The following is a 144179-nucleotide window of genomic DNA, read 5'->3' on the forward strand; positions in this document are numbered from 1 at the left end:
TTCATCTTTTTACTGTCACAGAAAGTGAAAGTAACACACTCCCTGCCTGTGTGAGCTGAGCACTGACTCACAACCTTCTCCCCCCAGGCAGTGTTTGTGACCAGATATTCCCTCCTGCACCCATCCCAGTAGTACAGCACCTAGAAAGGGGACAGGCAGCCTGAGGCAGGAGATGAGCTGCTCTGCAATGTGCCTCAGTATCACTGCTCTGCTGCTGACAATGGCACCTGGGGAGAGCTCCACTTCTCAGCTCTTCCACATTATACTGATCCTCCTCCCAGCCAGCACCACTGCTTATATAGGAGAGCTGTGATTGGCTGGCTGCATCATGTGCTTTTCTCAGTGTATGTCATATCCCCACATCTCACCATAGTCCATAGCCATCTCAGTGTATGTCATATCCCCATCTCACCATATGTCATATCCATCTCAGCACAATCCATAGCCATCTCACCATATGTCATATCCATCTCACCATATGTCATATCCATCTCACCATATGTTATATCCATCTCAGCATAATCCATAGCCATCTCAGCATATGTCATATCCATCTCAGCATATGTCATATCCATCTCACCATATGTCATATCCATCTCACCATATGTCATATCCATCTCACCATATGTTATATCCATCTCAGCATAATCCATAGCCATCTCAGCATATGTCATATCCATCTCACCATATGTCATATCCATCTCACCATATGTCATATCCATCTCAGCATATGTCATATCCATCTCAGCATATGTCATATCCATCTCACCATATGTCATATCCATCTCACCATATGTCATATCCATCTCAGCATATGTCATATCCATCTCACCATATGTCATATCCATCTCACCATATGTCATATCCATCTCAGCATATGTCATATCCATCTCACTATATGTCATATCCATCTCACCATATGTCATATCCATCTCACCATATGTCATATCCATCTCACCATATGTCATATCCATCTCAGCATATGTCATATCCATCTCACCATATGTCATATCCATCTCACCATATGTTATATCCATCTCAGCATAATCCATAGCCATCTCAGCATATGTCATATCCATCTCACCATATGTCATATCCATCTCACCATATGTCATATCCATCTCAGCATATGTCATATCCATCTCAGCATATGTCATATCCATCTCACCATATGTCATATCCATCTCACCATATGTCATATCCATCTCAGCATATGTCATATCCATCTCACCATATGTCATATCCATCTCACCATATGTTATATCCATCTCAGCATAATCCATAGCCATCTCACCATATGTCATATCCATTTCAGCCATCTCACCATATGTCATATCCATCTCACCATATGTCATATCCATCTCACCATAATCCATAGCCATCTCACCATATGTCATATCCATCTCACCATATGTCATATCCATCTCACCATACATCATATCCATCTCACCATATGTCATATCCATCTCAGCATAATCCATAGCCATCTCACCATATGTCATATCCATTTCAGCATAATCCATAGCCATCTCACCATATGTCATATCCATCTCACCATATGTCATATCCATCTCAGCATATGTCATATCCATCTCACCATATGTCATATCCATCTCACCATATGTCATATCCATCTCACCATAATCCATAGCCATCTCACCATATGTCATATCCATCTCACCATATGTCATATCCATCTCACCATATGTCATATCCATCTCACCATATGTTATATCCATCTCACCATATGTCATATCCATCTCACCATATGTCATATCCATCTCACCATATGTCATATCCATCTCAGCATATGTCATATCCATCTCACTATATGTCATATTCATCTCAGCATATGTCATATCCATCTCAGCATATGTCATATCCATCTCAGCATAATCCATAGCCATCTCACCATATGTCATATCCATCTCACCATATGTCATATCCATCTCACCATATGTCATATCCATCTCACCATATGTCATATCCATCTCAGCATATGTCATATCCATCTCACCATACATCATATCCATCTCACCATATGTTATATCCATCTCATCATATGTCATATCCATCTCACCATATGTCATATCCATCTCACCATATGTTATATCCATCTCATCATATGTCATATCCATCTCACCATATGTCATATCCATCTCAACATATGTCATATCCATCTCACCATATGTCATATCCATCTCACCATATGTCATATCCATCTCAGCATATGTCATATCCATCTCACTATATGTCATATTCATCTCACCATATGTCATATCCATCTCGGCATACGTCATATCCATCTCAGCATAGTCCATATCCATCTCACTATAATTCATAGCCATCTCAGCATAGTCCATATCCATCTCACCATAATTCATAACCATTTCAGCATAGTCCATATACATCTCAGCATAGTCCATATCCGTCTCAGCATATGTCATATCCATCTCGGCTAACGTCATATCCATCTCGGCTAACGTCATATCCATCTCGGCATATGTCATATCCATCTCAGCATAGTCCATATCCATCTTGTCATATGTCATACCCATCTCAGCATATGTCATATCCCATATCCATCTCAGCATACGTCATATCCATCTCAGCATACGTCATATCCATCTTGGCATACGTCATATCCATCTCGGCATATGTCATATCCATCTCAGCATACATCATATCCATTTCAGCACATGTCATATCCATCTCGGCATATGTCATATCCATCTCAGTACACGTCATATCCATCTCAGCATACATCATATCCATCTCAACACACATCATATCCATCTAGGCATATGTCATATCCATCTCAGTACACGTCATATCCATCTCAGCATACATCATATCTATCTCGTCATACATCATATCCATAAAGCAAAAATTAGCTATACGTTATATCCAGAAAGCTGTAATTTTGACTTGAACGGCCCCTCATACATCATATCTATCTCGTCATACATCATATCCATAAAGCAAAAATTAGCTATACGTTATATCCAGAAAGCTGTAATTTTGACTTGAACGGCCCCTCATACACTAACTGTGTGGCTTCCTGCTACCTCCACTCCCCTCCTCACATCATGTGACTACCACTGTCACATGCAGCTCTATTGTCACTGACATATCATGCATGTCCTGATATAGTCTGTGCTACTGGGTCACCCCTATGGGTGCTAGGGGTGTGTTAACCCCACAGTGTTTGTTCCCAGATTGTAAGTCATATGTGTACCAAGTTTGGTGTAAATTGCTCCAGGAATTCCAAATTTATGCTGTCTGCTGAAATACTTTGTGTTGCTGCCTCATTCCTATGGGTGCTAGGGGTGTCTTACCCCACAGTGTTTGTTCCCAGCTTGTAAGTCATATGTGAACCAATTTTTGTGTACTTTGCTCCAGCCATTCCGAAGTTATGCTGTCTCCTGATATACTCTGTGATGCTGTCCCTCCCCTTGGGGTGTGTTACCCCCACAGTGTTTGTTCCCAGCTTGTAAATCATATGTGTACCAATTTTTGTGTACTTCGCTCCAGCCATTCTGGAGTTATGCTGTCTCCTGATATACTCTGTGGTGCTGTCCCGCCCTAGGTTGCTAGGGGTGTGTTACCCCCACAGTGTTTGTTCCCAGATTGTAAATCATATGTGTACCAAGTTTGGTGTAAATTGCTGCAGGTATTCCGGAGTCATGCTGGAAAATACATATACATACATACATACATACATACATACATACTGTACATACATACATACATATATACACACATCCATTTTTGGCAATTACCATGGTTGGAAAGTGACAATTGTAAATCCGGTTCTTAGCAAGTACCTGGGACCTAAGGAGAAGCTACCTACCAAGTTTCAAAATTGTAGGCCTTATGGTTTAAGAGATTTCATGATGAGTCAATCAGTGAGTCAATCTCCTTTTTTGCCTTTTATATATATATAGATATATACTGCATAGACCATAGTAGGGAAACAAATAAACTGTAAAAGTAAATAAAGGACAAATTATTTCAGAATTTTGTCTCAGCGACCACATGTCAAATTGCTGCTGATTGACATCAGTCATCTCATTAGTCCATGCAAGCAATTTTGAAGTGAGACGGACCCCTTGTCATAAGTGCCCAAGGCCCCGGAAGATTTAAGACTGCCCTGGTCGGTAAGTGTGTAAGTAAGTAAGCTATTTCATGATTTAATAAGCCACAGGCTGAAGCAACCGGGCTGAAGAGTGAAAGGCGTAACCCAGAAACATTTTCTCTATCTGGGAAAGCTTATTGTCAATATAAAGCACATATAGTACATTATTTTCTATCTAGCTATTGTCTCAGATTTCTCTTTCATTTGCACATAGGGGCATAACACCTTTTTCTTATTTGAAATAGTCTTTTTGTATACTGTGTTCTTAAATTAGACTCAGTTTGCACAATACGTATTCTGAAATGCAGACCACGTTTTAGTTTGTAATCAAAACATTTGTCTGAATATATGTAAACTGGGTAATTTTAGTTATGATGGGCTGACTCCGAGTTATACCATACACATGTAGACACAAGTCTGTATCTGTTTGGTGACTTTATATAACACAATTATACATTATTTGACTTGAAAAAATATATCTACCGAAGTAAGCTAAAATGTACAGTATTTTGTATAGTCTATTTTCTTTCCCAGTTTTGTTCCTGCGAGGGTCGCATCAAACTTGGCATCCACCTCTCTGCTCTGTTCTTCAGTAAAGAGACTCTTCCAGTCCCCAATTTCTCCTGAAAGAAAATTAATAATTATGAGTTCAGATATAAACAGTATCCCCAGTGCTCAGTGGGGGTCATTCAGGAGTGGTTCCACCCACGCTATTAAACGCAAAGTACCTATGTTGGTCATTCTGAGTTGTTCGCTCGCTAGCAGTTTTTAGCAGCCATGCAAACGCTATGCCGCCTCCCACTGGGAGTGTATTTTAGCTTAGCAGAAGTGCGTACTAAAGTATCGCAGAGCGGCGGCAAACTTTTTTTGTGCAGTTTTAGAGTAGCTCAATACCTACTCAGCTCTTGCGATCACTTCAGACTGTTCAGTTGCTGTTTTGACGTCACGAACACGCCCTGCGTTCGCCCAGCCACGCCTGCATTTTACCTGGCATGCCTGCATTTTTCCGAAAACTCCCTGAAAACGGTCAGTTGACACCCAGAAATGCCCTCTTCCTGTCAATCACTCTGCGGCCAGCAGTGCGACTGAAAAGCTTTGCTAGACTCTGTGTGAAACTACATCGTTCGTTGCAATTGTACAACGCGCGTGCGCAGTATACACATGCGCAGAAGTGCCTTTTTTTGCCTCATCGCTGCACAGTGAACGAATGCAGCTAGTGATCAACTCGGAATGACCCCTATGTTCGGTACATTGCACATGAGCGTGTGCAAATAAGTCCTGCAACATCGGAAGCATACTGTCGGTAATTTACAGTCTGCTGCCGTTCAGGAGCGGGAAGGGTGTGGTGACAGCTTCGGTATGTGAAAATGGAGGCATGTCGCTACTGTTTAGGGGTAGAGAAGAGACTAGGAATTTGTGTAGTAGGAGAAAGATTCCCTGGCCTCTGCGACAGCCAGCTTGCGCAGCACTATAGGTGCTGTAAGCCGTCTGATGATGGGAGAGAGATCCCTTTCTACTTACCTATGAAGCACATCACAAAAACATACTGTACATAGAAACATAGAACTTGACAGCAAACAACCTCTTGGCCTATCTAGTCTGCCCATGTACATAAACACACTTACAGCCTAGGAATAATACTTGTTGGGAGCCAATTAACCTACCAGCATATTTTTGGATTGTGGAATAAACCAGTTTACCGAAGAAAACCCACACAAGCATGGGGAGAATATACAAACTCCACACAGTTAGGGCCGTGCTGGGAATCAAAACCATGACCTCAGTGCTGTGAGGCAGTATTGCTTACCATTACACCATCCGTACTGCCTAATACATCTCTCCTTACATGGCAACCACAAGCAAAGAAGTATGGAGTCCATATTTAGCTAAGTATACACACACTCTGTTTTTTAAAGTTATTTAGCCTACTAATACATATGCATAAATATTTATTAATGTTAAATTGTGGCTTTACTTTTTCTTTAGGACCTTATTTGTAAATTTGAGAAACGTCTACCAATTTTTTGACAGAAATTAGCAATACTCAGATTGCAATGTACAGAGCTGAGAGCTGTCAACTCTCCCAGAGCCACAAACTTTGGGACTCTCCCGTACTCCTGAGACAGTGCTTAGTATCCAGCATGTAGCCTACTGTACTTCCCAACTGAAGTACAGATGTATTTCTGCTCACAAACTAAGGTCATGGGTTTGATTCCCACAACAGCCCTAACTGTGTGACGTTTGTATATTCTCCCTGTGCTTGCATGGGTTCCCTCCAGGTACTCCAGTTTCCTTCCACAATCCAAATATATACCATGACCCTAACTGTGTGGCGTTTGTATATTCTTCCTGTGCTTGCATGGGTTCCCTCCAGGTACTCCAGCTTAATTCCACAATCCAAAAATATACTGGTAGGTTGGCTCCCAACAAAAATTAACCCTAGTGTGTATATGTACATGGGCAGACTAGATCTACCAAGGGGTTCTTATCTGTCATCAAATTCTATCAGACCTATTCAATGCATGTCGGATCCTTTCCAACGGAAAGGATTCGACAATGCAGTATTCAATTTGCGGTCAAATCCAACAGATTTTGGACGTTCTCACAATGTCAATCCGACTTTTTTTAAAGTCGTATTGACATTGTTGAAAACATGACTACGTAAAAGCTGTCGGATTTGGCCGCAAATCCGACAAAACACGTGGATTCGCGGCTAATCTGCAGAGCCACGTGTTTTGCGACAAGTCAGAATTGCCGACCTGTCGGAAAAATGGCAGCCCCATTGAATAGGTCGAATCACGATTCGACCTAAAAAAGTAGGAAGCTGCCGTCTTTCCGACAAGTTTCTAAGTGGTTAGTCCAATGGTTAGATGATATGACTTGCATTGAATCGTGTCAACATAGCCCTGCATCCTGTTGTTCATTTGTGGCATAAAACAATGGCAGGAGAGGTACATGACACTGTGCTACCACCCTCACCCCGAGCCCCCTGCAACTCCAACTTAGCTGACCCCTCTGGGACTCTCCAGAAGGGACTGTAATCGCTGGCAGGTACAGTATGAGACAAGTCCAAGTATAAACTAAGTGCATCTACATAGTAAAGAAAAATAGACTGTGAGGTACTATGTCTAAAAGTACATGTGTACAGTACCTATTTTAAAAAAAAATACATTATTTCCGAAAGCAAACAGTTCATCTACAGTATATGTTTTAATTATTTACCTTTTCGAAAGAAAACCTTTCCTAAATCTCCATGAGTATTACTGGATTTATCTTTCATAGATTTAAAAGTTGTTTTGTTTTGAACTTGCTGAATTTGCTCATCTGTCAAAGAGAATCCATAAAAGTCAGCTATTTTCCTTATTTCCCCAATGAAGTCCTTTAAGAGAATAATTAAAACAAAATATTCATATGAATGGATTAAATAATAAAGAGAACTTGTCAACAGAATAAATTACTGTAATGACTTTTGCCAACTTCAGTGTGTGAATGTAGCAAAAATCACATACATAACCAATACATCAGTGATGGCAGAGCCAGCCCTAGGCATAGGCAAATGCCTAGGGAGTTTGGAATGCCTAGGGGCACAAGCAGCTTCTGCTTATTAAAATGATATGCAGTATGCCTATATTCTGTGCGCTACTGCAACTGTATCTGCATACAAAATGCTACATTACATTGTATTCCTGGAAATCACTGTAACATAACATTTCATATGCAGATACAGCCACAGTCACACACAGAATATAGACATCGCATATATCATTTTAACAAGCAGAAGCTGCTTGTGCATCCTAGCCACATAGCAACGCTAATAAGATGCATTTAAAGCAAAAAAAGGCTCCCAACATTAGCAGAGCTGGCTAGGAGCTGCCAGCTGACACTCCAGGCATCTCCTGCTGCATGGCGTATTGAGGCAAGATGTATGAGGACACATATGTATCCAAGTAGAGGCAGAGGTCACAGTGTTTGCGGCTGTGTGAGTGCTGTATGCGTATGGGTTGATTGTGCAATAGTATTCGGCATATATGTAAGGGGCATTTTGTGTGTCGTGTATAAATGCATTAATAATGTGCAGCACATGTGTAAGGGGCACTATGTGTGTCATTATGTGTATAAGGACATTAATAATGTGTGGCATATGTGTAAGGGGCATTATGTGTGTGATGTGTATGAGGGCATTAATAATGTGGGGCATATGTGTATAAGGGCATTAATAAAGGTTGTCAAATGTGTAAGTTGCATTATGTTTATAAGGACATTAATAATGTGTGTCATACAGTGTGGTATTAGGTGTATAAAGGCATTACTAATGTGTGGCATTATGTGTATTAGGTGCTCTACTGTGTGGCGTAACATATATAAAGGGCACTACTGTGTGGTCTAATGTGAATAAAGAGCAATATGGTGTGGTGCAATATGAATAAGGGGCAATTCAGTGTGATGCAATGTGAATAAAGGGCACTACTGTGAGGAGTAATGCACATAAGGTAAAGTGCTACTACTGTGTGATGTAACGTGAATAAGGAACACTATCCCATGATGTAAAGTTAATAAAGTTGCACTACTGTGTGGCGTAATTTGAATAGTGTGGCCATGCCACTTCCCAGGAAGAACACATCCCTTCTGTGCGCACTTTTCCTATTTAAAATATAGGAGGTAGGAGCACCAAAATGAGGACTGCTATGGGTAAGTGGTGATGGTGCAGGGAAAGGGGTGCTGGGTCAGAGGTGGAAATAGCGGCGGTGTTAGGAGGCTCCAGCCAAAATCTTGCCTAGGGCATCATAATGGTTCATGCCGGCTCTGAGTGATGGGAAACACGTAGCCCTGGGGCCACATACAGCCCTCCAAGCATTCACTAGCAGCCTCCAGCTACTTCCTACTTTGTTGTGATATTTGTTATAATTTAGCATGATTGTTTAAAAGACCTACAGATCTATGTCTATTTCATTGATTAAATGTATTCATTTAATTTGCTACTGAAATCAAGAGTAATGTGTGGTCCCTTGGAGGATTAGAGTGCTGCACACCCCCCGAACTGGATCAAGTTGCTGAACACTGACATACATGATTGCCAACAAACTTCTTTTAAGGGACAGTTCCTGGTCAAAAATATTTATCACCAGAAATGTATATGTCTGCAAAAGTCCCAATTGATCAACTACACAATAAATTCTTGTTTTTCTGCATGTTACTTGTATGATTGGGATATAGTGGCTTTACTGGTGGTCGGGATCCAAGCAGTCAGGATACCGATGCCAGAATCTCCACCACTTACAATGCCGGCAGCCGGAATGCCAGCAAACAGGGGCATAGAGTGGGAATAGACGACACCCATAGAGTGGGAATAGAACCTGTGGTGAGTGCAGCGGGGCACCAAGCCCTCTGCATAGCGAGCACATCGAGCCCACAAGGGTCTCCAATGTGCCACCCCACCCCCCCGCCGGTATTCTGGCGCCCAAGATCCCGTAGTCAGGATGCTGACCTCCGGGACCCCGACCGCCCGCATTACAGCCCTAACCCATAAGATTTATACCATTTATCTCCAGGTCTAGTTAGACTAGTGATAGCAACTTTATACATTTGAGGGGTTTCAAACTACTCTTAAGTAATAAGCTGAGATAATATAGTTAATAAGATATAGAGAAACTTGTATATCATTTCAAATCAGCAGGTATTTTCAAAAAAGATAAACAAGTGTTACTGTGACAAGTAGTCAGGACGGGACATCATGAGGCTGTTGCAGGACCCTGCAGAATGTGTGGAACGGAGGTCTTTTCAGTTGGACTATTGGTCCCAGCCAGGGCCGGTTTGAGATGGAAAACCAGCAAGGGAAATTTATTAAAGCAGCCCTAATGAGATTGGGATCTGTTAAGGGGGTGTGGTCTGTTGATGGGGGCAGAATCCCTCATCATAGGGCCTGATTCTGAGTCGGAAGCAGTCGCTGCCTTTCTTGTGTCTTCTGCTGCAGTTGTGTCTGTGACTCTATGCTAATGCCACTACAATGCCCTTTCCTGGTGTACATATGTATATCCAAATATGTATGGGCTGAGATACACACTTTCAGTGTCAATAGATGCTGCAATCATGCTTTGTATGTCTTTAGATGCTACCATTGGTAACCCCACTGAAACTTTCACCAGCCCTATGCTAGGTGCAGATCATCTGTCTGTGTATGGCCTCCAATGTAGGCAACTCAGTGTCTCTATATGCAGCCACTCTCAGCAACAAGTCCATACTATGGTATATTTGCATCTGATTAGCTAACCCTCTGTAATTGCCTAGGAATGCCCAGCACATTGTAATATAGTTCTTGGTGCATGCATCGAATCTGTACTTCAACTCTGTATGATCACCACTGAGGCGCAAATGAAATTTATTGCAGAAGAAATAAAAAAACACATTGGCCCTCACATGAAAAAACACAGACAAAAAACAAAGGCATTGGTCCCCACAGGGAAAAAAATCAAATACATTAGCCCTCACATTGAAAAAAACAAACACATTGGTCCCCACAAGGAAAAAAATTTTTTTTGACCCCCGACATAAAAACAAAACACATTGGCTCAAGCAGGAAGAAATCAAATACACTGGCCCCTACAGGAAAAAGAATACATTGGCCCTCACGGGAACAAAATAAATTATATTATCCCCCACAGAAAATATATAAAAACGCATTAGCCCCTATAGGAAACAAATACCTTTGTTAGCTGCAGATCATCCTTTTGTGTATGGCCTCCAATGTGAGTAATTCAGCATCTCTATATGCAGCCACTTTCAGCAAGAAGCACCTATTATGTAACACTACGTCTGATTAGCCAACCCCCTTTTACTGACTAGGAACTCCCATGTCTACTATCCTTGATGGTGTGTGCATCTGAATCTTTACTACAACTCTTAACACCTTTGAGATGCATGCATGGTGCAACTTAGATGCATACACACACTAAAAACATTTGTTTCACAAAATGGAGGCGTGTGAGTGCTGTGACCAGGCAATCCATTTTCCTATGGAGATTTCCTGGCCTCTTGGAAGGAGCTGTATAAGTAGCTCATGGGTCATTCAGCCAGCTGATGATGTTGCGTGTGGCTTAACTCCCATTAGTGCAGGGGGTGCAGCTGCTATAGGGAACACGTGCCCCAGTGGTCATGCTAGGGCACATGTTCATTCTGAGCTCCCCTCTCTCAAATCCCCTCCCTCCCCTGCAAGTGTGCATTTGCCTGTCCTGCTGCTATTATGCAGCACCGGATCACAAAAACATGCAGGAGGCATCTACTTATACCATATACTGCATTGCCATATCTGTAGATCGCTGCTGCTTCCAAGTAGGCAGTGATGCTCAGAGAGAGAAAAAAGGGCTCAGGTTGCTCCTAGGCACATTATCGGCTGCTGCCCCCCTCCTCACGTCACTGTCCCCTTCATTTCGTGTGAAACAGAAAATACACAGAAACCAATCAGCGCTAAAGTGAAACCACATTCACCCTGTGCAATAGTATACACCTCCACTTCACAAATTCTGTGAGTGCGTTACCACTTGTTAAATTTATGTGAATATATTCAATTTGGTCCGTCCTTAGGAAACCACCAATTCTCTAAAAAATAATAAGAAACACATAATAGTGCAGACAGTATAATCAATTCAAATTTTGTCTTTATTGCACGAAGTCCACTTACAAACGAATCCTTTTTAAAAACGTGTTAGATTATCCACTCAGGCAATACAGCAAGAGACCTTTTCAGGATGTCCAACTCATTATGTTGTTTACCATAGAAGATAAAAAAGTGCAAGATAGTGCAGGTTGATAAAAACAATAGCAGCTTTAATACGAAAATGCACTTAGAAACATAGGTTAATGTATTGCATTAACAGAGTCCACATGGTAGAAACAGCTGGTCCCGGCTCCTGACAGTCCCCAGATTGTCCAAGGGTAGGCGGAAACACACTTTCGGATAGTGTGCTCAGTCCAGCAGTATCGGTACCAGAGTTCAGCAGCAGTGGAGAGAAACAATCATACCATCGCTAAACGCGTTTCAGACCTACGTCCTTCATCAGTAGCATGGTATGAATTAACTGATCCGTGGTTTTATAGGCAGTTAATTAACGTCACAGGTGTCCAGAATTAGATAACGCCGCACTCCCGGTCACTTCCGCATACGCTTAACCGGAACCGGAAGTGACGTGTCTTATGCGTTCCAGATGACGTAACTATGCGTTCCAAAGATCCGTCTTTCTTATTCTAAGTCCGGACAGATTCTATTTTCATCCCCACAATGTTTCCAATGTAAACGAGCAAGAATTCATACATCCCTTTATTTTAACGCAAAGCGACGGAGTTCATCCATTGTATAGAAACATAAAAAACATAACAATGATATAATTAATAAAACATAAAAATGCATATATAAAAATGATCAACAATACATATAGTGATCAAAAAGAGAAATAAAAAAAGAGAGATAAAAAACATGGATCAAGGGAATAACTAATACCCTTCATGAAAAAAGAGAGAAGCTGAATTGCAAGTAAAAATTGCAAGATAAAATCACAATATATAATTAAGTTAAGAAACTCTTCAATTCAAAATCGACATTGAGGCCCTTAGGTATAAATGGTCCCCAATTGATAGATCCATCGCATCTCTGATTGGGAGAGCCTTTTCTCAATATCATTGCTTCTCCATTTTGGGAGGATTTGTTGAATTCCCCAAAAGTTTTTTATACAGCAGTCCCTTGATCCATGTACACTTTTAAAGTGCGCAGAGACATTATGTGTTATTAAAGATTTCCGTATATTATAAACATGTTTAGCAGCTCTCACTTTAAGTTGTCTGGTAGTTTTTCCTACATAAAATAACCCGCATTGGCACTCTAATAAATATACCACGTTTTTTGAGTGGCAGGTTATAAACTCATTAATTTGATATGTAGTATTCCCTACATTAAAACTTACAAATTTTCTATCTTTTATTTTTACGGTCTTGCACATAAGGCAATCCCCGCACCTATGAAAGCCCTTGGTTCTATTGCTATGTCTTAATTCACTTTCTATGCTGCTTTTTACTAAATGGTCTTTCAAAGAGGGAGCCTTTCTATATACAAACACCGGGTTTTGTGGGATCACATCGGCTATGATTGGATCCTGTTTTAGGAGTTTCCAATTCTTCCGGAAAACTTATTCAATCTCTCTATGGCAGTTATTAAATTGGCTGATGAACGCCCACTGATATTTGGTATCTGATTCCTCCTTTTTACTTTTTACTCCCATAAGCTCTTTTCTGTCTATCTTATCAACCCTTTCTTTAGCTTTATTCAGTAAAGCATCTGAATAGCCTCTATCACTTAATCTCTGTGAGACCTCTTTCAATTGCACTTCACAGACGGATTCATCCGTACAATTCCGTTTTACTCTAGAGAATTGACCAAAAGGGATGACAATTACTATGGTGTTGGCTCAATTTATCAATATAACTGTTGGAATCTGTGATTTTTCTATATGTTTTGGTTTTAAAAAGACCATTATCAATATAAATACTCAAATCCAAAAATGTCACCTCTTTTAGGCTGTGAGAAAATACTAAGTTGATAAAAAATGTATTTAAATTCAAATCAATACAAAACTGATGGAGGGACTCTTTAGTGCCCCTACAAATAAAAAGTATGTCGTCTATAAAACGCTGCCAGGACACCAGGCCCGCCATCAGATTACCCTCTGGCCAGATGACAAAGTCCTCCCAGTACGCCATATACAGGTTGGCGTAACTGGGGGCGAACCTGGTGCCCATGGCAGTGCCAACACACTGTAAGTAGAAAACTCCCTCAAAATAAAAAATAATTATTAGTCAAAATAAAATCAATACTGTCAAGTATGAACTTTTTAAATTTTGCTCCTAAAGTGCTCCTATCCAAGAAATAAGATACTGCTGTTAATCCCTTATTTTTATCGATAATAGTATACAACGTACTAACGTCTGCACTACAGAGTAGATCACCTTCTTGCCAATCATAGGTGGATAATTTCCTTAGGACATCACTTGTGTCTTTCAAATATGCTTTAGTCTGCGTAACTATAGGTTGCAGATAAAAATCTATCATAGCATACAGATTGCTTGTGATACTATTGCAACCAGAAATGATTGGTCTGCCTGGAGGGTGGAGGGGGTCCTTGTGTATCTTTGGGAGAACATACATAGTGGGGATCGATGGATTAATTATTGTTAAGAATTCCATTTCATTTTTAGTAATCACACCTGAGTTGTGTGCTTCCACAATTAGCTCAGAAAGAGCTTTAATAATTTTATTTGTGGGATCACTTTTAAGTTTTTTATAAGTGATCCCATTGCCCAATTGCTTATAAATCTCCCCTGTGTATGCTTCCTTTTTCATTAGGACCACCCCTCCACCCTTATCTGCAGGTTTTATAATTATTGATTTATCATTTTTTAGAGTTTTTAAAGCATCAAATTCTTTTTTGGAAAGATTCAAACTCCTACGTTTGTTCCCTTTTACTGCTTTTTGGTTCCTTTCAGTTATTTTACCAATCTCTTCACATACAACCTTATTAAAACACTCTAAAAACTTCCTTTTGAGTGAGTAGGATAGAATGTAGATGGAGGTTTAAAATTGGTGGAAAATTCCACCTGTTGATCAACATCAGTCACTGGCTCCTTATTTAGAAAAAAAACGTTTAATGGTGAGTTTCATTATGTACTTTTGCACATCCAAAAAGAGATTAAAAGAGTTAGGGCGAAAGGAAGGGGCAAATTTAAGTCCCTTTTGGAGGATAGTGGTTTCTTCAGCTGTTAGTTCTCTATCGGTTAAATTAAATATTTTCCCTTTAGACGAATCCTCCATACCATTTACCTTTTCCTCAGACAAGTTAGTAGATTTCTTTTTTTTTCTCTTTTAACTTAAGTTTAGATCTCTTTCCTGCTCTCTTCCCTCTCTTTGTTTTCCTGTTTGCATTAATTAATATTTGTTTCTCCAGGGTGGCCTGGGATCCCATTTTAAAAAAGCCTGATTGGATATAGAAAGTGTTTGTATATAGAAAGGCTCCCTCTTTGAAAGACCATTTAGTAAAAAGCAGCATAGAAAGTGAATTAAGACATAGCAATAGAACCAAGGGCTTTCATAGGTGCGGGGATTGCCTTATGTACAAGACCGTAAAAATGAAAGATAGAAAATTTGTAAGTTTTAATGTAGGGAATACTACATATCAAATTAATGAGTTTATAACCTGCCACTCAAAAAACGTGGTATATTTATTAGAGTGCCAATGCGGGTTATTTTATGTAGGAAAAACTACTAGACAACTTAAAGTGAGAGCTGCTGAACATGTTTATAATATATGGAAATCTTTAATAATACATAATGTCTCTGCGCACTTTAAAAGTGTACATGGATCAAGGGACTGCTGTATAAAAAACTTTTGGGGAATTCAACAAATCCTCCCGAAATGGAGAAGCAATGATATTGAGAAAAGGCTCTCCCAATCAGATATGCAATGGATCTATCTATTGGGGACCCTTAAACCTAAGGGCCTCAATGTCGATTTTGAATTGAAGAGTTTCTTAACTTAATTATATATTGTGATTTTTTCTTGCAATTTTTACTTGTAATTCAGCTTCTCTCTTTTTTCATGAAGGTTATTAGTTATTCCCTTGATCCATGTTTTTTATCTCTCTTTTTTTATTTCTCTTTTTGATCACTATATGTATTGTTGATCATTTTAATATATGCATTTTTATGTTTTATTAATTATATCATTGTTATGTTTTTTATGTTTCTATACAATGGATGAACTCCGTCACTTTGCGTTAAAATAAAGGGATGTATGAATTCTTGCTCGTTTACATTGGAAACATTGTGGGGATGAAAATAGAATCTGTCCGGACTTAGAATAAGAAAGACGGATCTTTGGAACGCATAGTTACGTCATCTGGAACGCATAAGACACGTCACTTCCGGTTCCGGTTAAGCGTATGCGGAAGTGACCGGGAGTGCGGCGTTATCTAATTCTGGACACCTGTGACGTTAATTAACTGCCTATAAAACCACGGATCAGTTCATTCATACCATGCTAGTGATGAAGGACGTAGGTCTGAAACGCATTTAGCGATGGTATGATTGTTTCTCTCCACTGCTGCTGAACTCTGGTACCGATACTGCTGGACTGAGCACACTATCCGGAAGTGTGTTTCCGCCTACCCTTGGACAATCTGGGGACTGTCAGGAGCCGGGACCAGCTGTTTCTACCATGTGGACTCTGTTAATGCAATACATTAACCTATCTTTGTAAGTGCATTTTCGGATTAAAGCTGCTATTGTTTTTATCAATCTGCACTATCTTGCACTTTTTTATCTTCTATGGTAAACAACATAACGAGTTGGACATCCTGAAAAGGTCTCTTGCTGTATTGCCTGAGTGGATAATCTAACACGTTTTTAAAAAGGATTCGTTTGTAAGTGGACTTCGTGCAATAAAGACAAAATTTGAATTGATTATACTGTCTGCACTATTATGTGTTCCTTATTATTTTTTAGAGAATTGGTGGTATCCTAAGGACGGACCAAATTGAATATATTCACATAAATTTAACAAGTGGTAACGCACTCACAGAATTTGTGAAGTGGAGGTGTATACTATTGCACAGGGTGAATGTGGTTTCCCTTTAGCGCTGATTGGTTTCTGTGTATTTTCTGTTTCACTCTATAATTTGAGTAATTTGGTTGCTTACTCTTACACAGAAACTACAGCTGCATTGTGGGGGATTTCTGTTGCGCACAATTGCTATAAAAAAAATTTGTGTATTGGACCCTTCATTTCGGGGCCAGTCCGGATGCCTTGAAACCACCAAAGCAGCCCCAACGTCATCCCCCACTACCACCTACAGACCACAATTTGCTGCCCATTGTCCCATTCCGGTCAGTTGCAACATAAAATATTACAAAAAAAAGTCATTTATGACAAGAAATAAAAAGAATTAGCCTGCTGTGCCGCCCCCAGCACGTGCCTCATGATGCGTGCCTAGTTGGAAAATCACCACTGGTGATGCCATCTCCAGCCACATCTGAATCATGCCCAATGTGCACATTAAAACAACCATTATATATACTATACTGTAAACTTCAAAACATCCACTAAGGATACTAATGATGTACATACTGTAGTACATACTATAGCACAGTCACTCACCATTTTCATATCTTCAAATGTAAGTGCAAGTATATTCAAATCATCAATATGTTTCTCCCAGGTAAGAGCATGATCAAAGTATGATCCATAAAGTACTAAAATAAAGAAAACATCATCTGTCAAAATATTCTAAAAGTCACTAATGGTTTAATGTATTATATGTACTTAGGACCTTATTCAGGTATGAACGTAGATCGCTGCATACGCAGCCAGATCTGCGTTCTTTTCCTCACGTGCTTGGGGCTGCACAGCACAGGGCAAGGCCGCTCAGCATGTGTGAGGCCGGTTCCCGATGTGTCCGCAATTATATTGTGGACGTATTGGAACTAAGGTTAACCCCTGGCAGAGCAGCCTGACTGCACTGTCAGGCTGTCAGCCGCCTTTTTATTTATCGGAGCAGCTGCGTATGACATCGCGCAGCCACCCCAAAAATGGTCCCGCCTGCCTCCCAACGCCGCATTGCCAATGTCAATCACATTGTGGTTGCATCCATCAATGATGTGGCCACAATATGTAAGTCCATGTAGCCGCAACAGCCTCCACTGGCAAACTATGCTGCTGGCTACATTAGCGGCAGGGTCTGAATGACCCCCTTAATGGCAGTTTGTACAGCAGTTGTGCCTTTATACGCAGCTGCTGTATATAAATGTACAAAAGCAATAGGAGGTATCTTGTGTAAGTTGATCTACTGGTGTGTTTACAATGGGTGCAGTCACATCCTGCACCCATTTTTTAAACACTCACCTCTCTCAGTAGCGCACGCAGGGGGGTTTCTGAGTACCCAGAAACCCCCCCTATGCCGATTCATTGCCACCTATACCACATAGTTTAGACAGAGAGCACAAGGTGCAAGTGCAGGTCGCAGTTGCAACTTAAACCTATATTGAAGTGCAGAGCGTTGCCGTCCCATTTCCTCCTCCCCGAGCTGCGCACCAGAGCGGGCATCCGGGAGACCGCAGCAGCGTCCAGATTCCTTACAACCGCTGGGAAACAGGTTGAAGAAGTTACCCGGTCATGCTGAGTGTGCAGTGAGTGTGGCCGGGCTGCTTCTTTGTGTACATAGTATATCCTGCTGACAGTGTGAGGATGTTTGCCGGGGAAACAGTCCCCCTCTCCTCCTGTATGCACCGCGGATCTCAGCCAAGGATTCTGGTGACCTGCCTTATGTGAGCCCTGTGGGAATTTGAAGGACTGTCCAGTTGGATCAGGTAGTACCATGCCACAGTTTGCTGCCTGCCGCTGATCTCAACTCAGCTTCTCCTCTAACATGTACATTTTTTCCTGTAACATCATTTTTATTATTATATATTTTTTTAAATCATTCTCATTTGGTTACTATCCGTGTCAGGCTCTCTTTGCACTTTTCTCCTCTGTGCCAGCCTTGTGCTTTTTTCATCTCCTCTGTGCCAGCCACTCTTTCCCTCCTTTCTATGTATCAGCCTCTCTGCTCATATTTCAATGCCAGCCTTTCTGTCCATCCTGTCTGTGCCAACCTCTCTTCCCTTCCGCTGTGCCAGACTTTCAGACCTTCCTCTGTCTGTGCCAACCTTTCTGCCCATCCTTTCTTCCCGTCCACTGTGCCAGTCTTTCTGGCCTTCGTCTGCACCACCGTTTCTATCTATCCTCTGTCTACCCCAGCCTCTCTTAGCTAGGCTCTATGCCCGTTATGTCTGCGCCAATCTCTCTCTCCTTCCTCTATCTGTGCCAGCCCTTCTTCCCTTCTTCTACACCAGCATCTCTGCTAATCCTTTGTCTGTGCAAGCCCTTCTGTGCCAGCTTTTCTGCTCATCCACTATTTGCGCCAGCCTCTCTTCCATTCCCATTTTCTTTGCACCAGTCTTTCTACTTGTTATCTCTCCGTGCCAGCCTATCTTACCTTTCTTGGTGCCAGTCTCTATGCTCATCCTTTATCTGCACCAGTCTCTCTTTCCTTCAATCTTTGCCATCCACTCTGCCAACTATGTCGCTCCTCTTCTCTTCCCGTGTCAGTATCTCCCCAGTTTCTCCATTTGTGCCCTTTTCTCTTTATCTGTCTCCTGTTTGAGTACTGTATGTCTGTTCCTTTCCCACTCTTTGTGCATTTATTACTTTATACTTACAGCTGTCTATCCATCTTTTTCTCTTATCCTCCCTGCCATTGTGTTTGTGTACAGTATCTCTACATTGTGTCTTACACTTAAAAAAAAAAAAAGTTGGAAACCCCCCTTCAAAAATCCTGCGTTTGCCCCTGTCTCTGGAGTATCCAGTCGGCGGCAGTATCTCTAAACAAATCTCCAGTAAATGGCGTGGCGGACATTTTTCTGGAGATTTGCACATGCACAGTAAGAAAATCTCTGGGAAAATGGCCGCCGCTCCATTTTAACTGAGATCCGTGCTTACGCACTGTTGCCCTGGGACAGCGCTAGGGTCCTCTTGTAACCCTAGTGCCCAGAGTCTACAGCGCTGCCGGCTAGAGAGGAGAGGGCCCAGATGGAGTCTGCACACGGGCCTCCTCCTCTCTAGAAGCACCCCTGAATAGATCTCTAGCAGTGTACTTAGCAACATTATATGTGAACTGATTATACACGCATATGTACTCAATGTCACTTTCTTAAGTACTTAGGGCCTGATTCAGAGTTTGATGTAAAGCCGATGTTCCACAGCACTGGGCAATTTTTGTCAGACTGCGCATGTGCCTCGATCGCATTACACATGCATCAAGGTGCCGCTGCAGTCCCACTCACAATCAATGAGGATTTATTTAAACTGACTGACAGGGAGTAAGTAACTGGGAGTGGTTATAATCTCATAGGAGTGGCATGGCCACTTTCGGGACGTGTTTCTGATGTCAGCTGCAAGCTCTTAAGCATAGAAACATGCAGCCTGCGTTGCTACTGCCATATCTAGTCTGCGTATCCTTAGAACTACCCTTAAGCTTGATGTTCCTTGGTCTTGTGTATAGAATGTGAACACAATGTGTTGCAATCGTTCCGGTGGGCGTCTCTTTTAATTTCTGGGTGGCAGCTTCACTTGTGGATATCAGCAGTTGCAAAGTCGAAAAATCGTACTTGCAGTTGCGTCTATCTCTGAATCCTTAATGTTAACCAGAAGTGGCATAAAGGTAACAATTCATATTATGGGGAATTGTTGTTTGAATTATTCTGATTTCTCTAGAACAGCCAAAATGTACTGTTACTGTACACCTATTCTATAACTCATTGCAGTAAGATTGATAATAGTATCTACTTGACTTAGAACGTCAATTAATGGATCTATTTCATTTGTTTTTATTAATTTGGATACCTCTAGTCCCTTCTGTGTGACTAGATCACCCAACAGATGTATGTTTACAATTGTACTCTTTTTGAGTATTATTATAATAATTACTATATCATAATAAGAAAGTAGTTTTGGTCTTATATAATTAGACGTCCTTCTTCTCTATCTTGAAAACTGACCATCCATCATCAATAAGAGAAACCTCTCCAATTTTAGGTTCCAGACATATTTCTACAATAGATTGTGAATATTTGCGTAGTGAACAAACAAGCTGTGAACAATAATAGCATTTGGGGAAACGGAAGTGACAGGGCTAGATTCAACATCACCTGCTAGAGACAACAACAGGATGAATATAAATGTTTAAAAGAAATGCTAGTAATTCATTAAAGAAACAAAGTTCCAAAATGTATTGGATTTGAGAGTAGATGGGAGCTTGACAAAGCTTCGCTATTTCCTACTCGAGTGTAAGCTTTCTAACAAGCTTGGAGACCCTACCCTTCCTTTTATTTATGCATTTTGTCTATCTTGTATGTCCCAGTTTTATGTATAGTCTGTTTTTCCCACTGTCCAGCATTGCAGAGCACTGTCTGCCAATCACAGTCCAGACTGCCTTTCCTGCATGCGATTAGCAGATAGTGCTTCCAATGAGAAGCCACCTCAATTACTGGGGACTTTCTGGTGGTGGAGGATTATTACTGGGGGTTGGGGGGCTCTGGGTATTTTAGGAACTTGCTGACATCCCTGGGTGCTAGGTGTGTCTTCAATTATGGGTCATAGGGTCTAATTCAGACCTGATCGCAGCAGTAAAATTTGTTCTCTATATTGCAGTGTAAACATAAAGCAGTCAGTATTTACCCTGCACAGAAACAAAATAACCCACCCAAATCTAACTCTCTTTGCACTTGTTATATCTGTCCCACCTGCACTGCACATGGTTTTGCCCATTAGATAACAATTCTGCTGCTGCAATCAGGTCTGAATTAGGCCCTTAGTAAGGGCCATTTAAACATTTCTCTATGGATCCCAGTTATGGTTAGCTATGCTCCTACAGGATTAATACTTATGTACGGCAAAATGTACAATGTAATTTACAAAAGTTCTTGAAAACCGCAGACATATTTTTTGCTGAGAAACTCCTAAAGCAATAAATATCACCTGAAGTGTTTATACAATCCTGATGCACTTGCCAATTATATATTTTTGTGGAAGTCAAAAGGTATTGAAGTGGTGCCATGGGCTGAACCTAACTAATATTTCTACATTTAATGATACATTATGTGTATTAGCAACTTACTGTTTCCACTCATAAAATCTTTGTAGAACAAGTCCCAAGAGCTGTATGTAGGAAGCACAGGATTGCTGTTTGTAAAATGGTAATAAGACACCGCTGCGTCCTTTGGGTTCCGAAGAATAATCAAGATCTAAAAAAAACAGACTATATAGTTAGTGATGTCCATCTAGATTTTTATATTAAATGGGATACATATGAAATCCCTGTAGACGGGATGCCGGCTGTAACTACCAACAGCAGCATCCCGTCTGCCGGAATCTCGGCAGCGAGTCCCCTTGCGGGCTCACTGTGTTTGCCACGCATTGGGCCAGGTTCTATTCTCACTCGGTTGGTGGCGTGGACCCATCAACCGAGTGGGAATAGCTTCCGGGATTCCAAGCGTCAGTTAAATGCCAGCTGTTGTGATTCCGACTTCGGTCTCCTGAATGCTGGGATCCCGACAGCCGGTATTGACTGCATCCCGATTAAACAAGTGATTTAGGAAGCAACATATGGCATGTTCTTTGCAGTGTTTGCAGCAATAAATTTTAGTTCATGTAAGAGTTTATCTTTACAAAGGAGGCACCAATACATCATACAGGTTTAAAGGTAATTTAATCCTTAAAATTTCATGTTCACTACCTTAATAGTTTAATAGACTACGGGCACTAACTCTAAACAAACGCAGGGCTGCCAAGACTTTGGCTTGGCCCATCACAAAACAAGAGCACGGCCAAGTGTACAAGTGTAGGTGTTGTCACACCCTGTTTTGAATATTGTGGTCATGTGAAGAACCTATGAACAGTAAAGACATGATCATGCCATCTTACACCTCCCTTACAGGACCGTGCTCTACTTTCAGTGTCCCTGCACATAATTTGATGCAATAGATAAAAGAATTTGTACAATAAATAAATATGTATATTGAAAAATCTTTTCTCTAACGTCCTAGGGGATACTGGGATGGTCTTAGTACCATGGGGGTGTAGATGGGGTCAATTTGAGCCATTTCCTGCTACATCACGCTACTGGATGCATGCAGAAAGTGCTGCTCCTCCAAGGACCGTCCACTGCACCTGCAATTGGTACCAAGTTTGTAGAAGGGGGGAGCATTATACATGTAATACAGCTATTTACCTTATCTAAGGTTATAGCTACTGCCTGGCAAAGCACTGCTTTAGCTTAGAGGCAAGGTTTTCTGGCTTCTCCCTCTCTGTCTCCATCCCTGCAGGGCTGTCTAGGTTTCTGTGTTATTTTACTTGTTCCTTTGTGATTGTTCTGCTGTTCAGTATGTCTGGCAAAATGGTTATATGTCAGTCCTGCAGCACAAAGTTTTCCCCTACTCCAGGGGGGTCTCTATTTTGTACTCAGTGCAGCCTCCCTTCTCTGGGTAACAGCTCTCAGGAGCCAGCATGGCTGGACTCCATTAAGGGGATGATTACTGATATAACTACTGAACTAGCTACTGCCAAGCAAGAAAGGCAGGTTTTAAAAAAATCTATGGATGAATTTCTAGTTTACACTGCAGTCCTCGGACCTGCTTCCCACACACCTCTGCTGGTTTCACAGAAACGCACAATGCCCCATGTGCTCCACTCTGACTCTGATAATGATATGCCAGATTTGGAAGAGGGGGAGGCTGAGGGGGATAAAGGAGTGGAACCTCTTATCTATTCTATTAGAGAGGTACTGAATATCCCTGATAAGAAGACAGAACCTGATGAGGAATTGTTTTTCAATATAAAACCTAAGTCTCATGCTACCTTTCCTGTCTCCAAAGAATTAAACACGCTTTTTAAAGAATGGTGGGTTAATCCTGACAAAAAGTTTAAAACCCCAAAAAGGTTGTTGACTTCCTTCCCATTTCCCCGTGAGGAAAGGAAAATATAGAGACTCCTCCTGCGGTGGATACTTCAGTGTCCAGGCTGTCACGTAAAAAATTGTACTGCCTGTAACTGGAGCTATCTCCTTAAAATACCCTGCGGATTGTAAGATCAAAACTACGCTCAAATCCATTTACATTGCAGTTGGTGTCGCTCAGCGACCCACAATTGCTTGTGGTTGGATCACAAGGGCCATTGTTGAATGGACCGGTAATGCAATATAGGATTTTGACACCATGACTCAGGATGAGCTTCTAACGCTCCTGCAACATATTCAGGATTCGGCTAACTTCATGAGTGAGGCAATTAAGGAAAATGGCAAAAGTACCTTTGAAAAAGCTGCAGGCTACATGCAGCGAAACGCGTCATGTGTTGCTGATCTTGTCAGGACGTTTTATTCAATTGGAGCCGAACCAGCCCTGGACAACTACACTTCTACTAAAAGAGACTCAGAGAGGACTTTGGTGTACCAGATACCATATTGCATGAGGAACCCACTCATTTAATGGGACAGTTCACAGCTATCCACTCCTCTAGCAGTAAATTGAAAACTGCACCATCAATTAGACCCTCTCCTATTAAAGAGACTCTTGTTGCATCTGACTTATTTCTCCAGAAGGGCACTTTTGGAACCCACTCCTATATGAAACTCTAGCACCAACCCTGACTTGATATTTTGGGTAATATATACCTTTTTGAAACGCCAAGTATGAATTCATGCTATTTTTAATGTGTTTGTATGCATTTTCATGTATTAATTATTAAAATGTTATTTTTACATATACATATCTATAGACAGTTACCATTGTGTTAAAACATCTGAGCGCAGCCTCCATTTTCATTTTATATTTGGGCGGAATCCTGCCTGGATCCTTGGGTGAGAGACCTAATCTCCCAGGGATACCGGTTGGAGTTTCAACAGCTCCCTCCTCACAGATTCTTCAAGTCTGGTTTACCAGCTTTACCTGTGTCAAGAGTTACCTTGCTGGAGACAATCCAGCAACTTCAACAAACGCGGGTTATTGTTCCAGTTCTCCCTCTACTCAGAAACAAGGGCTTTTATTACAGCCTGTTCATGGTACCAAAACCAGACGGTTCGGTCCGGCGAATCTTGAACGTCAAATCTCTGAATCCAAACCTACGGATGTTCAAATTCATGATGGAATACCTGAGAGTGGTGATTTCAGGCCTGGAGGAGGGGGAATTCCTGGTATCCCTGGATATCAAGGATGCGTACCTTCACATCCCGATCCCACCTCATCAGGCTTACCTCAGGTTTGTACTGCAGGATACTCACTTCCAGTTTTGGGCCTTGCCCTTTGGCCTCTCCATGGCAAGATGGGTGTTCATGAAGGTGATGGCGGAGATGATGCTACAACTCCACGTAATGGGTGTGAACATCGTTCCATACTTGGACTATCTTCTCATAAAGACTGTATCTGAGACTCGGTTTTTGGAAAGCATCGCCCTGACTACACAGCTTCTAACGGCTCACAGGTTAATTCTCAAGCTGCAGAAATCACACCTGGAGCCATCGCAGAGACTTCAGTTCTTGGGGATGATCCTGGACATGGTATCTCAGAGGGTGTTCCTTCCTATGGACAAAGCCTTGACAATTCAATTGATGGTGCGCTAGGTACTGAAACCTCCGAAAAATCTCGGTGCATCTCTGCATCCGCCTGCTGGGCAAGATGGTAGCCTCATACGAGGCAATTCAGTATAGAAGATTCCATGCCCACCCGGTCCAGCTGGATCTGCTGTACAAATGGTCAGGGTCACACCAGCACATGCACTACAGGATATCCCTTTCACCAAGAGCAAGGATTTCCCTGTCATGGTGGTTACAGACCTCCCACCTGGTAGAGGGTTGACACTTCGGAATTAAGGCTTGGATTCTATTGACAATAAGCCTCCACGGTTGGGGTGCTGTAACCCAGGGGGCTCAGGTTCAAGTAAGGTGGTCACTTCATGAGGCCTCTCTTCCAATAAACATTCTGCAACTCAAGGCGATTTACAATTCCCTTCTACAAGCCTCTTCTCTCGTCCAACATCAGGCCATACAGATCCAGTCAGACGCCAAGGCAATGGTGTACATAAACAAACAGGGAGGAACAAAAATCAGGGCCGCAATGCGAGAGGTGTCTAGGATACTCTTCTGAGAGGAACACAACACCATGGCCAAGTCGGCCATCTTCATTCTAGGAGTGGACAACAGCGAAGCAGATTTCCTCAGCAAACGTGATCTGCACACGGGGGCCTTCACCCACAGGTATTTCAACTGTTGGTTCAATGGTGGGGCTGCCCGCTGATCATCATGATGGCTTCTCGACTCAACAAGAAGCTGCATCGCTACTGCTTCAGGATGAGGGATCCACAGGCTGCAGCGGCGGATGCTCTGACGGCGCCATGGGTTTACCAGTTTGTCTATCTGTTTCCTCGGATTCCTCTCATTCCCAGGGTCCTAAAAAGACTGAGAAAGGGAAAGCGTTCAGGCAATTCTCATTGCTCCGGATTGGCTTCGCCGGGCCTGATATGCAGACCTCCTGACCATATCCCTTGAAGAGCCCTGGCCTTTGTCACTTCAAAAGGATCTTCTTATGTAAGGACCATTCGTCTATCCAGACATACTGCAGCTATGTTTGATGGCATGGTGGTTGAAAGGGAGATATTAGACTGGAAAGGGCTTCCCGCCAAGGTTATCTCAACTATGGTCCAGCCTAGGAAGGTGGTCACATCTAAGCATTACCACCGCATCTGGAAGAAGTATGTCTCCTGGTGTGAAGTTCAACAGTACTCCACTGTAGATTTTCATCTGTGTAGGTTCTTGCTCTTCCTGCAAGCTGGTGTGGATATAGGCCTTCGTTTAGGCTCCATTAAGGTTCAGATCACAGCACTTTCTGTTTTCTTCCAGAGACAGTTGGCTGTTGTCCTAGAAGTCCAGACATTCCTAAAAGGTGTCCTTCATATTCAGCCACCCTTTGTATCTCCCACGGCACTGTGGGATCTCAATTTGGTTCTGACCTTTCTCCAATCAGATTGGTTTGAACCTTTGCACCTGATGGACATGAAATAATTGACTTGGAAGACTGTCATGTTATTGGCCTTGGCCTCGGCAAGACGTGTCTCGGAATTGGAGGCCTTATCCTGTAAGAGCCCTTATCTGGTGTTTCACGAGGATAGAGCGGAGCTCAGGACTCGCCCGAAGTTTCTGCAGTACACTGTACACAGGGGGTGATTCCGAGTTGTTTGCTCGCTAGCTGCTTTTAGCAGCATTGCACACGCTAAGCCGCCGCCCTTTGGGAGTGAATCTTAGCTTAGCAGAAGTGCGAACGAAAGATTAGCAGAATTGCGAATAGAAATTTCTTAGCAGTTTCTGAGTAGCTCCAGACTTACTCAGCCATTGCGACCAGCTCAGTCCTTTTCGTTCCTGGTTTGACGTCACAAACACACCCAGCGTTTTCCCAACCACTCCCCCGTTTCTCCAGCCACTCCTGCGTTTTGCAACTCGAATGCCTGCGTTTTTCTGCACATTCCCATAAAACGGCCAGTTTCCGCCCAGAAACACCCACTTCCTGTCAATCACACTACGATCAGCACAGCGATGGAAAAGCTTTGTTATGCCGTGAGTAAAATACCTAACTTTTGTGTAAAATAACTAAGTGTATTCGCTCTGCGAACCTTGCGCATGCGCAGTAAGCGACTAATCGCAGTATAGCGAAAATCGGCAACAAGCGAACAACTCGGAATGATCCCGACAGTACACTGCCTTGAAAAATACCCATGGTTTAGGGTTGAAACGCATTGGTTGCCTTAGAAAAAAAAGACCCTGTTACTCCTGTCTGTACTGGGGATTGCCGAGCGTATGCCAGTGGAAGATCCCAGGCTGGCTACCCGGGGGACCTCTGGTGATTATAAAAACGTGGTTGAGAACTGTTTTTCCACCAGTTCTCAGCCCTTCTGGTAATTGTTCATCTTTTTCCATACTCACAGGAGCTACAAGGGGATTTTGATGTATTGCTATACCAATACTGTTTTGTATATTCTGTATGTTATGTAATTAAACTGATTTTACTGCACATGATATACCTCTGCTCTTTCCCCATGTGCTGTTAACCATGATTTGAGGACCACATGTTATGAGGATAACATCACCCAATATAAAGGATGTATATTCCATTTTTCTAAATCCTTTTCTGTGGCGCCTAGTGGAACTTATATTTCTTCACCATTTTCTAGTGGTTCCTGTATTTTCTGACACGTCAGTTTCTTCAAAATCCTTGGACGTAGTTCGAGCTTTGAAGATTTATGTCAAGAGAACAGCCCATCACCGGAAATCTGATTCCCTTTTTGTTCTCTATGACGCTACAAAGATTGGATGTCCTGCTGCAAAGCAGTCAGTTGCTCGTTGGATCCGGATGACAATCCAACAGGCTTACAATTCGGCTTCCTTGCCGCTGCCGAGTTCTATTCGGACCCACTCCATAAGGTCGGTGGGTTCTTCCTGGGCAGCTGCCCGTGGTGTCTCGGCTTTGCAGGTATGCCAAGCAGCTACTTGGTCTTGTTCGAACACATTTGTTAGGTTTCAATACCTTGGCTATAGAGAATCTTCAGTTTGCTCGCTTGGTTTTGCAGGGGTCTCAGCACTCTCCCACCTGGTCTGGGAGCTTTGGGACATCCCCATGGTACTAAGAGCATCCCAGTATCCCCTATGATGTTAGAGAAAATAGGAATTTAATAGCTACCGTTAATTCCTTTTCTCCTAGTCCATAGGGGATACTGGGCGCCCGCCTCGATGCTTCGTTGTTCCTGCAAGCATTGTCCATTGTGTGTTATGGTTAGTATTGCTATCCTCTTCTTATGCTGCATGTTGGTTCGTTAACTCACCACTTTTTCTTATCTATTTTCATCCTCTCAAAGTATGTCCGTCTCCTCGGGCACAGTTTTCCTAGACTGAGTCTGCAGGAGGGGCATAGAGGGGTGAAGCCAGCACACTGAAGAATTTTGAAAGTGCCATGGCTCAAATGGACCCATCTACACCCCCATGGTACTAAGACCATCCAAGTATGCCATACGGCCAAGGAGATAAGGAATTACTGGTATGTATTAAATTCTTATTTTACCATTGTGCAACTTAATGAACTCCGCAGTAAAATATGTTTGATGCACTTTTTTAAAAATTGACTCATCTCTAACTGCCATGGACCCTGGAAGTTTGGCTGACGCTGCCTCTCACGTCTTCCTTGCCCCAATTCAATAACATAGAGAAATTGTATAGTTATTAAGAGGCGCTGGCAGGGGGTACCAGTATTCCAACCAGCACAGTGGCATACATGGGACCCCACAATAACACTATTGGAAGAGGAAGATGCTCCTTGTCCCAAAATATGTTCAATAGAAAATGAAAATCAGCCATAGCAATTACACAGTCAACAAGAGAATATTGCAGCAATAACTAGGGTTGTGGTATCATGTTACTGCTGTAATAGAGCTACAGAATGATAGATGAACAAACTTATAGCTTTTAATAATATATATCTGCCTGGTTCTGTTAATGTACTGTAGCAATTACAGACAATTGTGTGAAAAACAGTGTAAAGGTGCCCATACACTAGTGTGATTTGGCCCGATTTTATCCGATTTCGACGCATTGGGCCAAGAAGTCGGATGAAAAGTGGCAAATCGCAGGTCAATCAGATCCGATGCGCAATCCCGTGCTCATCAGATTGGAGCCTATGGATCGGAGAAGCTGCACTATAGATTTCACGGAGGCGGTGGGCTCCGGCAGCCTTGGCTGGGATCGTATACGATACATCGTATGCAGAAGGACTGCATATGATGTATCGTATGCGATCCTGCCGCCTGGGAAGCTGCTAGGCAGTTCAAGGGCAACGTATGCAATTTCTCCCCTCAGAGGAGTCGCACTAGTGTATGACCACCATTACAGTTTGTTGATACAACAAGTCAGCTGCAATAGTTCATTCTGGGTATAGGATCAATTATTTTGCTGCAGAGAAACACAAAAAGCACAACATATAAATTGTTAATGTTGACATGTCAAATGGCGTCATCCTGAATGTCGACATAATATACCACATCCATTTTAGTATTAGTTGCCCTTTAGATTATAAACATGATCACCTGTAAAGAAAGTTTCTCTATCATCCACTAGGGGACACTGGAGATCTAGACAGCTGGGTGTGAAAGATGCAGACCGGAAGTAGCACAATGTTTTAATTAAAAAATTATGCACCGCTAGCTCCTACCCCTTCAAGCCCCCCCATCCCTTCAGTCTGAAAAATTATTCTAGGAGGAAGAAGCACAGAAAAGGAGCTCTTTTTGTTTTAAATTGATCTATAGCCCAATCCCACCTATCTGAAAGGAGAGTGCAGGCTTTTCCAAAAGTACAAATTCTGTACTTGTGAGGCAACGATCCCGGAAGAAGGGATCAGAGGCTTACCCAGGGGATCTTCTAAATAGTGAGTAGCTCTAAGGGTCCTAGTTAGGCTCCTCTACCAGACAGCAGTGCAGGTCTCACAGGCTGTGTAAGCTCCGCTAGCCAGTGCTCTGTCAGACAGAGCTCCGGAGAGGCTCTAAGCGGCGGGTCCCATAGCAGGTGTTGTGCTAGCCGGAGACGGAGCTCCGGAGTTGCTGAACGTGGCGCACTGGCAGGGGCTGTGAGTGGTGAGACGGGTAAGATCAGTAAACCATTAATAGAGCTGGGATCCCTTATTAGGAGGCGTGGATATAAGGGGGCAGTAGACAAATGGTACTCCCTAGGCTTTAGTGGCTGCAACGAGGTGATTGAAAAATCTCAGTTGCGGCCATTTTATTTTCACTTTTAAGCGCACTGACAGAGCGGGAATCCCCACAGTGAAGGGGAGGAGATGTGAGGAGATGACTTGCACTGCATATAGAGTATTAGACAGGCAGCCATATCTGCTTATGGCTTTTTTTAACTATAAATGTTATAATGCGTTGGCTCTGAACCCAGGATAGCAAAGAGCACTAATGTTAGGAGCACTGTTTATTGAATCCCACTGTAATCATTTTTGATATTATTAATAATTCATATATTGTCTTCCAAAGGACACTGCTGACAGGTCCTGCGGAGGAGGATCACCACAATTCTCATCCCAGGCAACTCAAGCTGTATCAACAGTTGGTGGTGTGAAGGTTGTAAACGTCAGGCTGGTTTTTAAAAAAATATCTTTTTGCTTTTTAATATAATTCCAGCTGTGTAACTCCCAAGTTTTCATTGCTCCCTATATCCCTACGGTCTTTCTCCTCCTATTCTAATAGGGTGAAAGTACTGCTGATTGGTGTGTAGTGTTTTAACATGTCTAAATCACCAACCAAGGCCACAAAGACTTGTTATATATGTTAAAAAAAAAAAAGAGCACTAATGGTGGCAGCTCCGGGGTGTGCAACACATGTTTGGGAATGGACGCTCAACCTGGGAGCAGTGGTCCGCCTGGGTCATGGGAACATGCCCTGGCAGATATTTCTAAGGAAATGGTGGAATCCCACAAGCAGGGGCGTATCTAGCCATTGGCCAGGATGGCACTCGCCAGGGGCACCAGCTGAGGAGGGGCGCCGCCTGGCTGTGCCACCCATGGCCAAGGGGCAGATTCACTATGCCCCTGTGTCCACCACCTGCAGGGATGCCCGGCAAAGACCACAGAATGCAGCAGCGGCAGCCACTGTTCATCTCGCCAGGGTCCGGCACTGCTCCGCAGTCTGCACTACAATCAAGTAACTCTGCAAAACTACAGCTCCCAGCAGCCATTGCTGATGTGAGCTCCTGGCAGCAATGGCTGCTGGGAGCTGTAGTTTTGCAGAGTTACTTGATTGTAGCGCGGACTGTGAAGCGGTGCTGGACCCTGGCGAGAAGAACAGTGGCTGCCGCTGCTGCCTTCTGTGACCTTTGTTGGGCATCCTTGCATGCGAGTAACTGCCCTCACCCGCAGGGGGGGGCGACAACACAGGTCAGCAGCGGCGGATTGGGAAGCCCCCCCTCCTCCTGTTGACCTCAGGGGCCGTGCTCTGCCCCACTTTGGCCGATTCCGCGGCTGTGGCGATATGAGCTTCTGCGCATGCGCAGAACAGAAGATCATTCAAACTGGAGCCGCAGCAGTGAAGCTAGTGTGTGCTGAGGCAAGTGACCAGGGACAGCGAGCGCACAGAGGGGCCAGGCGTCCAGGGCCAGGCAAACAGTGTAATAGCACGGGGTGCTCTGGAGCCATACAGCCCTTGGTCCCTAGGTCCCAGCAGCCTGCAGCAACCGGAATCGAGACCTTGTCCTCAGACGGAAGCATTTGCAGGTTAGTGGTGCCGGTGACTCTTTGATCATCTGTGAGATTGTGTCTGACTGCAATGCGCCCTCCCAAGTTCCTTTCCCCTTATCTGGATTTTTCAGCTGCACGGTCAAGATGGGGCTGTGCTGTGATAGGAGGGTGGGTGTTGGATGCCTAGGAGAGCTGCAGTATCAGGAAAGTTATTCCTGAATCAGCCAGCTTCCAGCCTTGGGCAGGTCACACAGCCAGATTGTGAGAAGTGTTAAAAGGAGCTGTTCAGCTGCAGTTAGCAGAGATGGGCATTTAGTAGCAGAAGCAGCATGTGGGATCCTCTCTCTCCTCACGGCCACACTACACAGAACCTCTCTCCCCAATCTTTTGCAGTGACTCTTAAGCTCTCCCTCATCTCTAGCAGTGACTCTCAGGTCTACCATGTCCCCCTTTCACCCGGCGGCAGTGGCTTACACTTTGCCCCCCCAACTCCCACCTGGCGGCTGTGGCTAGCACTGTGTCCTCCCCCCCTCCCACTTGGCGGCTGCATGCGGGGAGGCAAGGTACATACATCATGGGAAGGTGAAATAGCTTGTGCGTCAGCATCAGTTTGTGTGTGAGCATCTGTCAGTGTCAGCATCTGTGTCAGTTTCTGTATGTCAGTAAGTCAAGGTCTGTGTTAACATCTGTCAGTGTGTCAGCATCTATCAGTGTATCAGCATCTGTCTGTGTCAGCATCAGTGTGTCAGCATGTTTCTGTGTGTCAGTGTCAGCATATGTCTGTGTATCAGTGTCTTTCTGTGTGTCTGTGTCAGCATCAGTGTGCCAGCATCTGTCTATGTGTCAGTGTGTCATTGTCTGTTCGCATGGCAGGATCAGTGTGTCAGCATCTGTTTGTGTGTCAGTGTGTCAGCTGTGTGCGTCAGCCCCCTAGTCAGAGAACACCCCCTCCCCCCCCCCCCCCCCAATGCAAGAACATACACAGGCCATCCCATCTTAATTTTTATTTGTAGGTCAATGTGTTTTCATATTTTCCATGTGGGAGCCAATGTATTTTATTTATTTTTTCTGTGGGGGATAATTTTTTTTATTTTTCCTGTTTGTGGTCATTGTGTTTTCTTCCTGTGGGGGCCATTTTGCTTGATTGTTTTTTGTAGAGGCCAATGTGTATGTTTGTTTTCTGTCGGTGCCAATATATGGGGGTTTTTTATGTGGGGGCCAATGTGTTTATTTTTTCTGTGGATGCCAATATGTTTTTTTTTATGTTGGGGCCAATGTGGTTTTTTTAATTTCCTTCGGGGGTCAGTATGTTTATTTTTTTTCATGTCGGTTGTCAATTTTTTGTTTGTTTTCGTGTGAAAGCCAGTGTGTTTTTATTTTATTTTTTCTGTGTTGTTTAATATGTTTTCTTTTCTGTAGGGCCGATGGTGTGTGTGATTTTTTTTTCTGTGGGGGTCAAAAAAAAAATTATTTGGAGGCGTAGCATAATGTGAATAACGGACATTATTGTGCATTATAATGTGAGTAAGGGACACTACTGTGTGGTGTAATATGAAATAAGGGTACAATTGTGTGGCCATGCCCCTTTTTTGGCACACGCGACTTCCATATTTTAACTATGGGTGGGTGCCAGTCCCTTACTTTGCCAGGGGTGCTCGGACCCCTAGATACACCCCTGTCCACAAGCAACATTTAGAATGGATGCAGGTTTTTTCCAAAACTGTGGAAGAATTCCTAATTAGAGTTACTCCGCTCGCACAGGTAGAAAAGAATGTGTGTAAAGTGGTAAAGAGACCCCTCCCTCTCCTGCAGGAAGAATCGGAGGAGGAGGAAGGTCTCATAGAGGGTGAGGAGGAGGGAGAGTCAGTAGAGGTGATAATTGACATCAGTCCTCAGGAGGAGTATGCTGAGATCAAGGGGTTAGAATCTCTTATTGAAGCGGTAAAACAGGTCCTTAATTTCAAGGAAGAAGAGGTTAAGGAACCTGAAGTTTTTGATCTATTTGAGTCTCAGAAACCGCAAACAGCAGTTTTTCTGATTCCTCAGACTCTCCAGGATCAGATGGGAGCGGCATGAAAGCCGCCAGATAGACGCTTCCAGATTCCCAAAAAGTTCACGGTTAATTACCCACTACCCAAGGGTGTCATGTCTAAGTGGGAGGTTCCACCAATTATGGATGCTTCCCTGGCTAGACTGTCAAAGAAGACAATCTCACCGATACCAAATGTGACTACACTAAAGGATGTGTCAGATCGGAAGTTGGATACAGCACTAAAATCTATCTTTGTGGCTGCAGGAACATCACAAAGGCCTACGATTATCAGTGCTTGGGTGAACAAGGCTATTGTAGCATGGGCAGGTCAAATTGTTCAGGCAGTAGATAACAGCCAGGAAGAAATAGTTTGACTAGCGGAGCATATCTGTGAGTCGGCTGCATTCATTTTCCAAGCTACAAAGGATGCTAGCAGGATAGCGTAACACATCTAGGCTTTGCCTATATCGGCAAGAAGGATTCTGTGGCTCAGAGAATGGCAAGTGGATTCTGATTCCAAGAAGGCAGTGGAGGCGATCCCCTTTGTAGGGGAGGCTTTTCTTGGTCCAGAATTAGACAAGTGGATTTCACAAGCAACAGCTGGAAAATCTACTTTTCTGCCTACCACATATCCTAGGACTACGCCATAGATCAGGAGAAATTACTCTGGTCCGGTGTTCAATTCATTTAGGTCTCAATCCTTTCGAGCTAGAGGAAGAGGTTTTGGCAGTCAAGCTCATAGAAACAGAGGCAGAGGCCGTTATTAGTCCACAGCCCGAAAAAAGGATTCTAAACCTGCTGACAAGACCGAGGCATGACGGTCTCTCAATGGTTGAAAAGGTTTCGGGACACCTGGGCCGAAACCTCACCAGAAGTCTGGATCAACAATATTATTTCCCAGGGATACAAAATAGATTTTCTGAACCAACCTCACAGTAAGTTGTTTACAACGGTCCTTCCTTGGTGCCCTCAAAGAGCAGGGGCATTAGATACGGTGATTCAAAAGTTACTTCAGACGGAGGTAATTATGTCTGTCCTGACTTCTCAAAGAGGAACGGGATTTTATTCAAATCTTTTTGTAGTGCCAAAACTGGATGGGTCCGTCAGACCAATCCTCACTTTAAAGGTATTGAATCAATTCCTGACGGTTTACAGATTCAAGATGTAATCAATACAGTCAGTTATTGCGGGACTGGAGCAAAGGGAGTTCATGGTGTCGATGGACATAAAAGATGCGTACCTCCATGTCCCAATTTGGACCCCACACCAAGCCTATTTACGGTTTGCAGTGGGCAAGACTCATTTCCAATTCAGAGCCCTCCTGTTTGGCCTATCATCAGCCCCGAGAATCTTCACAAAGATCATGGCAGTCATGGTAGCGAAATTGAGATCGTTAGGGGTAACAATAATACCGTATCTGGATGACCTTCTTATCAAGGCTCCCTCTCAGGACCAGTTGATCAAAGATGCTCAGATCAGTCATCAGTTTCTGATTCGACACAGCTGGATTGTGAATTTAAAAAAATCCAATCTGCAACCAATGCAATTACTGGGTCTCATTCTAGATACGATAAACTGATGGCGTTTCTCCCAGAAGATAAGATTTGAGACATCAAAGAGATGGTACATCAGGTTCTGCAGAACCAGACGGTCTCTCTGCATCTTTGTGTACGGCTTCTAGGAAAGATGTTATCATCCTTCAAAGCGATCCAATACGGCAGGCTACATTTAAGACCCTTTCAGCTAAATCTGATTGCTCAGGGGGCAGGCTTGCATTTACTTCTCCACCGAAGGATTCGCTTGTCGCCCCGGGCCAGGACCTCGTTAATTTTGTGGTCAGTCCACAAGAACCTAGCGGCAGGAAAGAGGTTTGGAATCTGGGATTGGAAGATTTTGACAACAGATGCCAGTCTCAGAGAATGGGGAGCAGTACTGGACAACCATCAGTTTCAGGGAAGATGGTCCCCGCAATAGAACAGTCTTCCAATAAATGTACTGGAGCTAAGGGCCATTTACAATGCACTTCTTATGGCGGAAGACCTAGTAAGGGCTCAGCACGTGAGAGTGCAGTCAGACAATGTGACGACAACAGCATACATAAGCCGTCAGGGAGGAACAAGAAGCCACATGGCTTTAAAAGAGGCCACAAAGATTCTGTCTTGGACAGAAAAGCACAACATAATCCTGTCGGCAGTCTTCATTCCAGGAGTGGACAATTGGGAAGCAGACTACCTCAGTCATCAAGATATGCATCCAGGGGAGTGTTGTCTACACCCACAGGTATTCAATGCAGTGGTAAGAAGGTGGGGTCTACCACAGATAGACCTAATGGCCTCTGAAAACAACCATCAGCTGACAAGATATGTGGCCAGAACGCGGGATACAGCAGCAGAGGCGGTGGACGTGCTAGCGATTGCCTGGACATACGATCTGGTGTACATCTTCCCGCCGTTTCCCCTGAGTGTTGAAAAAGGTGAAACAGAAAAGAGCATGGATAATTTTAATAGCATCAGACTGGCCTCGCAGAAGTTGGTACTCGCACCTGAGGGGGCTCCTGGCAGAAGATCCTTGGAAACTGACGCAGAGGGAGTACCTGCCGCACAGGGAGGTTCCTTCACCCAGATCTGAACCATCTACGTTTGACGGCATGGTTCTTGAGACCAGGATACTAAGAGACAGGGGTATCCCAAAATCAGCTATTCCTACCATGTTAGCTGCAGGGATGCCAGTCACGGCGACACATTACTATAGAATTTGGAAGAAGTACATGGATTGGTGCCAGCCTAGGTGTTGGAACCCCAGAGAGTTCCACCTTACTAGACTGTTGAGGTTTCTCCAAAAGGGTTTGGATGGCGGTTTGAGATTGGGATCCCTGAAGGTACAGGTCTCGGCCCTCTCGATCCTTTTCCAGCAACATCTGGCGTCCTTGCAAGAGGTCCAGACATTTTTACAAGGTGTGTTGAGAATACAACCACCTTTTCGTCCACCCACGGCCCCGTGGGATCTAAATTTGGTGCTAGAATTTTTTAGATCGCCCGTTTTCAAGCCTTTGGAAAGGGCGTATCTAAAATATATAAGCTGGAACGCAGTCCTGCTCCTAGCTTTAGCATCAGCAAAAAGGGTCTCAGAGTTAGGTGCCCGGTCATGTAAAAGTCCTCTCTCAGTTTTTCATGAGGACAGAGCGGAGCTCTGTACAAAGGCAGAGTTTTCGTGTGTCCATATAAACCAGCCTATTGTAGTTCACTCCTTCCAAGGATTGTTTGAGGGGGACCTGTCCTTGGATGTGGTCAGAGCCTTACGGGTGTACGTTCAGGCTACTGGGTCTATTAGAAAGTCAGATGCTTTGTTTGTACTGTATGATGGCCCCAGGAGGGGTTGGACGGCTTCAAAACAAACCTTGGTCAGATGGATACGACTAACCATCAAACAGAAATATATTTTTTGTGGTAAGAGAGTTCCTTTTTGGGTAGGTGCTCATACCCCCAGATCAGTAGATGTTTCGTGGGCTGCTGTCAGAGGAGCTTCCACTATCCAACTTTGCAGAGCTGCCACGTGGTCATCAGCACACACGTTCACTCGTTTCTACAAGTTTGATACATTTGCTTCTAGAGATTTTGGACGTTTGGTTCTCCAGGCTTCGGACAGCACTCCCGCCCATGGGAGTATCTTTGGGACGTCCCCAGCTTTCTAGATCTCCAGTGTCCCCTAGTGAATGATAGAGGAAAGAGGATTTTGGTACTTACCGATAAATCCATCTCTCTGAATCCACTCGGGGACATTGGACACCCGCCTCGGTGCTGTCAGCCTGCGTGTTCTTATACATTTAGTTCAAACAGTTTAGTTAATGTGTCATTAGTTCTTGGATGCTGTTTGACGTGTTGGTATGGTTGGTTCCTTCCCATATGACTTTGATCTTCCATGTTCCCTCTTCTTGCTGTCAATTTTTCAAACTGGAGGGATGGAGGGCGTGAACGGGGAGGGGCTAGCTGTGCATATTTTTTTATTAATACATTGTGTTACCTCTGGTCTGCATCCTTCACACCCAGCTGTCTAGATCTCCAGTGTCCCCAAGTGGATTCAGATAAATGGATTTATCGGTAAGTACCAAAATCCTCTTATTACTAATAAATTGTGGTTGATTTTATTTTGCACATATATATATATATATGTAACTGAAGTTTGCTATTATACAAGACGTATTTGAGATAATTGTACATGTAACAGTATAGCCAGTTACTGAAAAGCAGTTACTATACCTTGGTCTTTTCAAGAACTGATTTAGGTATATTCTCATAAGTCAGGTGTGATGCAAAGACTCGCGGTGATGGTTGTTGCTTCAGATACTTAAGAGAGAAACAGACAGTGTTACTACCGTAAATGCCAGACAGATAGTGTTACTACCGGAAATTAGATACAGACACTGTGACTACCAGAAATGAGAGACAGACAGTGTGACTACCGGAAATGCCAGAAAGAAAGTGTTACTACCAGAAATGAGAGACAGATACTGTGACTACCGGAAATGAAAGACGGACACTGTGACTACTGGAAATGAGAGACAGTAGACAGTGTGACTACCGGAAGTGCCTGACAGACAGTGGTATGACCGAAAATGCTAGACAGACAGTGCTACTACCTGAAATGCCAGACAGACAGTGTGACTACCAGAAATGAGATACAGACAGTGTGACTACCGGAAGTGCCAAACAGACAGTGCTACTACCGGAAATGAGAGACTGACAGTGTGACTATTGGAAATGAAAGACGGACAGCGTGAATACCGGAAATGAGAGGAGAAATTAGAAATTAACAGTGTGGCTGCCGGAAAGGAAAGACAGGCAATGTGACTGTTGGGAATGAGAGACAGACAGACAATGTGATAACTGGAAATGAAAGAGAAACAGTGTGACCATCAGAAAGAGAGACAGTTACTGGAAATGAGAGAGTGACTTCCAGAAGTAAGAGACAGATAGTGTAGTTACCGTCAATAAAAGAAAGACAGTGTGACTGCCAGAAATGAGAGACAGACAATGTGACTGTCGAGAATGAGAGACAGAAAGACAATGGGATAACTGGAAATGAGAGAAAGACAGTGTGATTACTGGAAGTGAGAGACAGACAGTGTGACTACCGGAAAGAGTTACTGGAAATGAGAGTGACTGCTGAAAGTGAGAGACAGTGTGATTACTATCAATAAATGAAAGAGAATGTGGGACTTACAATGGGCGTGCCTTGCATAGCGGCCGCATTTTACAGAGAGCTCCCCGTTCCCCGGCACTTACCATCTCTCGGGGATCAACCCCCCCAAGCCGGGTGACCATCTCCCTGACGGGACAGGGATACTGGCGGGTAAGACCGGGACCATCGCGGCAGGCCCCTGCACTGCTACATGCCGGACTGTGTGCTGGCTCCCTGCTCCTGGCGGCCATCTTGAGGTGCGCGGACCGGAGCTTCCTCCAGCCGGGTACTACGCTGGATGCTGCCTGGCTAGTGGCTCCCCTCCTCTGCACGGCTGACTGGCTTTTTCTCCTCCATACCAGCAATGTAAAGAGCCTCTGGTGGATCCCTGTGTGTGCCTCTCCTGCTGAGCTGCTGGGCTGGGAAGCCTCCACATAACACTCCCCCCTCCCCTGCCATGCTGCAGCAGCAGCAGCAGCACAGACTTCAGTCAGTGTAATGCACTCTCACTGATTCCTTACCTCCCCAGGCATCACCTCATCTACCTGATATCTCCTGTTCTGCTATTTCACCTGTGACCATACTACAGCAGCATTTTGCTCTCCTATTTATATTAAACTATACCATAGAGAAATTTGTGGTTAGACAGCCCAGAAATAATAAAGGCTCTCAATCTCATAAACTCCAGAGATGATTCCTTGGACTCGCCTGCCCCTTCCTCCACGTGCTCTGCTTCTGCCAAAAGGGCTAAAGAAATATTTGACATCTTGTCTCCATTACTGGATGCTAAATTGCCCCCCCTCACTGAGGCCGTGACTTCGGCTACTGCACTTTTGAAGCAACACACCTCACGACTGACAGGGGCCGAAGATAGGATATCGACTTTGGAAGACGAGTTGGAAGAGGCGAAGTCCTTACTACATAAACAAGACACCAATATGCTGGCGTTTCAAGATAAATTAGAGGAACTTGAAAATCGGAATCGCCGGAATAATCTGTCAGTTATTGGTCTGCCGGAATCGGTGTGGCCGAAAGAGTTACTCTATATTACCTCCTCGTGGCTGACTGAAGTTCTGGTGTTGCCATCGTCAACCAATTCAAGTTGAAAGAGCCCACCGTATCCGACCAGGACCGCCACGATAAACAGCCACAGAGTCCTCGTCTAGTCATATTCCATCTCTTAAATTATCTTGACAAGGTGTAGAAATTGGATGCATACCATAAACTGAAAGAACTCAAATATGAGGACACTTGAATTCTTCTGTTTCAGGACTTCTCATTTCAAGTATCAGCTAAACGCTGGGAATTCTCTCCAATCTGCACCGAGATGTTCTCAAAAGGCATCCAATTCTCCCTTCTCTACCCCGCTAAACTTTGTGTTCATCATGACGACGTTACCTCCTTTTTTGATTCTTCTCAAGCTGCCAAGAACATTTTGTCCCCGTTGAACTCTTCTTCTCCTAGGTCCTCCGCTGCTGACATGGACTGATTTCTTGCATTGTCATTTTCTAGCATTGTCATTTTCTAGTATTGTTACCTGATATGCCTGTTTATTTTGTGATGTCAGGGAGGTTCTGCGTCTATTGCTGAAGTCCAAATTTGTTCGGCCTGCCTGGCGGGACTGGAGCTTAGCGCTCCCTCCATTTTCTCCATGCTTTATTTCCTTCTTTTTCTTTATTGTTTTTTCCTTCTTTTTTTATGTCTCTCCTCACCGTATTGTATTAGTTTATTGATTTCAAAGGCCCTTTCGGCCATCAGAGTGGGTTCTTAAAATGTTTAAAATGGTTGACAGGATGTGTTTCATATCTTTACCTGTTTGTTTTTCACACACTCATACGTTATTCTTTATTGTTATGATTTACTTGGATGCTGTGTCTGAATGTCCCTTTTGGCATGGTTGTTGGGACAGACCAGAGACTTCCATGGGTTTACTATTCTCTCTTTGGTTTCCCAAATGAGGAATAGGTTAATTATATGGCGTCCTCTTTACTTCATGTTACCTCTCAGTCTCACCCACCTGAAAAAACTCCGCCCAGATGTTGTATTCCTACAGGAAACACACTGGAGAGCCTCCTACCCTAACACATTACGTGATACCTGGGTCCATGGCATTAAATCGGCTTCCTATCATAATAAATCTAGAGGGGTCCTCATTCTCTTTAGTAAATCTGTTCACTACACAATCTGTGATGAGTGGTATGACCCAGAGGGCCGCTTTTTATTTTTGAAGTTTGATATGGAAGGGGAACTATATACATTAGTTTGTCTTTATGCCCCTACCGGCCCAAATGCATCCATTTCTCTGATGTTTTTTCCAAATTACAAGATTGGGTGCAGGGTACAGTGATTCTGGGTGGAGACCTTAATGTAATTATGGACCCGGAATTGGATGTTTCAGGTGGCTCTAGACGTCTTAGTAATAGTCGGTCACCTCCCCCTACAGTATCCCTTCTCCTTGACTCCCTTACCTTTGATAGATTCCTGGATATTTTTTCACCCCACTTCCCGTGAATATACTTTTTATTCCCACCCCCATAAATCCTTCTCTTGTTTGGATAATTGGCTAGTATCCAGCTCTCTATTGCATAGGGTAGAACAGATAGCCATAAACGATATTTTGCTGTCAGACCATGCTCCTATTTGAATGACTATAACTATGCTTAAACCTAAGACATTCTCCTATTATTGGAAATTCCCTGATTATTTAGCGTCTACAGACGATTTTGTATCGCATCTAAGCAATCTTTTTCCAATTACCATGCAGACAATAGCATCAATTGTGCAGATATTAATTTATTTTGGTCAGCATCTAAACCGGTTTTAAGGGGGCATATCATAGCTTATGTTGCAGCCAAAAAGAAGAAACTTGCCCAAAGATTCTCTCACGCCTCTATAGCGGTATCTGTTGCATACTCAGCATTACTGGCAAATTCGTCAGAATCCTCACGCCTTCTATATAAACAAGCCAAAGATGTCTATGATACTCTCTGCACAGAAAGAGCCCAGATCAATCTCAATTTCCTCAAAAAATGATATTTTAGATGGGGTAATAGACCTGGGAAACTCCTGGCTAATATGGTGCGTGCCTCTACGGCTAAAGCCCCAATTTTGTCAATGCAATCACCTGATGGCATCCTTTCCACCTCCCAGACTAAGATTAATTCAATTATTTTGTCTTATTTTGAGTCCTTCTATAATGCCCCCATAGATGATCCAATAGCAGGAATGAATTTCTTATCCTCCCTAAACCTCCCGGTACTCACTGCGGTTGATAGGGAATTTTTGATGTCCCCAATCACATCACAAGAGGTAGAAATGATGATTAAGTCTCTCCCTACAGGTAAATCCCCTGCACCTGATGGCCTATTTGCCGCTTACTATAAATCCCTTTCGACACAAGTTTCTCCGTTTCTAGCCCAGCTGTTTAATTCTATTCTTTCTGGTGAGCCGGCCCATCCACAGTTTAATATAGCTAGAATTATTTTGCTTTTAAAGCCTAATAAGACTCCCACACATCCCTCTTCATACAGACCAATCTCCCTACTGAACCAAGACGTTAAGATCTTTACGAAATTACTTACCACCCGACTGCAACCCATACTTTCCAAACTGATTCACCCTGCCCAGACAGGATTTATGTGTCACAGACACTCAGTCCGCAACATCAGAACTCTTTTGGCTGCTATGACAGAGACACACCATGCTGGCCTGGTGGATAACCTAGTAGTGAGTTGTGACGCCGATAAGGCCTTTGACAGGGTGTCCTGGGCTCATCTTTCATGGGTATTTCAGGTTCAGGGATTCGGCGCCACGTTCCTTCAGGTATTCTCCACCCTTTATCATGATCCTATGGCCTTTCTCACTGTTAATTCTAATAATACCCATTGCTTTAATATAGCCAGAGGCACGAGACAAGGTTGCCCTCTTTCTCCCCTCTTATTTAATTTAGCCATAGACCCACTATTTAGATATTTTATTAAAGAATCTCTCTGAAAAGGGATACAGATCGGTGACACAGACGTGAAATTTTCGGCATTTGCCGATGACATTCTTCTCTACTTCTCAAATCCCAAATTGGCAATCCCAAAAGTCCTTAATTTACTAGCGGATTTTGAGAAGTCTCCGGTTTTCAAATTAACTACCTTAAGACAGAAGCATAGGCATTTTTTCCTGAGGGAAAACAGGGATGGTGAGGCTCTTTCCCTTTCCAGTCGGCGAAAAGTGACTGTTTTACCTACCTAGGCATAAAGATACCTCGATACCCATCACTACTACATAATTGTAACTATAACCCACTTTTGCAAAGAACCCTTCTAGACTTTTCAAAATGGGCCCACCTCCTTTTAACATATACAGTATTGGACGATGTCATCTCATTAAAATGATATGCTTCCCCTGGTTTTTGTATGTTCTCCAAATGCTACCTGTTTATCCCTCTAAAACTATGCTGTCGACCCTAAATAGAGCACTTTCTAAATGTATCTGGGCAAACAAGCACCCCAGAAGATCCTTGTTTAAACTGCAACAAAAACGTGAGTTGGGAGGCCTTGTTTACAGTCCTTTGCTATGGCGGCTAATTATAAAATAGCACTAGACTGAATTACTGGCACCCAAACATATTCGAATAGCCACTTCGATCAATCCTTTACCCCTGGTTGGAATTTGGTTTCTTTATTACACACCCTGCCCCAAACCTTCCCTACAACCAGAGCCGTAACTAGCTATGTGCGCTGTGTGCCTTGCTATGTGCAGGATGAGCTGGGGCGCAATCAGCAGCTATCTATACTAGACAGCGCCGGTGCCTGAGTGTCCGCTCCGCCTCGCACCTCCCCAAGCCAGAGCTCAAAGCGAAGTTAAATGAAGTGCCCGTTCGTGAGCTCTGGCTCATTTAACAGACACGCCGGAGACGCAGGAGGGACACAGGAGAGGCGCATGCTGTGCCCTCCGTGTCCCTCCTTCACAGAACAGCGGGGGAGCGGGGGTGAGTTGTACCTGGCACTGGGGGAGCATATTTGGCACTTGGCGGGGCATATGTGGCACTGAGGGGGCATATGTGGCACTGGGGGAGTTTAAATTGTAAGTTTAAAATGAGGTGTATTCTGTGGCTATGTAGGTGTCAATAGTACTGCATATGTGTAACTACTGGATTCGCTGGCAGTAACACAAAGTAGATAATGCTGCCCTAATGTGTAAAAAGGGGGACGGTGGATAGCGTAATGTGTAAAAAGGGGGACGCTGTCTGCCATAATGTGTAAAAAGGGGACGCTGTCTGCTGTAATGTGTAAAAAAGGGGATGCTGTCTGCCGTAATGTGTAAAAAGGGGACGCTGTCTGCCATAATGTGTAAAACGTGGGACGCTGTCTGCCATAATGTGTAAAAAAGGGGACGCTGTCTGCAGTAATGTGTAAAAGGGGCTCTACCTGGTGTAGTGGTGCTACTGTGCGGTGTAATTTGAATAATGGAGACTACTGTGCACCGTAATATGAACTGGTATTATTTTGAGGCCACACCCCTTCCCCTTTGAAGCCACACCCCTATAAAAAAATGTGCACGTCTACGGCGCGCACTGCCCGATTTTGATGAAAAGGGGGGCGTTGATGCCGTTTCTTGCACACAGCGCTAAAATGTCTAGTTACGGCACTGCCTCCAACATTCAAGGATAATTGTCTAATATATTCTGCTTGTGTTGCTTGGCGCACGCTACATCCCTGATTAAAGCTGCTGCGTTATTACTCGATATTTCTCTATCGTCCTAGTGGATGCTGGGGTTCCTGAAAGGACCATGGGGAATAGCGGCTCCGCAGGAGACAGGGCACAAAAGTAAAGCTTTCCGATCAGGTGGTGTGCACTGGCTCCTCCCCCTATGACCCTCCTCCAAGCCAGTTAGATTTTTGTGCCCGGCCGAGAAGGGTGCAATCTAGGTGGCTCTCCTAAAGAGCTGCTTAGAGAAAGTTTAGCTTAGGTTTTTTATTTTACAGTGAGTCCTGCTGGCAACAGGATCACTGCAACGAGGGACTTAGGGGAGAAGAAGTGAACTCACCTGCGTGCAGGATGGATTGGCTTCTTGGCTACTGGACATCAGCTCCAGAGGGACGATCACAGGTACAGCCTGGATGGTCACCGGAGCCTCGTCGCCGGCCCCCTTGCAGATGCTGAAACATGAAGAGGTCCAGAATCGGCGGCAGAAGACTCCTCAGTCTTCTAAAGGTAGCGCACAGCACTGCAGCTGTGCGCCATTTTCCTCTCAGCTAGAGATGAGCGGGTTCGGTTTCTCTGAAACCGAACCCGCACGAACTTCATGTTTTTTTCACGGGTCCGAGCAGACTCGGATCCTCCCGCCTTGCTCGGTTAACCCGAGCGCGCCCGAACGTCATCATGACGCTGTCGGATTCTCGCGAGACTCGGATTCTATATAAGGAGCCGCGCGTCGCCGCCATTTTCACACGTGCATTGAGATTGATAGGGAGAGGACGTGGCTGGCGTCCTCTCCATTAGAAATTAGATTAGAAGAGAGAGAGAGATTGTGCAGAGTCAGACAGAGTTTACCACAGTGACCAGTGCAGTTGTTGTTAGTTAACTTTTATTTATTTTAATATATATCCGTTCTCTGCTATATCCGTTCTCTGCCTGAAAAAAAACGATACACAGCAGCAGCCAGTCACACAGTGTGACTCAGTCTGTGTGCACTCAGCTCAGCCCAGTGTGCTGCACATCAATGTATAAAAGGCAAAGCTTATAATAATTGTGGGGGAGACTGGGGAGCACTGCAGGTTGTTATAGCAGGAGCCCCCAGGAGTACATAATATTATATTAATTTAAAATTAAACAGTGCACACTTTTGCTGCAGGAGTGCCACTGCCAGTGTGACTAGTGGTGACCAGTGCCTGACCACCAGTATAGTAGTATATTGTTGTATGTATTGTATACTATCTCTTTATCAACCAGTCTATATTAGCAGCAGACACAGTACAGTGCGGTAGTTCACGGCTGTGGCTACCTCTGTGTCGGCAGTCGGAACTCGGCAGGCAGTCCGTCCATCCATAATTGTATTACAATATATACCACCTAACCGTGGTATTTTTTTTTCTTTCTTTATACCGTCATAGTGTCATACTAGTTGTTACGAGTATACTACTATCTCTTTATCAACCAGTGTACAGTGCGGTAGTTCACGGCTGTGGCTACCTCTGTGTCGGCAGTCGGCAGGCAGTCCGTCCATCCATAATTGTATTATTATTATAATATATACCACCTAACCGTGGTTTTTTTTCCATTCTTTATACCGTCGTCATAGTGTCATACTAGTTGTTACGAGTATACTACTATCTCTTTATCAACCAGTGTACAGTGCGGTAGTTCACGGCTGTGGCTACCTCTGTGTCGGCAGTCGGCAGGCAGTCCGTCCATCCATAATTGTATTATTATTATAATATATACCACCTAACCGTGGTTTTTTTTTCATTCTTTATACCGTCGTCATAGTGTCATACTAGTTGTTACGAGTATACTACTATCTCTTTATCAACCAGTGTACAGTGCGGTAGTTCACGGCTGTGGCTACCTCTGTGTCGGCAGTCGGCAGGCAGTCCGTCCATCCATAATTGTATTATTATTATAATATATACCACCTAACCGTGGTTTTTTTTTCATTCTTTATACCGTCGTCATAGTGTCATACTAGTTGTTACGAGTATACTACTATCTCTTTATCAACCAGTGTACAGTGCGGTAGTTCACGGCTGTGGCTACCTCTGTGTCGGCAGTCAGCAGGCAGTCCGTCCATCCATAATTGTATTATTATTATAATATATACCACCTAACCGTGGTTTTTTTTTCATTCTTTATACCGTCGTCATAGTGTCATACTAGTTGTTACGAGTATACTACTATCTCTTTATCAACCAGTGTACAGTGCGGTAGTTCACGGCTGTGGCTACCTCTGTGTCGGCAGTCGGCAGGCAGTCCGTCCATCCATAATTGTATTATTATTATAATATATACCACCTAACCGTGGTTTTTTTTCCATTCTTTATACCGTCGTCATAGTGTCATACTAGTTGTTACGAGTATACTACTATCTCTTTATCAACCAGTGTACAGTGCGGTAGTTCACGGCTGTGGCTACCTCTGTGTCGGCAGTCGGCAGGCAGTCCGTCCATCCATAATTGTATTATTATTATAATATATACCACCTAACCGTGGTTTTTTTTTCATTCTTTATACCGTCGTCATAGTGTCATACTAGTTGTTACGAGTATACTACTATCTCTTTATCAACCAGTGTACAGTGCGGTAGTTCACGGCTGTGGCTACCTCTGTGTCGGCAGTCGGCAGGCAGTCCGTCCATCCATAATTGTATTATTATTATAATATATACCACCTAACCGTGGTTTTTTTTTCATTCTTTATACCGTCGTCATAGTGTCATAGTAGTTGTTACGAGTATACTACTATCTCTTTATCAACCAGTGTACAGTGCGGTAGTTCACGGCTGTGGCTACCTCTGTGTCGGCAGTCGGCAGGCAGTCCGTCCATCCATAATTGTATTATTATTATAATATATACCACCTAACCGTGGTTTTTTTTTCATTCTTTATACCGTCGTCATAGTGTCATACTAGTTGTTACGAGTATACTACTATCTCTTTATCAACCAGTGTACAGTGCGGTAGTTCACGGCTGTGGCTACCTCTGTGTCGGCAGTCGGCAGGCAGTCCGTCCATCCATAATTGTATTATTATTATAATATATACCACCTAACCGTGGTTTTTTTATACCACCTAACCGTGGCAGTCCGTCCATAATTGTATACTAGTATCCAATCCATCCATCTCCATTGTTTACCTGAGGTGCCTTTTAGTTCTGCCTATAAAATATGGAGAACAAAAAAGTTGAGGTTCCAAAATTAGGGAAAGATCAAGATCCACTTCCACCTCGTGCTGAAGCTGCTGCCACTAGTCATGGCCGAGACGATGAAATGCCAGCAACGTCGTCTGCCAAGGCCGATGCCCAATGTCATAGTACAGAGCATGTCAAATCCAAAACACCAAATATCAGAAAAAAAAGGACTCCAAAACCTAAAATAAAATTGTCGGAGGAGAAGCGTAAACTTGCCAATATGCCATTTACCACACGGAGTGGCAAGGAACGGCTGAGGCCCTGGCCTATGTTCATGGCTAGTGGTTCAGCTTCACATGAGGATGGAAGCACTCAGCCTCTCGCTAGAAAACTGAAAAGACTCAAGCTGGCAAAAGCACCGCAAAGAACTGTGCGTTCTTTGAAATCCCAAATCCACAAGGAGAGTCCAATTGTGTCGTTTGCGATGCCTGACCTTCCCAACACTGGACGTGAAGAGCATGCGCCTTCCACTATTTGCATGCCCCCTGCAAGTGCTGGAAGGAGCACCCGCAGTCCAGTTCCTGATAGTCAGATTGAAGATGTCAGTGTTGAAGTACACCAGGATGAGGAGGATATGGGTGTTGCTGGCGCTGGGGAGGAAATTGACCAGGAGGATTCTGATGGTGAGGTGGTTTGTTTAAGTCAGGCACCCGGGGAGACACCTGTTGTCCGTGGGAGGAATATGGCCGTTGACATGCCAGGTGAAAATACCAAAAAAATCAGCTCTTCGGTGTGGAGGTATTTCACCAGAAATGCGGACAACAGGTGTCAAGCCGTGTGTTCCCTTTGTCAAGCTGTAATAAGTAGGGGTAAGGACGTTAACCACCTCGGAACATCCTCCCTTATACGTCACCTGCAGCGCATTCATAATAAGTCAGTGACAAGTTCAAAAACTTTGGGTGACAGCGGAAGCAGTCCACTGACCAGTAAATCCCTTCCTCTTGTAACCAAGCTCACGCAAACCACCCCACCAACTCCCTCAGTGTCAATTTCCTCCTTCCCCAGGAATGCCAATAGTCCTGCAGGCCATGTCACTGGCAAGTCTGACGAGTCCTCTCCTGCCTGGGATTCCTCCGATGCATCCTTGCGTGTAACGCCTACTGCTGCTGGCGCTGCTGTTGTTGCCGCTGGGAGTCGATGGTCATCCCAGAGGGGAAGTCTTAAGCCCACTTGTACTACTTCCAGTAAGCAATTGACTGTTCAACAGTCCTTTGCGAGGAAGATGAAATATCACAGCAGTCATCCTACTGCAAAGCGGATAACTGAGTCCTTGACAACTATGTTGGTGTTAGACGTGCGTCCGGTATCCGCCGTTAGTTCACAGGGAACTAGACAATTTATTGAGGCAGTGTGCCCCCGTTACCAAATACCATCTAGGTTCCACTTCTCTAGGCAGGCGATACCGAGAATGTACACGGACGTCAGAAAAAGACTCACCAGTGTCCTAAAAAATGCAGTTGTACCCAATGTCCACTTAACCACGGACATGTGGACAAGTGGAGCAGGGCAGGGTCAGGACTATATGACTGTGACAGCCCACTGGGTAGATGTATGGACTCCCGCCGCAAGAACAGCAGCGGCGGCACCAGTAGCAGCATCTCGCAAACGCCAACTCTTTCCTAGGCAGGCTACGCTTTGTATCACCGCTTTCCAGAATACGCACACAGCTGAAAACCTCTTACGGCAACTGAGGAAGATCATCGCGGAATGGCTTACCCCAATTGGACTCTCCTGTGGATTTGTGGCATCGGACAACGCCAGCAATATTGTGTGTGCATTAAATATGGGCAAATTCCAGCACGTCCCATGTTTTGCACATACCTTGAATTTGGTGGTGCAGAATTTTTTTAAAAACGACAGGGGCGTGCAAGAGATGCTGTCGGTGGCCAGAAAAATTGCGGGACACTTTCGGCGTACAGGCACCACGTACAGAAGACTGGAGCACCACCAAAAACTAATGAACCTGCCCTGCCATCATCTGAAGCAAGAAGTGGTAACGAGGTGGAATTCAACCCTCTATATGCTTCAGAGGTTGGAGGAGCAGCAAAAGGCCATTCAAGCCTATACAATTGAGCACGATATAGGAGATGGAATGCACCTGTCTCAAGTGCAGTGGAGAATGATTTCAACGTTGTGCAAGGTTCTGATGCCCTTTGAACTTGCCACACGTGAAGTCAGTTCAGACACTGCCAGCCTGAGTCAGGTCATTCCCCTCATCAGGCTTTTGCAGAAGAAGCTGGAGGCATTGAAGAAGGAGCTAACACGGAGCGATTCCGCTAGGCATGTGGGACTTGTGGATGCAGCCCTTAATTCGCTTAACAAGGATTCACGGGTGGTCAATCTGTTGAAATCAGAGCACTACATTTTGGCCACCGTGCTCGATCCTAGATTTAAAGCCTACCTTGGATCTCTCTTTCCGGCAGACACAGGTCTGCTGGGGTTGAAAGACCTGCTGGTGACAAAATTGTCAAGTCAAGCGGAACGCGACCTGTCAACATCTCCTCCTTCACATTCTCCCGCAACTGGGGGTGCGAGGAAAAGGCTCAGAATTCCGAGCCCACCCGCTGGCGGTGATGCAGGGCAGTCTGGAGCGACTGCTGATGCTGACATCTGGTCCGGACTGAAGGACCTGACAACGATTACGGACATGTCGTCTACTGTCACTGCATATGATTCTCTCAACATTGATAGAATGGTGGAGGATTATATGAGTGACCGCATCCAAGTAGGCACGTCACACAGTCCGTACTTATACTGGCAGGAAAAAGAGGCAATTTGGAGGCCCTTGCACAAACTGGCTTTATTCTACCTAAGTTGCCCTCCCACAAGTGTGTACTCCGAAAGAGTGTTTAGTGCCGCCGCTCACCTTGTCAGCAATCGGCGTACGAGGTTACATCCAGAAAATGTGGAGAAGATGATGTTCATTAAAATGAATTATAATCAATTCCTCCGCGGAGACATTGACCAGCAGCAATTGCCTCCACAAAGTACACAGGGAGCTGAGATGGTGGATTCCAGTGGGGACGAATTGATAATCTGTGAGGAGGGGGATGTACACGGTGATATATCGGAGGGTGAAGATGAGGTGGACATCTTGCCTCTGTAGAGCCAGTTTGTGCAAGGAGAGATTAATTGCTTCTTTTTTGGGGGGGGTCCAAACCAACCCGTCATATCAGTCACAGTCGTGTGGCAGACCCTGTCACTGAAATGATGGGTTGGTTAAAGTGTGCATGTCCTGTTTTGTTTATACAACATAAGGGTGGGTGGGAGGGCCCAAGGATAATTCCATCTTGCACCTCTTTTTTCTTTTCTTTTTCTTTGCATCATGTGCTGATTGGGGAGGGTTTTTTGGAAGGGACATCCTGCGTGACACTGCAGTGCCACTCCTAGATGGGCCCGGTGTTTGTGTCGGCCACTAGGGTCGCTAATCTTACTCACACAGCTACCTCATTGCGCCTCTTTTTTTCTTTGCGTCATGTGCTGTTTGGGGAGGGTTTTTTGGAAGGGACATCCTGCGTGACACTGCAGTGCCACTCCTAGATGTGCCCGGTGTTTGTGTCGGCCACTAGGGTCGCTAATCTTACTCACACAGTCAGCTACCTCATTGCGCCTCTTTTTTTCTTTGCGTCATGTGCTGTTTGGGGAGGGTTTTTTGGAAGGGCCATCCTGCGTGACACTGCAGTGCCACTCCTAGATGGGCCCGGTGTTTGTGTCGGCCACTAGGGTCGCTAATCTTACTCACACAGCTACCTCATTGCGCCTCTTTTTTTCTTTGCGTCATGTGCTGTTTGGGGAGGGTTTTTTGGAAGGGACATCCTGCGTGACACTGCAGTGCCACTCCTAGATGGGCCCGGTGTTTGTGTCGGCCACTAGGGTCGCTTATCTTTCTCACACAGCTACCTCATTGCGCCTCTTTTTTTCTTTGCGTCATGTGCTGTTTGGGGAGGGTTTTTTGGAAGGGACATCCTGCGTGACACTGCAGTGCCACTCCTAGATGGGCCCGGTGTTTGTGTCGGCCACTAGGGTCGCTTATCTTTCTCACACAGTCAGCTACCTCATTGCGCCTCTTTTTTTCTTTGCGTCATGTGCTGTTTGGGGAGGGTTTTTTGGAAGGGACATCCTGCGTGACACTGCAGTGCCACTCCTAGATGGGCCCGGTGTTTGTGTCGGCCACTAGGGTCGCTTATCTTACTCACACAGCGACCTCGGTGCAAATCTTAGGACTAAAAATAATATTGTGAGGTGTGATGTGTTCAGAATAGGCTGAAAATGAGTGTAAATTATGTTTTTTGAGGTTAATAATACTTTGGGATCAAAATTACCCCCAAATTCTATGATTTAAGCTGTTTTTTAGGGTTTTTTGAAAAAAACACCCGAATCCAAAACACACCCGAATCCGACAAAAATAATTCGGTGAGGTTTTGCCAAAACGCGTTCGAACCCAAAACACGGCCGCGGAACCGAACCCAAAACCAAAACACAAAACCCGAAAAATTTCAGGCGCTCATCTCTACTCTCAGCACACTTCACACGGCAGTCACTGAGGGTGCAGGGCGCTGGGAGGGGAGCGCCCTGGGAGGCAAATGAAAACCTATTTGGCTAAAAAATACCTCACATATAGCCTCCGGGGCTATATGGAGATATTTAACCCCTGCCAGAATACACTAAAGAGCGGGAGACGAGCCCGCCGGAAAAGGGGCGGGGCCTATCTCCTCAGCACACAGCGCCATTTTCCTTACACAGCTCCGCTGGTCAGGACGGCTCCCAGGTCTCTCCCCTGCACTGCACTACAGAAGCAGGGTAAAACAAGAGAGGGGGGGCAAAATAGTGGCAAAAATTATATTATAAAAGCAGCTATACAGGGAGCACTTATTATAAGGCTATCCCTGTCATATATAGCGCTTTTGGTGTGTGCTGGCAAACTCTCCCTCTGTCTCCCCAAAGGGCTAGTGGGGTCCTGTCTTCGTTAAGAGCATTCCCTGTGTGTCTGCTGTGTGTCGGTACGTGTGTGTCGACATGTATGAGGACGATATTGGTGTGGAGGCGGAGCAATTGCCAAATATGGGGATGTCACCTCCTAGGGGGTCGACACCAGAATGGATGCCTTTATTTATGGAATTACGGGATAGTGTCAACATGCTAAAGCAGTCGTTTGTCGACATGAGACGGCCGGACAATCAGTTAGTGCCTGTCCAGGCGCCTCAAACACCGTCAGGGGCTGTAAAACGCCCTTTGCCTCAGTCGGTCGACACAGACCCAGACACAGGCACTGATTCCAGTGGCGACGGTGACGAATCAACCGTATTTTCCAGTAGGGCCACACGTTATATGATTTTGGCAATGAAGGAGGCGTTACATTTAGCTGATACTACTGGTACCACTAAACAGGGTATTATGTGGGGTGTGAAAAAACTACCTATAGTTTTTCCTGAATCAGAAGAACTAAATGATGTATGTGATGAAGCGTGGGTTGCCCCCGATAAAAAGATGCTAATTTCAAAGAAGTTATTAGCTTTATACCCTTTCCCGTCAGAGGTTAGGGCGCGCTGGGAAACACCTCCTAGGGTGGATAAGGCGCTCACACGCTTATCTAAACAAGTGGCGTTACCCTCTCCTGAGACGGCCGCACTTAAAGATCCAACAGATAGGAGGATGGAAAATATCCAAAAAAGTATATACACACATACAGGTGTTATACTACGACCAGCTATAGCGTCAGCCTGGATGTGCAGTGCTGGAGTAGTTTGGTCAGAGTCCCTGATTGAAAATATTGATACCCTGGATAGGGACAATGTTTTACTGTCTTTAGAGCAAATAAAGGATGCATTTCTTTATATGCGTGATGCACAGAGGGATATCTGCACACTGGCATCACGGGTAAGTGCTATGTCCATTTCGGCCAGAAGAAGTTTATGGACGCGACAGTGGTCAGGCGATGCGGACTCAAAACGGCATATGGAAGTTTTGCCGTATAAAGGGGAGGAGTTATTTGGAGTCGGTCTATCAGATTTGGTGGCCACGGCTACAGCCGGGAAATCCACCTTTTTACCTCAAGCTACTCCCCAACAGAAAAAGACACCGACTTTTCAACCGCAGCCCTTTCGTTCCTTTAAAAACAAGAGAGCAAAGGGATATTCATATCTGCCACGAGGCAGAGGAAGGGGGAAGAGACACCAACAGGCAGCTCCTTCCCAGGAACAGAAGCCCTCCCCCGCTTCTACAAAAGCCTCAGCATGACGCTGGGGCTTCTCAAGCGGACTCGGGGGCGGTGGGCGGTCGTCTCAAGCATTTCAGCGCGCAGTGGGCTCACTCGCAGGTAGATCCCTGGATCCTGCAGATAATATCTCAGGGGTACAGGTTGGAACTAGAGACAGATCCGCCTCGCCGTTTCCTGAAGTCTGCTTTACCAACGTCCCCCTCCGAAAGGGAGACGGTTTTGGAAGCCATTCACAAGCTGTACTCTCAGCAGGTGATAGTCAAGGTACCTCTTCTACAACAGGGAAAGGGGTATTATTCCACTCTATTTGTGGTACCGAAGCCGGACGGCTCGGTAAGACCTATTCTAAATCTGAAGTCCTTGAACCTGTACATAAAGAAGTTCAAGTTCAAAATGGAGTCACTCAGAGCAGTGATAGCGAACCTGGAAGAAGGGGACTTTATGGTGTCCTTGGACATCAAGGATGCGTACCTCCACGTTCCAATTTACCCCTCACACCAGGGGTACCTCAGGTTCGTTGTACAAAACTGTCACTATCAGTTTCAGACGCTGCCGTTCGGATTGTCCACGGCACCTCGGGTCTTTACAAAGGTAATGGCCGAGATGATGATTCTTCTTCGAAGAAAAGGCGTATTAATTATCCCATACTTGGACGATCTCCTAATAAGGGCAAGGTCCAGAGAACAGCTAGAGAGGGGATTAGCACTGTCTCAAGAAGTGCTAAAACAGCACGGCTGGATTCTGAATATTCCAAAATCCCAGTTAATGCCGACAACTCGTCTGCTGTTCCTAGGGATGATTCTGGACACGGTTCAGAAAAAGGTTTTTCTCCCGGAGGAAAAAGCCAAGGAGTTGTCCGAGCTTGTCAGGAACCTCCTAAAACCAGGAAAGGTGTCTGTACATCAATGCACAAGAGTCCTGGGAAAAATGGTGGCTTCTTACGAAGCAATTCCATTCGGCAGATTCCATGCACGAATTTTCCAGAGGGATCTGTTAGACAAATGGTCAGGGTCGCATCTTCAGATGCACCAGCGGATAACCCTGTCTCCAAGGACAAGGGTATCTCTTCTGTGGTGGTTGCAGAGTGCTCATCTATTGGAGGGCCGCAGATTCGGCATACAGGATTGGATCCTGGTGACCACGGACGCCAGCCTGAGAGGCAGGGGAGCAGTCACACAAGGAAGAAACTTCCAGGGAGTGTGGACGAGCCTGGAAACGTCTCTTCACATAAACATTCTGGAACTAAGAGCAATCTACAATGCTCTAAGCCAGGCAGAACCTCTGCTTCAAGGACAACGGTGTTGATCCAGTCGGACAACATCACGGCAGTCGCCCATGTGAACAGACAGGGCGGCACAAGAAGCAGGAGTGCAATGGCAGAAGCTGCAAGGATTCTTCGCTGGGCAGAGAATCATGTGATAGCACTGTCAGCAGTGTTCATCCCGGGAGTGGACAACTGGGAAGCAGACTTCCTCAGCAGACACGACCTTCACCCGGGAGAGTGGGGACTTCATCCGGAAGTCTTCCACATGCTGGTAACCCGTTGGGAAAGACCAATGGTGGACATGATGGCGTCTCGCCTCAACAAAAAACTGGACAGGTATTGCGCCAGGTCAAGAGATCCGCAGGCAATAGCTGTGGACGCGCTGGTAACGCCTTGGGTGTACCAGTCGGTGTATGTGTTTCCTCCTCTGCCTCTCATACCAAAAGTATTGAGAATTATACGGCAAAGAGGCGTAAGAACGATACTAGTGGTTCCGGATTGGCCAAGAAGGACTTGGTACCCGGAACTTCAAGAGATGATCACGGAAGATCCGTGGCCTCTACCTCTAAGGAGGGACTTGCTTCAGCAGGGTCCCTGTCTGTTTCAAGACTTACCGCGGCTGCGTTTGACGGCATGGCGGTTGAACGCCGGATCCTAAAGGAAAAAGGCATGCCGGAAGAAGTCATTCCTACTTTGATTAAAGCAAGGAAGGAAGTAACCGTGCAACACTATCACCGCATTTGGCAAAGATATGTTGCGTGGTGCGAGGATCGGAGTGCTCCGACGGAGGAATTTCAACTGGGTCGATTCCTACATTTCCTGCAATCAGGATTGTCTATGGGTCTCAAATTGGGATCTATTAAGGTTCAAATTTCGGCCCTGTCGATTTTCTTTCAAAAAGAATTGGCTTCAGTTCCTGAAGTCCAGACTTTTGTTAAGGGAGTGCTGCATATACAGCCTCCTGTGGTGCCTCCAGTGGCACCGTGGGATCTCAATGTGGTTTTGGAATTTCTAAAATCTCATTGGTTTGAACCACTAAAAAAGGTGGATTTAAAATATCTCACATGGAAAGTGACCATGTTACTAGCCCTGGCTTCGGCCAGGAGAGTGTCAGAACTGGCAGCTTTATCTTACAAAAGCCCATATCTGATTTTCCATTCGGACAGGGCAGAACTGCGGACTCGTCCGCATTTTCTCCCTAAGGTGGTGTCAGCATTTCATCTGAACCAGCCTATTGTAGTGCCTGCGGCTACAAGTGACTTGGAGGACTCCAAGTTACTGGACGTTGTCAGAGCATTAAAAATATATATTGCAAGGACAGCTGGAGTCAGAAAATCTGACTCGTTGTTTATATTGTATGCACCCAACAAGATGGGTGCTCCTGCGTCTAAGCAGACGATTGCTCGTTGGATCTGTAGCACAATCCAACTTGCACATTCTGTGGCAGGCCTGCCACAGCCTAAATCTGTAAAGGCCCACTCCACAAGGAAGGTGGGCTCATCTTGGGCGGCTGCCCGAGGGGTCTCGGCATTACAACTTTGCCGAGCAGCTACGTGGTCAGGGGAGAACACGTTTGTAAAATTTTACAAATTTGATACTCTGGCTAAGGAGGACCTGGAGTTCTCTCATTCGGTGCTGCAGAGTCATCCGCACTCTCCCGCCCGTTTGGGAGCTTTGGTATAATCCCCATGGTCCTTTCAGGAACCCCAGCATCCACTAGGACGATAGAGAAAATAAGAATTTACTTACCGATAATTCTATTTCTCGGAGTCCGTAGTGGATGCTGGGCGCCCATCCCAAGTGCGGATTATCTGCAATAATTGTACATAGTTATTGTTAACTAATTCGGGTTATTGTTAGGAAGCCATCTTTCAGAGGCTCCTCTGTTATCATACTGTTAACTGGTTTTGATCACAAGTTGTACGGTGTGATTGGTGTGGCTGGTATGAGTCTTACCCGGGATTCAAAATTCCTCCCTTATTGTGTACGCTCGTCCGGGCACAGTACCTAACTGGCTTGGAGGAGGGTCATAGGGGGAGGAGCCAGTGCACACCACCTGATCGGAAAGCTTTACTTTTGTGCCCTGTCTCCTGCGGAGCCGCTATTCCCCATGGTCCTTTCAGGAACCCCAGCATCCAATACGGACTCCGAGAAATAGAATTATCGGTAAGTAAATTCTTATTTTTTGCCATTATGGGGAAACCCAAACTTTCACCCACAACGTTCCTCCCCCATCTTTAGGGAATGGCATATCCATGGTCTTTGTTATGTATTTCAATTCTTACAGCCAGAATCATTTACTCTTTTAACACGTACCCAACTAAAGGAGAAATTCCCAACCCTATCAATACCACTGTTTCTATTTTTACAGGCCTGTAGCTATGTGAATCTACACTGACCTCGACAGTGTCTTTAGGCGTCACCTGGGACTCGCCCCTTACTGAATCTTGAGGGAGGGTCGGCTGGTTTGTTGAAGTGGAAACGAGACGTTCCTGATATTACCATGAAAGCTTTGCTTTCCGCCTACCAGATCTTGAATAAACATCTGGTTTCTATGTCATATGTAGAGATGAACCAAAAAATTTTACACAGGGCATATTTTACGCCCAAACTTAAGTTTTTGATCGGTAAAGCTGACACATCATCTTGTTTTTAGTGTGGATCCCAAGATGCCATTATTGAACACTGCCTTTGGCCCTGCTCTTTAGTTCAGCCCCTATGGACTGCCCTCCAAAGATACTGTATATTACTCATAAATTATGATTGACCTTTACTATTGATGCTGCGCATGGGCTTTCTGGGGTATAACCTCTGCTGAATCCAGAACTGGATTATCCAGCGGAAATTTGAAGTTGCTCAATAAATTGGCTGCAACTGCGAAAAAGACAATATTATCCCAATGGATATCTCCTGACCTGGTCTCTATGACTCTCATGTACCCCAGAGTGTCCTACATTTTTACGGTAGACTGGTCTGACGTTTCCTTAAAAAAGGAACGAAAGACGGCTGTTTTCTTCGATATATGGTGGCCTTCAGGGACGTGCAGGCAGGGGAGGCAGTGCCTCCCCTGTCATAATGATTTAAATAATAAAAAGAAGATATTTATGACACAGCGTCTGTTATAAATATCTTCTTCTATTATTTTAATCATTGTCCCCTGTCACTGTGCTGCATCCTTGGGCTGGGAGGCAGCGGGAGAGGTGCCTCCCGCTGCTACCATTACAGTCCGGGCAGCGGGGGGCGGGCAGGGGGCGGAGTGCAGCAATGAGCTGTGAAAGCCCATTGAAAATGTACGGGGAAGCGGCACCTATACTGGTGCCGCAATGACAGGGGCGTGCATTCAGCCCCGATGAATGCACGCCCCTGTCAGTCCCCCACATGTGATTGGCCCAGCGGATCCAGTGCTGGATCCGCTGTCCAATCACTAGCGATTCCCGGCTGCAGCAGGCGCCGTGGGCTGTGTGGGCGCCCGCTGCAGCCAGCGCCGCTACTATGGGAGAGACGTCATGATTCATGACGTCTCTCCTATAGTAGAGACGAGCCACCCGGCGGACGGAGACGGACAGCGCTGCAGGATCAGTAAGTAAGTATGTGTGTGTGTGTGTGTGGTTTTTTTTTTTTTGTGTGTTTGGGCTTTGGGGGGCACCGCCACAAGGGGTAATGCTACAAGGGGCACAGTGACTGGGGGCACAACTATATGGGGCACAGTGACTGGGGGCACAACTATATGGGGCACAGTGACTGGGGGCACAACTATATGGGGCACAGTGACTGGGGGCACAACTATATGGGACACAGTGACTGGGGGCACAGTGACTGGGGGCCAGTGGCGTGCGGTGAGGTCAGTGGCTGGTGAGGCACTACAGCCATAATGTCCACCGGATCCTGCCGATGACCCCTACCGCTGCCGAGCCAATGCCCGCTACTGCCCCTGAGCTGATGCCCGCTACCACCGCCAATGGCATACAAACTTGCCCACCATCAACTGACCCAGCCCTCCGCTACTAATTTGCATCTCAGTCCGATGCCGCCAATGCCCGCTGCCTGCCTGCTCACCATACATGTGATATATTGTACATTTTTATAGAAAATAAAAATAATAATTAGTGTTTGGTACTGGGAAAGGAGTGGGAGGAGGACACAAATGCAATTTTGTTGTCCAGGGCTTCCATTAACTTAATGGAGAACGGTCTGAATGGGTTAAAAAATGTAAAAAAAAAAAAATGAGGAGGGGGGACCTCACGAAGTGTAACCAGCCTCGGGCTCTTTGAGCCGGTCCTGGTTGTATAAATACTGGGAAAAAATTGGACAGGGGTTCCCCGTATTTACACAACCAGCACCGGGCTCTTAGTCCGGTCCTGGTTCCAAAAATATGGGGGACAAAAGATGTAGGGGTCCCCCGTATTTTTAAAACCAGCACCGGGCTCCACTAGCCAGGGACATAATGCCACAGCCGGGGTACACATTTATGTAGGTCCCTGCGGCCGTGGCATTACCTCCCCCAACTAGTCACCCCTGGCCGGGGTTCCCTGGAGGAGTGGGGATCCCTTAAATCAAGGGGTCCCCCCCCTTCCAGGCACCCAAGGGCCAGGGGTGAAGCCCGAGGCTGTCCCCAGCACCCCTGGGCGGTGGGTGCCGGGCTGATAGCCATAAGTTTGTAAAAAAAGAATATTGTTTTTTGTTGTGGAACTACAAGGCCCAGCAAGCCTCCCCCGCTTGCTGGTACTTGGAGAACCTCAAGTACCAGCATGTGGGGAAATAACGGGCCCGCTGGGCACAGTGACTGGGGGCACAACTACAGGGGGCACAGTGACTGGGGGCACAACTATATGGGGCACAGTGACTGGGGGCACAACTATATGGGGCACAGTGACTGGGGGCACAACTACAGGGGGCACAGTGACTTGGGGCACAACAACAAGGGGCACAGCGACTAGGGGCACAACAACAAGGGGAACAGCGACTGGTGGCATAGCTATTGGGGGCAGAGCTACAAGGGGCACAGCGACTGGGGGCACAACTATATGGGGCACAGCGACTGGGGCACAACTACAAGGGGCACAGTGACTGGGGGCGGAACTACAGGGGGTACAGCTACAGGGGGCACTGCTACTCGGGGCACTGCTACTCAGGGCACAGCGACTGGGGGCACAACTACAGGGGCACTGCTACAAAGGGCACAGCTACAGGAGGCACAGCGACGGGGCACTGCTACTCGGGGCACAGTGACTGGGGGCACAATCACAGGGGTCACAACTACTGGGGGCATAGCCACAAGGGGCACAGCTACTGGGGGCAAAGCTACAGGGGTCACAACTGCTTGGGGCACAGCGACTGGGGGCACTGCTACTCGGGGCACAGCGACTGGGGGCACAATCACAGGGGTCACAACTACTGGGGGCACAGCCACAAGGGGCACAGCGACGGGGCACAGTGACTGGGGGCACTGCTACTCGGGGCACAATTGCAGGGGTCACAACTACTGGGGGCACAGCCACAAGGGGCACATGGGGGCAAAGCTACAGGGGTCACAACTACTCGGGGCACAGCGACAGGGGGCACAGCGACAGCGGGCACAACTACTCAGGCACTTCTACTGGGGGCACAGCTAGAGGAGTCACAACTACTGGGGGCGCCTGCTCCATCCTCCCAGCCAGCAGCAGCACTCTCCCCTGTCTGTGCTAACGTCCTCCCGCATCAGCGAGTGCATAATATTCATTAATTTCTTTCTCTCTCTCTCTCTCTCTCTCTCTCTCTCTCTCTCTCTCTCTCTCTCTCTCTCTCTCTCCTCCTGTGGATTACTTTGTTTGTAAGTTTAATGTTCATTTTTACAGGTACCGGCCCTATTGGATTCTACAGGACAAGTGGACGTGACCGGCGTGGGATGTAGGTAAGTAATCTCTCTCATTTTTACAGGTACCCCTATTGGATTCTACTGGACAAGTGGACGTGAAACTCAGCGTTGGATGTAGGTAAGTATGTGTGAGTGTGTAAGTGTGTTTTAATAAATTTTTACTTACACGGTGTGTGTGTTGTGTTTTTATTTGGGTATTTTTTTTGTTGTAGAAATACAGGTACCAGCGGGCCCGTTATTTCCCCACATGCTGGTACTTGAGGTTCTCCAAGTACCAGCAAGCGGGGGAGGCTTGCTGGGCCTTGTAGTTCCACAACAAAAAACAATATTCTTTTTTTACAAACTTATGGCTATCAGCCCGGCACCCACCGCCCAGGGGTGCTGGGGACAGCCTCGGGCTTCACCCCTGGCCCTTGGGTGCCTGGAGGGGAGGGGACCCCTTGATTTAAGGGATCCCCACTCCAGGGAACCCCGGCCAGGGGTGACTAGTTGGGGGGGTAATGCCACGGCCGCAGGGTCCTACATAAATGTGTACCCCGGCTGTGGCATTATGTCCCTGGCTAGTGGAGCCCGGTGCTGGTTTTAAAAATACGGGGGACCCCTACATCTTTTGTCCCCCATATTTTTGGAACCAGGACCGGACTAAGAGCCCGGTGCTGGTTGTGTAAATACGGGGAACCCCTGTCCAATTTTTTCCCAGTATTTATACAACCAGGACCGGCTCAAAGAGCCCGAGGCTGGTTACACTTAGGAGGGGGGACTTCACGCATTTTTTTTTTTTTTACATTTTTTAACCCATTCAGACCGTTCTCCATTAAGTTAATGGAAGCCCTGGACAACAAAATTGCATTTGTGTCCTCCTCCCACTCCTTTCCCAGTACCAAACACTAATTATTATTTTTATTTTCTATAAAAATGTACAATATATCACATGTATGGTGAGCAGGCAGGCAGCGGGCATTGGCGGCATCGGACTGAGATGCAAATTAGTAGCGGAGGGCTGGGTCAGTTGATGGTGGGCAAGTTTGTATGCCATTGGCGGTGGTAGCGGGCATCAGCTCAGGGGCAGTAGCGGGCATTGGCTCGGCAGCGGTAGGGGTCATCGGCAGGATCCGGTGGACATTATGGCTGTAGTGCCTCACCAGCCACTGACCTCACCGCACGCCACTGGTGGCCTTATATTAAAACACTGTCCCCAGTGACTAAAACACTTCTCCGTCAGAGCTTCCAGCTCACTACGTGGTATAATCTGACGGTATTGGATACTGGTCACCTGTTCTGAGCTTTAGATTAATACTTCTCCATTCCTCTCAACTGTTTTATTGATTTATGTACTGTGATTTCTATTATCATATTGTAATATTATGTGAACCTGCTGTATGTTTACATTTCTTCCTGTCAATAAAGTGTTTAAAAAAAAAAAAAAAGAAAGAGAATGTGACTACTGGAAATAAGAGAAGACACTGTAACTACCAGAAATGAAAGACAGACAATGTGACTGTCGGGAATGAGAGACAGACAGACAGACAATGTGATAACTGGAAATGAAAGAAGGACAGTGTGACTACCGGAAAGAGAGACAGTTACTGGATATGAAAGAGTGACTGCCGAAAGTGAGAGACAGACAGTGTGATTACCGTCAATAAGAGAAGACAGTGTGACTGCCTGAAATGAGAGACAGACTATGTGGCTGTCAAGAATGACAGACAGACAATGTGATAACTGTAAATGAGATAAAGACAGTGTGATTACTGGAAGTGAGAGACAGACAGTTACTGGAAATGAAAGTGACTGCCGAAAGTGAGAGACAGACAGTGTGATTACTATCAATAAAAGAGTGTGACTACCGGAAATAAGAGAAGACACTGTAACTACCAGAAATGAGAGACAGGCATTGTGAATATTGGAAATAAGAGGAGAAATTAGAAACAAACTGTGTGTGCCAGAAATGAGAGATAGACAATGTGACTGTTGGGAATGAGAGACAGGCAATGTGATTACTGGAAATGAGAAACAGTGCGATTACTGTAAATGAGAGACAGGCAGTGCGTTTACTGGACTTGAGAAACAAACAGTGTGACCATGTGAAATTAGAAACAGACAGTGTGACTGCCGGAAATGAGAGAAAGAAAGTGTGACTACTGGAAATTAGAGAAAGTGTGACTACTGGAAATGAGAGACAGACAGTGGGATTACTGGAAATGAGAGACAGACAGTGTGATTACTGGAAATGAGAAACAGACAGTGTGACCATGTGAAATTAGAAACACATAGTGTGACTACCAGAAATGAAAGACAACAGTGTGACTGCTGCAAATGAAAGAAACACAGTGTGACTACTGGAAATGAGAAACAGACAATGTGATTACTGGAAATGAGAAACAGACAGTGTGACTACTCAAAATGAGAAACAGACAGTGGGATTACTGGAAATGAGAGACAGACAGTGTGATTACTGGAGATGAGAAACAGACAGTGTGATTACTGTAAATGAGGATCAGACAGTGTGATTACTGAAAATGAGAGACAGACAGTGTGACTACCAGAAATGAAAAATAGACCATGTGACTATTGGAAATGAAAAATAGAATGTGTGACACTTCCGGGAATGAGAGACAGACAGGGTGAATGCCAGAAATGAGAGAAAGACAATGTGACTACTGGAAATAAAAGACAGGCTGTGTGATTACTGGAAATGAGAGACACACAGTGTGACTACCAGATATGAGAGACAGACAGTATGGCTACTGGAAATGAGAGACAGACAGTGTGACTGTTGGAAATGAGAGACAAACAGTGTGACCACAAGAAATGAGAGACAGATAGTGTGATTACTGGAAATGATATATTGACAGTGTGATTACTGGAAATGAGAGATTGACAGTGTGATTACTGGAAATTAGAAATTGACAGTGTGATTACTGGAAATGGGAATCACACAGTGTTACTACTAGAAATGAGAGACAGACAGTGTGAGAGACGGAGAGTGTGATTACCGGAAATGAGAGACAGACAGTGTGATTACCGGAAATGAGAGACAGACAGTGTGACTACTGGAAATGAGAGACAGGCAGTGTGACTACTGGAAATGAGAGACAGACAGTGTGACTACTGGATATGAGAGACAGACAGTGTGGGAGGCAGACTGTGTGACTACTGGAAATGAGAGACAGTGTGATTACTGGAAATGAGAGAATGACAGTGTGAGAACTGAAAATGTTTTTTTTTGGCCAACAGTACAGATTTCAGGGCAGATTCAGAGTCCTGTGAATCCCTTTTTACAGGTGCATACAGCGAGTTTTAGCATATAGCACATGTACTGAAGCAAATTTAAACACCTTTGTGCATGTTCAGCCAACTCAGTGTCAGATAGATCTTGTCTGGATCTCTCTTTGTGTGAAATGGGTGATTCAGAGTAGAAACTGGGAGGTAACAATGCAATCAGAAGGATCTTTTCCATCTCGTTGGAGTGTCATAGGTGTATGGCTAGAGTTCCAGTCGTACCACATCAGCTTCTTTCAGTAGATATTGCAGCCGCACCACACCAGACTGTAAGCTTATTCCCCTGTCACCCACACCCTCCTCCTGTCACCCACTGCTTTCTCCTGTTACCAATTGCTTCCCTTCACCCACTGCCTTCCTCTGTCACCCCATGCCTCCCCCTGTCATCCAGAGAATTTCCTATCACCAACTGCCTACCTCTGCCTGAAACCCAATGCTTCCCCCCTGTTACCCATTACCTCCCCATGTCACTCCAGAGAACCACCATCTGCTTTAAACACCAGCTCCTTTTCAGCAGATGAGCAAACTGTGCCAGACTGTACGCTTCTCCTCCCCTCATCACCCTCCCCTAATATCCTCTGACTCCCCCTGCTGCTCTCCTCCTCTCCTTGTCAGCCTCTGCCTCTTTCTGTCCCCCACTGCCTCCCACTGTCACTAACTGCCTTCTCCTGATGCCCACTGCTTTCCCCTGTCATTCTCTGCTGCAGACCCATCTGTGGAGCCTCTGAACAATGCAGATGAAATTAGACACCTGTGAGTTTACCTGCACTTGATGCTGGCCTGTCAGTGGCTGTCAGTTCTTATACAGGATGTCACTAGACTGCAGGGCCACAGGGAAGTAAGGTAAATTAGAATATACACTCCGCTTAGGGATGCAACCTTATTTTCCTTCTTCAGAGTAATTACTCTTTAATATCAGGATTTGATATTATTTTCTCAACTTTTTGGACAACCGGATAACTTGTATCTCTCTACACTTTACTTCAGCAAATATGGGGGCAGAAGTTATTATTAATATATAAGAAATGTAAATATTTATATTTAAAAAATAAAGACGTCATGTATATTTTTTTAGATTTCTGAAGAGGAAACACATATTTAAACATTAAAAGAGTACACATATCGTTTCACAAAAGAGGTCAGTTTATTTTTGACCCAAGTGGGCATCGATATTTCTTTTTTTTATTAAAACGGGCAAAAATTATTCTATTTGAAGCACAAATTATTATTAGACACTGGAATGCTAGCTTTACTGTAACAGTCATTAGGATGCTTTTGTTATTGTATGCACTGGCGTATCTATAATGGGTGCAGTGTGTGCGGTGCACACGGGCCCCTGGGTCCAGAGGGGCCCACACAGCACAAACTGCACCCATTTCTTCTATACTTACCTTTCCGGCATCCATCGGCGACTGAGTGTGGGCTTCCTCCTCTCCCGTAGCCGTCACCGCCGCTGCTAGCGCACTGAGCGCTAGAGACTCTGGCACAGTGCCAGAGTCTACAGCCCATGCGCAGGACTCTGGCAAAATGGCGCAGCGGCCATTTTTCGGAGTCCTGCACATGTGCTGTAGACTCTGGCACTGTGCCAGAGTCTCAGCGCTTAGAGCACTAGCAGCGGCGGTGACGGCTACAGGAGAGGAGGGGGCCCACACACGGAGTCTGCACACGGATCCCCTCCTCTATAGAAATGCTGCTGATTGTATGGTGGTCACTGGGATGCTGTCTGTATGTATAGTGTTTATTGGCATGCTCTCTGTACTGAATGGCAGTAACTAAGATGCTGTATTTACAGTATGGACTTCACTGGTATGCTATTAGTACTGTTTGGTATTCACGTGGTTCTTCTCTGTACTGTATGGCAGTCACATTGATGCTGTCTGTATTGTATGGCAGCAATATGGTGCTCTACCAACATATTATGAACTTGGGGTTTAGCTAAGGAGGTAGTCGAAAGCATATATTTGCGCCTTGGGCCACCACTCAAGTTTCTGCTACTGGACTGATAATTACATTGAGATAATCTTCAATGTATTTTGGCACATTACAAAAATGAGTGACATGGGTGATAGAGCAGTGATGCACAGCTGAAAGTATACCAAGCTTTATTGCTCCATGATCAACCTCTAATGTTTCAGCATCAACTCTTCTTGAAATGAAGATCAGTGATCTATGATATGCTGTATATGCCATCGTAAAGTGCTCAGCAACTGCTTACACATACTCAGCATCGATGCAGTAACGAGGAACATTGACTCCCCGAGTCATGCAGACTGGATGCGGCAGTAGCGACGGTGTTGCCATGTTTCTCTACATACATGATCGCAGCTGCATGCAGATACACCCCACAAAATGGCCTGTGTTTTTCCACCACTCCCCATCACCTTCCCCAAATGTTCCCATCCTGTCAATCACTCTTTATTGAAATTCTCACTGTGAGCAGCATCATAATGTACCATGCACAGTGTGATCGCAGTGCATATGCAGTCTACTGATAATCGTTCAGTTTTTTGAACATCGGCATTGCGTACAAATTTGAATTCATCCCTCAGTGTTGTCTTCCAGCCTTCATTGTCCTAAGTTAAGGGTCTATGTACTAAGTCTTGGAGAGAGATAAAGTGGACTGAGATAAAGTACCAGCCAATCAGCTCCCAACTGTCATGTTACAGACATTGTTTGAAAAAGGACAGTTAGGCGCTAGTTGGCTGTTGCTTTATCTCCGTCCACTTTATCTCTCTCCAAGGCTTAGTACATAGATCCCAAAGTTTTGTTAGCACATATTTAATAAATGTAAAAATATTTTCACTATTTATTTTTAACCAGTGGCAGTGTAGGGTTAACAAGTGATTTAATGATGCTGTATATTACAATGTATATAATAATAACAGAATACACAATCAAGGGAGAGTGAGCCCAATCCAGCCTTCTGCAGAGGCCAATCACAAATCTCAGACAACAGACTTTTAAACTTGGGTCTGATTCACTGACTGATACAGCTACATCTGCTCTAGCAGCCACTGATGGAGTCGCAAGGTGTAATAATATGCAAATACTAGTTTCAGCCTTCCCCTTGTGCAGTAACATGAACCCGGGGATTGCAAGCCCTGAGATGCCTATTTTCCGCACCCCTGTATCATCAGCAACTACCAGAGGACATTAGGATCCAGGGGACAGCAACTGAGGCAGGAAAATCCAGGAACGCAGCTACAGTGATATGTGAACAGAGGAGGAGGAGTCAGGCTGTGCTGAGGGGTTAGTAAGAAAAGTGCAGCAGGAGGCCCGTTGATAAGCCCTGTACACACTGGGCGACAACACATTACGATATGAATGATAACGATCTGTTTTGCAATATCTGTCGTTCATATTGTCCAGTGTGTATGGAAGAATGATGCGCGCACCCACTGGTCATTCATATTCATCCATGATCTACCAAACATGCAGCTCAGTGAGCTTAACTATATCGATGAGCTGCATGTTTGGGGAGTGCGGGGGATGACATCACTGAACGATATCGTACATTAATATCATTCAGTGTGTATGCACTTGCGATCTCCCCTAATTAGCAATCAACGATATAGCGCTGATTGCTAACTAGGGGAGGTCACCCAGTGTGTACCTAGCTCTAGTGGTAGAGTGACGTTGTGAGATCTGGTCAGGAAAACCTGGTGGCCTGCAACTAGCATAGAGCAGTCAGCGATGGAAGAACTACAGGCGCACTGAGGTGTCCAGCACAGCAGCGGCTTGCTGAGGACGAACCAGGCTTCCCCGACTGTATTTAGAGACTGGGGCTACCAGCCGAGAAGGAAAGCTGGCATGTGCTGCACAACTGACCATGGGGTAAGAAGTGCTGGGGAGAGGGAGGCATGGATAGGTCCTACCATAGAGTGACTTGCAGCGCTCAGCTAGAGCGAGACACAGCTGCTCAGAGAGGGAGAATGAGGGCGCAGTCACAGTGTGGTTAGCGCTGCTACACCAAGGGAGAGGCTTTAGATGCCAACACACCTCTCTCAGCCAGTTAGCCTACCTGTTATGAGTCTGAGTTTTACCAAAGTACAGAGACACTGCTTGTCATCCATTTGGCTGCACAGGGGGATGAGGCAACTGTGATAATGAGTTACTGTTAGGAGTTCCAAACTGAAGTGCAGTCAGCCAGCATGAGGAGTAACAGCTTCTGCCAGCATCAGGTAGAAAGCCAGTGAGTAAGCTCTGCAACCACTGCCCATAATAAGCAGACAGCGTGAGAGGGTAATAGCTGCTCCCCCAGCGAATAGCGAGAACCACATTGTTATGTTATACAGCCAGGTACCCATCAGGAATAAGGACTGCATTGTTATGTTATACAGCCAGGTACCCATCAGGGGTAAGGACTGCATTGTTATGTTATACAGCCAGGTACCCATCAGGGGTAAGGACTGCATTGTTATGTTATACAGCCAGGTACCCATCAGGGGTAAGGACTGCATTGTTATGTTATACAGCCAGGTACCCATCAGGGGTAAGGACTGCATTGTTATGTTATACAGCCAGGTACCCATCAGGGGTAAGGACTGCATTGTTATGTTATACAGCCAGGTACCCATCAGGGGTAAGGACTGCATTGTTATGTTATACAGCCAGGTACCCATCAGGGGTAAGGACTGCAGTGTTATGTTATACAGCCAGGTACCCATCAGGGGTAAGGACTGCATTGTTTATACTGCATTACCAGCCGCCAGCAAATATGATTTATGCAACAAACATGGATCTTTAGTCCAAACTCCAGGGCTGTAACGTTTGGGGGTATTACATGTAACCCTTCAGGGGTAATAATGAAAGTATAGGATACACCTAATAATGTGCCTCTACCCAAGTCTTTTTTCCTATTCACTAGACATGTATTTGGTTCAGGGTAGACTTAGGAACATCCTGTCCATAGAAATATATGGGTATATCTATAATAGTGTCATCAGTAACTCCTTTAACTTATATACCCATTACATTACAGGTTTACCTGAATGGCTTAGATGTCTTCTAATCTTCACCCATAGAAGGATACAGGTAAGTAATAAACGGCACACCTTCAATTATATCTTTTACTTGCAAGTCTTAATAATAATTGATAACATATTACAAATATATCTATGCATTTTACTTTGCATTTCATAAACAACCCTAGCGTTCTTATATTAAAATAGGTATTACCTCAATTTATATTCACAAATCATCTATATTTATTTTATATATCTATATAGTTATAGTCCAATACATAAATATAGTCCATTTAAATAGTCAATTCTTTCCCGAGGTAAGTTTTTGCCCTAGATAAGCATTACCGGTTAAAGTAGTTGTTAATTATATATGCATATATAATGTATCTTGGTTTTTGTACAGATAAACGTATTTCTCCTGGATAACTGAATAGGAACTCCGTTATAGCTAGGTATCCTTTAATCTTACGTTACTGTGACTGGTGCTCTTCAATAACAGTTTTCTCGAACCACATTGTAGCTCATCACTAGTTATGAGAAGTCACTAACTAACTGGGAGCAGAAGAGGGATGGCTACACAGTATCTAATTTGTTTCCATTGCTTTGCAAGGTGGCATTTAAATCCTACATAGATAGTATAAGGCAGTGACGTGCGGTGGGGTGAGGCAGGTGAGGCAGAGCCTTTCCTTTTAAACTAACGTTTGTGCCAGAGTTTTGACTGTATAAAGTATATGAAAAATACAAAGAATATATTTTAAATTTCTTCTTTGCATTATTCTAATCATTTTTATAGCCAAAACTCTGGAGTAAAAAGTCTATGGCACTGCCTCACCTGGCTAACTTTTCCGCACTTCTCTGATCAAAACTCACCAAATTTCCAGGAGTTTATATGGCTGCACCTGTATATAATGCCCAGATATATGTTTTGGCTCATATATTGCATGTAAATCTGGCTCTGGTGCCAGCCAGTGCCTCCTAAGCTATTTAGCTCACCACACGTCCCTGGTATAAGGCCACAATTTAGATAAATTGTATCCCCTCAATCTAGACTGGCAGGTTGCAGCAGGGTAAAATAAGAGTCTTGAACTTGACTATGGATAAATCCTCCAGGCTATATCTCTATAACAGTCACTAGTACTGTATCCATAAAGCCAGTTTCTTTAACTTGAGGCTGTAATAAGATTGTAGCCAATATAGCTGGTATTTAGATATAGTCACTGGCTGCTGTGCTGTGGCCCTGACGTAGTGTATAGCGTGAGTAAGTGCATATATAAAAGTTTTACAGACCTCAGTCGTCTTCAGTAAAAGGCTCTAGCCAATTACTACAGGAGCTAGGTTTTGGCCACTCCTCCTCACCTCTGCTATTGGTGGGCAGTGGAGTCTTTAGACTTGGTGCAGTTGATTGGCTGGACAGACCGCCGCTGATCACTGGGACCGCTGATGTAGCATTCACTGGAGTGCGGCACCTGCCGCCGTCCACCTCTCCCTCCTCCGGGTCCGGAAGGCAGTTGGTGGGTAAGTGGCAGCCCGTTCCCTTGCTCTGCGGCACCAGCGCTGGTCTCCGCTTCCCCGGCTCTCTGGGGTCACGGCCCTGCAAGTCACCGCTGATGGCGCCGGTCACCACTCCCCCGGCTCTCTGGGGTCACGGCCCCGCAAGTTACCGCTGATGGCGCCGGTCACCGCTCCCCCGGCTCTCTGGCTTCACAGCCATAGGTAATTGCTGATGGCGCCGGTCACAGCTCCCTGGATCTTTAGCTGCACGGCCATGCAGGTCACTGCTGGGCACGACAGCAGCAGCTACACCAGAGGTCCGCTTCAGTGTACTATTGCTAATAAGGGAAATACACCATCCCCACTGCGCCGCCAATGTCTACAGCACAGCTCTTAGCGGCGGGCAGGGAGAGGCAGTAGTATCTCCCTCAGAGGCGCACACACAAGTCCCTTTTCAGAGCTACAGCTCCCCTTTTTATACAGGAGCCCCAGGGGCCACGAGAGCAGTATCTCAGTCCTTGCGGGTCAGATCTCCCACCTACAGCATAAGCTATTTCTAACTAGTCCTCGTGCCCCGCTGGTCAGTAAAGCCATACCGTCATCAGTTATACCAGAAATTTTGCCTCACAGTCGCCTAATAATAAAGCCCTCTATATAGTGAATAAGGAAGGTCTTCAATTCCTTAAATGAGGTTACATAAGAAACCCCAGGATTATGAGGCACAATTCACCATAATAAACATAGAAACATAGAATTTGACGGCAGATAAGAACCACTTGGCCCATCTAGTCTGCCCCTTTTACTTTTTATCCTTTAGGTAATCTCAACCCTTTTTGAACCTTAATTCTTTGTAAGGATATTCATATGCCTATCCCAAGCATGTTTAAATTGCTCTACAGTCTTAGCCTCTACCACCACTGAAGGGAGGCTATTCCACTTATCTACTACCCTTTCTGTGAAGTAATTTTTCCTTAAATTTCCCCTGAACCTGCCTCCCTCCAGTTTCAGTGTATGTCCTCGAGTTCTAATACTTCTCTTCCTTTGAAGAATGTTTCCCTCGTGAACTTTGTTAAAACCTTTGGTATATTTGAAAGTTTCTATCATGTCTCCCCTTTCCCTTCTCTCCTACAAACTATACATGTTAAGATCTTTTAGCCTTTCCGGGTAAGTTTTGTGATGTAGGCCATGCACCATTTTAATTGCCCTTCTTTGTACACTCTCTAATGTATTTATATCCTTCTGGAGATATGGTCTCCAGAACTGGACACAGTACTCCAATTACCTATACAGTGGCATTATTACTTCTCTTTTCCTGCTACTGATTCCTCTTCCTATGCAACCAAGCATCTGACTTGCTTTTCTCATTGCTTTGTTGCATTGCTTTCCTGCCTTTAAGTTACTTGGAATAGTGACTCCTAAATCCCTTTCCTCCTCAGTAGTTTCCATTATAGTACCCTTGATACTATATTTAGCCTTTGGGTTTTTGAGACCTAAGTGCATGATTTTGCATTTTTTAGCATTAAACTGTAGTTGCCATGTTCTTGACCATTTTTCAAGTCTAGCTAGGTCATCAATCATTTGTTTTACCCCTCCTGGTGTGTCTACCCTGTTGCATATCTTTGTATCATCTGCAAAAAGGCATACTTTCCCTTCAATACCATTTGCAATGTCACCAACAAAGATATTAAAGAGAACTGGTCTGAGTACAGATCCCTGGGGTACTCCACTGGTAACATTTCCCTCCATAGATTGCACTCCATTTACTACAACTGTCTGTTTCCTATCCTGCAACCAGTTTCTGATCCATTTAACTATTTTATAATCCACCACCACACTTTCAAGTTTATTTAGCAGTCTGCGATGTGGGACAGTGTCAAATGCCTTACTAAAGTCTAGATATGCTACATCTACAGCTCCCCCTTGATCTATTATTTTCATCACAGAGTCAAAAGAGTCAATAAGATTTGTTTGGCATGATCTCCCACCAGTAAATCCATGCTGTTTTGGATCCTGTAAGTTGTTTGATTTAAGATATTCCACAACTCTTTCTTTTAGTAGTTTTTCCATTAGTTTCCCTACTACTGGTGTAAGGCTTACTGGTCTGGAGTTACTTGCTTCTTCCTTGCTTCACTTTTGTGCAGTGGAACTACATATGCTCTTTTCCAGTCCTCTGGAATGGCACCTGTATTTAGTGACTGGTTAAATAATTCTGTTAATGGTGCCACCAGCACATCTTTTAGCTCTTTTAGTATCCTTGGGTGTATCCCATCTGGCCCCATTGATTTATCCACTTTTAGTTTTGAAAGTTCAGTTAGGACCTTCTCCTCTGTAAATGTACTTTCATCTACCTTATTTTTATGAATGTCCTTGCAACTTAACTCTGGTCCCTTCCCTTCTCCTTCTGTAGTAAATACTGAGCAAAAATAATTATTTAGGTGATCTGCTATTGCCTTGTCTCCCTCCACCAAATTCTCACTCTCTGTCTTAAGTCTTATTATTCCTCCATTTGATTTTCTCCTTTCATTTATATACTTAAAAAAAGTTTTGCCCCCTTTATCTACTGACTGGCCATTTTCTCCTCAGCTTCTGCCTTTGCACGTCTGATCACTTTCTTAGCATCCTTCTGTCTGTCAAGATACACTTCTTTGTCATTATTATTTTGAGTCTGTTTGTATTTCCTAAAAGCCATCTTTTTTGCTTTCACACTAGTTGATATTTCTTTTGAGAACCACACTGGCTTCCTTTTCCTGGTGCTTTTCCTAACCCTTTTGATACAAAGGTCTGTTGCCCTTAGTATTGCACTTTTCAGTTTTTCCCACCTCTCCTGCACCCCTTCCAAGTTCCTCCAGTCCGCCAATGAATCACTTAAACATCTCCCCATTTCTGCAAAGTCAGCATTTCTAAAATCCAACACCTTTGTTTTTGTGTGACAGGAATTGGATCCTTTCTTTATACTAAAACATACTGCTTGATGATCACTGGATCCCAGGTGCTCACCCACATATATGTCTGATATCCTGTCACCATTTGTAAGAATTAAATCTAATATTGAGTCTTTGCGAGTGGGCTCCCTCACCAATTTACTAATACTTAATAATACATCAATGCTCCCTCATATTTACCTCAAATGTAGTAAATATATTATAAAATAAGGGACACTACCATATTCATATACATATAGTTTTAGATACATACATACATATATATATCCCATTATACAAAACATTTTCAATAAATGCTACATTTCTCCCCCTGGTGATCCGAAACTCTTTTCTTTTTCTTTTTTTCTTTAACTCCACATTTGGAGCACTATTTACATACACCTTACTAATATAAAAAAAATTAGAACATATGGAGTGTTTGGCTTCCCATATAACCAAAGTAAGGCCAAGTATATATAATGCTCAGATGAACCACTCTGGGCTCGTTACATGAGTGTCCTAGCTGATCATAGGTGAGAATCATAGGTGGCCTACGTTCCCTTTGAGGTCTTGGGTTTTCATCAGATCCTATAGTACTTGAATTAGTAGGTAATTCACACTCATTACTAGGATATAGTGAGTTATCATCCCAGGAAGGATCATTGGGTTCATTTATATTCCATGGTCCCATGGAAGGAGGTTGAGAGTTTTCACTCAATTCGAGTATGGAAGCAGACTTCTGAGAATATGTTGATGATTGCCCACCTAGGTCCCCACTTTGGATAGAGGGAACCTCTTTATAGAAGAATCCCCGGTTTATTCTTTCAGCTTCGGACCAATCGGTTTGTGGACAATCTTGGGAATTAGAGATTTGAGAGCTAGAATTTCCACCCACTTTATTATGTATAATATCATTCCCTACATTGAAAGAGATATCTTGACTAATGGGCAACAAATGTTGGCGGTGGTATGTTAGGATAGGCCCTTCTTTATCCTCAGGTACCAGTTGGTAAACAGGAATGTCGGGTAATTGTTTGAGTATTCGATAGGGAATTTCTTTCCATCGATTGGATAATTTTTGTCTTCTAGGAGCCCCTAGTCATCTTAATAGAACTCGATGACCAGGAAGTAACACTTGCTCTTTGACTTTAGCATCATACCGCTGTTTATTCTTTTCACCTTGTCGATCAGATGCTCTCTTAGCAATCTCATGAGCAGCTTTTAGTTCTTTCCTCACATTATTGACATAGGTATTATAAGTGGAGGAATTATTAGGGGAAGCAGATAGGCCCAAAGAAACATCTATAGGCAGTCGGGCTTCTCGTCCAAACATAAGTGAATAAGGAGAGTACCCAGTTGTAGGCATGAACAAGTTGATTAATAAAATGTTTCCATTGTAGCTTATGCTTTGGATCCAAAGTTCTTAACATATCGAGCAGGGTTCTACTGAATCGCTCAGGTTGCGGATCCCCCTGTGGATGATATGGGGAGGTTCATGACTTCTTTATTCCGCAACAAATACACAGTTCTTTAATTAACTTGCTTTCAAAGTCCCGTCCCTGATCCATATGGATGCGAGCTGGGAGCCCATAATGTGCAAAGAAATGATCCCAGAGGGTCTTAGCTACTGTTAATGCTTTTTGGTGCCGAGTGACATAGGCTTGGGCGTAACGGGTGAAATGATCAGGGATCACAAGAATATTACTTTCCCTCCCATTGGGCCCTTCTAAAGACAGAAAATCAATGCAGACTAATTCCATAGGCCTGGAGCTACTTAAATTGACCAGTTTGGCTGTAGGAGTGGGCAACTTCTTTCTAAGAACACAGTTTTTACAGGTTTTACAATAATATTCAATATCTTTACTCATATAAGGCCAGTATACTCTCTCTTGTATTAGATGTAATGTTTTATCCACCCCCAAATGTCCGTGTTTATTATACAGTGAATGGAGAACCATGGGAATATGGATAGTTGGGAGAACCAGCTGATATTTATCTTGCCCCTCTCTTTAGTGGTTTTTCTAAAGAGTATTCCTTGTTTGAATACTAATCTCTTTCTCTGTCGTAGTAAAGCTTTGATTTTGAACGAGAGATTACACCCCAGAGCTCTTTCAGAATCTCTTAAGTGTTCCATTACAATAGCAATCTCAGGGTCCTGGTATTGATCCTCTCTCATTTGATCTTTAGAAATGATGTGTAATTCTCCGAAATCAGGGGTGTTAATCCAACAGTACATGGAGGGAATGGAGGCTTCAGAGGCTCCCAATGAATGTACAGAGCCGGCTGAACTACTAGGTAGCAGTCTTATTTGATGACACAACCCTTGGAGAGCGGGAGCCGGTATTTCCACCCAATCATCGTTTAGACTCACAAAAAGAGGATGTGGTAGTCTGGATAGAGCATCGGCATCTGTATTCTGCACTCCAGGCTTATATTTTAAGGAGAAGTGGTAATTGGACAGGGCTGCTAACCACCTATGTCCAGTGGCATCCAATTTTGCTGTAGTATTAATGTAGGTTAACGGATTATTGTCCGTGAGCACATTGAAGTGTACGCCATACAGATAATCATGGAACTTATCCACTACCGCCTATTTCAAGGCTAAAATCTCTAACTTATGGACAGCATAGTTTTTTTCACTGTTTGATAGACCTCGGCTAACGTAGGCTATGGGCTTTAAATCAGTATTTTGTTGTTGGTATAAGACTCCCCCTATTCCTTCAAATGAAGCATCAATATGCAGTTCATAAGGTATTTCAGAATTCGCATATGCCAGAACAGGAGAATGAGTTAGATGGAATTTCAATTTTTCAAAGGCCTCGTCACATGATGGCGTCCATCGATCACCAAAAATTTCTTGTGGCTTATGATAGTTTTTTAGATTCTGTCCACTAAACTTTGTTTGACCATGCTTGTGGGAAGGGTAACACTTGGTTAAGTCATTTAAAGGGCGGGCAATTCTGGAGTACTGAGGCACAAATCTCCGATAGTACCCACAGAATCCCAGGAATGATCGAAGGTCCTTGAAAGTTTTTGGCCATGGACAATTTTGTACTGCTGCCACCTTATCTGGATTGGTAGAGATCCCATCTCGGCTGACAATATGGCCCAGATATTTCACTATTGTTTGACAAAATTTAATTTTTTTTAACTGACAACTTTATTCCCCTTTTCTGTAGCCTGTCTAAGACTTTTAACAATCGGTGGTTATGCTCTTCCAAAGTTCTTCCGAACACAATAAGGTCATCTAGATAGACTAGGACTTCTCGATAACACATGTCCCCTACCATTTGTTCCATGGTTCTCTGAAAAGTATCTGGGGCTCCTTTAATCCCGTAGGGCATCTTTAAAAATTCAAAGAAGCCAATGGGACAAATAAAAGCCGTCTTAGGTCGGTCATCGGGATGCATCGGTATCTGATAGTAGCCACTCCGCATATCAAGTACAGAGAACCACCGGCTGCCCTGCGAACAATCCAACGCTTCCTCCACTTTGGGGACAGTATTGTCCGATTGTTTAAGGTACGGTAATCCACACATAATCTGATACCCCCATTCTTCTTCCAGGCTACTACAATGGGAGATGCATAAGGACTATCTGAGTCAGCAATAACCTGATTCTCCAATAAGCCCTTTAAATGCTGTCTTACGTCATCAAAATCGGCAGGTGCCAAGCGGCGAGATCTTTCTCTCTGAAACTTTAGTACTAAATTCAGCGTCAGGGTCACTAGCAGTAACTGGTATTAAGGGAGTTGGAGAATCGACCTCCACTCGGGTTACCTTAACTGGATCTAGATCATGGATACACAGGGATGCAGGGGTATAGATCTTTTGTTGTTCCAAACACCAATCAGATAACATCTTAAATAAATTTGAATTACTACCTACAATTACTGACACTACTCCTTTATCTCCAGGGGAATCAGGGCAAACCAATGCCAGAAAGGGTAATTGGTCTTGATATCCGGATGGTTGTTGGGGAAATTCTATCTAAGTAATTAAATATCCCAGGTATGGATACTTCTGTTCACTTAAACCCTAAATAGTTAATCCATCAAAGGGCATTAAGGGGACATCAGACAGATGTTGATTGTACAAACTTTCAAAAATTATAGATACTTAAGACCCACTATCAAGTAAGGCGGTACAGAGGTGTCCATTTAATAAAACAGGCAACAAAGGGGCCTGTCCCATCATTCCTTCAGGAATAACAGTGGGCCACTGGGTACTCCCCATTGTGCAGACAATTATAATTGGTGAGAGTTTTGTTAGGCTCCTGATAAGTTTGGTTTAATCTAAATAGAATGTCCCCTACATCTTCTATCATACTAAACGAATAATCTAATGCCTCAAAAAAATCTTTCAAAGTAGCTTGTGAATTACTTCTCCTCGTGGCATGAATTATCCCCATAGCGGGTCCCCTCAAACTTTCCACGATTCTTTGTTTTTTAATATGTTTTGGACACCTCCACTCCTCCGAATGTTGTACCGCCACCTCTCGCCATACATCATAGCTCTCTTCTCCTGTGGGAACTGGAGTTACCCCCGAAAAGATTCTCAGTCTCCTATACCCCCTTTCATAATGCCATCGTTCGAAATGACTAACCACTTTGTCCATCACATTCTCATCACATTCTCAACATTCTCTCACATTCTCACATTCTCAACTTGGGGATCTATTTTATCATTACCTAACAAATCTTCTTTGGAGGTATTACTATTATTATGGTAACATCCTGCACTCGTACCCTCAATTTTACTATCCTCTTTAATTATGGCCTTCTCCCCTCCATCCACAAACTTATCCATAGGCCACATTACTTTCCATTTCTTACCATGGGCCTTTTCTATTAAAATATTAGCTGGTATTACAGAAGCATCTAGCTGATTATCATTACTAATTAAAATGGCACAGGTTTCATCATTAACTCCTTTCCATTTATCTACAATATATGGTTGTTTTATTCCATACATTTTCTTTACTGCACTTACAATATCTTCATCTAGTATCTCCATATAATCCCCCAAAATGTTTACACTTTTCTGTACATCTACACCTTTGCTTCTACACCAGCTATATATATCTTCTCCCTTTATAAACTCCATTTATATCTATTTGTTCGAATCTCAGCAGCAGTGCCTCCAAATGTAACCCTTCCTTCGGGGGTAATAATGAAAGTATAGGATACACCTAATAATGTGCCTCCACCCAAGTCTTTTTTCCTATTCACTAAACATGAATTAGGTTCAGGGTAGACTTAGGAACACCCTGTCCATAGAAATATATGGGTATATCTAGAATAGTGTTATCAGTAACTCCTTTAACTTATATACCCATTACATTACAGGGTTACCTGAATGGCTTAGATGTCTTCTAATCTTCACCCATAGAAGGATACAGGTAAGTAATAAACGGCACACCTTCAATTATATCTTTTACTTGCAAGTCTTAATAATAATTGATAACATATTACAAATATATCTATACATTTTACTTTGCATTTCATAAACAACCCTAGCGTTCTTATATTAAAATAGGTATTACCTCAATTTATATTCACAAATCATCTATATTTATATATCTATATAGTTATAGTCCAATACATAAATAGAGTCCATTTAAATAGTCAATTTTTTCCCGAGGTAAGTTTTTGTCCTAGATAAGCATTACCGGTTAAAGAAGTTGTTAATTATATATGCATATATAATGTATCTTGGTTTCTGTACAGATAAACGTATTTCTCCTGGATAACCGAATAGGAACTCCGTTATAGCTAGGTATCCTTTAATCTTATGTTACCGCAACTGGTGCTCTTCAATAACAGTTTTCTCTAACCACATTGTACTGTAGCTCATCACTAGTTAATAGTGATGAGCGGTTTCGGTTCCTCGGAAACCGAACCCCCCCGAACTTCACCCATTTTACACGGGTCCGAGGCATACTCGGATTTTCCCGTATGGCTCGGTTAATCCGAGTGCGCCCGAACGTCATCATCCCGCTGTCGGATTCTCACGAGATTCGGATTCTATATAAGCAGCCACGCGTCGCCGCCATTTTCACTCGTGCATTGGAAATGTTAGGGAGAGGACGTGGCTGGCGTCCTCTCCGTTATTGTTGAACTTGATTGTACTTTATTGCTTAATTGTGGGGAGGACTGGGGAGCAGCTGTATAATATAGGAGGAGTACAGTGCAGAGTTTTGCTGATCAGTGACCACCAGTTTTATCCGTTCTCTGCCTGAAAAAAACGCTCCTTATCTGTGCTCAGTGTGCTGCATATATCTGTGCTCACACTGCTTAATTGTGGGGACTGGGGAGCAGCTGTATTATATAGGAGGAGTCCAGTGCAGAGTTTTGCTGACAGTGACCACCAGTATACGTTGTCTGCCTGAAAAACACTCCATATCTGTGCTCAGTGTGCTGCATATATCTGTGCTCACACTGCTTTATTGTGGGGACTGGGGACCACCAGTATATTATATAGGAGGAGTACAGTGCAGAGTTTTGCTGACAGTGACCACCAGTATACGTTGTCTGCCTGAAAAACACTCCATATCTGTGCTCAGTGTGCTGCATATATCTGTGCTCACACTGCTGTATTGTGGGGACTGGGGACCACCAGTATATTATATAGGAGGAGTACAGTGCAGAGTTTTGTTAACCAGTGACCACCAGTATATATAGCAGTACGGTACGGAAGGCCACTGCTCTACCTACCTCTGTGTCGTCAAGTAATCTATCCATCTAGATTCTATACCAGTGGTGCATTTTAGTTTTGCAGTTTGCTGACAGTGACCACCAGTATATATAGCAGTACGGTACGGAAGGCCACTGCTCTACCTACCTCTGTGTCATCAAGTATACTATCCATCTAGATTCTATACCTGTGGTGCATTTTAGTTTTGCTGTTTGCTGACAGGGACCACCAGTATATATAGCAGTATGGTACAGAAGGCCACTGCTCTACCTACCTCTGTGTCGTCAAGTATACTATCCATCCATACCTGTGGTGCATTTCAGTTGTGCGCAGTATATATAGTAGTAGGCCATTGCTATTGATACTGGCATATAATTCCACACATTAAAAAATGGAGAACAAAAATGTGGAGGGTAAAATAGGGAAAGATCAAGATCCGCTTCCGCCTCGTGCTGAAGCTGCTGCCACTAGTCATGGCCGAGACGATGAAATGCCATCAACGTCGTCTGCCCAATGTCATAGTAGAGAGCATGTAAAATCCAAAAAACAAAATTTCAGTAAAATGACCCAAAAATCAAAATTAAAAGCGTCTGAGGAGAAGCGTAAACTTGCCAATATGCCACTTACGACACGGACTGGCAAGGAACGGCTGAGGCCCTGGCCTATGTTCATGGCTAGTGGTTCAACTTCACATGAGGATGGAAGCACTCATCCTCTCGCTAGAAAACTGCAGTGCCACTCCTAGATGGGCCAGGTGTTTGTTTCGGCCACTTGTGTCACTTAGCTTAGCCACACAGCGACCTTGGTGCGCCTCTTTTTTTCTTTGCATCATGTGCTGTTTGGGGACTATTTTTTTGAAGTGCCATCCTGTCTGACACTGCAGTGCCACTCCTAGATGGGCCAGGTGTTTGTGTCGGCCACTTGTGTCGCTTAGCTTAGTCACACAGCTACCTCATTGCGCCTCTTTTTTTCTTTGCATAATGTGCTGTTTGGGGACTATTTGTTTGAAGTGCCATCCTGCCTGACACTGCAATGCCACTCCTCGATGGGCCAGGTGTTTGTGTCGGCCACTTGGGTCGCTTAGCTTAGTCACACAGCGACCTTGGTGCGCCTCTTTTTTTCTTTGCATCATGTGCTGTTTGGGGACAATTTTTTTGAAGTGCCATCCTGCCTGACACTGCAGTGCCACTCCTAGATGGGCCAGGTGTTTGTGTCGGCCACTTGTGTCGCTTAGCTTAGCCATCCAGCGACCTCGGTGCAAATTTTAGGACTAAAAATAATATTGTGAGGTGTGAGGTGTTCAGAATAGACTGGAAATGAGTGGAAATTATGGTTATTGAGGTTAATAATACTATGGGATCAAAATGACCCCCAAATTCTATGATTTAAGCTGTTTTTGAGGGTTTTTTTGTAAAAAAAACACTCGAATCCAAAACACACCCAAATCCGACAAAAAATTTTCAGGGAGGTTTTGCCAAAACGCGTCCGAATCCAAAACACGGCCGCGGAACCGAATCCAAAACCAAAACACAAAACCCGAAAAATTTCCGGTGCACATCACTAGTTATGAGAAGTCACTAACTAACTGGGAGCAGAAGAGGGATGGCTACACAGTATCTAATTTGTTTCCATTGCTTTGCAAGCTGGCATTTAAATCCTACATAGATAGTATAAGGCCACAATTTAGATAAATTGTATCCCCTCAGTCTAGACTGGCAGGTTGCAGCAGGGTAAAATAAGAGTCTTGAACTTGACTATGGATAAACCCCCCAGGCTATATCTCTATAACAGTCACTAGTACTGTATCAATAAAGCCAGTTTCTTTAACTTGAGACTGTAATAAGATTGTAGCCAATATAGCTGGTATTTAGATATAGTCACTGGCTGCTGTGCTGTGGCCCTTGCGTAGTGTATACCGTGAGTAAGTGCATATATAAAAGTTTTACAGACCTCAGTCGTCTTCAGTAAAAGGCTCTAGCCAATTACTACTGGAGCTAGGTTTTGGCCATGCCTCCTCACCTCTGCTATTGGTGGGCAGTGAAGTCTTTAGACTTGGTGCGGTTGATTGGCTGGACAGACCGCCGCTGATCACTGGGACCGCTGATGTAGCATTCACTGGAGTGCGGCACCTGCCGCCGTCCACCTCTCCCTCCTCCGGGTCCGGAAGGCAGTTGGTGGGTAAGTGGCAGCCCGTTCCCTTGCTCTGCGGCACCAGCGCTGGTCTCCGCTTCCCCGGCTCTCTGGGGTAACGGCCCCGCAAGTCACCGCTGATGGCGTCGGTCACCGCTCCATCGGCTCTCTGGGGTCACGGCCCCGCAAGTTACCGCTGATGGCGCCGGTTACCGCTCCCCCGGCTCTCTGGCTTCACAGCTGCAGGTAAACGCTGATGGCGCCGGTCACAGCTCCCTGGCTCTTTAGCTGCACGGCCATGCAGGTCACTGCTGGGCGCGCTGGCAACAGCTACACCAGAGGTCTGCTTCAGTGTACTATCGCTCGTAAGGGAAATACACCATCCCCACTGCGCCGCCAATGTCTACAGCACAGCTCTTAGTGGCGGGCAGGGAGAGGCAGTAGTATTTCCCTCAGAGGCGCACACACAAGACCCCTTTCAGCGCTACAGCTCCCCTTTTTATACAGGAGCCCCAGGGGCCACGAGAGCAGTATCTCAGTCCTCGCGGGTCAGATCTCCCACCTACAGCACGAGCTATTTCTAACTAGTCCTCATGCCCCGCTGGTCAGTAAAGCCATACCGTCATCAGTTATACCAGAAATTTTGCCTCACAGTCATCTAATAATAAAGCCCTCTATATAGTGAATAAGGAGGGTCTTCATTCCCTTAAATGAGGTTACATAAGAAACCCCAGGATTATGAGGTACAATTCACCATAATAAACATAGAAACATAGAATTTGACGGCAGATAAGAACCACTTGGCCCATCTAGTCTGCCCCTTTTACTTTTTATCCTTTAGGACATTTTTCAAGTCTAGCTAGGTCATCAATCATTTGTTTTACCCCTCCTGGTGTGTCTACCCTGTTGCATATCTTTGTATCATCTGCAAAAAGGCATACTTTCCCTTCAATACCATTTGCAATGTCACCAACAAAGATATTAAAGAGAACTGGTCTGAGTACAGATCCCTGGGGTACTCCACTGGTAACATTTTCCTCCATAGATTGCACTCCATTTACTACAACTGTCTGTTTCCTATCCTGCAACCAGTTTCTGATCCATTTAACTATTTTATAATCCACCACCACACTTTCAAGTTTATTTAGCAGTCTGCGATGTGGGACAGTGTCAAATGCCTTACTAAAGTCTAGATATGCTACATCTACAGCTCCCCCTTGATCTATTATTTTCATCACAGAGTCAAAAAAGTCAATAAGATTTGTTTGGCATGATCTCCCACCAGTAAATCCATGCTGTTTTGGATCCTGTAAGTTGTTTGATTTAAGATATTCCACAACTCTTTCTTTTAGCAGTTTTTCCATTAGTTTCCCTACTACTGATGTAAGGCTTACTGGTCTGGAGTTACTTGCTTCTTCCTTGCTTCACTTTTGTACAGTGGAACTACATTTGCTCTTTTCCAGTCCTCTGGAATGGCACCTGTATTTAGTGACTGGTTAAATAATTCTGTTAATGGTGCCACCGGCACATCTTTTAGCTCTTTTAGTATCCTTGGGTGTATCCCATCTGGCCCCATTGATTTATCCACTTTTAGTTTTGAAAGTTCAGTTAGGACCTCCTCTGTAAATGTACTTTCATCTACCTTATTTTTATGAATGTCCTTGCAATTTAACTCTGGTCCCTTCCCTTCTCCTTCTGTAGTAAATACTGAGCAAAAATAATTATTTAGGTGATCTGCTATTGCCTTGTCTCCCTCCACCAAATTCTCACTCTCTGTCTTAAGTCTTATTATTCCTCCATTTGATTTTCCCCTTACATTTATATACTTAAAAAAAGTTTTGCCAGCTTTATCTACTGACTGGGCCATTTTCTCCTCAGCTTCTGCCTTTGCACGTCTGATCACTTTCTTAGCATCCTTCCGTCTATCAAGATACACCTCTTTGTCATTATTATTTTGAGTTTGTTTGTATTTCCTAAAAGCCATCTTTTTTGCTTTCACACTAGTTGATACTTCTTTTGAGAACCACACTGGCTTCCTTTTCCTGGTGCTTTTCCTAACCCATTTGATACAAAGGTCTGTTGCCCTTAGTATTGCACTTTTCAGTTTTTCCCACCTCTCCTGCACCCCTTCCAAGTTCCTCCAGTCCGCCAATGAATCACTTAAACATCTCCCCATTTCTGCAAAGTCAGCATTTCTAAAATCCAACACCTTTGTTTTTGCGTGACAGGAGTTGGATCCTGTCTTTTTACTAAACCATACTGCTTGATGATCACTGGATCCCAGGTGCTCACCCACATATATGTCTGATATCCTGTCACCATTTGTAAGAATTACATTTTATATTGAGTCTTTGTAAGTGGGCACCCTCACCAATTTACTAATATTTAATAATACATCAATGCTCCCTCATATTTACCTCAAATGTAGTAAATATATTATAAAATAAGGGACACTACCATATTCATATACATATAGTTTTAGATCCATAAATACATATATGTATCCCATTATACAAAACATTTTCAATTAATGCTACATTTCTCCCCCTGGTGATCCGAAACTCTTTTCTTTTTCTTTTTTTCTTTAACTCCACATTTGGAGCACTATTTACATACACCTTACTAATATAAAAAAAATTAGAACATATTGAGTGTTTGGCTTCCCATATAACCAAAGTAAGGCCAAGTATATATAATGCTCAGATAAACCACTCTGGGCTCGTTACATGAGTGTCTTAGCTGATCATAGGTGAGAATCATAGGTGGCCTACGTTCCCTTTGAGGTCTTGGGTTTTCATCAGATCCTACAGTACTTGAATTAGTAGGTAATTCACACTCATTACTAGGATATAGTGAGTTATCATCCCAGGAAGGATCATTGGGTTCATTTATATTCCATGGTCCCATGGAAGGAGGTTGAGAGTTCGTACTCAATTCGAGTATGGAAGCAGACTTCTGAGAATGTGTTGATGATTGGCCACCTAGGTCCCCACTTTGGATAGAGGGAACCTCTTTATAGAAGAATTTCCGGTCTATTCTTTCAGCTTCGGACCAATCGGTTTGTGGACAATCTTGGGAATTAGAGATTTGAGAGCTAGAATTTCCACCCACTTTATTATGAATAATATCATTCCCCACATTGAAAGAGATATCTTGACTAATGGGCAACAAATGTTGGCGGTGGTATGTTAGGATAGGCCCTTCTTTATCCTCAGGTACCAGTTGGTAAACAGGAATGTCGGGTAATTGTTTGAGTATTCGATAGGGAATTTCTTTCCATCGATTGGATAATTTTTGTCTTCTAGGAGCCCCTAGTCATCTTAATAGAACTCGATGACCAGGAAGTAACACTTGCTCTTTGACTTTAGCATCATACCGCTGTTTATTCTTTTCACCTTGTCGTTCAGATGCTCTCTTAGCAATCTCATGAGCAGCTTTTCGTTTTTTCCTCACATTATTGACATAGGTATTATAAGTGGAGGAATTAAGGGGAAACAGATATGCCCAAAGAAACATCTATAGGCAGTCGGGCTTCTCGTCCAAACATAAGTGAATAAGGAGAGTACCCAGTTGTAGGCATGAACAAGTTGATTAATAAAATGTTTCCATTGTAGCTTATGCTTTGGATCCAAAGTTCTTAACATATCAAGCAGGGTTCTACTGAATCGCTCAGGTTGCGGATCCCCCTGTGGATGATACGGGGAGGTTCATGACTTCTTTATTCCGCAACAAATACACAGTTCTTTAATTAACTTGCTTTCAAAGTCCCGTCCCTGATCCGTATGGATGCGAGCTGGGAGCCCATAATGTACAAAGAAATGATCCCAGAGGGTCTTAGCTACTGTTAAGGCTTTTTGGTGCCGAGTGACATAGGCTTGGGCGTAACGGGTGAAATGATCAGTGATCACAAGAATATTACTTTCCCTCCCATTGGGCCCTTCTAAAGACAGAAAATCAATGCAGACTAATTCCATAGGCCCGGAGCTACTTAAATTGACCAGTTTGGCTGTAGGAGTGGGCAACTTCTTTCTAAGAACAGGTTTTACAATAATATTCAATATCTTTACTCATATAAGGCCAGTATACTCTCTCTTGTATTAGATGTAATGTTTTATCCACCCCCAAATGTCCGTGTTTATTATGCAGTGAATGGAGAACCATGGGAACATGGATAGTTGGGAGAACCAGCTGATATTTATCTTGCCCCTCTCTTTAGTGGTTTTTCTAAAGAGTATTCCTTGTTTGAATACTAATCTCTTTCTCTGTCGTAGTAAAGCTTTGATTTTGAACGAGAGATTACACCCCAGAGCTCTTTCAGAATCTCTTAAGTGTTCCATTACAATAGCAATCTGAGGGTCCTGGTATTGATCCTCTCTCATTTGATCTTTAGAAATGATGTGTAATTCTCCGAAATCAGGGGTGTTAATCCAACAGTACATGGAGGGAATGGAGGCCTCAGAGGCTCCCAACGAATGTACAACCCCGGCTGAACTACTAGGTAGCAGTCTTATTTGATGACACAACCCTTGGAGAGCGGGAGCCGGTATTTCCACCCAATCATCGTTTGGACTCACAAAAAGAGGATGTGGTAGTCTGGATAGAGCATCGGCATCTGTATTCTGCACTCCAGGCTTATATTTTAAGGAGAAGTGGTAATTGGACAGGGCTGCTAACCACCTATGTCCAGTGGCATCCAATTTTGCTGTAGTATTAATGTAGGTTAACGGATTATTGTCCGTGAGCACAGTGAAGTGTACGCCATACAGATAATCATTGAACTTATCCACTACCGCCTATTTCAAGGCTAAAATCTCTAACTTATGGACAGCATAGTTTTTTTGACTGTTTGATAGACCTCGGCTAACGTAGGCTATGGGCTTTAAATCAGTATTTTGTTGTTGGTATAAGACTCCGTCTATTCCTTCAAATGAAGCATCGATATGCAGTTCATAAGGTATTTCAGGATTCGCATATGCCAGAACAGGAGAATGAGTTAGATGGAATTTCAATTTTTCAAAAGCCTCGTCACATGATGGCGTCCATCGATCACCAAAAATTTCTTGTGGCTTATGATAGTTTTTTAGATTCTGTCCACTAAGCTTTGTTTGACCATGCTTGTGGGAAGGGTAACCCTTGGTAAGTCATTTAAAGGGCGGGCAATTCTGGAGTACTGAGGCACAAATCTCCGATAGTACCCACAGAATCCCAGGAATGATCGAAGGTCCCTGAAAGTTTTTGGCCATGGACAATTTTGTACTGCTGCCACCTTATCTGGATTGGTAGAGATCCCATCTCGGCTGACAATATGGCCCAGATATTTCACTATTGTTTGACAAAATTTACATTTTTTAACTGACAACTTTATTCCCCTTTTCTGTAGCCTGTCTAAGACTTTTAACAATCGGTGGTTATGCTCTTCCAGAGTTCTTCCGAACACAATAAGGTCATCTAGATAGACTAGGACATCTCGATAACACATGTCCCCTACCATTTGTTCCATGGTTCTCTGAAAAGTGTCTGGGGCTCCTTTAATCCCTTAGGGCATCTTTAAAAATTCAAAGAAGCCAATGGGACAAATAAAAGCCGTCTTAGGTCGGTCATCGGGATGCATCAGTATCTGATAGTAGACACTCCGCATATCAAGTACAGAGAACCACCGGCTGCCCTGCGAACAATCCAACACTTCCTCCACTTTGGGGACAGTATTGTCTGATTGTTTAAGGTACGGTAATCCACACATAATCTGATATCCCCATTCTTCTTCTGGGCTACTACAATGGGAGATGCATAAGGACTATCTGAGTCAGCAATAACCTGATTCTCCAATAAGCCCTTTAAATGCTGTCTTACATCATCAAAATCGGCAGGTGCCAAGCGGCGAGATCTTTCTCTAAAGGGGGTCTCATTTGTCAGATGTATACGATGTTCTATTCCGATGGCCGTGCCCAAATCCCATTCCCGTAATGAGAAAACTGGCCTTCTAAGCGTTAATTGGGAAATTAGTTGGTCCTTCTCGGCCACAGTTATATCACTGTTCTGAAAGCACTCTGAAACTTTAGTAATAAATTCAGCCTCAGGGTCACTAGGAGTAACTGGTATTAAGGGAGTTGGAGAATCGACCTCCACTCGGGTTACCTTAGCTGGATCTAGATCATGGATACACAGGGATGCAGGGGTATAGATCTTTTGTTGTTCCAAACACCAATCAGATAACATCTTAAATAAATTTGAATTACTACCTACAATTACTGACACTACTCCTTTATGTCCAGGGGAATCAGGGCAAACCAATGCCAGAAAGGGTAATGGGTCTTGATATCCGGATGGTTGTTGGGGAAATTCTATCTGAGTAATTACATATCCCAGGTATGGATACTTCTGTTCACTTAAACCATAAATAGTTAATCCATCAAAGGGCATTAAGGGGACATCAGACAGATGTTGATTGTACAAACTTTCAAAAATTATAGATACTTGAGACCCACTATCAAGTAAGGCGGTACAGAGGTGTCCATTTAATAAAACAGGCAACAAAGGGGCCTGTCCCATCATTCCTTCAGGAATAACAGTGGGCCACTGGGTACTCCCCATTGTGAAGACAATTATTGGTTGGGAGCCGGTGCGAGGTTCATCAACATCCCCTCTACGTTTCCCGGCTGTTCACGCTGACTTCTATCAAGTGTAGCTACTAGTGAGGGGAAACTTCTTCCTTGACTACACTCAAAAGATCTATGTCCTAATTGTCCACATTTGAAGCAGGTGATATTGGAATTATCTACAGGTCTCCTACTGAACCCTCTACCTCAGCCAGACGATGATACTCTCGGCGTTACAGATGGTGAATTCTGTAAAGAAATCAACTGATCTAATTTCTTATTTTGTTACTCTATTAGCTTTAGCAACTGTTCATTGACCGAAGGAACTTCTGGAGTAGGAACAATGACTTTAACTCGTTTTAAGTTTTTCTCTCTGTTTTCAATCTGCACCTCTTCTAGTTTTACTTCTTTTATCAATTCTCCTAAAGTGGGAGCAGGATCCCTGTGCAATATACACCTTAAACGTTGAGCGACTGGGTTAGTAGTCAGAGCCCCTCTTAAGATATGCTTCAATCGCCTTTCAGCAATTTCTTGTGGATTAATCCCCCCTTTATCTAACAGCTTGTAGAGAATTTTGTCTAAACGGTAAATGTAATTGGTGAGAGTTTTGTTAGGCTCCTGATAAATTTGGTTTAATCTAGATAGAATGTCCCCTATATCTTCTATCATACCAAACAAATAATCTAATGCCTCAAAAAAATCTTTCAAAGTAGCTTGTGAATTACTTCTCCTCGTGGCATGAATTATCCCCATAGTGGGTCCCCTCAAACTTTCCACGATTCTTTGTTTTTTAATATGTTCTGGACACCTCCACTCCTCTGAATGTTGTACCTCCACCTCTTGCCATACATCATAGCTCTCTTCTCCTGTGGGAACTGGAGATACCCTCGAAAAGATTCTCAGTCTCCTATACCCCCCTTCATAATGCCATCGTTCAAAATGACTAACCACTTTGTCCATCACATTCTCAACTTGGGGATCTATTTTATCATTACCTAATAAATCTTCTTCGGAGGTATTACTATTATTATAGTAACATCCTGCACTCGTATCCTCAATTTTACTATCCTCTTTACTTATGGCCTTCTGATTATCATTACTAATTAAAATGGCACAGGTTTCATCATTAACTCCTTTCCATTTATCTACAATATATGGTTGTTTTATTCCATACATTTTCTTTACTGCACTTACAATATCTTCATCTATTATCTCCATAAAATTCCCCAAAATGTTTACACTTTTCTGTACATCTACACCTTTGCTTCTACACCAGCTATATATATCTTCTCACTTTGTAAACTCCATTTATATCTATTTGTCCGAATCTCAGCAGCGGTGCCTTCAAATGTAACCTTTCCTTCGGGGGTAATAATTAAAGTATAGGATACACCTAATAATGTGCCTCCACCCAAGTCTTATTTCCTATTTACTAGACATGAATTAGGTTCAGGGTAGACTTACGAACACCCTGTCCATAGAAATATATGGGTATATCTAGAATAGTGTTATCAGTAACTCCTTTAACTTATATACCCATTACATTACAGGTTTACCTGAATGGCTTAGATGTCTTCTAATCTTCACCCATAGAAGGATACAGGTAAGTAATAAACGGCACACCTTCAATTATATCTTTTACTTGCAAATCTTAATAATAATTGATAACATATTACAAATATATCTATGCATTTTACTTTGCATGTCATAAACAACCCTAGCGTTCTTATATTAAAATAGGTATTACCTCAATTTATATTCACAAATCATCTATATTTATATATCTATATAGTTATAGTCCAATACATAAATATAGTCCATTTAAATAGTCAATTCTTTCCCAAGGTAAGTTTTTGTCCTAGATAAGCATTACCGGTTAAAGTCGTTGTTAATTGTATATGCATATATAATGTATCTTGGTTTCTGTACAGATAAACGTATTTCTCCTGGATAACCGAATAGGAACTCCGTTATAGCTAGGTATCCTTTAATCTTATGTTACTGTGACTGGTGCTCTTCAATAACAGTTTTCTCTAACCACATTGTACTGTAGCTCATCACTAGTTAGGAGAAGTCACTAACTAACTGGGAGCAGAAGAGGGATGGCTACACAGTTTCTAATTTGTTTCCATTGCTTTGCAAGTTGGCATTTAAATCCTACATAGATAGTATAAGGCCACAATTTAGATAAATTGTATCCCCTCAGTCTAGACTGGCAGGTTGCAGTAGGGTAAAATAAGAGTCTTGAACTTGACTATGGATAAACCCTCCTGGCTATAGCTCTATTATACCCCTTTCACATCGCACAAATAACCCGGTACCGACACGGCATATTGCCGTGTCGAACCGGGTCAGTGTGCGATGTGAAAGCACACTGGCCGATTTAGCGGGTCGCCTGACCCGGTAAATCAACCCGGTAAAAAAGAAGGGTTTTACCCGGTTTGATTACCGGGTCAGGTGCGGTGTGAATGGGAGCTGTGTCGATGCGACACGGTTCCCATTCACAAGATAGGGAGAGGCGGCGCTGGAGATGAGCTCATCTCCCGACGCCGCCTCCACCCCCGCCCCTGCTGCTGCTGCGCGCTCCGTTGTTATGGCAACCGACCCGGTATATTGCCGGGTCGGAAAGCCAGCAGCGGAGTGCAAATGCCGGATCCCACCCGGTAAGTACACGTTTGTCTTACCGGGTAGGATCCGGCATTTGCAGTCTGAATGCAGCATAACAGTCACTAGTACTGTATCCATAAAGCCAGTTTCTTTAACTTGAGGCTGTAATAAGATTGTAGCCAATATAGCTGGTATTTAGATATAGTCACTGGCTGCTGTGCTGTGGCCCTGACGTAGTGTATAGCGTGAGTAAGTGCATATATAAAAGTTTTACAGACCTCAGTCGTCTTCAGTAAAAGGCTCTAGCCAATTACTACTGGAGCTAGGTTTTGGCCATGCCTCCTCACCTCTGCTATTGGTGGGCAGTGGAGTCTTTAGACTTGGTGCGGTTGATTGGCTGGACAGACCACCGCTGATCACTGGGACTGCTGATGTAGCATTCACTGGAGTGCGGCACCTGCCGCCGTCCACCTCTCCCTCCTCCGGGTCCAGAAGGCAGTGGGCGGGTAAGTGGCAGCTCGTTCCCTTGCTCTGCGGCACCAGCGCTGGTCTCCGCTCCCCCGGCTCTCTGGGGTCACGGCCCCACAAGTCACCGCTGATGGCGCCGGTCACCGCTCCCCCGGCTCTCTGGGGTCATGCCCCCGCAAGTTACCGCTGATGGCGCCGGTCACCGATCCCCCAGCTTTCTGGCTTCACAGCCGCAGGTAATCGCTGATAGCGCCGGTCACAGCTTCCTGGCTCTTTAGCTGCACGGCCATGCAGGTCACTGCTGGGCACGACAGCAGCAGCTACACCAGAGGTCCGCTTCAGTGTACTATCGCTCGTAAGGGAAATACACCATCCCCACTGCGCCGCCAATGTCTACAGCACAGCTCTTAGCGGCGGGCAGGGAGAGGCAGTAGTATCTCCCTCAGAGGCGCACACACAAGTCCCCTTTCAGCGCTACAGCTCCCCTTTTTATACAGGAGCCCCAGGGGCTACGAGAGCAGTATCTCAGTCCTCGCGGGTCAGATCTCCCGCCTACAGCACAAGCTATTTCTAACTAGTCCCCGTGCCCTGCTGGTCAGTAAAGCCATACCGTCATCAGTTATACCAGAAATTTTGCCTCACAGTCATCTAATAATAAAGTGAATAAGGAGGGTCTTCATTCCCTTAAATGAGGCTATATAAGAAACCCCAGGATTATGAGGCACAATTCACCATAATACATCAATGCTCCCTCATATTTACCTCAAATGTAGTAAATATATTATAATAAAATAAGGGACACTACCATATTCATATACATATAGTTTTAGATACATACATATATATATATATATATATATATATCCCACTATACAAAACATTTTCAATTAATGCTACATTTAGTAGCACCTCCGGTGGGTCCAGACAGTTTACCGTCACTGTATCATCATGTCCACAATCGGCACATGCACCTGTCTATGGCAAGTGCAGTGTCTCGATCTGAACCTGGCCACTGTGGAAACGGGTATGCATCTGAGAACCAGAACACTTTCACTGACATGCCGGTCACACTCCCATAATACGCCCATGTGGCAGATATTTTTACGTTCACACCAAACCACTTTGCAGACACCGCCCAGGAATGCCCATCACTTTGCCACTTGAGTTCAGTTGGCTCCCACCTCTGAATCAGGCTGACAGTCTGTGTGTACATGCTGTGTAACAGGTGCAGTGGACCCTTGATGAGATAAATGTGTATTTTTTTGGCTGTAATTCATATGTGCTACAATAAAGTGAGACTCATCATTTAGTTCTGTATTAATATAGCCTTTACCTACAAATCTAACGTTTACTTGTGGGAAAAAACTGTTTGCTCTTTACCAATTTCATATAGGGTGTAGCGGCTGTATTAATTAAGGATCATAATGTCTAGGGTACATCTAGCCATAACCATTGTTATCAACTGCTCTGTGAAATATAATAATACTTGGCAGCTTAGCTAATGATTAAATACTTAAGAATTATTGGCATTATTCCGTTTTTCACATAACATAAATGCAATATTCTACACAAACCTCATATTTTTCAGGTTTTCCAAACTCAAGCATACCATTGTCAATTGTGGGCTCTTTGTTGTGCATTGCAAATAGCATTTCATAAAGTATCTGTGCTGACCAGTTAGTTCCTATAAAACAAAAATATATGCAACTATGACAGATAAAGTACATGAGGAAGTTACTATATTTTATAAAATGGAAAATATACCATAATGCATGTGTATGAAAGGTTTACTTTAAGTATATTTGTTTTCATAAACAAAATCTGAAATTCTGAACCATAAAATTAAATATATTATATTGTGTTTTGTTTTTATTTCATTTCAGTCAATACTCGTCCAGCTAATAGTGCAACCAATAAGCAAATTCAAAAGTCATTAAATGTATATCAAAATGTAGTCACAACATGGGCAAGAAATGCAGTATAGGGGCAGATGTATTAAGCCTGGAGAAGGGATAAGGAAGTGATAAACCAGTGATAAGTGCAAGGTGAAAATGCTCCAGCCAATCAGCTCCAATATGTAAATTGACAGTTAGGAGCTGATGGGCTGGTGCGTTATCACCTTGCACTTATCACTGGTTTATCAATTCGTTATGCCTTCTCCAGGCTTAATACATCTGGCCCATAATGTGCTGTGGTACTACAAATTCATGCTTATTACCATTTCAAAACTACATATTGGGGGTAATTCCAAGTTGATCGCAGCAGGAAATTTTTTAGCAGTTGGGCAAAACCATGTGCACTGCAGGGGGGGCAGATATAACATGTGCAGAGAGAGATAGATTTGGGTGTGGTGAGTTCAATCTGCAATCTAAATTGCAGTGTAAAAATAAAGCAGCCAGTATTTACCCTGCACAGAAACAAAATAACCCACCCAAATATAACTCTCTCTGCAAATGTTATATCTGCCCCCCCTGCAGTGCAAATGGTTTTGCCCAACTGCTAAAAAATATCCTGCTGCGATCAACTTGGAATTACCCCCATTATCAATAATATTAGTGATGTATTAATAAGAATTTACTCACCGGTAATTCTATTTCTCGTAGTCCGTAGTGGATGCTGGGTACTCCGTAAGGACCATGGGGAATAGACGGGCTCCGCAGGAGACTGGGCACTCTTAAAAGAAAGATTAGGTACTATATCTGGTGTGCACTGGCTCCTCCCTCTATGCCCCTCCTCCAGACCTCAGTTAGGGAAACTGTGCCCGGAAGTGCTGACATTACTAGGAAAGGATTTGGAATCCAGGGTAAGACTCATACCAGCCACACCAATCACACCGTACAACTTGTGATAACTATACCCAGTTAACAGTATTAACAACAACTGAGCCTCATTCAACAGATGGCTAATAACAATAACCCTATAGTTAAGCAATAACTATATACATGTATTGCAGAAAGTCCGCACTTGGGACGGGCTCCCAGCATCCACTACGGACTACGAGAAATATAATTACCGGTGAGTAAATTCTTATTTTCTCTGACGTCCTAGTGAATGCTGGGTACTCCGTAAGGACCATGGGGATTATACCAAAGCTCCCAAACGGGCGGGAGAGTGCGGATGACTCTGCAGCACCGAATGAGCAAACTCAAGGTCCTCCTCAGCCAGGGTATCAAACTTATAGAATTTTGCAAAAGTGTTTGATCCCGACCAAGTAGCAGCTCGGCAAAGTTGTAAAGCCGAGACCCCTCGGGCTGCCGCCCAAGAAGAGCCCACCTTCCTCGTGGAATGGGCTTTTACTGATTTAGGATGCGGCAGTCCAGCCGCAGAATGTGCAAGTTGAATCGTGCTACAGATCCAGCGAGCAATGGTCTGCTTTGAAGCAGGAGCACCCAGCTTGTTGGGTGCATGCAGGATAAACAGCGAGTCAGTTTTTCTGACTCTAGCCGTCCTGGAAACATAGATTTTCAGGGCCCGGACTACGTCCAGCAACTTAGAATCCTCCAAGTCCCGAGTAGCCGCAGGCACCACAATAGGTTGGTTCAAATGAAACGCTGATACCACCTTTGAGAGAAATTGGGGACGAGTCCTCAATTCTGCCCTGTCCATATGGAAAATCAGATATGGGCTTTTACAGGACAAAGCCGCCAATTCTGACACATGCCTAGCTGAGGCCAAGGCCAACAGCATGGCTACCTTCCACGTGAGATACTTCAACTCCACGGTCTGAAGTGGCTCAAACCAATGTGATTTTAGGAAATCCAACACAACGTTGAGATCCCAAGGTGCCACTGGAGGCACAAAAGGAGGCTGAATATGCAGCACTCCCTTAACAAACGTCTGAACTTCAGGCAGTGAAGCCAGTTCTTTTTGAAAGAAAATAGACAGGGCCGAAATCTGGACTTTAATGGATCCCAATTTTAGGCCCATAGTCACTCCTGACTGTAGGAAATGCAGAAATCGACCCAGCTGAAATTCCTCTGTTGGGGCCTTCCTGGCCTCACACCAAGCAACATATTTTCGCCATATGCGGTGATAATGTTTTGCTGTCACATCCTTCCTAGCTTTTATCAGCGTAGGAATGACTTCATCTGGAATGCCCTTTTCCATTAGGATTCGGCGTTCAACCGCCATGCCGTCAAACGCAGCCGCGGTAAGTCTTGGAACAGACAGGGCCCCTGCTGTAGCAGGTCCTGTCGGAGCGGCAGAGGCCAAGGGTCCTCTGAGATCATTTCTTGTAGTTCCGGGTACCAAGTTCTTCTTGGCCAATCCGGAACGATGAGTATAGTTCTTACTCCTCTCTTTCTTATTATCCTCAGTACCTTTGGTATGAGAGGAAGAGGAGGGAACACATAAACCGACTGGTACACCCACGGTGTCACTAGAGCGTCCACAGCTATCGCCTGAGGGTCCCTTGACCTGGCGCAATATCTTTTTAGCTTTTTGTTGAGGCGGGACGCCATCATGTCCACCTGTGGCCTTTCCCAACGATTTACAATCAGCTTGAAGACTTCTGGATGAAGTCCCCACTCTCCCGGGTGGAGGTCGTGCCTGCTGAGGAAGTCTGCTTCCCAGTTGTCCACTCCCGGAATGAACACCGCTGACAGTGCTAGCATGTGATTCTCCGCCCATCGAAGAATCCTTGTGGCTTCTGCCATCGCCATCCTGCTTCTCGTGCCGCCCTGTCGGTTTACATGGGCGACCGCCGTGATGTTGTCTGACTGAATCAGCATCGGTTGGTTTTGAAGCAGGGGTTCTGCTTGACTCAGGGCATTGTAAATGGCCCTTAGTTCCAGAATATTTATGTGTAGGGAAGTCTCCTGACTCGACCACTGTCCTTGGAAGTTTCTTCCCTGAGTGACTGCCCCCCAACCTCGGAGGCTTGCATCCGTGGTCACCAGGACCCAGTCCTGAATGCCGAATCTGCGGCCCTCGAAAAGATGAGCACTCTGCAGCCACTACAGCAGAGACACCCTGGCCCTCGGGGACAGGGTGATCAACCGATGCATCTGAAGATGCGATCCGGACCACTTGTCTAACAGATCCCACTGAAAGATCCTTGCATGGAACCTGACGAAGGGAATTGCTTCGTAAGAAGCTACCATCTTTCCCAGGACTCGCGTGCAGTGATGCACCGACACCTGTTTTGGTTTCAGGAGGTCCCTGACCAGAGATGACAATTCCTGGGCCTTCTCCTCCGGGAGAAACACCTTCTTCTGTTCTGTGTCCAGAATCATGCCCAAGAACAGCAGACGCGTTGTAGGAATCAGCTGCGACTTTGGGATATTCAGAATCCAGCCGTGCTGTTTTAGCACTTCCCGAGATACTGCTACTCCGACTAACAACTGCTCCTTGGACCTTGCCTTTATAAGGAGATCGTCCAAGTACGGGATAATTATAACTCCCTTCTTTCGAAGGAGTATCATCATTTCGGCCATTACCTTGGTAAATACCCTCGGTGCCGTGGACAGACCAAACAGCAACGTCTGGAATTGGTAATGACAGTCCTGTACCACAAACCTGAGGTACTCCTGGTGAGGTGGCTAAATGGGGACATGTAGGTAAGCATCCTTGATGTCCAGTGACACCATAAAATCCCCCTCTTCCAGGCTTGCAATAACCGCCCTGAGCGATTCCATTTTGAACTTGAACTTCCTTATATAAGTGTTCAAGGATTTCAAATTTAGAATGGGTCTCACCGAACCGTCTGGTTTCGGTACCACAAACATTGTGGAATAGTAACCCCGTCCCTGTTGAAGGAGGGGAACTTTGATTATCACCTGCTGAAGGTACAGCTTGTGAATTGCCGCCAGTACTACCTCCCTTTCCTTGGGAGCAGCTGGTAAGGCTGATTTGAGGTAACGGCGAGGGGGAGACGCCTCGAACTCCAGCTTGTATCCCTGAGATACCACTTGTAGAACCCAGAGATCCACCTGTGAGAGAACCCACTGGTCGCTGAAGTTCCGGAGACGCGCCCCCACTGCACCTGGCTCCACCTGTGGAGCCCCAGCGTCATGCGGTGGACTTAGTGGAAGCAGGGGAGGATTTTTGTTCCTGGGAACTGGCTGTCTGGTGCAGCTTTTTCCCTCTACCCCTGCCTCTGGGCAGAAAGGACGCGCCTCTGACCCGCTTGCCTTTCTGAGGCCGAAAGGACTGTACTTGATAATACGGTGCTTTCTTAGGCTGTGAGGGAACCTGAGGTAAAAAAGTCGACTTCCCAGCTGTTGCTGTGGATACGAGGTCCGAGAGACCGTCCCCAAACAATTCCTCACCCTTATAAGGCAAAACCTCCATGTGCCTTTTAGAATCAGCATCACCTGTCCACTGCCGAGTCCATAATACTCTCCTGGCAGAAATGGACATTGCATTAATTCTAGATGCCAGCCGGCAAATGTCCCTCTGTGCATCCCTCATATATAAGACGACGTCTTTAATATGCTCTATGGTTAGCAAAATAGTATCCCTGTCAAGGGAATCAATGTTATCTGACAGGGTATCAGACCAAGCAGCTGCAGCACTACACATCCATGCTGAAGCAATTGCAGGTCTCAGTATAGTACCTGAGTGGGTATACACAGACTTCAGGATAGCCTCCTGCTTTCTATCTGCAGGCTCCTTTAAGGCGGCCGTATCCTGAGACGGCAGTGCCACCTTTTTTGATAAGCGTGTGAGCGCCTTGTCCACCCTAGGGGATGTTTCCCAACATAACCTGTCCGCTGGCGGGAAAGGGTACACCATTAGTAACCTCTTAGAAATCACTAATTTCTTATCTGGGGAACACCACGCTTCTTCACACAATTAATTTAACTCATCAGATGGGGGAAAAGTCACTGGCTGCTTTTTCTCCCCAAACATAATACCCTTTTTAGTGGTAACCGGGTTAATGTCAGAAATGTGCAACACATTTTTCATTGCCGTAATCATGCATCAGATGGCCCTTGTGGACTGTACATTTGTCTCATCCTCGTCTACACTGGAGTCAGACTCCGTGTCGACATCTGTGTCTGCCATCTGAGGTAGCGGGCGTTTTTGAGCCCCTGATGGCCTCTGAGACGCCTGGGCAGGCGCGGGCTGAAATGCCGGCTGTCCCAAAGCTGTTACGTCATCGAACCTTTTATGCAAGAAGTTAACACTGTCGGTTAATACCTTCCACATATCCGTCCACTCTGCGGGGCGACATCACACTTATCGGCTCTTGCTCCGCCTCCACGTAAGCGTCCTCATCAAACATGTCGACACAGCCGTACCGACACACCGCACACACACACAGGGAATGCTCTGACTGAGGACAGGACCCCACAAAGTCCTTTGGGGAGACAGAGAGAGAGTATGCCAGCACACACCAGAGCGCTATATAACAGAGGGATTTACACTAACACAAAGTGAATTTTCCCCCAATAACTGCTTATATCACCTTTTGCGCCTAAATTTATGTGCCCCCCCTCTCTTTTTTACCCTTCTTGTAGTGTATACTGCAGGGGAGAGCCTGGGGAGCGTCCTTCCAGCGGAGCTGTGAAGAGAAAATGGCGCCGGTGTGCTGAGGGAGATAGCCCCGCCCCCTCCGCGGCGGGCTTCTCCCGCTTTTTTAATAATGTTAATGGCGGGGTATTAGGCACATATACAGTTTATAACTGTATTATGTGCACATTTGCCAAAATGTATACTTATTGCAGCCCAGGGCGCCCCCCCCAGCGCCCTGCACCCACCAGTGAACGGAGCGTGTGGTGTGCTGTGGGAGCAATGGCGCACAGCTGCAGTGCTGTGCGCTACCAGATTGAAGACCGGAGTCTTCAGCCGCCGATTTTCTCCTGGTTCTTCCGTCTTCTGGCTCTGCAAGGGGGACGGCGGCGCGGCTCCGGGAACGGACGATCGAGGTCGGACCCTGTGTTCGATCCCTCTGGAGCTAATGGTGTCCAGTAGCCTTAGAAGCACAAGCTAGCTGCAAGCAGGTAGGTTTGCTTCTCTCCCCTCAGTCCCTCGTAGCAGTGAGTCTGTTGCCAGCAGATCTCACTGAAAATAAAAAACCTAACAAATACTTTCTTTTCTAGTAAGCTCAGGAGAGCCCACTAGGTGCATCCAGCTCTGGCCGGGCACAGATTCTAACTGAGGTCTGGAGGAGGGGCATAGAGGGAGGAGCCAGTGCACACCAGATGTAGTACCTAATCTTTCTTTTAAGAGTGCCCAGTCTCCTGCGGAGCCCGTCTATTCCCCATGGTCCTTACGGAGTACCCAGCATCCACTAGGACGTCAGAGAAACTTTAATTACTGAATTGAAGGAAAAGCAAATCAACCTACTAGGGGTGGTTCTGCACACTCAGAATTCCCCTGTGTGCACCATTGTATCTGATAAGCTGTATTTTTTTTATTCAGGATAACTATTTGTACTATTTGTTCTCTTTAGTGAAGTATGTTCCACTACATTTAATTGGTGTACAAATAACCAAGGACATTTATTTGGCTGTACTTTGTTCTGTTTGAGGAACTGTGTTCAATAAGCCTGTTTTCATTCATTCTGGTACAAGGTCAATTCACTTTGTGTTGTTGCACAATACTCACTGGATGCTATCATAATTTTATTGCACTAAAGGCGCCTTTTTTTATTACATATGAGAAGCCATAAACAGGTAAAGTAACCTAATATAAAACAGTAATCAGACAGCATTCAAAATTATAATTTCTTAATTACTGCTTTGCATAAGGAAAACAATATTCATACTGTGCTTTTAAAATCTTTTATAGAGAGGCAAGCATAAAATGCAGGATCTAATTGTATAACAAGCTCTCATGCTACAATAAAGGAGGCAACAGAACACACACCTGAGGAATAATATGACTAGTGTGAAAAGTGTAAGGATACAAAACAAAAGACAACTGAAGTCACCGCTATAACTACTACTGCAAATCTGTGTTTGGCTAGCAAATAAAAGCATGGGATTGGGGCCCTTTGATGGTGGCAGGGCCATAAAAAGGGGTGTGCGAGCGGTACCCTCACTCGGATTGCAGGGCTCTGTTGGTGTCACCATTGCTGCCCCATGGCCCTTTCTTGTGGCTAGCAGGATGCCCAGAACAACATTCTTCAGGCACTATTGCTTCAGCAGTGCCCCCCGGTGCACCCAAAGGACATTCCAGGCACTCACAATGCTACCTGTGCAGCAATGGCTTTAACCACTTAACTGACAATTTTTTTTTCTCAAAAAACTGCTCAGAAATTGTCAGTTTTGAAAAATTATTTTAGAGAAAAAAAAAAAGGCTTGGGGGGTTTAATTTACACTTCCACAACGGCTGCTATTGTCTGCAGCTGCTGGGTGGGGGGATCCTGCCGTGCTGACTGATCAGTAATCGGCAGCACGGCTAACACTAGGCAGGGAGCGGGGACGCTGAGGGACTTTCCAGTCCCTCTGAGAGTTGCAGCAGAGGGAAGTTTCCCTTCCCTGCAGCTGCAAGCAGTGTGTATCTGACTGGTCGCAGATGACCAGGTCAGATAAAGCACTTGCTGGCATGGTCGCATCTGATGCGAACATGCCAGTCAAGTGGTTAAAGAAAAATGTATTAGAATCCGAATCATGTGTGTTAATAATATGTGTGTAAAGTGCATAATTGTTTAATTAATTCTTGATGCTTGGTTTGTGTTCTTGTGTTTTAATCTTAAATCTTTTGACCCCTTGTCCATTTTAAATGGACATTATTAAAAAATGTATTGCACAGAGTGTATTGTGATGACTGTATTGAAATCCCAATGTACACTTAAATGTAAGAAAATACTGTGAAAATTTCCAGCAGATGCTAGAGGAACAAAATATCGAATAGAGCGAATCATCATTTTTTTTTTTGTATGAGCTACAATGTTTTATGTACTAAAGACGAAAATTACCAAACCATATTTTTGGGGGTTACTGAGTGCATCATTCATCTACTTTACCAGTGTCATTACGGAAACATGCAATGGGTCATAAAGGGATAAATGAATGCTTAGTCTTACCCAGGGCTTAAAGTGGTCCTGGAGAGGTGGTGGAACTCATTTACCCTGCCACATCCCCCCTCCTCCCCCTCACATTAAGCAAAGCCAGTGCCATTGTTAGGGTTTTTGGCATCCCCATGCAATCTATAAATTAGCGCCCTACTTCGCATACTTTATAAAGGGACATTGATCTCACAAAAAGCAGCATGGTATCACAGCAGTACCCCCAATTCAAATTATACCACACAGTAGCACAATCTTATTTACATTATACCGCATGCAGTGCCCCTTATATACGATGCCCACAGTAGTGCCCCTTATACACAATTCCAATAGTAGTGTCCTTTACACATAATGCCCACAGTTGTAGTGACCCTTATATATAATGACCACTATGGTGCTGCTTATACACATAATGCCCACAGAAGTACCGTTTATGCACAAAATGCCCACAGTAGTAGTGACACTTATATACAGAATGCCCACAGTATTTGTGCCCTTACACATAATAGTAGAGATGAGCGGGTTCAGTTCTCCGAGATCCGAACCCCCCCGAACTTCACCTATTTTACACGGTTCCGAGGCAGCCTCGGATCTTCCCACCTTGCTCGGTTAACCCGATCGCGCCCAAACGTCATCATCCTGCTGTCGGACTCTCACAAGATTCGTATTCTATATAAAGAGACGCGCGTCGCCGCCATTTTCACTTGTGCTTTGGAGATTGAACGGAGAGGACGTGGCTGCGTTCTCTCCCTGAAAAGCTCTGTAATTTGTGCTCAGTGTGCTGCAAATATCTGTGCTCAGTGTGCTGCAAATATCTGTGCTCAGTGTGCTGAAAATATCTACGTTCTCTGCCTGAAAACGCTTCATATCTGTGCTCAGTGTGCTGCAAATATCTGTGCTCAGTGTGCTGCATTGTGCTCTGTGTCAAGTATACTATCTCTGTGCTGCATTATTGTGAGCAGTATATAGTATGACAGTGCAGCATTTTGGTGACCAGCAGTATACATATATAGTACAGTACAGTAGGCCATTGCTGTATCTTGCAGCTCTGTGTCAAGTATACTATCTCTGTGCTGCATTATTGTGAGCAGTATATAGTAGGACAGTGCAGCATTTTGGTGACTAGCAGTATACATATATAGTACAGTACAGTAGGCCATTGCTGTATCTTGCAGCTCTGTGTCAAGTATACTATCTCTGTGTCAAGTATACTATCTCTGTGCTGCATTATTGTGAGCAGTATATAGTAGGACAGTGCAGCATTTTGGTGACCAGCAGTATACATATAGTACAGTACAGTAGGCCATTGCTGTATATTGCAGCTCTCTGTCAGTGCTCAATATCTGCTGCATTGTTGTGACCAGTATGTATACTGTACTGTGCGACGTGTGTTATACACCTGGTGATTTTATACATCCTGTAATCTGTACTGAGCGTTGTGTGAGATACACCTGGGGATTATACACCCTGTATACTGTACTGTGCAATGTTTGTGATACACCTGGTGATTATACACCCTGTATACTGTACTGTGCAATGTTTGTGATACACCTGGTGATTATACATCCTGTAATCTGTACTGAGCGATGTGTGAGATACACCTGGGGATTATACACCCTATATACTGTGCTGTGTGATGTGTGAGATACACCTGGGGATTATACAACCTGTATACTGTACTGTGCAACGTTTGTGATATACCTGATGATTATACACCCTGTATACTGTACTGAGCGATGTGTGAGATACACTTTGGGATTATACATCCTATATACTGTACTGTGCGATGTGTGTTATACACCTGGTGATTATACATCCTGTAATCTGTACTGAGTGATGTGTGAGATACACCTGGGGATTATACACCCTATATACTGTGCTGTGTGATGTGTGAGATACACCTGGGGATTATACACCCTATATTATTATTATTATTATTATTATTATTATTATTATTATTATTATCCTTTATTTATATGGCGCCACAAGGGTTACATAAATAATCAAACAGGAAAACAGCAACTTACAGTTGATGACAATATAGGACAAGTATAGGGTAAATATACATAGTTACATCAGCAGATGACACTGGAATAAGTATCAGGTGGCAGAAGACTGCTGGATGTGGTACAGTTGAAGATTATTAAAGTAAGACAAAGGATAAGCACATGAGGGAAGAGGGCCCTGCTTGTGAGAGCTTACAATCTAAAGGGGAGGGGTAGACAGACATGGGTGACACAGATGGGGTACATAGAGAACGTGGTACAGAGGGTTATGATGAGATTTGGCTGGGTTTTGTGAAGAAGTGGACCCCCAGAAGGCACAAGTCAATACTTAACATTGCAACATTTTACTGGGCTATGCAGGAGAAAAAAAAATAAAAAATCGATAACTTCTACCGCTTTCAAAAAGGTCAATGGAAGCTGAAATAATGGACAACTACCTCATGGAAGCCAGATACAGTATACCAAACAGTACTTAGCAGAGTTAGGAATGAGTGCTTATGAAATACAGTAACATTTTTTCATAATATTTCAGAAACTGCATGGCTGGTCTCTTGCACTCTTTTGCTCTAATACACCACCTGCTTTAGGATTTATATTCAAAAACATTATGTCTCCATAATCCCAAAAATCTCAGTCTTCTTGGAAAGTGGTGTGTTCCTTTGTAAGGGAAAGAGAACAAACGTTCTCAAACAACGGTTTCTCAATTTCTTTTTCCTCTGGGAAGGGATTGTGGATTCGCAGGAATTTCTGAGCATTTCTGTAATCAGAAAGCAGCGACTTTCTACAAATGTTTACGAATAGTTCCAGTGATTTTGTCATTTTCTTCCAGTGATTTGGACCAATAATACCATTGATTAGAAAGAATAATTCCAGTGATTTTGTCATTTTCTTCCAGTGATTTGGACATAATACCATTGATTAGAATGAATAATTCCTGTGATATTGAGGTGTTTGTGTCACTTAGCTTAGCCATCCAGCGACCACAGTGTACCTCTTTTTCGCTTTTCTTTGCATCATGTGCTGTTTGGGGCCAATTTTTTTAAGTGCCATCCTGTCTGACACTGCAGTGCCACTCCAAGATGGGCCAGGTGTTTGTGCCTCCCTCTTGGGTCGCTTTGCTTAGAGGTTATTAATACTATGGGATCAAAATTACCCCCAAATTATATGATTTAAGCTGTTTTTGAGGGGTTTTGGAAAAAAAACACCCGAATCCAAAACACACCCCAATCCGACAAAAAATTTTCAGGGATGTTTTGCCAAAACGCGTCCGAATCCAAAACACGGCAGCGGAACCGAATCCAAAACCAAAACACAAAACCCGAAAGAATTTCGGTGCACAGTTCTACATAATACAGGTTGCGTATCCCATATCCAAATATTCCGAAATACGGAATATTCCGAAATACGGACTTTTTTGAGTGAGAGTGAGATAGTGAAACCTTTGTTTTTTGATGACTCAATGTACACAAACTTTGTTTAATACACAAAGTTATTAAAAATATTGTATTAAATGACCTTCAGGCTGTGTGTATAAATGGTGTATATGAAACATAAATGAATTGTGTGAATGTACACACACTTTGTTTAATGTACAAAGTTATAAAAAATATTGGCTAAAATGACCTTCAGGCTGTGTATATAAGGTGTATATGTAACATAAATGCATTCTGTGCTTAGATTTAGGCCCCATCACCATGATATCTCATTATGGTATGCAATTATTCCAAAATACGGAAAAATCCGATATCCAAAATACCTCTGGTCCCAAGCATTTTGGATAAGGGATACTCAACCTGTAGTAGTGTCCCTTACACATAATGCCCACAGTAGTCCCCATTATACACATCTATGCCTCTGTCACTCCAGCAGCTCACCACCTGTGTCCCTCCAGCAGGTTCCCCCACCTCTCTTGTCCCTCCAGAACCCTCTCATCTTGTCTTCAAGATGCACAGAGCCTGCTCCTCTTCATGGCTCTTCTTCACTTCAGTGCTGGTGAAAGCATGACATCACATACACTGTGCTAGAAATAAAAGCCACTGGGACTTTAGGAGGGATACAAATTCTATCCGGCAAACACAGTATGTGTGTAAGTACCAATAGAGGTGGGCTGTAGGTGGAGGAGGAGCCACCAGGACCTGAGGAAAGGGGAGGTGTCTGCAGCTCATCAGTAACACTAGCGCCACCTACGTCACCTGTTGACATAGGTGATGCGTGTGCTTTCCTGTTGGAATTACTGTGCAGGGCCAAGGAGGAGGTGGAACTAGTTCCCCCTACCATTACAGGTGGTGAACTCAGTTCCACCTCCCCCCCCTCCCACTTTAACCCCTGGTCTTACCTACTGTATATTTTAGTCCACATGCACATTGCATTAAGTAGATCCGGTGCAGCCATCAGGGGGGACTGTGGGGACTGGTATATCGGGCACATACAGAGAGGAGGACCCACCCCTGGATCCTACTGCCAATATCAGGAGAGCTGCACAAGGCTGTGAAACAAAAGCGGGCTGATGAGGGAACTTCTTAAAACAAGCCTTCCCTGCATATCAGCTCTCTGTGAACCGTTTCTGTAGGCAGAGCCAGATTAACAATCGGGCTGATGGAGCTGCAGCTTCAGGCCCACACCCAAAAATAGGCCCGTCACACCTGCAACAAGTCTCGGATTTTACTGCAGCATCCTGTGTCCTGCTGACAGTCTGCCTGCCCCCTCCAGCATCAGCAACCACCACTCCCCGGCCGCAGCGCCGGTGGAACAATAGCCGCTGCAGCCGCTGGCATAGATGTTTTTTACTGATGGTGGTGCAGCGGAAGGCTTTCATAGCCCTCCATGTGCCACATGCTCAATGAGACCTGACGCCTCCTCCACGCAAGTGTGATGTTAAAAATCCACAAAGCTGAATATATTGCCCACCACCAAGCTCTGGTCTGCGAGCAGGAGTCGGAGAATCGGTGGGAACTCTGTGTAGCGCCTCCTCTAGATAGCATTGTTATCACAGGCCCCCCTTCCTCACAAAATACCCTTAGTATTTCCCACAATAAGAATGAGAAATCATATTCTTTCTTAAAATATATGAATTAGAAGGATGCGATCAAGATCCCGCCGGACGGAATCCCGGCGGTCGAAATACCGACGCCGGAATCCCGACCTGCACAATCCCGACATATTCTCCCTCCGTGGGTGTCCACGACACCCATAGAGGGAGAATAAATTAGTGTGCCGAGCGTAGCGAGGCACCGTGCCCGCAGCCTGGCGAGCGCAGCCAGCCCGCAAGGGGCTGCGTTCCGCTCGCCAGCCCTGTTGGGATTGTGTGGTCGGGATTCCGGCGTCGGTATTTCGACAGCCGGGATCCCGTCCAGCAGGATTTAGTACTGATCCCGAATTAGAGGGCTTGGTGTAGTTTAATGAGAAATTATATGCTTTCTTAAAATATATGAATTAGAGGGCTTGGAGCCCTTTAACATATTCGGGTGATAGTAAAATAAAGTGAAAAAGGGTGTGAAAACACTTTTTTCCACATAATTTTAGTAAAGATAATTGTTAAAAATACGCCCCGTTAAAGAGAAAAAAATAGCTGGCGCTGTTCACATAGAGTTATACATATAACTTTTAAATGTTATTTTTAGCTATTTGGTTCAGGGGAAAGGAGCTAAGAGTCTCCACACTACAGGAAGGAGCTAAGAGTCTCCACACTACAGGTGAGCAGCTACCATAAATCATTACTGTTTGGGATTGGATTATTCACTACCTACATACAAAACGGTATTCATATCAACTTCAGGTTATAAAAAAAATCTAATCTACATACAGGTAAATGAAATATAGATTTGATAATAACATCTATATATATATATATATACATATATATATATATGTATCTTTAAATTATCCGGCACTCCTGATATGACGAAAAGCAGTGACCTGGGTGCCCGTGCTGTGTTTGTATAGTCCCTCTATTGCTGAGTAAGCAAATGGTAAGTCACTCCAGGTTACTGGAAAAAGGGTTTTAATGGTCCATGACAAATTCCATGGTCAAGCAATAGTTAAATATGCAGCATGGCAAATTCTCAACGGCTCGTTTCAAGACCTAGTCTCGTCTTCAGGATATATTGCCGCTGCTTGTGTGCTACATGGCTGAAAAGAACATAAAATGCTGCGGAAAGCATTTTATGTTCTTTTCAGCCATGTAGCACACAAGCAGCGGCAATATATCCTGAAGACGAGACTAGGTCTTGAAACGAGCCGTTGAGAATTTGCCATGCTGCATATTTAACTATTGCTTGACCATGGAATTTGTCATGGACCATTAAAACCCTTTTTCCAGTAACCTGGAGTGACGTGCCATTTGCTTACTCAGCAATAGAGGGACTATATATATATATATATATATACTCACACACACACACACACACACACACAACACAAATGGGCATATTCAATTAGCAGCTGTCTAGTTGCTGGCTAAAACCCTCATGATGTGGGGAAAGGGTATTCAATTAAATAGCCTTTTTCACATGTCTAAAATCACACTTAAACCCACTGATTCAACGTAAGCTGCTGAATCAATGGGTTTTCCCTGCACGTGAATTCCTGAATTTGACTTTTTTTGTGGACTTTCCTCCCAGCTCATGAAGCTGCAAGGTTCAGTCCACCATCGGGTTTTCATGCATGGGATAATCCCAGCCGATTGAATAAATCCTGCCACGGCTAATTGGATATGCCCGCCAGTATGTAAATAAGAACCGTCATAATAAAATGGCACTGCTAATGTTTTGGATCCAGCAGACACTTTTGCAAGCTGTATAATCACATAACTTTAATGATTGTATAGGTTGAAAGTTGGATAGATAGATAGATAGACAGACAGACAGACAGACAGACAGAGACAGACGATAGATAGATAGATAGATAGATAGATAGATAGATAGATAGATAGATAGATAGATAGATAGATAGATAGATAGATAGATAGATAGATAGATAGATGAGAAAACATTGTCACACTCAGCAACTGTAACTGTTTCCGCACTTACCACATTTGGGATAGGTTACAATCAGAACATCATCTTCTCTGGCTTCCAAAGATTCTAGGGCTTGAAATGTAGCCTCACTACAGAGCCCAAAGGGGTACAGAATTCCCTTATAATTAACTTTTAGTTCCTCTGGAGTCTTCTTGCTGGCCTCTTCAGCTATTTTCATTACTACTTCGAGGTATTTGGTTAGCCTTTCAGAGTTAGACATCTTCCTGCAGTGGAACAGAAGAATGAACTACAGTAACAGAGCTTTCACTAGGACTTCATTATATATGAGGCACAGTGAAGGAAGTGATTTGTGATAACACACACACAGACACACACACACACACACACACACACACAGTGCTGCACATTTCATGTACACACCCACTGACAGAGAACGCAGCTTAATATTGCATCATTATTCATTATTCATAATTATTCTAGAAAACTACTAACTGCTAAAATAATAACAAACATCAAAAATGAGGGGTATATTTACTAAATGTCGATTTTAATTGATTTTGTTTGATTTTTAGATCACCCTTAGAGGGGTAACTAGGGTTCATGGCGCCTAGGGCAAATGAAAAAGTGGCGTCCCCCCAAAAAAATATAAATAAATAAATGTCAAAAAAATTTTTTTATAAGTGTATGGATAGATAGATAGATAGATAGATAGATAGATATGCAGGGATCAACATTTTTTTTTTAAGGTCTAGAAGCCAGCTTAAAGGTCAAGGAGCCAGACCAAGTCAACCAAAACATATGAAAACTTCTATAGAACAACACATACATGACTTCTTTGGCCTTCACGTTTCCCTGTACGCTATCAGACCACTCTACATGTTAGTCTCAGGAACCCAATTCAAAGTATGTCATTGCGTAGTGTCCACCAATTCATAGTATGACATACACAGTGCCCCAGATTCATTAGTCTGATGTACCACAATGCCCCAATACATAGCATACCACACCATAGTGCCCTCAGTGAGCTAATGCATCTGAAGATGGCATTAGCTCACTGAGTGCAATGGCTCAGCCCTGAGATCCCTCTCCGGTGGGCCATTACCTCATTGCACAAGTGCAGCTTGAAAATTGCACTTCCACAGCCAGTGGCGGATCTAGACTTAACTTTTAGGGGGGGGCGGTTTAAGAATGATGACTCCTCCCCCTAATCATAGCCCCTCCCACTTAGTAATGCCCTTCCCGTTCGCTTCTAAAATTTCCTATTGTTGCCATTACTAATAAAATGTTGCCAGTTAGTGGAGAGAACCCTGCGCACTGGTGATACAGACTGGTGAATCGCCATTCCTTCCATCAGAGGTGGTAGAGGCTAAGACAGTAGGGCAATTTAAACATGCATGGGATAGACATAAGGATCTCCTTACAAAGAAATAAGGATCAAATAAGGTTAGAGATAAAAATAATGTTAAAAAAAAAGGGTCAGACTAGATGGGCCAAGTGGTTCTTATCTGCCGACAAATTCTATGTTTCTATAGCACACAGAATGAGCCGAAATTCACATTATAGCACACTGAATGAGCCGAAATTCACATTATAGCACACTGAATGAGCTGAAATTCAAATTGTAGCACACCGAATGAGCCGAAATTCACATTATAGCACACTGTATGAGCTGAAATTCAAATTGTAGCACACTGAATGAGCTGAAATTCACATTATAGCACACTGAATGAGCCGAAATTCACATTATAGCACACTGAATGAGCCGAAATTCACATTATAGCACACTGAATGAGTCGAAATTCACATTATAGCACACTGAATGAGCCGAAATTCACATTATAGCACACTGAATGAGCCGAAATTCACATTATAGCACACTGAATGAGCCAAAATTCACATTATAGCACACTGAATGAGCTGAAATTCAAATTGTAGCACACTGAATGAGCCGAAATTCACATTACAGCACACTGTATGAGCTGAAATTCACATTGTAGCACACTGAATGAGCCGAAATTCACATTATAGCACACCGAATGAGCCAAAATTCACATTATAGCACACTGAATGAGCCGAAATTCACATTATAGCACACTGAATGAGCCAAAATTCACATTGTAGCACACTGAATGAGCCGAAATTCACATTATAGCACACTGAATGAGCCGAAATTCACATTATAGCATGCAGAATGAGCCGAAATTCACATTGTAGCACACTGAATGAGCCAAAATTCACATTATAGCACGCACAATGAGCCGAAATTCACATTATAGCACACTGTATGAGTTGAAATTCACATTACAGCACGCAGAATGAGCCGAAATTCACATTACAGCACGCAGAATGAGCCGAAATTCACATTATAGCACACTGTATGAGCCGAAATTAACATTACAGCACGCAGAATGAGCCGAAATTCACATTACAGTACACTGAATGAGCTAAAATAATCCAGGCACTGGGGCAAGGGGAATCCTACCCCCTTATTAACTTACACTGGGGCAGCGAGGCAAAAAAACACAGGGGGAGGGAGGGAGACGTGGCACACACACACTTTAGCTAGGAAGGGGGACATATCATACACTTTAGTTTGGAGAAGAGGGGGGAGAAATGGCACACAGACACTTTAGTTAGGAGGAGAAGGGGGGGTGGAAGATATGGCACACACACACACACACACACACACACACTTTAGCTTGGAGGGGAGGAGACATGGCATACATTGACACCTACTCGTATTTTGGAGTCCGACTCCGCAGCAGCATGAGGAGTCGGGATGGAGGACGTCTTGCCGCGGTGTTGGGAACAGGGGTGGAGAGCGGTGCAGCGTGGCGGGGGAAGGGGAGAGAGAGAGCATCCTGACGCGCATACAGGGAGGAGGGGGCGTGGTCAGAACAGAGGCCGGCGGGGACAGGCTACAGTGATTGTGTACACTGCTGCCTCTGCCTTCCCTTCTCTGTCTCCTCAGAGAACGGACGGCAGAGGCAGCAGTGTACACAATCACTGTAGCCTGTCCCCGCCGGACTCTGTTCTGACCACGCCCCCTCCTCCCTGTACGCGCGTCAGGACGCTCTCTCTCTCCCCTTCCCCCGCCGCACTGCACCGCTCTCCACCCCGTTCCCAACACCGCGGTGGGACCCGGCCTCCATCCCGGTGCCGGTATGTGTAGGGGGGGCGTTCGCCCTAATCGCCCCCTGCTAAATCCGCCACTGTCCACAGCAGCCACAAATGGGCCCGTAGGTACTGTAGAAGTAAAGAGCTCACAAAATGCAATCACTTTACTTCCGCCTGATCACCTGAAATCCTTGAATTAAAATTCCAAATCTTTATTACTGAGATATGCGGCAATAAGGATTCTTAGTGTTTAGGCTTACACTGCATTTTATAATAAATATGCCCCTAAATATTCTCTGTAGGTCACTGTGGAACATGTGTGTGCGCTATATAAATAATTTATTAAATAATAAACGTGGGGAGTTAGTACATCGATGCCTCTTTCAATATACTGCAGCTCTGGAAGCAATTCCAAAAATATACTGGTAGGTAAATTGTCTCCCAACAAAATTAACATAAATGTGTGTGCGTGTACTGGGGCAGAGACTGATGTGAATGGCCAAATATTCTCTGTAAAGTGCTGCGTAATATGTGTGCCCTATATAAATAACTGGTAATAATAATAATAATAATAATAATAATAGTAAGCACCCATTACATCTGGTAAAGATGAGTTCTGTGCTCTAATAGAACGTGTTTGCATGAGCAAATATCTCTATAAATTCTGTACCTAGGACAATGAATCCCAGTGCCTTACTTTGGGGGTCATTCCGAGTTGGTTGCACTAATAATTTTTTGCTGCTTGTGCGATCAACTTGACGCCACCTATGGGGGAGTGTATTTTAGCATAGCAGGGCTGCGATCGCTTGTGCAGCCCTGCTATGCTAAAAAAGTTTCCTGCAAAACAAGACCAGGGTCAGACTTACTTACCCTGTGCGATGGATCCAGCGACGAAGGTCCCGGGATTGACGTCAGACATCCGCCCTCCAAACGCCTGGACACGCCTGCGTTCGGATCTCCACGCCCGGAAAACGGTGAGTATCCACCCTGGAACGCCTCCTCACTGTCAATCTTCTTGCGATCGCGCTAGCGATCACTTTCTTTCTCTTCTTGTCGTTGCCCGGCGATGGCTATTACAGGCGCCGTGCATGCGCAGTTCCGACCCATTCGCACCGCAGCGAAGAACCGCTGCATGCGAACAGGTCAGAATGACCCCCTTTGTTCACATATGCAGGAATGTAATTCATTAGTAAAATTAAATTGCTGGAAAATTGTGAATTACCTTTGGTGCACTGTATACTGCTACAGGTGCGGAGAAGAGCTGGCCCCAGGATCTCAGAACCTACATTAGTTTCAGTGATTTGCTTGGATTATGTTCAATTTGAAAGTATGTCAAAGGTGAGGGTTAGGAGAACCGAAAGGTGCTAGAAAAACCTTCTAGCAGTTAATCATTTTAATGTCAGTAACGTGTTGTAAACTAAAGGGCAAACAGCAATAGAACAAAGGTTAAGTTAGAAGTTTCTATTCCAAAAACAGAAACATCCCGCTATTATCAGTAGACTGCACATGCACTGCAAAAAGTAATTGCATATTGCCCATTCACTGCCCTGTGCATAGACAATTTGACAGAGTTATCAATTTGATCCAAGCATGGCTCAGTCTGTGAAATGAGTGTTTCTAGATAGCAAGTGGGTGGCTACCTTGTGAATGTATGGAAAAGATTCATCTCATTGGAGTGTCGTGGGTGTGTGTGTAGTCAGACCTATTGTATGTGTTGGTTTGAAGAATATACATGGGGAATGGTTCCTATTAATTATGGATATTTTGCACCCAGCATGCCTCCATTTCTCTCTCTCTCTCTCTCTCTCTCTCTCTCCCTCTCTCTCTCTCTCTCTCTCTCTCTCTCCCTCCTCACCTTCTCCCTCATCTCTCTCTCCCCATCTGTCTCTCACCAGTACTGTATTAACACGTGGTTGGGCCCCTAGGCTTTCAGGTATCTTGGGCTCCCCCCGGCACTTCAATCTTTCACCCCACTTCAGTTGACATTTTGGAAGCAGCGCTTATGTCATCATTTACAATTTTAATATTCATACAGAAGGCCAATTGCCGCTGCGGCAGCGTTTACAGCACAATTTGCACCATTCGCCCCACCCAATTTGCATCCCTTTCACTCTAAAGATCTAGCTACCCTAAGGGGAAGTGAACACTTTTGATTGATATCCTACTGCGGTCAAGTGTAATGGCTGTCATGGGAATTCAGCCGAATGAACAAGTCACTAGCAATTTAATTCTCCCCTGTGGCAATAAAGCCCATTTCATATTGGAATGGGAATAATTAATAATATTATTGGTAACAGTATGTGTTATGTATATAGGTTTAAAAATTGTATAAGCTAACTAAATGATTTGTACATCTGCTATAGAAAATTCCTAGCAGGCCAAAAAGTTTACATTTATGCAAGAACTTATTTAGCTTCAGAGGAAGTGGCTGATGTACTGTATCCAATTTGCATGCCAAAGAAACATACCAGTGTATTGTATAGGTGGTGTGACTAGCAGGGGGCTGAATAGGACGCTATTCTGAGGAAAGGGTCCAGGAATCACATCTGATACCAGGGAAGTTATTAAATCTGAGACTTTCTGTTTCTCCCCATGTGCTTTGAAGAGGAAGCAGCCATTTTCTGTGAGACAGGAAGCACGAGAGAAGGTATATTAACAAAGCAAACTGTACAGTTCTCAGGGGAGACCTTAACCTGAAAATTGCTTTATATGAGGTGATATATGAACCATAGGTGCCGATTTATGTAATTGCTGGTGGGTGCTCGGCGGGAGGCGGCAGCAGGAATGAACGGGCGGCAACAGCAGTGACTAATGCCCATTACACATTATGCAACACACCGTAGTGCACACTATGCGTTATACCACACACTGTAACGCCAATTACATATTATGCCACACACAGTTATGGCCCAGACACCAATTTATGCCCCACACAGAAAAATGCTGGGTACACGTGGAGACGTGTTACCATGGCAACTGCTTCACTCAATTAATTAGTTGAATCCAGCTGGTTTATTGTTTAATTTCCGTTTTTTCTTTATAAATATCATTGTCAGCAGAGCACTCTTGATCCTTGAAAAAGCCCCATTTGCGGGGAGAAACGCGTTGGATGAGTGCTTACAGGTGGCTCCTGCATGACTTGGTCTCTTGAGGTTGGATTTGTGGCATTACTATCTTGCTGGGTAGTGCTGTTTTCGGCCGGCGGCCATATCAGCTTCTTCACTGTCCGCCCCTGAGCCTTTTTGTGTCAAGGCCCACTGTATGTATATTTGTTTTATTCTGTAATAAAGTGTTTTTAATTATAACACTTTTCATGAATATCCTTGGAGCCATACACAAAGAAACCGCTATGTGAGGATTTGCGTCTTGTTCTGAGTGAGTAATGGTACACATCGTACTATATGTTTGACCTACAGTTTTTGGTGGAATGAAAGATACCTTTATGTGCGGAGACTAGCTATATTGATTGTGAGTGGGTACGCCATCTATCTCCTTTGAAAATTTGGTGTTTCAAGCTGCATTGTTCATTTTCAGCATTTAAAGACGTACTACACCATAATGTGTTATTTCTGCTTTTGTTCACATATCACTTTGATACGTCATATGGAGTGGGAGATTTGATCGTCCTCAGATCACAACAGGAGGAATCATTCGAGATTGGACTTTATTCATACATAATCATATGGACAATAAGTATCTTTTCAGTTACAATATATGAAACTACACTGAGTGCTTTTATTTGAGCTTTTTTCATTTGTCAATTGTAATTACTTTTAAATTACCTGCCTGTTGTCAGGGGTCTCAGGCTTGTTGCCAAGATTTCATGCTCTGGGTTCCATGCTCGCAGGGGTCTCATGCACATTTTCAGGGGTCTCCTGCATGTTGCCAGGGGTTTCATGCGCGTTGCCAGGGGTTTCAGTGCATTGCCGGGGGTTTCATGCGCATTGCCTGGGGTTTCCTCTGCGTTGCCAGGGGTCTCCTGGTCGCTGCCCTTGTAAAGTCTGGGAGGGTGGCCGCTGCCCCAGTAAAGTTACCGCTAGCCCCTGCAGTGGATTGAGATGGGCTGGGGGCTGCGGAAGCGCTTCCGTCCATTGCAGTGTAAAAAATAAACTCTCTTAAAATGTCCGCCGCCAAGGAGACAGGCGCCAGAGGTCAAATATGACCTCTAGCATCTGTCTTCTCCTTGGTGGTGGGCATTTTTGGTGTTTTTTTTTACACTGCAATGGATGAAAGAGCTTCCGCAGCCCCCATTGCATCTCAATCCACTGCGGGGGCTAGCGGTAATTTTACTGGGGAAGTGGCTGGTTCCGTGGGTGCTCAGGCCCGAGCACCCACGTTATAGACGCCTATGATATATGTTATTATCCTTTTTATTTTCTGAAATTGTCTGTAATCTTTGTGTACTTTGAAATATTCATATACCCTTTGTAATTCTTTTCTTCTGTAACTGTAAGCTTTGAAGTTATTCTTGAAATTTAAACCTAATTTCCAGTTCTGATATTCTGTGTTCTTAGCCCTACAGTCATGTGGCTCATGTTACCTATTTCGTGAAATATTAATAACTCTGTATGTAGGTGGAAGCAAAGAGCTACCTACTGTTATATCACTAAATCTTTCTCTTTGCTGTTGGCAATACAGTGTCTGATTATCTGTACATGCTGAAACATCCATAAGTAACTGGTGGTGATTTTCAGATTTATGTATCTGGAGAATCACCTGGCCAGTCATGACACTTTCAATCTTTCTTTCTTCTTTACATATGAACAGCTGCACATAGTACATTTTCATTATTCTATACATTGTTTGCATTGTCAGTATCTATTTGTATTTAGGGTCTTATTCAGCTCCCACACTGATGTTATGCGATCGCATTATGCCCTACTTAGGCTAACTGCGCACGCGCAGGTCCCATTTTGCCTGTGTGGGTCTGGCAATGCGATCGCATTGCATTGATGTGAACGCCTCTGCCTGATTGACGGTCCAGGGCGTCGACTCGGCATTGTAGGGGCATTGGAAATGGGGGCGGGTTTAGGGTAGTCACGTGACGTCACATGTGGCCAATGCATCAGAAAACATGGCGGCAGCTCGATTGCTTTTGCAGCCAGTCTGCGGAAGCAGGGAGCTTTTCTTATTTAGTGATACTATCACAATTGAATTGTGATCGCATCGCTGGGCACCATTAGCATGCTGGGAGGCCTTGCCCTGTGCTGGGCGGCCTCCAGCATGCGATCGCAAGCAGTTGCAGTTTTGCTAATTTAGCAAAACTGCAACTGATAGTAAATAAGGTCCTTAGTATGTAAGGACAGCTGCATAGTATTACTCTTTGATCTGCCAGCACTGTACTGTATTCTGGAAAATGTATTCAAATTCTGTCATAAGGGATGTCGAAATCAGAAAATATTACAACACACACATTACGTACAAACACCACATAGATGGCCTTCATGGGGGTCATTCCGAGTTGTTCGCACGCAAGCTGCTTTTAGCAGCTTTACACACGCTAAGCCGCCACCTACTGGGAGTGAATCTTAGCTTCTTAAAATTGCGAACAAAAGATTCTCTAAATTGCGACCACACACCTCTTAGCAGTTTCTGAGTATCTCCAGACTTACTCGGCATCTGCGATCAGTTCAGTGCTTGTCGTTCCTGGTTTGACGTCACAAACACACCCAGCGTTCGCCCAGACACTCCTCCGTTTCTCCAGCCACTCCCGCGTTTTTCCCAGAAACTGTAGCGTTTTTTCGCACACACCCATAAAACGGCCTGTTTCCGCCCAGAAACACCCACTTCCTGTCAATCACACTCCGATCACCAGAACGAAGAAAAAACCTCGTAATGCCGTGAGTAAAATTCCTAACTGCATAGCAAATTTACTTGGCGCAGTCGCACTGTGGACATTGCGCATGCGCATTAGCGACTAATCGCTCCGTTGCGAAAAAAAAATACCGAGCGAACAACTCGGAATGACCCCCCATGTGCGTACGTATTCGGCTGTGCGTGCACATATTCGCAATTTGCGTATGGTCGCTCCCGCAGTCCTGCGCATTAGAGCGTGGTATGAGTAATTACTAGTGATGCGCACCGGAAATTTTTCGGGTTTTGTGTTTTGGTTTTGGGTTCGGTTCCGCGGCCATGTTTTGGGTTCGGACGCGTTTTGGCTAAACCTCACCGAAATTTTTTTGTCGGATTCGGGTGTGTTTTGGATTCGGGTGTTTTTTTCAAAAAACCCTAAAAAACAGCTTAAATCATAGAATTTGGGGGTCATTTTGATCCCATAGTATTATTAACCTCAATAACCATAATTTCCACTAATTTTCAGTCTATTCTGAACACCTCACATCTCACAATGTTATTTTTAGTCCTAAAATTTACACCGAGGTCGCTGGATGGCTAAGCTAAGCGACCCAAGTGGCCGACACAAACACCTGGCCCATCTAGGAGTGGCACTGCAGTGTCAGACAGGATGGCCCTTCAAAAAATTGTCCCCAAACAGCACATGATGCAAAGAAAAAAAGAGGTGCAATGAGGTAGCTGTGTGACTAAGCTAAGCGACCCAAGTGGCCGACACAAACACCTGGCCCATCTAGGAGTGGCACTGCAGTGTCAGACAGGATGGCACTTCAAAAAAATACTCCCCAAACAGCACATGCTGCAAAGAAAAAAAGAGGCGCACCAAGGTCGCTGTGTGACTAAGCTAAGCGACACAAGTGGCCGACACAAACACCTGGCCCATCTAGGAGTGGCACTGCAGTGTCACGCAGGATGGCCCTTCAAAAAAATACTCCCCAAACAGCACATGATGCAAAGAAAAAAAGAGGCGCAATGAGGTAGCTGTGTGACTAAGATAAGCGACCCAAGTGGCCGACACAAACATCTGGCCCATCTAGGAGTGGCACTGCAGTGTCACTGTTATGCACACCAGTGCCAGCAGGAATGTACTGGTCTCTGAACGGTGAGGGATGCAAAACAAATGAACTCACAGACAGACTGGGGAATATGACATTACATACACAGAAGGTGATAGGGTAACAAAATAAACACAACGTGAACAGAGAAGCCCAAAGGCTAAGAAACTGGGTGTCTCCCACAGTACAAACATAACCCCTGCTGTCTCCTCCGCGTCTTCTCATGCGAGGAGAGGCGGGTAGCCCCAATCTGTATAGGCTCCTCGGAAAATTCCTCAGAGTCTGAGGTTCCCTTGGGAAAGAAAGAAACCTCGGTTTCCCTTTCAAGCCTGCGCTCTCTCAGCGGTCTATCCACCCGAATGGATAACTGCATGAGCTGATCCAAGCTATCAGGCAAGGGATATTGTACCAGTTGGTCTTTTAACTGGTTAGAAAGACCTTTTCGGTACTGGTGTCTCAGGGCTGGGTCATTCCACTGGGTATCATGGGCCAACCTCCGAAACTCCGTACAATAAACCTCAACTGGCCTTCGCCCTTGCTTAAGGATCGAAATCTGAGCCTCGGCTGAGGCCGTCTTGTCAGGGTCATCATACAACATGCCCAGTGCCGTAAAAAAAAAGCATCAACACTTTTAAGCGACGGACAGTCAGGCTGCAACCCATATGCCCAGACCTGTGGGTCTCCTTGTAGCAAGGAAATCACTATGCCCACCCGTTGAATCTCCGACCCAGAAGACTGAGGCCTAAGCTGGAAATATAGCTTGCAGCTCTCCTTGAAACAAAAGAACTGCGAGCGATCGACCACCTGTTGCAAAGTATTTTGAAGGGTATGCTCCATATTCCCACAAAATTTCAACAGGAGTATTAGGCTGCTGAATATGTTATGCACACCAGTGCCAGCAGGAATGTACTGGTGTCTGAACGGTGAGGGATGCAAAACAAATGAACTCACAGACAGACTGGGGAATATGACATTACATACACAGAAGGTGATAGGGTAACAAAATAAACACAACGTGAACAGAGAAGCCCAAAGGCTAAGAAACTGGGTGTCTCCCTAGTATTAGGAATGCTCAGATGGAAAGAAGCGAGATGTAGTGATTTAATACGTAGAGAACCCGAAATGCTGTTGCTAAGGGCAACAGCAAAACCCTAAAGGGTTACCAACGGGTGTGGCAGTAAACTCCTTGGTCAGAGATGGAATAATAGACACAAGGAGAGTCTCCACAATCCTAGTCCTCACTTGCAGTGCACTGGTTCAGCTTACTGCCACTAAACTGACACCTGAACACCTTGCACAGTGAGAAAGGATTTTGGCAGGCAAGTCTGAGAATACAGCCGCAAACTTGCTAGGTTCACAGAGTAGCAAAAGAACCCCAGCAGGTTAAACGACTGACTCCAGTCTTACTGCTAGGTCTGGATTGGCAGAGTGTAATACCAAATCCCAAGGCCTATTTGCAGTAAGCAACAAACAAATACAAAGTTTACACAGTACTAGCTAACTTTCAGGAACTGACTAACCAACAAAGATTCAGCAGCATCTGCCTAACCTGAGAAGAGGGTTTATATAGCAGGTGCTGTCCACGCCCCACTCAGACCTCACAGACTGTGAGCACAAAAACCAGCACCGGATCCCCTGCCGTGCACAGAGCCTGTAACCACTGCACAGCAAAAGACCCGAACCGGAGTATCAGCTACGCTCAGGTTACTCCGCTAGCACTTGTCTCCCGGTTGCCATGACGACGTGGCAGCACAGAGCAGGAGACCCTAACAGTACCCCCCCTCTGACGAGGGGTCAAAGAACCCCTACCACCGGGTTTATCGGGGAACTGCGAGAAGAAAGAGCGTAACAGTCTGGGGGCATGAAGATCACAACTGCGCACCCACGACCGCTCCTCCGGGCCATAACCCTTCCAGTGCACCAAAAATGACAGCCGACCCCGAACCAACTTGGAGTCAAGAATCCTTTCAACAACAAACTCCCTCTGGCCACGTATCAGAAGAGGGGAAGGTCTTCCACTGGAAGAAGGATTACTAATCGCCCGTTTTAAAAGGGAACAATGAAATGTTTTATTGATACCCAAAGAACAGGGTAGATCTAACTGAAATGCCACCGGATTGATAACCCTAGTGATCTTATAAGGACCGATGAACCGGGGGCCTAACTTATGAGATGGCTGTCTCAACTTCAAATTCTTGGTAGACAACCAGACGAAGTCTCCTAATTTGAAGCTGCAGGGTCTTTTCCGCTTATCAAAAACCCTTTTGGTCACTAATGACACAGACACAAGGGCTTTCTTCACTTTCCTCCAAATACCTCTAAGGACCGAAACCACAGAGGAACCACCAGGCGTGGAGTCCAGGGGGTCAAAAGAATTGGCCTTAGGATGATGCCCATACACACAAAGGAAGGGAGAGATCCCTGTAGCAGAGTGAACCGCGTTGTTATAGGCAAACTCTGCCATGGACAGATGAGCAACCCAGTCAGTCTGACACTTGGAGACATAACACCTGAGGAACTGCTCCAAGGACTGGTTCACCCTTTCAGTCTGCCCATTAGACTGCGGATGGTAGCCTGACGACAAGCTGACAGAAATCTGGAGATCGGAACAAAATGCCCTCCAGAATTTGGCCACAAACTGGGATCCGCGGTCAGAGACCACATCAAGTGGCAACCCGTGGAGGCGCACAACATGCAGCATAAATAATTCAGACAGGCGTCTGGCCGATGGCAGCCCAACCAATGGAACGAAGTGCGCCATCTTCGAAAACCTGTCAACGACAACCCAGATGGCTGTCATCCCCGAGGATTTGGGCAAGTCCACCACAAAATCCATTGAAATGTGGGTCCATGGCTTAAATGGAATAGAGAGTGGATGTAATGGGCCAACAGGAACCCCTCTAGGAGTCTTATTTCGGGCACAGATGTCATATGCCCGAACCCACTGATCCACATCCCTAGCCACCGAGGGCCACCACACCGCCCTAGATAGCAACTCCCGAGTTCTGGCAATACCCGGGTGACCCGCCGACTTCTTGGCATGGAATTCCAGGAACACTCGCTGTCTTAACCTAGGAGGCACAAACAAAAGACCTACCGGAAGGTCTGGAGGAGCCTGCTCCTGTGCTCTAAGGACTAATGACAAGAGGTCCTGGGTAATGCCCACTTTAATACATGATGGGGACACAATGGGCAATGGCTCCTCGGTGGTCTCCTGGATTGGAGCAAAACTCAGCGAGAGCGCATCAGCCTTGATGTTTTTTGACCCAGGGCGATATGTTATCAAAAAATGAAAGCAAGCAAAAAACAAAGCACATCGTGCCTGCCTGGCATTGAGGCACTTCGCTGACTCTAAATATGCCAAATTCTTATGGTCGGTGAGAATTGAGACCACAAACTTAGCCCCCTCAAGCCAGTGTCTCCACTCCTCGAGTGCATCCTTAATAGCCAACAATTCCCGGTTACCCACGTCATAATTCATCTCGGCAGGCGAAAATTTACGGGAAAAGTAAGCACAGGGATGAAGGCGATTATCAGACACCCCCATCTGAGAGAGCACTGCCCCAATACCCATCTCAGAGGCATCCACCTCCACCACAAAAGGACGCTCTGGATCTGGGTGTCGCAGCACCTTGGCCGAGACAAATGCCCTTTTGAGACGGGCAAAAGCCGCTTTGGCCTCACAAGACCAGGGAGCAATATCCGCCCCTTTCTTAGTGAGTGCCACCAAGGGCGCCACTATAGACGAAAATCCAGCGATAAATCGTCTATAAAAAATCGCAAAGCCCAGAAAACGCTGAAGCGCCTTCAAACTAGTGGGCTGCACCCAATCCAGGACTGCCTGTACCTTGGAACCCTCCATTTGGAAACCTTCTGGGGAGATAATATATCCTAGAAATGCGATTTGCTGAACTTCAAATTAGCACTTCTCCAGCTTCGCCCCAAGCCGGTGGTCTCTGAGTTTCTGGAGGACTAAGCGTACATGCTTCCGATGTTCCTCCAGGGAATGGGAGAAGATTAGGATGTCATCTAAGTATACAACGAAGAATCTATCCAAATATTCCCTGAGCACATCGTTCATGAAGTCCTGGAAGACTGCCGGGGCATTACAGAGCCCAAAAGGCATCACCAAATATTCATAATGCCCTGAGTGGGTATTAAAAGCAGTCTTCCATTCATCCCCCTCTCTTATTCGGATTAGATTGTACGCACCGCGTAGGTCAATCTTAGAAAAAATGGTGGCAGTACGAAGCTGGTCAAACAAGACCGAAATGAGAGGCAGTGGGTATGAGTTTTTAATCGTGATACGGTTCAATTCCCTGAAGTCGATGCAGGGTCACAACGAACCGTCCTTTTTACCCACGAAGAAGAACCCCGACCCAACTGGAGACTGTGAAGGTCTGATAAATCCCTTAGCCAAGTTCTCCTGAATGTACTCTGCCATAGCCTGAGTCTCAGGACGTGACAGGGAGTACAACCTGCTTTTGGGAAGCTTAGCATTCGGCAACAAATCAATGGCACAGTCATAGGAGCGATGGGGAGGTAGTACCTCTGCAACCCTTTTGGAGAACACGTCCGCAAAATCTGCATAACATCCTGGCAATCCTGGCAAACTTAGCTGCGAAAGCCTGACTGGAAGGCTCAAGCAACTCCTGAAACAATCAGTACCCCAACTAAGAATCTCCCCAGAGACCCAGTCAAATTGAGGATTGTGGGCCCTTAACCAGGGTAACCCCAACACCAATGGGGCAAAAGTACAGACAGTCACATAAAAGGACAATTTTTCAGAGTGTGTGGCTCCAATAAACAAAGAAATCTGGCTAGTGCAAGAGGTAATTTTACCCTGGGATAATGGTTCCCCGTTTAACCCACAAATCTCAATTTCCGATGCCAAGGGTACTAAGGGAACAGAGTGTTTCAGGGCGAATTGGCGGTCCATAAAAACCCCGTCGGCCCCACTGTCCACAAAGGCCTCAGTCTTGACAGTTTGACCGAGGATCTTCAAGGTCACCGGAATGATAAAAGTCTTCTTGGGAAATTCTGACTTCTGGCCTGACAGGATATTTCCCATCACCCTCAGGCCCTGAAGTTTTCCGGCTTTTCTGGGCATGATACTACCACATGACTTTTATTCCCACAGTACAAACATAACCCCTGCTGTCTCCTCCGCGTCTTCTCACGCGAGGAGAGGCGGGTAGCCCCAATCTGTATAGGCTCCTCGGAAAATTCCTCAGAGTCTGAGGTTCCCTTGGGAAAGAAGGAAACCTCGGTCTCCCTTTCAAGCCTGCACTCTCTCAGCCGTCTATCCACCCGAATGGATAACTGCATGAGCTGATCCAAGCTATCAGGCAAGGGATATTGTACCAGTTGGTCTTTTAACTGGTTAGAAAGACCTCTTCGGTACTGGTGTCTCAGGGCTGGGTCATTCCACTGGGTATCATGGGCCAACCTCCGAAACTCCGTACAATAAACCTCAACTGGCCTTCGCCCTTGCTTAAGGATCGAAATCTGAGCCTCGGCTGAGGCTGTCTTGTCAGGGTCATCATACAACATGCCCAGTGCCGTAAAAAAAAGCATCAACACTTTTAAGCGACGGACAGTCAGGCTGCAACCCATATGCCCAGACCTGTGGGTCTCCTTGTAGCAAGGAAATCACTATGCCCACCCGTTGAATCTCCGACCCAGAAGACTGAGGCCTAAGCTGGAAATATAGCTTGCAGCTCTCCTTGAAACAAAAGAACTGCGAGCGATCGACCACCTGTTGCAAAGTATTTTGAAGGGTATGCTCCATATTCCCACAAAATTTCAACAGGAGTATTAGGCTGCTGAATATGTTATGCACACCAGTGCCAGCAGGAATGTACTGGTGTCTGAACGGTGAGGGATGCAAAACAAATGAACTCACAGACAGACTGGGGAATATGACATTACATACACAGAAGGTGATAGGGTAACAAAATAAACACAACGTGAACAGAGAAGCCCAAAGGCTAAGAAACTGGGTGTCTCCCTAGTATTAGGAATGCTCAGATGGAAAGAAGCGAGATGTAGTGATTTAATACGTAGAGAACCCGAAATGCTGTTGCTAAGGGCAACAGCAAAACCCTAAAGGGTTACCAACGGGTGTGGCAGTAAACTCCTTGGTCAGAGATGGAATAATAGACACAAGGAGAATCTCCACAATCCTAGTCCTCACTTGCAGTGCACTGGTTCAGCTTACTGCCACTAAACTGACACCTGAACACCTTGCACAGTGAGAAAGGATTTTGGCAGGCAAGTCTGAGAATACAGCCGCAAACTTGCTAGGTTCACAGAGTAGCAAAAGAACCCCAGCAGGTTAAACGACTGACTCCAGTCTTACTGCTAGGTCTGGATTGGCAGAGTGTAATACCAAATCCCAAGGCCTATTTGCAGTAAGCAACAAACAAATACAAAGTTTACACAGTACTAGCTAGCTTTCAGGAACTGACTAACCAACAAAGATTCAGCAGCATCTGCCTAACCTGAGAAGAGGGTTTATATAGCAGGTGCTGTCCACGCCCCACTCAGACCTCACAGACTGTGAGCACAAAAACCAGCACCGGATCCCCTGCCGTGCACAGAGCCTGTAACCACTGCACAGCAAAAGACACGAACCGGAGTATCAGCTACGCTCAGGTTACTCCGCTAGCACTTGTCTCCCGGTTGCCATGACGACGTGGCAGCACAGAGCAGGAGACCCTAACAGTCACGCAGGATGGCCCTTCAAAAAAATACTCCCCAAACAGCACATGACGCAAAGAAAAAAAGAGGCGCAATGAGGTAGCTGTGTGACTAAGCTAAGCGACCCTAGTGGCCGACACAAACACCTGGCCCATCTAAGAGTGGCACTGCAGTGTCACGCAGGATGGCCCTTCAAAAAAATACTCCCCAAACAGCACATGATGCAAAGAAAAAAAGAGGCGCAATGAGGTAGCTGTGTGACTAAGCTAAGCGACCCTAGTGGCCGACACAAACACCTGGCCCATCTAGGAGTGGCACTGCAGTGTCAGACAGGATGGCACGTCAAAAAAATACTCCCCAAACAGCACATGATGCAAAGAAAAAAAGAGGTGCACCAAGGTCGCTGTGTGACTAAGCTAAGCGACACAAGTGGCCGACACAAACACCTGGCCCATCTAGGAGTGGCACTGCAGTGTCACGCAGGATGGCCCTTCAAAAAAATACTCCCCAAACAGCACATGATGCAAAGAAAAAAAGAGGCGCAATGAGGTACCTGTGTGACTAAGATAAGCGACCCAAGTGGCCGACACAAACATCTGGCCCATCTAGGAGTGGCACTGCAGTGTCAGACAGGATGGCACTTCAAAAAAATACTCCCCAAACAGCACATGATGCAAAGAAAAAAAGAGGCGCACCAAGGTCGCTGTGTGACTAAGCTAAGCGACACAAGTGGCCGACACAAACACCTGGCCCATCTAGGAGTGGCACTGCAGTGTCACGCAGGATGGCCCTTCAAAAAAATACTCCCCAAACAGCACATGATGCAAAGAAAAAAAGAGGCGCAATGAGGTAGCTGTGTGACTAAGATAAGCGACCCAAGTGGCCGACACAAACATCTGGCCCATCTAGGAGTGGCACTGCAGTGTCACGCAGGATGGCCCTTCAAAAAAATACTCCCCAAACAGCACATGATGCAAAGAAAAATGAAAGAAAAAAGAGGTGCAAGATGGAATTGTCCTTGGGCCCTCCCACCCACCCTTATGTTATATAAACAGGACATGCACACTTTAACGAACCCATCATTTCAGTGACAGGGTCTGCCACACGACTGTGACTGAAATGACTGGTTGGTTTGGGCCCCCACCAAAAAAGAAGCAATCTATCTCTCCTTGCACAAACTGGCTCTACAGAGGCAAGATGTCCACCTCCTCCTCATCGTCCGATTCATCACCCCTTTCACTGTGTACATCCCCCTCCTCACAGATTATTAATTTGTCCCCACTGAAATCCACCATCTCAGGTCCACGTGTACTTTCTGGAGGCAATTGCTGCTGGTGAATGTCTCCACGGAGGAATTGATTATAATTCATTTTAATGAACATCATCTTCTCCACATTTTCTGGAAGTAACCTCGTACGCCGATTGCTGACAAGGTGAGCGGCTGCACTAAACACTCTTTCGGAGTACACACTGGAGGGAGGGCAACTTAGGTAGAATAAAGCCAGTTTCTGCAAGGGCCTCCAAATTGCCTCTTTTTCCTGCCAATATACGTACGGACTGTCTGACGTGCCTACTTGGATGCGGTCACTCATATAATCCTCCACCATTCTTTCAATGGTGAGAGAATCATATGCAGTGACAGTAGACGACATGTCAGTAATCGTTGGCAGGTCCTTCAGTCCGGACCAGATGTCAGCACTCGCTCCAGACTGCCCTGCATCACCGCCAGCGGGTGGGCTCGGAATTCTTAGCCTTTTCCTCGCACCCCCAGTTGCGGGAGAATGTGAAGGAGGAGCTGTTGACGGGTCACGTTCCGCTTGACTTGACAATTTTCTCACCAGCAGGTCTTTGAACCCCTGCAGACTTGTGTCTGCCGGAAAGAGAGATACAATGTAGGTTTTAGATCTAGGATCGAGCACGGTGGCCAAAATGTAGTGCTCTGATTTCAACAGATTGACCACCCGTGAATCCTGGTTAAGCGAATTAAGGGCTCCATCCACAAGTCCCACATGCCTAGCGGAATCGCTCTGTTTTAGCTCCTCCTTCAATGTCTCCAGCTTCATCTGCAAAAGCCTGATGAGGGGAATGACCTGACTCAAGCTGGCAGTGTCTGAACTGACTTCACGTGTGGCAAGTTCAAAGGGTTGCAGAACCTTGCAGAACGTTGAAATCATTCTCCACTGCGCTTGAGACAGGTGCATTCCACCTCCTTTGCCTATATCGTGGCCAGATGTATAGGCTTGAATGGCCTTTTGCTGCTCCTCCAACCTCTGAAGCATATAGAGGGTTGAATTCCACCTCGTTACCACCTCCTGCTTCAGATGATGGCAGGACAGGTTCAGGTGTGTTTGGTGGTGCTCCAGTCTTCTGTACGTGGTGCCTGAACGCCGAAAGTGGCCCGCAATTCTTCGGGCCACCGACAGCATCTCTTGCAAGGCCCTGTCATTTTTTAAATAATTCTGCACCACCAAATTCAAGGTATGTGCAAAACATGGGACGTGCTGGAATTTGCCCAGATGTAATGCACGCACAATATTGCTGGCGTTGTCCGATGTCACAAATCCCCAGGAGAGTCCAATTGGGGTAAGCCATTCTGCGATGATCTTCCTCAGTTGCCGTAAGAGGTTTTCAGCTGTGTGTGTATTCTGGAAAGCGGTGATACAAAGCGTAGCTTGCCTAGGAACGATTTGGCGTTTGCGAGATGCTGCTACTGGTGCCGCCGCTGCTGTTCTTGCATCGGGAGGCAATACATCTACCCAGTGGGCTGTCACAGTCATATAGTCCTTAGTATGCCCTGCTCCACTTGTCCACATGTCCGTGGTTAAGTGGACATTGGGTACAACTGCATTTTTTAGGACACTGGTGAGTCTTTTTCTGAGGTCTGTGTACATTTTCGGTATCGCCTGCCTAGAGAAATGGAACCTAGATGGTATTTGGTACCGGGGACACAGTACCTCAATCAAGTCTATAGTTGGCTCTGAATTAAAGATGGATACCGGAACCACGTTTCTCACCGCCCAGGCTGCCAAGGCCTCAGTTGTCCGCTTTGCAGCAGGATGACTGCTGTGATATTTCATCTTCCTCGCAAAGGACTGTTGGACAGTCAATTGCTTACTGGAAGTAGTACAAGTGGTCTTCTGACTTCCCCTCTGGGATGACGATCGACTCCCAGCAGCAACAACAGCAGCGCCAGCAGCAGTAGGCGTTACACTCAAGGATGCATCGGAGGAATCCCAGGCAGGAGAGGACTCGTCAGACTTGCCAGTGACATGGCCTGCAGGACTATTGGCTTTCCTGGGTAAGGAGGAAATTGACACTGAGGGAGTTGGTGGTGTGGTTTGCAGGAGCTTGGTTACAAGAGGAAGGGATTTACTGGTCAGTGGACTGCTTCCGCTGTCGCCCAAATATTTGAACTTGTCACTGACTTATGATGAATGCACTGCAGGTGATGTATAAGTGAGGATGTTCCGAGGTGGTTAACGTCCTTACCCCTACTTATTACAGCTTGACAAAGGCAACACACGGCTTGACACCTGTTGTCCGCATTTGTGTTGAAATAATTCCACACCGAAGAGCTGATTTTTTTTGTATTTTGACCAGGCATGTCAATTGCCATATTCCTCCCACGGACAACAGGCGTCTCCCCGGGTGCCTGACTTAAACAAACCACCTCACCATCAGAATCCTCCTTGTCAATTTCCTCCCCAGTGCCAGCAACACCCATATCCTCATCCTGGTGTACTTCAACACTGACATCTTCAATTTGACTATCAGGAACTGGACTGCGGGTGCTCCTTCCAGCACTTGCAGGGGGCGTGCAAATGGTGGAAGGCGCAAGCTCTTCCCGTCCAGTGTTGGGAAGGTCAGGCATCGCAACCGACACAATTGGACTCTCCTTGGGGATTTGTGATTTCGAAGAATGCACAGTTCTTTGCTGTGCTTTTGCCAGCTTAAGTCTTTTCTTTTTTCTAGCGAGAGGATGAGTGCTTCCATCCTCATGTGAAGCTGAACCACTAGCCATGAACATAGACCAGGGCCTCAGCCGTTCCTTGCCACTCCGTGTCGTAAATGGCATATTGGCAAGTTTACGCTTCTCCTCAGACACTTTTAATTTTGATTTTTGGGTCATTTTACTGATCTTTTGTGTTTTGGATTTTACATGCTCTGTACTATGACATTGGGCATCGGCCTTGGCAGATGACGTTGATGGCATTTCATCGTCTCGGCCATGACTAGTGGCAGCAGATTCAGCACGAGGTGGAAGTGGATCTTGATCTTTCCCTATTTTTTTAACCTCCACATTTTTGTTCTCCATATTTTAATGCACACAACTAAAAGGCACCACAGGTATACAATGTAGATGGATGGATACTAGTATACTTATGGACGATGAATGACGACACAGAGGTAGGTACAGCAGTGGCCTACCGTACTGCTATATACAGTATAATGGACCTGGTGGACACTGTCAGCAGACTGCGTTTATACTTAGTATAAAGAAAAAAAGACACCACAGGTATACAATGTAGATGGATGGATACTTAGTATACTTATGGACGACGAGTGACGACACAGAGGTAGGTACAGCAGTGGCCTACCGTACTGCTATATACAGTATAATGGACCTGGTGGACACTGTCAGCAGACTGCGTTTATACTTAGTATAAAGAAAAAAAGACACCACAGGTATACAATGTAGATGGATGGATACTTAGTATACTTATGGACGACGAGTGACGACACAGAGGTAGGTACAGCAGTGGCCTACCGTACTGCTATATACAGTATAATGGACCTGGTGGACACTGTCAGCAGACTGCGTTTATACTTAGTATAAAGAAAAAAAGACACCACAGGTATACAATGTAGATGGATGGATACTTAGTATACTTATGGACGACGAGTGACGACACAGAGGTAGGTACAGCAGTGGCCTACCGTACTGCTATATACAGTATAATGGACCTGGTGGACACTGTCAGCAGACTGCGTTTATACTTAGTATAAAGAAAAAAAGACACCACAGGTATACAATGTAGATGGATGGATACTTAGTATACTTATGGACGACGAGTGACGACACAGAGGTAGGTACAGCAGTGGCCTACCGTACTGCTATATACAGTATAATGGACCTGGTGGACACTGTCAGCAGACTGCGTTTATACTTAGTATAAAGAAAAAAAGACACCACAGGTATACAATGTAGATGGATGGATACTTAGTATAATTATGGACGACGAATGACGACACAGAGGTAGGTACAGCAGTGGCCTACTGTACTGCTATATACAGTATAATGGACCTGGTGGACACTGTCAGCAGACTGTGTTTATACTTAGTATAAAGAAAAAAAGACACCACAGGTATACAATGTAGATGGATAGATACTTAGTATACTTATGGACGACGAGTGACGACACAGAGGTAGGTACAGCAGTGGCCTACCGTACTGCTATATACAGTATAATGGACCTGGTGGACACTGTCAGCAGACTGCGTTTATAGTATAAAGAAAAAAAGACACCACAGGTATACAATGTAGATGGATGGATACTTAGTATACTTATGGACGACGAGTGACGACACAGAGGTAGGTACAGCAGTGGCCTACCGTACTGCTATATACAGTATAATGGACCTGGTGGACACTGTCAGCAGACTGCGTTTATACTTAGTATAAAGAAAAGAAGACACCACAGGTATACAATGTAGATGGATGGATACTTAGTATACTTATGGACGACGAGTGACGACACAGAGGTAGGTACAGCAGTGGCCTACCGTACTGCTATATACAGTATAATGGACCTGGTGGACACTGTCAGCAGACTGCGTTTATACTTAGTATAAAGAAAAAAAGACACCACAGGTATACAATGTAGATGGATGGATACTTAGTATACTTATGTACGACGAGTGACGACACAGAGGTAGGTACAGCAGTGGCCTACCGTACTGCTATATACAGTATAATGGACCTGGTGGACACTGTCAGCAGACTGCGTTTATAGTATTAAAACAAAGACATTACAGGTATACAATGTAGATGGATGGATACTAGTATACTTATGGACGACGAGTGACGACACAGAGGTAGGTACAGCAATGGCCTACCGTACTGCTATATACAGTATAATGGACCTGGTGGACACTGTCAGCAGACTGCGTTTATAGTATAAAAAAAAAGACACCACAGGTATACAATGTAGATGGATGGATAGTATACTTATGGACGACGAGTGACGACACAGAGGTAGGTACAGCAGTGGCCTACCGTACTGCTATATACAGTATAATGGACCTGGTGGACACTGTCAGCAGACTGTGTTTACAGTATAAAAAAAAAGACACCACAGGAGTGTTTTTCAGGCAGACAAACGTATACTGGTGGTCACTGTCAGCAAAACTGTGCACTGTACTCCTGCTATAGCTGCTCCCCAGTCCCCACAATTAAGCAGTGTGAGCACTCAGCACAGATATATCATGCAGCACTGCACACTGAGCACAGATATGGTATGGAGCGTTTTTTTCAGGCAGAGAACGGATAAAAAACTGGTGGTCACTATTAGCAAAACTCTGCACTGTACTCCTCCTAACAGCTGCTCCCCAATACTCCCCACAATAAGCTAAGCAATCAGATCAACTGTGTAGTATATAACTAGCATATAAACGGAGAGGACGCCAGCCACGTCCTCTCCCTATCAATCTCAATGCACGTGTGGAAAATGGCGGCGACACGCGGCTGCTTATATAGAATCCGAATCTCGCGAGAATCCGACAGCGGGATGATGACGTTCGGGCGCGCTCGGGTTAACCGAGCCATATGGGAGAATCCGAGTATGGCTCGGACCCGTCTAAAAAGGGTAAAGTTCGGGGGGGTTCGGTTTCTCGGAAACCGAACCCGCTCATCACTAGTAATTACAGTGGAATTTGTACTCGCATGGAAAAGCCACAAAGACATATCATAAATCTAATCGATATATTGCATAAATCCCCCACTGTCTGCTTCCTCTTCTAAAAAGCATGAAGATTGGTCACACATAAATTAAACTCCCAGAGACTAAAATACAATGGCCTTATTTACACAAAGCTTTGAAATTCTATGAAGAAGGCAAACACATTTGTTTACTAGGGTAGCCCAGTTTCTATTGAAAGCAATAAGTACTGGATTGTCATTGTCTTACCTGAAGACAAGACAAACAAAGAGACAATACCCAAGAACCTAGGTTGAGGAGAAACTCAATTAGCAATAGCTAATGAAAATAAAAAACAAGACATTTAGAAATCTGAGGTATTAACATTCATAGTCTAAACTCTTGGAGATGTATATATTTGTATATATTTTTGTGTATTTGTATATATATATATATATATATATATATATATATAATTCCTAATAAATTGTAATAGCAGGAGTATGTGTGTGTATATATATATATATATATATATATATATATATATATATGAGTATATATATATGAGTATATGGATATATGTATATCTTGAGGATGGAAATGGATAATCATATCATGTGTGGGATCATATTGTTCAGAGTTACGTAAACATTAAACTGGTGGGAATAAGAATATTATCATATATTACCACATTAAGTTATTAATAATACCAGATTTATGTATGATTAATGTGATGGGTTTAACTGGTCATGGGGCGGGATCTCAGATGCAAACAACAGAAATCACATCTCAAGTCTTAGCCATCGCCCACTTCTTGAGCTGACCAATGATCCCCAGTGCACAGGACATGTCCCACCCCCGAACCAATGGAAGAAGAGCACACATTGTCTATTGTATTATGTTTTGATCTACTGTATAAAGAGCCAGCTGCATGCCAGGTCACTATCACAGACTCTAAAGGTTATCTATCCAGATGACTGAGGACCAGACTGGGTAGCGCAGGCGAAAAACCAAACAAGTATGTACCATTGACTGTAGCCATTATTCTATTGTATTGTATTGCTTTGTTATTATAACCCCCTTCCAGTAATAATATGTTGTGGTGTCGGAACCCGGCATTTTAAATACAAACTGGTGTCGTGTTTCTTTTCCCTGCTAAGGTATTAGAGTGTATTTTCAGCCACTTGGGCTGCTGCATTGTGCTAACAGCGTATAGGCCTGTGTACGCAAACTGTGTAGTCACTCTGCCCTTTAGGCGTACGTACGCAGATTGCGTACACTGTGCGACTTTGTGTACATAAGGTTTGTGAATAACATAAAGGTGAAAGGTTAATTACCGCGGCCGCAGCGGTTCAATATTAAAGTGTATCAAGTGTGTTTAAGGTATATGCATTTTAGTCCTGTAAGTAAACCAGCGTTTACAATTGGAAGTATCGTCCGGTTTCCACATGCTCACAGCCTAACAGCTCATAGCAGACTTAATCTATAAGCAAAGGGCGGAAAGTTATCCTACGTAACCTTTTCTTGGTCGATGGATATGCCAAAAACCCTACTTGTGTGCTGATTAGATGGCGTCTGCTCTGTCTGGCAGCAGAGGTGCTGGTAGAACCCGTAAAACAAAGGAAAAAAGCTATTTAAAAATCTGTGAATTTTTTTTGGGCGGAAAAAAAAGCGTACACAAAGGGCACCCATACTTTGCATACCCTCTCACATTGTTGCCACAAGACTCCGATTGCTAGATTAATTTAGATCTGTGTGAAATCGGATACATTTGTTGCCATATAGTTAAATTTGAAATAACTGTATTTTAAGGAAGTAAGTGTAAAGACACAAACGCAGGTCTGCATAAAAGTTTATACAGAACAAGCGGTTGTGTCTAGTGGGCAATAGTAATTAGTATTGTTCACATTTATAGAGTTGTGGGATTTGTTTTATTGCGGATGCACAGTTTTGTACACGTGTCTCAGACAAAGTACAGGACCGCGCACGCAGCGTAAAAGACACGCATGGTCGCGTGTTTACACAAAGTGCGTAAGAGTGCAGGCGCTAAGTACAAATTACACAATAGTGTCATTTAGTTAAAAGGTGGGACAATAGCCATGCTACAATAGCACAAAACTACCCAGTTTCTAAAGCAGATTAGTATAAAACTTTTGTTTAAACTGTATTGCTTCTGGGGGTAAAGCTGCCAATCAGAACGAGTGAAAATTTTCTGTACAGAAAAACTAAGTGTAGTTGAGTGAGCGAACGTAGGAGTGAGTGGATTTGAACCCCGGGAATCGGGTCCCGTGGTACACCAAGTAAGTGGAGGCTTGGTGGCGTGAGGAGGCTGACTCACGTTAATATAGATTGAAATACGCAAATTGTGAGGAGATTTTCAGAGGAGTATAATAGGGAAATGTGCATTGTGTAGTATTGAAGTAAAAAGGTTTTTTGTTATGCTCCGGCTGAAGGGTCGCAGTTTGTACATCGACCCGTGGTCGTACGGCAGATAGGTAACAAGTACCTATACGCTGTGCTATTGGACCGCGTGTTTGTGGGTGCGATATATAGCGCAATTCGACTCCCCTTTTATGAGCTTTTTTATTAAAATCGCGGTATCATTAGCGCTGTGTAGAGCATACGCAAGCGTGATTTGTGTATAAAAAGTGCATAGGGAGTTTTCGCTGGTCTCTCTCAGGAAAATCTCCAGCGGTGGATATTTACTGGAAAAGGTAAGTCACTCCTAACACTTCCAGTAAATAGAAACCAATATGGCCTCACTGGGCACGCGGTGTTCACTATTGGAGTGAGTCGTGGTACTCAGCGGAGAAGGAGCGAGTGAAAGCGCTAGTTGTCTTTCACCGTCTATTTGCGGTGTGCATTGGGGATTGCGTGTATTGGCAAAAAGTCCGCAATGGGATCCAATTGCACAAGCAGTGGGCATTTGGTAGCTAGGGTTCAGGCTGAAGAAGTGGGACAGAGAAGATTAGAATTGCGACCGAGAGGGTCAGCAAGGTTTATTATGTGTGAAAAATATGGTTCACACACGAAGGCTTTTTGCAATAAATGGTTACGTATGACTGACAAAGATAGGGTATCATTCCCTAGGGTGGGCAGCTTTGAACCAGAGGTACTGCAGAATGTAAGCAGTAAAATATATCTTCTTAAAATACAGAAAACAAAGGATTAGACATAACGATTGTTTAAAATTATGGCAACAAGAGGGGGAAATGCAAAGGGAACAAACCCGCAAAGCAGGTTCCAAACCTAGCAGGAATGAGGACACAAACACACCATTATCGACACAGATCGAGAGGGAAAAGATGGCTACAGTCAATGGTATATCTATGAATGGTAGTATAATGCAAGTGAAATGTATTAACCCTCATTTTTGCAAGACGTATCCTGTTTTGAAGTCTTTTCAAGGTTATAGGTCACAGGAAGATGAAGGACCCGGCCAAATCGCAGCTCTCATTCAGACAGTCGCCTTGCAGGAAACTCAGGTGGGGCCTGTCCATCCAGTTAGATCAGTAAAAGTATTCCCCACTGAAAGAACTGGTGAGGTCACAGCTACCGGTAAGTGTGAGATGGGTCATTGCACAGAGACAGCAACACCTTACAGCAAACAAATTAGGAACGGAATGGTAGGATTACATCCTGTCTTGGAAATAGTAACTCCTAATGGGGGAACTGATAGTCAGGGAGTAATCCTCACCAGGAATAATGCAATGTATTTATTGCCCGTGGTCCAGAGCTGAGCTGCGGTCAATCATTTTAGAATTCCCCGATCCCCGGAAGTATTTAGCCAGATGTCAGAAGTTTATCAGAGATCTGGGTAATGCTCTTGAACCAGCTAACAAAGATTGGCGGATACTTTTAAAAGCGTCCCTCCCCCTTAATATTGACACCCAAAAATTTATCACTGATTGTAGATTAGAGTCGGATAGTCCTATGACTGACGGAAACAAGCAGGAGAATATAGAACAAATTAACAGGCAACTAGAGTTATGTTTCCCCATTACTGTTAAGTGGAGAAGAATTTTCTCCATAAAACAAAGGGAAAATGAAATGGCATCTGAATATTTTCATCAGGGCCTGCAAACAATGGATAGATACATTGGGATATCAGATACACGGAACGATGCGAATTACAGGGAGATGGCTGTCTCTGTGCTAATGGACGGATTCAATAAGGCAGTAAGGGACAGGGTACAAACATTTTTGCCTAATTGGAGAAGGGCCACAGTAGCTTGTCTTAGAGAGTGCGCAATTGAACATCATAAGAATATTGCTAGGCGCAGAAAACAACAGGAGGAGAAGCTGATGACAATAAGTCCACAGGCTCTGGCAGCAAAGCCTCATCAGCCTAAACCCCAAAACCCTGGTAGTAAGAAAAGACCGAGAATATGTTACATTTGTAAAAAGAAAGGGCATTTTGCTAGAGACTGTAGGAGTAGTAGAACACATAGTCAATATAGACCCCTAGACAGAGAACACAAGCCACATTATTAAACACATAGACGGGATAAAGGGACATATAGTAAGGAATCACGAGCCATATAGAAAACACAGATTCGGTTGATGGGAAGAACGGAATAAATGCAACTTTACCCTTTGACAGAACTTGCTGGAGTTAAGAGGAGGCCTCTAAACTTTTGCTTCTTTCTCTAGCAGAAATGGCCCCTGATTAACTTAACTGGAGTTTTGTTAGAGATGGTATACACATAGCGTGCTCCCGCCCAGGAAGCACAAAGTATGTTGGATACCCACAAAGACTAATGTTGCATTCACTGTTCTAGATGCATGTCCATCACAGGTAGAGAAAATTATCACACAGATACCGGGTTCCCTATGAACTTAGGATGGACAGGACACTGGATTGATGGCTGGGATAGTCCCAGTAGAGATATGACACACATAGAATTTTTTTTTAGGGGTATAGACAGTAGAGAATCACTTCCCCATAGTGCCCAATCCAGTTGTCAAATTTTATAAAATCCTCTTTGCCTCTACAAACTTATCTGTTACTAACCTCTGTGTGATTTTTCTTCAAAGTTTCCTCCTCATTTCTTACATTCACCGACAGGAGGGTACAATACATGGACCCGATCACAGTTCAAACGCCACATGTCTAATCGGTCCTTCAGAGCTCTGCCCAAATCCAGTATATCTCACCAGCATAAGGACATAAGGACACCAGTATTAATGCAGTGTGTCTGGTCATGCACAAAGGGTGGAGAATGAGAATATTGGTGAAGGGAGACTGTGTACAGACACCGATATGCATGATGGTGTGACAGCCTGTTGGTGAATGCCAAACCTGACATTTCCAAACCTGACATTTTCTTTTTTTTTTATTTACTATTTTTTCCTCTCTCTTCTCTCATCCAGAGACGGTTTACTTCACACAACTGATAACACACGATAGTAAATTAAAATGCAAAATTTGTGTTCCCTACAGGAAAAGGCAGTCTGGAGAACAAAGGGGTATGGCCAGGAGTCCTCAGGACTGTGGACAGGTGGACACGGTAAGCCAGTAGCCCCCAGAGCATACCTTCCAAGTCTAGCTGAGGTGGCACACGGTCTGACTCATCTAGGCAAAGAGGGTATGTGCAGGCTGATGAGAGCCTACTGGTGTGCGCGAGGGTTCTATTCTCATGCAGGTAAGAGAGCAATGACATGTTTTACTTGCTTGAGGAAGAATATTGGAAAGACAATACCAACAGAGCCATTCCATATCCCTCCTACAGATGGACCTTTTCAGGTAATACAAATCGATTTCATACAGTTACCACCCTGTAGGAATTTGAAATATGTGTTAGTTTGTATTGATGTATTTTCCAACTGGGTAGAAGTATTCCCTTCTGCCACAGATATTGCTACGTTCACTGCAAAGAAATTGTGCAGGAATTTGTGTGTAGATATGGTATCCCTAGAATGATTGAAAGTGATAGGGGTACCCATTTTACAGGTGAAGTCTTTCAGGTCATGTGCAAACTGATGGGAACAAGTTGAGCAAATTAATGGCTGAAACTGGATTGTTGTGGCCAGAAGCTTTGCCATTAGTGTTGTACAGCATCAGAACCACTCCCAGGTCTCCACTTAACTTATCACCCTTTGAAATTCTTTTTGGTCGACAACCTCATGTAATGATAGACCCCCAGGATGATTTGAAATGTAATAATGAAGTGACTGTGAAATATTTGGTTGGGATGAGCCAGCAGCTGAGTAATCAACAAAGAAATTTAAAGCTGGTGATTCCTGACCTACCGAACAGTAATTGTCATGACATTGAGCCTGAGGATTATGTGATGATTTTAAATTTCTTACGCACAGGTTGCCTCATAGACAGGTGGGAAGGACCATATCAAATCTTGTTAACCAGCACGACAGCATTAAAGGTTGCTGAAAGAGAGACTTGGGTCCACTCGTCCCACTGCAAGAAGGTCGCTGACCCGGAGAGAACTCGTGACAAAGTAGTTTGGTAACTGTGAGTTCAAAGTGAACTGTGTGTTCAAAGAGCAAGGCAAAGAGAAACTAGAGTGTTTGTTCCGGGAAAGTTTAGAGGCAGGACTGTTGAAAGGCACCTGAACACAGAGAGCAACAAGATCTAGAACGGTTGTCGCACCATTTTCTTTTTTCACCTCCCCCTGCATTTTCCTTTCTTTTCTCCTTCTTAATTTCCTTCTTTCCCCTAACGAAATGGATCGATCACAAGAGACTGCGTTTCGGGTTCTGTTAGTAATTCTGTTTTTGATCAGGACAGTTTGTTTTGGTGAGGGTCCCAGAGAGGTTGAGCAGGGATCTGGAATGGGTACTGAAGGCGAGTACAAATTTGTAGGATCTCAGGAGCAGCACATCACTCGAGTAAAGGCTGGTATAAGTAAGCGCTCTGGTAGTCATGGAGCTCGGAGGCACTGTGAAGGGATATTGTCTGCTGAACTTGTACGCCAAATAGCCAACAGTGGGAGGTATTTTCGGTATAGGTATACCCGTGAAAGCAAGACCATGTGGGTTGGAAAAGTATCGTCAGGGTATTGTGCTCATATCATCCAGCCCGATACTTGTACTGAGCAGATGGGAGAATTAGGGATTGGTTTCTTTACTTGGAAAATTTGTAATATGGTGATGTTATATTTTATCCCCTATGTTCTCCCAGATGATGCCTGTTTCATATGTGGGAGGAAGGCGTACAAGTGGCTTGCCCCGAGCTCAGAGGGATTGCGTTATATTGGGAGAGTACTACCAGAGGTCATGACCATAACCCATGATAAAAGGAAAGACGTTCACCGCAGTGCTCAGGCTCCTTATACTCATACTCACTATGAACACATCATCAAGAGACACCTCATAGATAGGGCAGAGCACGCAGCCTCTGATTTGATCCACGAATCCACCGGGATTCAGTTCCTTCTCGCATTAGACATTACCCGTACTGCCAGAGGAACTCTAAATTATAAGTATATACATGCGCTAGCGAACTTAATAGATAATATCACTGAGATGTATGATTACACCTTCAGGTATACAGGAAGGGAGTTACAAGCCTACAAGAAGGAACTGATCCAGCACAGGATGGTCCTTAATTATGTCACAGCCGTGACAGGTGGGTACTGTGTTACTCTGGCAACTCAATATGGTGTGAAGTGCTGTACATATATTACAAACAGCACTGATGACACAACGGAGATCATCGATCAGAAGATGGACGAGATCTTGCAGTTGAAGTGGGAGTTCAGGAGGAAACACAACCTAACCTTAGCGACTGTGAGTAATGAACTGACCGGCTGGGTCTCATGGCTGAACCCACGCAAATGGTTCTCAGGTTTAGGAGAGTGGGCTCAAAATGTCAATATAGGTGTGGGAAAGTTTCTCCTTTGTATCCTGGGATTCATCATAATTATTGGTTTGATATTCAGGTGTGTTCAAATTCTAACGCGGCGCAAGCACTGCACAAATTTGATGAGTCTAAGGAGAAAGGGCACTGTTATAGCAGCAGAGTTAATCTACGATCCATCCATAGAGACAGCGTTATGATAAGGATTGCAAATGAATTTCATGGCCTGTTTCTTTCACCCATTTTTCTTTGTCTCCCCCTCTGCCCAGATACATCCAACTGGAAAAGACGTCAGCCCTACCCAAAATGTTTATGTGAATGTATTTTTATATATGTGTCTTATCTTCATCTCTTCAACCTCCAGTTAATGGCACACATAGTCAACAGGTGATATCCACATATACTAGCACTCACGTATGTTCCCCCTCCATGTATCAGCAACTAAATGTGCACCCCATTTGTTGAAACAAGAAGCCGAAAAGAGCTCAGTAGTGTTTGTTGGCCCATTTACAGACCCTTATTACGGGATGAGAAGGATTTAATGTATACTTCGCAATACCTCGAAGCTAATCTAGAACATATACGGCACGATGATACATGCCCCTCAGACATGGATTCATACATACATGCTTTTTACTATCCCACTAGGTCATGCATTTCCCACCTACAACTCTCCCCCGATCATCCAAGCTTTATATATATTGTATAGGTAATATTTTTTTCCTGTTTATTGATTAGTTAGTGGCAGTTATTGATGACTGCCAAAGGGTGGACTGTCGAAGTCAGAAAATATTACAACACACCCATTACGTACAAACACCACATAGATGGCCTCCATGTGCATACGTATTCGGCTGTGCGTGCACATATTCGCAATTTGCGTATGGTCGCTCCCGCGGTCCTGCACATTAGAGCGTGGTATGAGTAATTACAGTGGAATTTGCACTTGCATGGAAAAGTCACAAAGACATATCATAAATCTAATCCATATATTGCATAAATCCCCCACTCTTCTAAATAGCATGAAGATCGGTCACACATAAATTAAACTCCCAGAGACTAAAATACAATGGCCTTATTTACACAAAGCTTTGAAATTCTATGAAGAAGGCAAACACAATCGTTTACTAGGGTAGCCCAGTTTCTATTGAAAGCAATAAGTACTGGATTGTCATTGTCTTACCTGAAGACAAGACAAACAAAGAGACAATACCCAGGAACCTAGGTTGAGGAGAAATTCAATTAGCAATAGTTAACAAAAATACAAACCAGACATTTAGAAATCTGAGGTATTAACATTCATAGTCTAAACTCTTGGAGATGTATATATTTGTATATATATATATATATATATATATATATAATTCCTAACAAATTGTAATAGCAGGAGTATGTGTGTATGTATGTATATATATATATGAGTATATGGATATATGTGGATATATGTATATCTTGAGGATGGGAATAGATAATTAGTGATGAGCGGGTTCGGTTCCTCGGAAACCGAACCCACCCAAACTTCACCCATTTTACACGGGTCTGAGGCATACTCGGATTCTCCCGTATGGCTCGGTTAACCCGAGCGCGCCCGAACGTCATCATCCCGCTGTCGGATTTCCGCGAGATTCGGATTCTATATAATCAGCTGCGCGTCGCCGCCATTTTCACTCGTGCATTGGAAATGTTAGGGAGAGGACGTGGCTGGCGTCCTCTCCGTTTATTGTTGAACTTGATTGTGCTTTATTGCTTAATTGTGGGGAGGACTGGGGAGCAGCTGTATAATATAGGAGGAGTACAGTGCAGAGTTTCACTGATCAGTGACCACCAGTTTTATCCGTTCTCTGCCTGAAAAAAACGCTCCTTATCTGTGCTCAGTGTGCTGCATATATCTGTGCTCACACTGCTTAATTGTGGGGACTGGGGAGCAGCTGTATTATATAGCAGGAGTACAGTGCAGAGTTTTGCTGACAGTGACCACCAGTATACGTTGTATGCCTGAAAAACACTCCATATCTGTGCTCAGTGTGCTGCTTTATTGTGGGGACTGGGGACCACCAGTATAATATTATATAGGAGGAGTACAGTGCAGAGTTTTGCTAACCAGTGACCACCAGTATACGTTGTGTGCCTGAAAAACACTCCATATCTGTGCTCAGTGTGCTGCTTTATTGTGGGGACTGGGAACCACCAGTATAATATTATATAGGAGGAGTACAGTGCAGAGTTTTGCTAACCAGTGACCACCAGTATACGTTGTGTGCCTGAAAAACACTCCATATCTGTGCTCAGTGTGCTGCTTTATTGTGGGGACTGGGAACCACCAGTATAATATTATATAGGAGGAGAACAGTGCAGAGTTTTGCTAACCAGTGACCACCAGTATACGTTGTCTGCCTGAAAAACACTCCATATCTGTGATGCATTGTAGACAGTATATAGTAGGAGTACAGTGCATAATGTTGCTGGCCACCAGTATATAATATATAGTAGTACGGTACAGAAGGCCACTGCTGTACCTACCTCTGTGTCGTCAAGTATACTATCCATCCATACCTGTGGTTCATTTCAGTTTTGCACAGTTTGCTGACCACCAATATATAATATATAGCATTACAGTACAGTAGGCCACTGCTGTACCTACCTCTGTGTCGTCAAGTATACTATCCATTAGTGATGAGCGGGTTCGGTTCCTCGGAAACCGAACCCCCCCGAACTTCACCCATTTTACACGGGTCCGAGGCATACTCGGATTTTCCCGTATGGCTCGGTTAACCCGAGCGCGCTCGAACGTCATCATCCCGCTGTCGGATTCTCGCGAGATTCGGATTCTATATAAGCAGCCGCGCGTCGCCGCCATTTTCACTCGTGCATTGGAAATCTTAGGGAGAGGACATGGCTGGCGTCCTCTCCGTTTATTGTTGAACTTGATTGTGCTTTATTGCTTAATTGTGGGGAGGACTGGGGAGCAGCTGTATAATATAGGAGTAGTACAGTGCAGAGTTTTGCTGATCAGTGACCACCAGTTTTATCCGTTCTCTGCCTGAAAAAAATACTCCTTATCTGTGCTCAGTGTGCTGCATATATCTGTGCTCACACTGCTTAATTGTGGGGACTGGGGAGCAGCTGTATTATATAGCAGGAGTACAGTGCAG

At 44.4% G+C, this 144179-nt stretch overlaps 1 protein-coding gene across 2 annotated transcripts; it reads right to left on the bottom strand.

The window, feature by feature from the left end:
- Positions 1-4556: 4556 nt before the first annotated feature.
- LOC134910172 (sulfotransferase 6B1-like) lies at positions 4557-113982 on the bottom strand. Of its 2 annotated transcripts, XM_063917897.1 has the most exons (8): positions 113907-113982; positions 109619-109830; positions 94202-94311; positions 38319-38405; positions 21887-22013; positions 17332-17426; positions 7361-7517; positions 4557-4761 (listed from the first exon to the last, which is right to left on the bottom strand). In XM_063917897.1, the coding sequence occupies exons 2-8, from the start codon at positions 109824-109826 to the stop codon at positions 4631-4633; spliced, it is 915 nt and encodes a 304-aa protein (XP_063773967.1). In that variant the 5' UTR covers positions 109827-109830; positions 113907-113982; the 3' UTR covers positions 4557-4630. The 2 variants fall into 2 exon arrangements, with proteins under 2 accessions (XP_063773967.1, XP_063773968.1); XM_063917898.1 differs by lacking the exons at positions 38319-38405; positions 113907-113982 and having other exon boundaries at positions 109619-109918.
- Positions 113983-144179: the final 30197 nt, after the last annotated feature.

This window comes from Pseudophryne corroboree, chromosome 4 (assembly GCF_028390025.1).
Source record: "Pseudophryne corroboree isolate aPseCor3 chromosome 4, aPseCor3.hap2, whole genome shotgun sequence".
Lineage (NCBI taxonomy): Eukaryota > Metazoa > Chordata > Amphibia > Anura > Myobatrachidae > Pseudophryne > Pseudophryne corroboree.

Coding starts and splice junctions, on each gene's coding strand:
- LOC134910172 (XM_063917897.1), bottom strand. CDS start 109,826: ATGTCTAACTCTGAAAGGCTAACCAAATACCTCGAAGTAGTAATGAAA. Junction 7,518..17,331: donor CATTTGAAGATATGAAAATG/GTGAGTGACTGT, acceptor ATTCTCTTAAAG/GACTTCATTGGGGAAATAAG. Junction 4,762..7,360: donor AAAGGTTTTCTTTCGAAAAG/GTAAATAATTAA, acceptor ATTTTCTTTCAG/GAGAAATTGGGGACTGGAAG.